Below are 144,179 nucleotides of genomic sequence, written 5' to 3' on the forward strand. Positions count from 1 at the left end.
CATGGCAGCTGGAGATAAAATAAATAACCTTGCTGTGTTTCTATGAGAGACAAAATATAGCAAAGTCTAGCCTCTTGCCACACCAGATTCTGAGTTTTCATAGGAGAAAGTAGGCACGTTTTATTCAACTAAATGAGGTGAAGGAAGCTCTCTGTCATAGTACAGGAGTTTACTTGTGCTTTTTTCTCTAGCAAATGATACTGATGGGGGGAAACATATAACTCAGCATGTGGTTTATCTCACCCATTAAATTCACATGGGAAACAACTGTGTTTCAAGAGTTAGATTTTTCTCTGAATTTGGCCTCCTTCTGAAATACGTCTGAATCCTTGTTTGAGACTATAACATAAGCCTGGATAGCATTACCTCTAATATCTCATGAAATGTACACACAGACTTATTGGCAATATGTAAGTGGGATTAAACAAGTACCTCTTGCAGCAACTGCACCAGCTTGAGGGCTTCCAGCATAATTTTCTCTTTTCTTAAGTACAGATTTAATATGACTTATGTATGTAAGTCATATTCTTACAATATTTTCCCCTCCCCTCTCTGCTGTGCCAATAAAATACATGCATGGTCAGCAGGTCAAAGGAGGTGACTGTCCCCCTCTCCGCTCCCATGAGACCCCACCTGGAGTACTGCACACAGTTCCAATGCCCTCAGCATAAGAAAGACGTGGAAGTGTTGGAGTAAGCCCACAGGATGCCACAGTGTTGGTAAGAGGACTGGTGCACGTCCCCTGCAAAGACAGACTAAAGAAGTTGGGTCTGCACATCCTGGAGAAGGTTGTGCAACCTCCCAGTAACTGAAGGGTACTACAGGGAAATTGGAAAGGGAGTCAATGTCAGCAACTGTAGTGACAGGGCAAGGGGTAATGGGTACAAACTGAAAGGGGGGAATTTTCGATTAGATATTAGGAAGAAATTATTTAGTCTTTTGGTGGGAAGACACTGGAACAGGTTGCCCAGGGAGGCTGTGGATGTCCCAACCCCTGCAGTGTTGAAGGCCAGGATGGATAAGACCTGGAACAATCTGCTGTAGTGGAAGGTTTCTCTTCCCAAGGCAGCAGAGGTGGGGACTAGAGGATCTTTTAGTCCATTCTAATCCCTTAATGTTCTACAATTTTATGATTCTATCTGTGTTATAAGCCAGATACAGGAACTGATCAAAGTAACTCAAAAAATTTTATCAGAAATCACTGCCCTTCCAACGAACATTTTATCAACATGCAGTCAACGGAACACATGCTTCCTGAATTTATACTGGTTTGACCTCATTAATGTGTATAAATACCTAAAGGCAGGGGTGTCAAGAGCAGGAGCCAGGCTCTTCTTGGTTCTTATTCAAGAACCATATAGACACAATCCTGTGCCAAATGCTCTGGGATGAACCAGATGACCCACTGTGGTCCCTACAAACCTGACACTTGCCGTGTTCCTGTGTCAGACAGAAGACACCCAAATATCACGAAAGATGTTTGACAGAACCGCTGTTCTGGACGCAGTCTGCGGGTTCGAATTTGTCTCCAAGTTGCCGACAAACCCGTGTCTTGTCCCAGCGGAGTGCCTGTACTTTGGCAGGCTGGCAGAGGTGACTCCAGTCCCGCCGCAGCACCCCGCTGGCGCCGCCCAGCTCCTCCGGGCACCGGGGCGGTGCTCCACCCTGCCCCCCCGCTGCCCTCTGGGCGCCGATTGGCTGATGTTCCGCAGGCCCCGCCACGGCCCATCGCTGATTGGACCGACCCGGCAGTGCTCGTCGCTCATTGGCGCAGGCGGGGCGCCCCGCCTCTTCCGCGCTGCTGCCTGGCGTAGGCGCGGTGCAGAGCCGCAGCTGCCTGCCCGCCCTTCGCCCATGGCCGACATGGAGCTGTTCGGTGCCCAGCAGCCGCAGCAGACGCCGGCCGGGAACGGGACGTCCGACGGTGGCGAGGAGGATCCCGCCGCCGCTTTTCTGGCGCAGCAGGAGAATGAGATCGCGGGCATAGAGAACGACGAGGGCTTCGGCATCCTGGAGAACGGCGATGTACCCGAGGCGCTGCAGGGTCCCGAGGGCCTCGGCGTGGGTACGCCCTGCAGGGGCGGCGGGTTGGGGCTGGGGGTGAAGGGTCACGCTCCCCTTGTCCCTCGGGGCGGTGCCGGTGGGGCCCTCGCCCGGGCACTCTGCCGCGAGCGGGGCCTCGGGGGTGCATCGGGGCCGTCCTGGGTGCACTGTGCCACAAGGTGAGCTGCCTCCTTGCTCCCTCGGTTATAGTTTGTATGCCCTGAAGATGCCTAAGGTGTGCCCGTATCTTAATACGAGCGATGCTGATCTCGTCTAATCCTGGAGCCTGCCTGAAGGAAGGTTTCTGAAAGCTGGATAAATCCGCCACTTGAGTTTCTGTCTTCAGCGGGGGTGATCTTAGTATTAAAGCATAAGAGCAGTTAAGCTAATGTTTAATTTGGCTAAACCTTTAGCCTTTATTCCTTGGTAACCTTTGTACTCAATGTACCAAGCCCGACACTGCAGAACCTCCGTTTGGAGAAGGGTGGGAACTGTGTGTTGAGAAGTATAGGTTAGTGTGTTTCCATTTAGTCTAACGATAGCTGAAGCAGCCCAAAATAACACTTCTCCTTATGGAAGGTTTTAACTGAACCCTGAGTGGAAAGGGGTTGATGTTGCGACACTCTCAGAAGACTTTGCTTCTACTTGTCACCAGGGCCACAGGGACATATTTGCTCTCATGTTACATCCCTTTGTCACTGCAGTAGGATGCCACTCTCCTTCCGACAAAGTTGAAACTACTCCCCGGTTCACTGTCAGAACATCTTAGAATTAAGTCTTTATTTTGCAACCTGATATCAGAAATTACTGACGTATCTTATGTATGAGGGGGCAGGTTTGTAGTATCTCTGTGAATAATGCTCATCTAGATAAACTGGGTAATGGAGACCTCACAATACTTATTTAGTGCTAGTAGTGCCTTTAATGTCAGCTCTCTCATAAGGTCCAAAACATATGGATTACATACTCCTGAAAAAAATGGTGTCTACTGAGGACTCTCTTGCTCCAGTACAAGAACTTGAGAATAATTGTTACTAGAACGCAATCCTGTTTTGGTATCATACATAATTTGACTTCTGTATTCTATGTATAGCGCAGAAACAGACACAATGGACACTTCCCTTCTTACTTTCAGAAGCCTTAGACAAACATCATGCCTTGCATGGGCTTTATGTTCCAAACAGACTCCGGAACATTAAAGTAGCTGTTTGAAAGCTAATTTAGTTAGTGAAAAAAAAATCTATCATTGACCTTTCTCACGATGTACTAGAACAACTAGAGGAGTATGTTCTCTACATGCCTGTAGTGATGACTATTGCAAAGGGTTTTCTTATCAAAAAGTTGATTTGTTCAATACTTCTAGACTGGTTAGATATTTAATGGCTTCTGTTGCCATTTGTGTTAGACATTTCTTATCATCTAATCAGTACCTTAATAAATATCAAACAGTTGTAGTCTCTGGCATGTTAGCTCATTAAACTCTTCTGTAATTGAATAGGTGAATGCAAATTTCTTGAAACAATGCAAGTTCTTATGTAAATCCTTAAGCATCGTGACCAGGGATTTGTGGATTTACTTTTTTTAACCGTAACCTTTTCTGAACTCCTAATTTACAGGTCTGGTGGATAAGTTCTTTCTAAATACTAGGCCTAAAGTAATAACTTGGGCAGCTCTCAACTGAAGTTTGAAGATCTTAACTTCAGATATAGTGACAAGCAGTCATCAGCTTCTTGAAATACACTTTCAAGAATCATAGTGTCTCATCAACGAACAGTCTTTCAATTTCAGCCTCTTGGTAAATGATTAGACAAATACATGGGCAGAAGTGAGCTTCATGAGTTGAAAGCATCAGTTTTGGGAATTCTGTTAATTGTTGTGTGTCTCACACAGCATCATTTCATGTTGCCATGATCAGGGCTGGAATACTGATCCAAGCCTGTTCTAATAGGGCCATTCATTATGTAAATAGCTATGCCATTCACGCTGCCTGAGCTTGCAAAAACCTAATCTTATTTTCCTTGGAAGGGGAAGCATAATCCCAGCTCCAGAAAGTAGGGAGTACTGTATAAATCAAGTAATACAATGCTGTTGCCTGGGTATTAGTAATGTGATGTCTTATGCGATTTCTTTTTCAGGCATGAGTCAATGTCCATGTCTGTACAGTGAGATTCTGACAATAGTATGTCTTGAGGTTGTATCAATTCACTTACTATGTTCTCTGAGCAAGAGAGAGACTTCAAGGGGAAATGTGTGATTTCTAGATACTGTATGCCTATACGAAATCCTCCTGGCAGTTTGTCGAGTAGCTTCTTATGGGGAATTTCAAAGACAGGCAGTTATATTTATTCACAATCATGCAAATACACAAGTTTAATGTAGGCTGACTGGTCTCAAACATTGCTTTCACATTTTCATGCTCTTTATGTTTTATATGTATTTGACTGAATTATGTTGGTCCATCTTCTTCAAAAGACATTCATGAGCCTCTAGCAATTAAGAAAATTAATTGTGTCTGGTAGTTTGTCTAGGTATTTCATTTAACAGCCTTTCAGGAACTGAGTATCAGTTTGCATGAAAATTGTTTAGGAAAGAATTGGTTCTTCCTGTCTCTGTTGTTAGCACCACAGACAGAAAGAATTCTTGTCTGTGACTTGTTTTTTTTCTTAATTGTTTGAACAGCCATTCATCTGGGTTTTGCTAAGCAATCAGCATCTGAGGCTTCAGAGCCCCATAAGACAGCACTGAAAAAGGTATAAGAGAGGGATGGTATCTGTCTAGCTTGTGTTAGTGATGCTGCATTATTATGAAGTCAGGACAGAAAAATCTATTTGTTAAAATTTTGTTTTCAAGAGAATACTAGTGGGAATTTACAGGAGGTGGAAATTGCAGAGGCTGTTACGTTGGAAAATTACAGAAGCTGTTATGGCACAGTATTATTGCAGGTGTGTTTTAGTTCTAGCCTATTGATTATATTGAAAATGAGGGAAGTAATGGGTTTTGATAGCACAGCAGATTAGAACTAAAACACCAGAAAGAAGCACTCTTCCTGAGGTGCTTGCCTTTATTTTGCACACAGGCACTAGAATGAGTTACGACTAGAAAAATTATTTCTTCTCCAGGTTCTTGCATAACTATGTAAACAAAAGTTTTGTAAAAAATTCTTCATTCTTATTATCACGTGGGTGAAAGGTAGGTAAACGGAAAGCATGACTGTGCCTAAAAGAAAAGGATGGGAAACTAGGCCTTGAGAGGTGAAGTTACTTAACCTTATGTCAGAATATATTAAACTTTATGTTCTTCTGTTGCTTTAACTAGAGCTGCTAGCTCACTGAAAGTAGCAGTAGGTAGAGTCCTTACTGTTTAAAAGAGATGCTGAAGGTAACTCCTTAAAAATATATCTATTTTAAAAGAGTAGAAGAAAAATGTTTCAATGTGTTGCAAAGCCCTGCCTCTGACATTTCTGATAATTGCCCTCTTTTGCATTGAGGATAAGACTTTAGAGAGGCTTAGGCCAATTGGTACTGAGTGGTAATAATGCCAGTAAATAGCCTTCAGAATAGTTGGTCATCATTGTGATAAACCTCTGAGGCATATATTGACTTCTAGGACTGAAGTGACAAAATGGGTTTTGTATTTGTCTTCAAACTACCCAATCTTTTCTTTTGTAAGCTGTAGTAAATGTGGAGGGCATTGAAGGTAGCTTTCTATTTCTGGCAAGCTTGGGTGTTGTATCTCCTGTAAATGCAAGGCAGCTGGTATGAGTTATCCTCTCCAGATTCTTCCAGACTCTAAAAGGTATCTGTGTTGCTGTATGAAAGTTCATTATTACCATATTGGCAGCATGTGTCACAGAACTGTAGATGTATGTGCATGTTCATTTCAACAGTGCCCTTAAAAATAAGAGCTTATCTTAAGTTCAAAAGTAAACAACAAGGAGTATGGATCATTACTAACTGAGATGGTTCTAAATATGTGGATTTTAACTTCAGGAGATACAATACTGTGATAGAATTGGATGGACTCTGAGACCAGTAGAGGGGTCTCATTGTTCATGACTGCTGAAAATGATATGATGGTACTACCAGTATTTAGGCTTTTTCTCTGGGAAGCTTATGAAATTGCGTGTTTCTGTGAACATAAAAATCTGATACACAACTGGCATGGATTACTGATAGGAAGGCTGGCAAACAGGTAGTTTTTCTATACTTCATACTTAATTATACAAGCACGAAGACTGGAGAGCTGAAGTGAAGGAATGTTTGACTATTGGTCTTGTTCCAGTTAGCACACTTGTATTGGCATATGACAGCATGCTGGTACAGTTCTGTTTCCTCTTCTGCTTGTGATGTGCTCAGTCAGCATGCTGACTCTGCAGCTTAATTGCAAGTTCTAGGGAGCTCAGAACAGATGGGAAATTTGTTCTAATATTGCTAATGCTTCTGACCTGAGTGCCCTCTCTAAACACAGTTCAATGTCTGTTAGTGTCTGTTTCTGTGCAGAACAGAAATGGCCTTTAGACAAACCTGTGTGCTTCATCTCAGGTGTAGCCTTAAGCAATGATGTTTTTCCTTTTACGTGAGCAGACTACCAGCCTGTGCAGTGAAGACCATAATGAATGTTTTTCGGTGTGACAAGGAAACTTAGACATATTATCGCTGTTCTTGGAAGCATCCTCAAGGTTTATGAGCCCTCTCGCATAGCTGGTGACTTCAGTCTCTGTAAAGGCCTCCTGTACTTGCAGACCAGTAGGAATCTGACAAAGTAGCAACCACGTCTCAATTATGGGAGTCTAGTTATAAAATATCAGTTTCTCATAACTGAAAAGCTGTGTTTTTCTTAATTTGAGTCTTCCCCTGCAAAAGTTAGTAACTATGTTCTTGTGAACTAGTATCCTCCAATGTGCTGTTCTTGAACTGATGAATTTACAGTCCTCTACATAACACAGTTGATGATTGCACTTCAGGGCTCAGAAATAAAGACTTGAAACACTTCCCTAGTTCCCTGATAAAGGAGTGTGAAGAACTGCCTGTGTGCCATTGCCTAGTACTATGAAAGTGATGCATACCTAGCCACAAACAAGAGGATACAGCAGCATAACTCAGTTAGTTTTAGGTCAGTCAGCAATCTGTCTTTATGAAGGTGGTGCAAAATGGTTTTTCTGCTTACTGTTTGATATATTCACTTCTTTCACTGAGGAGTTTATTATGGTTGAAACACTTCTGTGTGATAGATTCATCCATGGTGGCATGAGTAACATGGCTACTTGGTATAACACGCGGACAGATGTTACATGGTGCTGCTCCAGAGAGATGCCCTGCTGAATTTAGCTGTTCTTGAAAATCTTGGTATATTTTGTATAGTCCAGAGATTTAAGTAATTTCAAAAACTTTATAAAGTTTGCCCCACAACTGGCATATACTCCTTATGGCTGTGTTTTAAAGATGATATTTTAGGGTTCCGTGGCAAAGATTTGTACCTGAGCCCCTTCCTGAGGCTCTATTGTCATTGTCACTTCAGAGATAATAATGCTGCAGCTGAAGTGGGAAGCTATCAAGCATGCTGTCACAGATGGTAGCAGAAAGGTGACTTTGCTAGGAATGTTAGCTGTATCTTTTGAGCTAATTAGGAGGTAACAACACTAGGATAAGAATTGCCAGTTGTTGGCTGCAGGATTGTTAATCTTCCAGGCAGACACTAAAAAAGTAGTAGTCATCCTTCTTAACTTCAGAACAGTTGTATAGTAGTCAGCTTCTAAGAGAGGGAGGACAGGGTGGGAGTAGCTTTAGAATGCAGTCTGTAGCTGCTTCTCAGCAGTATCAGCTCTGCTGTTTATGTTGTTAGAAGCCGGACCTCATGATGAAGAAATGACCTTGTATTTCTGGTTCTGCAGAATGGTGGCTCACTTGGTTTTTCATGCCTGTCCATAAAAGTGCAGGGAGGAGGAAGTGTCCCTGCAGGGCATCAAGTAACATTCACTTTCACAACTCCCACATTACATACTCCAGTAAAGCTTTCCATGCAAGTTACAGAAATCAGTAAATCTGGCTGTTCTGTATTTTCTCAAATGACTAAACAAGTCACCTCTTTACAGATGCCGTTGATGGAGTGGTTAACGGGGATGTCTATCAGGTAAGATAGAAGTATTCTGTACTTAGAATGTGCTATTCTATTCTATTCTGAGAACTTTACCTTAATGTAGACTAATTCTTCCTATTTCTCGTCTTTAAAGTAATTTAGTCTCATATCTGAGGAGGGTCTTCTGTTCTGGTAGCTAATTTCATAAAGTTGTGAATGTTCTTAATTATGCCCGTCCTCTGAAGTTAGAGGCAACTTAAAGCAGCAGTTCATTTTGAAACGTGACTTAACAGTACATAAGCACTGTAAAACAGCCCACAGATGGGCTCTGTAATATGACTTTACATTGCCTTGTACTGGCTGCTAAGCTGAAAGTGTGCTCTGATTAAGTAGTTTAAAGCAGAGTTTTCAGATTTGCTTGCTCTTTGAAGATGATTAATGCATCCTGGTTGTCTTATCAAGATGCTCTTACAAGGAATGGACTGAAAACATTTTACATTTCCTAGTGACATGAAGGTGCAAAAATTAAGCTGATGGCTAGAAAGCTAAATCGGAGTATGAAAGCACGTTAGACAGCCATGGTAATCACACAAGGAAGAGATACGTGCTTTGTTGGTGTCAGGGAGGAATGAGGCATGCTAAGGCAATCACTTTGTTGTTGTAACTGAATTTCACACCAGTTTGTCCAAGGCATGGTCATTGCCTGGCGTCGCAGTTGGCTCATTAGCCCTGATTAAATGAAAGCTTGGGAAGGAAGCAACATACGAGTGATGTACTTCTCCTTAAGAGTTTTCAGTGAATGCTGAGCTTTGTGGAGACACAGACTTGTGTGGAAACATAAAATATCACTACTGCTGATATTCTTACATCCTCAGCATTACTGTGAGATTGATGGGATAACTTGTATTTTACAGGCCCTTTGCACTTCCTTGTGCAACAGAAGGTAGATTGCTCCCTTTAGATACCTTGATTTTGTGTTTGGAATTCTAAGAGATCGGTTGCTTTGATTGACAGAGAAGAGACTGAACGGGCTAAACATAACTTACATTTTAGCTACCTGTAACTAGCTGGCCCTGCAGCTGGCCAGTTTATTTTGCTTTGGATGAAATGTGAAGCCTCGTGTTGTTGCACCAGCCTAGTGTCTTCTCTTTGCATTATTCCTGCATTGAGGGCTAGAGGAGGTCCAGGGAGGGGCAAGGCACAGCCAAATCTGGCTGCAATCGACCTGGTACTCTTAGGAGTGGTATTTCTTAGCTCTGTTAGGGATAGGATACATCAATACAAGTTGTTAGAGTATCTTCTGTAGCAAATACCAAAATATTCATTAGCTTTGTAAATCTGGTGTATTAATGTTAGCCCTATTCATTTCAAGTCTTTGAGATGTTACATTGTAAAAAAGGATGCTAGTACTCTCACTGTTCTGATAATTAAATATAGAAATGCTTCTTGTGTTATAAGCTGCATACAGCAATCCAGATTTTGTAATGTGACATGCAAATGTCTCCTGAAGTAGACAAATAAGCTGCAAAGAATGTTTTATGCTCCTGTGCACAAAACCATAAAGAAAATTACTTTCACAGCAAATATTTAAGGTGAGATGAGCTCAGAGAGTATCTGGCCTACAACTGTATATTGAGGTGCTAGGCATTGTCTTCTGCATTCTGCAGGCTTAGTGCTCTGGCTCTAAGTGTTTGTGGCACTTATATTTCCAGTTGTCTTGAATTTTTATTTTTATCCTTGATTTCTGGAGGGAGTCCTGTGTTAATTTCCTTCAATTCTGTTGTAATTTGTAGCAAGATGTTTTTAATGGTGAAAATGTGTTATAACGTCAAATGAATGTGTTATTAGCTCAGTTCAGATAGAGTCTAATTTTATATAGCTGGCAGACAGTTATCTGGAATATTTGTTTGTTATGCACAAATGATTTTACTGTTTCTTTCTTCCAAGGAGAGTAATGGTCCCACAGACTGCTATGCTGCCATATCCCAAGTAGATCGACTGCAATCAGAACCAGAAAGTATTCGTAAGTGGAGAGAGGAGCAAAAGGAGCGCCTAGAGCAACTTGGTAAGCATGGTATTTATTGAGTCACTTAAATGTCAGCTTCTCTCAGGCTGAGAGAGTTAGGGTTGTTCCACTTGGAGAAAAAAAGGCTCTGGAGTGACCTTAGAGCAGCCTTCCAGTACGTAAAGGGGATCTACAGAAGAACTGGAGAGGGAATTTTTACAAGGGTGTGTAGTTTACAAGGAGTAATGGCTTTAAACAGAAAGAGGGTAGATGGGATTAGCCATTAGGAAAAAAAAAAATACGGTGAGGGTGGTGAGGCACTGGCACAGGTTGCCCAGAGAAGCTGTGAATGCCCCATCCCAGGTTGCATAGGCTTTGAGCTGTCTGGTCTAATGGAAGATGTCCCTGCCCATGGCAGAGGAGGTGGAACTAGGTGATCTTTAAGGCCTCTTCCAACTCAAGCTGTTCTATGATCCTTAAGCAGTAGAATTCTGAACCATGGCACTGCCTCTTTGGAGTCTTAACATGCTTCCTGAGTTCAAGGAGCAAGCTGTCTAGTAAGCAGACTTAATACTGGTGTGGGAGTCAGCAAGCAAGTGACTCTCTGAACCTTAACTTATAGATGAGCTGACAGACAATGAACAGCTTTTGTAAGTTAAAAAGAAGAGAATAAATACTGCAGGCATTAGTAGTTTTTTTCAAAGGATAAAGCTAACTCATTTTGTAATTGCTGAGGCCATCTGTTGTCACATGGATCTTACTCTAACAACTAAATTAAGAAAGTAATGGATTATTAACTAAACTAATTACAGCGATCAAATGCAGTGGTACCGACCCATGTGCAGCATCTAAGAGACTACAAACAGGTGTGCTTCCCACTTACATGGTGGAGGAGCCTTTTTTTGAAATTGTTAGGTCAGAACCTTCTGTAAAATGTAATTCTTGGTAGAGCTGACCCTTTTACTCCTCTTTTGGGCTAGTTACAGTAGCTGAACTGCAGGCTGTGTGTAAAAGTAAGTGGAGTGCCAGTGCTTCATCTAAGCATAGAGGCTTTGCTAAGCCTTGTTCCTGCACTGGCATTACAAGGTGACTGTTTCTGGTTTGAGCGGTTTGCAGACCAACAGATTTACTGAATCTGAACTACTCTGCAAAATGCCTATCCTAAAGTGAAGTGGACTGTCCCAGTTACACAGCACAGGAATTCTGTTTAGCTAATCCTTTGGATATTCATAATATATAGAGTTCTCATAGCCTAAATCAGGAAATCTCGTAACCCTTACCTGAGTTGATGAGGCAACTGCCTGCACTAGAGCGCATCTTGAACCATCAGTTGAAATGTTTGGAAGATGCATTTGGATACAAACATGACTGATAAAGCAATTCTTAAATCTTCAGATGCAAACTCACGAAAGCAGGAAGCAGAATGGAAAGAGAAGGCAATAAAAGAGTTGGAAGAGTGGTATGCAAGGCAAGATGAAAAGCTCGAGAAAACAAAAGCCAGTAACAGGTAATGTTTCTCCAGCCATCAGAAGAGTTATGGTTCTAGTTATGAAAATAACTGGGGAGGGAGGTTAGAATACTTCTTGTATGTCCTAAGGCAATAGTTCTTCAGATCATTAAAGTAAACGCTCCTGCTACGTATCTTTTTAAATTTTCTTAAATAGTCTAGATTAAATGTCCAGGAAGTATTAAGATGTTAATCAAGTATTACTAAAGATTTGTTAGGACATGAGGCTCAAACATGGCCAGAAAATATTTTACTCTGTTGTCATGCTCCCCGCTGCACAGGCCTTCAGTGTCTGCAATTACCTACTCTGAGACTAGCTTTCTTACTTGCTTACTTTGGAACATATGGAAGTGGCATTCCAGTTAATCTCTGCTACAGGTCGTTTCATGAAATGTCTTAATACCTTTTGCTGCTCTTTTTGGGAGCAGTTCAGAAATAACGTGACTCAGTTCTACTAGTGAGAAACTAAATGCTGACTGTGTCTGTAGTGGTTTGAATTGTCTAATTATTGGTCCTGTGGCAGAAAGTGATGTCTTGGTTGCTGGAAAGTAAGCTCTTATACTTTCTTAGAAGTTCTCTGTGGAATTTTGACTTCAAACTTCATGAAGGTAAACGTGATAGAACTCACTTAATGCCTCTAAATCTCTACTTCATTCTGTCCAGGTAATCATCAGGACTTCATTATATTTTGGGAACTCACAGGGTACAAGATGAACTGCTGTTTTGTTCATTTTGTTGTTGTTTTTTTTGTTCATTTGTTTTTTTGAAATACCACTTTTCTTATCAAAATGGCCATCAGGTTTGTCTTTATTAAGTAAAGTTCTAGGTAGGCTACTTTTCTTTCTAAAGGAAGAAAGGAGGCCTACACTGCCTTTAGAATGATGAATTTGCCACTTCCATTTACTGAGGAATTCACTACCTTTTGGTTGGGCCGAGAAAGGGAAACAGGATTAGTACTGTTCTAGCTGGTGGCCAGAGCTCGTGATACCCTCATAGCTTTATTATGGCCAGTGTTTGAGTGCAGGATGTAGAGTCTGGAGCAGGACTCATTAAACAGGTGTTGCACAGAAGTGTTTGGCATTCTCATCACCCTGGTGAGATCTCTTGCCTCATGGTAGTTTCTACCCTCTGGGAGTAGTCTAATGCTAGCACTGGGGCCCTAGTCCTCAACTAGGTGGTCCGGACTTCTAGGATGTAGCAGAATTTGTGTGTTGCCCCTCTGACCAGTGGTTTAATTGCTACATTCCATGTGGTAACTGCTTTCCTGTAACAGTAAGTCTAGGTGATGCAAGGTTAATGTGCTTGTTAGAACTGCCTCCAGCTGTGTTCTGTACTTCTCATCCTTATCTCTTTTCTCCTGCCTGCTTGCCTGCCTGTTGGACTACTTGCTACCTAGGGTGGCAGATGAAGCTTTCTACAAACAACCCTTCGCTGACGTGATTGGTTATGTGTATGTTGCCTAACTGCCAATTCTGTTTGCTTGTCAACACGATAATAAGCAGGATCAGAAATAGTGCTGAATGTCTGAAGGTGCCTTCTGAATATTTACTTTTTGGACCACTTCTGGTCTGCGGTACTAAGTATAGTTCTCCTGTATGCAGTGCACAAAGCCTATCACTTTCAGATTAAGTCACATAGTGTACAACCACTGGAATTTCAGTAATGACTTCAGTAGTCTTTAGACCTCAGGGTTTATAGTTGTTTCCAGGCCAGTGAACGTTGCTTAGCAAGATGCTTTGCTGGGGGTGTGGGTTAGTGCCTGCAGTTTTACATGGCTGCTGTATTTAGTCCTTCCACAGGGAAGCAATGTTTAATTCTGTAATAGGCAGTGACCACCTGGTTTGCCTACATATCAGAAAAATATTCAAGCAATTCTTGCACATAAAAGTTCACAAGCCAAGGAAGGTAGAAATGAATTGCCTGACATAAATCAGGATAGAAAATATGCGTGCATATAGAAATAGGAGGCTGTTAGAGAACAAATGGAAAGTACAAGAAGGTGTTATTTGGAAATCAGTGTAAACTGCTGGGAAGACATTTTGGAGCAGTGTCAATGTTCTGCCAGCCCAATAGGACAGTGAAAACAGAGCTCAGACTTTAAAGCCCCAGTGAGTATGCTAGTTTCTGAGGGATAGAAGGATTGCAATGTTCATTGGCTTGTTCATGTATTTTAATTTCTTCCCTTAATTTGTAGACTCGAATTGAAAGATGGACATGCCACAGATTCTAAGGTGACACCTTTAGAAGGTGTACTGGTGAGCCATGTTGTGGCTTTGAGTGCATTAATATTGAAGGTTTGGTGTGAAATTCACAGCTAACTGTAGGTGGATATAAACCAAGACTTGTGAAATGATGGATTTACAGGTGGTGTTTAACTTTTCTGAAATCTCCTGGAGTTGGTTTTGTTAGATTTTTTTTCAATAAAACCCTTATTTTCATATGTACAATGCAAATGTGCAGTGTAAGTGCTGCCTAATAAAACTGGCTGCCTGTTTCCTGAATGTAGGCTAAGCTACCTACTGCATGTTCAGCCAGCTAATCATCTGCATTAGACTCATTCTCATTTTCTATATCTGACTTAAACTTTCTCTCCTTGTTTCTTTTTTTCTCTTCACCTTTAAGCACTAACATAAATCATCCTTGCTACAGCCTAGAACAGTTAAGTAAAAAAACCTTCACTGCCCCTTAAAAGTGTCATGTCACATTAAGTAGCAGTGTTGTAGTGATCCTTGTCTTCAGTGGTGTCTGTAACCTTATCATCCCTGTGAATAGTGCTGAACCCTCATGGGAGAGTCATTTTCACTGCTTTCTCTGTACTGCTTGTTGGAGTAGATGGATTTGGTTTGATCTCTTGATGCTTACTGCTTCTGCACTCAGGCAGCTACCAGGGCCCCACAGTTCATGTAAACTACATGCTGGAGTGTTATCCCTGCATTGAAGCAATGCTATTGGCAGCATAGAAAAGGCGAAATAATACAGCTGGGAAGCCACTGGCACTATCCAGTACTTAATGTACAAAGCCTCCTTAGAGTCTCCTTAGGGTGAGAGCAGGGGAAATGTTTGTTCTGTGAGATGACCTCAAACAAGTCATCTCCTCTGCCAAGATATGCTTTAGTCTATTGCGCTCACAAGCGTGGGATTCATGACTTAAATTCCTTACGATTCATGCTGCTTCAGTACAGCATTGGGAATCATCAGCAGATAGTTTGCTGATGGCCTGTAGGCCTTGGGGCTGATTTAAATCCTCAAATGGAATTTGTTTAAGACATGCTTGCAGGCAGTTGTAAATTTCCAGTTGGCAAATCTCCAGTATAAGCCATCAAGTGGCAGAGGCTTAACTAGTTAAGACCTGGGCATTTCTCCATAAATAAAATGCCTACATAGAAGTACCTTACTTTCTGGAAGCTGGTGTGGTGACTCCTTCGGCAAAGACTCAGTAACTATTCTTAAAACCAAACACCTGTATTCCAACATTTTACACAATCCTCTGCAATCCTCTGCACTGCTTGTGCATAGCATACTATTGCAATCTACTTTCATCTCCAGGATTGGGGCAGTGGGAGCTTATGTGGCCATAATGTCCACAAGCAGCTGTCAGGTCACATCTCTTTTGAAACATGCTGAAAGAAACTGCATCCTGTAAGAGGGAAGGAGTGCCTTATATGCTGGGCATTAACACAAGGTGCTTTGCATTGCTTTTAGGGCAGCTGAAGAAGCCTTTGTGAATGATGCAGAAGAAGTTTTTCCGGGCACTGAGTGGGAACGTGTGGCTCAGCTCTGTGACTTTAATCCCAAGTCTAGTAAGCAGGCAAAAGATGTGTCCCGCATGCGTTCAGTCCTCATCTCGCTCAAGCAGGCTCCACTGGTTCGCTGAAGCAAAGCTCGACGGAAACACTACAAATGCAATACTTTAACCTTACTCAGAGAAGCTATGTTTGCAGTAATTTGATTAATTGTTTCAATGTGGTTTTTTGGACCACATCATGATGTATCTAGAGCTGATCATTGTTTGATTGCATGTTCTTCCTGATGTTTCCTTTCTGTGTCTGAAATGGGAGAACCTTCAAAACTGTAGTCTCTGTGCTGCTGTGCACTGAGGTGTCACTTCCCACATTACTGATATTAAAGATCTGTTAAACAGCAAAGTGTGTTGACTTTGGATGAATTGAGAAGGTCTCCTGATTGCTTTTGACAGAGGGTGTTTGAATTAAGTGTAAGTAAACATTTTTCTTGATTGATACTGATTTCACCTTACTGGTGAATGTCCAGCCAGCAGTGCTTCTGGTCTCTGCAAGGTTGTCCTGCTTGTTTCAGTAAGCTTTCTTAAAGCCTTTGAGAGCTTTAGTTTAAAAACTTCTCCCTTATCACACTAGATAGCAGCTCAAGAAAACTAAAACAGCAGGCTTGTTAAGGGGCTTTTCTTGCTTCCAGTGGGACTGTGGACACTGCCTTCTGCAGGTAAGTAGTTCTGTTAGTTTTCTGCTGTCGCTCTGGCTGCGAATCTCAGGTTCAACATATAGGCGAGGGCACTGAGCAGTTAAGACCTTTGATATTCTACTGCTTATTCTGTTCTGCTAGGTTCTCAATGCTGTCTTCATGTGCAAAGATCTGTGGTGTAGAGATCTTGGATGTTTTTGAACTGTGTTCTTGTCCTCACTGACCTTTGCAGACATTTCATGACTAGGGTGGTGAACTGGAGAGTTGGAGAGCAAGAGAAGGGAAGACTTGCTCTTACTGCTGTTCATCTCTAGGTTGGAGCTCTGTCTGCCAAGGTGGTTGAATCTGAAACAAAATTATCTAGAAAATCTCTGTTCTGCTTCCTTGGCTCACCCAGCAGTCACAAGAGCTGTATTCTAGCCTTGCTGTGTTAAATCTTCCTTTAGCTGTTTTCTAAAACTAATCTCTTCAGTCTCCTACATTATTTCACCATGTTTATCAAAGACACAGTATCTTAACTACTGTGTAGTGTAATTGCTTTAATAGCTTTTATCTACAAGCTGGAAGATTAGTCCAGGAAGTTTAAAAGAGGTTGCAGATGCAGACTACAATGTACCAAGGCTCAGGATGTTACTGCATAGCAGCTGTTTTACTAGCAGCTGTGTCCCTTTGCTGGGTAAGGTAGTGAATAAATGGCTTCCAGTTGGGCTGCAGTAGTTAAGCTGTTCTTTACTGTTGTCTGTAATGACTGGAGCTACTGTCATGTTTGCAAGTGTATTCACACACTGCTGATGGGTGGTGATGAGAGTGACAGTAGATCACAGGTCTGAAAGCTTGATTTCATGGAAGATTAAGGCAAGAAGGTATCTTCTGAACTGCACAAGGGTATGGCAGGTGAGTCCAACAGGACTGAAGCACAGAGCAAGTTCACAGAATACTGATACTCATTGGTAGCCTAGTTATTGTTATTCAGTCAAGGCAAATGCATAACTAGTCTACTCATTGTAGACTAGTTATGCATTTGCCTTGACTGAAAATTTCCTTTTTGCTGCACACTCAAAAGCTCTGAAAATAAAGGCATTCAAAATGAACTGATAATTTAATAACGAAAAATCCACTGCATTAAATATACAGTCTCTAAAGTGTTAATATGAATTTAGGAGAATTGGAAAGATCAAATTAGAGGGGTTTACACTGAATTATGGTACTTATTGATCACATTTTCCTATTTTACAGAATATTTTATTTGGCTATGGATGTGGCTTAGAGCTGCAATCCAAGAAAATGAGCAAAGACTCGAAGTCAAGGCCAAAGCAATGTTACAGAAGTTAAAACAGTATTTTATATGTTGGGTTTGTAGAGTGTAAGAATGTGTTTGCAGATTTTTTACATATTTCATCCTGCTGGAACACTTAAAATGCAGCTCTGTGGGTTCTGATCACCTCCACTAACTGATGCAGAGATTTTGCAGGTTAACTTTTCTGCCTTAATTTTACATTCAAGTATGCTAGCTCACTGTCTCCTTTATCAGTGTTGTCATAAAATCATAGACTGGCTGTGGTTGGAAGGGACCTCTGGAAGTCATGTGGTTCAACTCCTCTGCTGAAGCTGAACCACGTCGAGGCTGTCCCCCATGACCATATCCAGACAGCTTCTGAAGATCTTCAAGAAGTGAAATTCCACTACTTCTCTAGGCAACATCTGCCAGTGCTTGGATACCTGTACAGTAAAGAAGTGTTTTCTGATGTGCAGATGAAGCCTCCTGTGTTTCAGTCTGTGCCCAGTATCTCCTGTCATGGCATGAATGAAAAGAGCCTGGCCCCCATCTTTGCACTCTCACTTCAGGTATTTCTATAAATTGATTAGATTCCCCTAAGCCTTCTCATTTTCAGGTTGAACAGTTCCAGCTCTCAGCCCTTCCTCACAGGAGAAATGCTGTAATTGCTTTATAATCTTTGTGGCTCTTCGTTGAACTTACTCTGGTGTGCTTATGTTTTTTGTGTATGGGGGGAGCTGAGAACCAAATGCAGCACTCCTGGAATCAGGACATTTTCTGTGTGATAATTACTTTAGATACTTAGACCTTGTGACAGAGAAAAAGAATTCTTAGGTTTATTTAGGCAAATCAATTCTCTTGTCTAACATTGACTTGTTTTTTTCAGAGGTCAGCATCTGTCACTTTGTTTGTAACTTCATGTGACAGTGTTGTGCTACCGCTGGCCTGCTGTGCATGCTCAATCCTGTTGACTGTCTTTAACTTCCCACTGTTGCTGCTTATTTTTGCAGTGGAATCTGGAAAAAAACCTGGACGCTTCCTATCCTTCAAAAATAATCCCAGCTGCATGCACATGAAGATCTCATGCAGTATTGAGAAAGACGCTGTGGACTCTTGCTGGTATAGAACTTGCTTTGTTTAGCTTCTGATCAGGTGGCAGCCAGCAGCCAGGCAGTCTGAAATTACAATGGGCATTTGTAAAGAAGGGGGATGGAGAGGTCATGGGTTCATTAGGAAGCAGGGGGCCTGAAAACAACAGCACTGTGCATTCATCCTCTGAGCCTGTGGAATATGGTTAAGTTTTAAGCAGCCATAAAGAACATAGTGTGGCTTATCTGTTTCTTGCTGATGTTTTTTTCTGAGCAACCAGTTAAGAGGGAAACATACACATTACTGGCTTGTATTTCAGAATGGACAAACACAGGTGTCTATAGTCTTTGCCAAGAGGATTCCTTCAGCAATACTTGTCATGCAGGCAATCATGTTTCCTCTACAGAACCTTGTGCTATGGCACTAATTCTAATCCAAATGTAATTATCTGGAATGGTCCAAGGGATGTACAGCCCAGGTGTTTTAAACTTACTAAATGCCTGTGATGTCTCCATGGCATTTGAAAGGGACACAGTAATCAGCTTTCACTGAATCCAAGTATAAATTCTGTCTGCACCTTACTCTGTGTTGTGTTTTTGTAATACAAAATTACCATTGCCTCAGCTGGTAATACATGCAAGTTTTTGACAATTTTGTTACAATTAAATGGAGGGAGGACAGTGCTTCAAGACCACTAGAAAACTAATGAATTTGTTATTTCCAAGTATCTGGGTGGCAGATCAAAGATTCAATACTGAGTAACTAAACTTGATGGTCAGGAGACCAAAAAGAAATTCTAAACCTTTATTCTGTATGGATTAGCTATGTGGTTTGCAAAGCATCAGCAATGATCTGTAAAAAGACAGCTATCAAAACTGAGCTGGTCTCCTCATCATCCCACGTCATGGTTCTTTGGGTTTCTATGGTAATGTAGAACTGTTGTGGACAAAGCAATCTTTTTCCACCAGCTGCAGGAAGCTACAAGGTATAGGAACTTGGTCTTTTACTGGTTACTTCAATTTAAAGTTACAGAACTAAGAACTCCAGTTTTAGTTCACTTTCCAACCTTTTGGCACTCTGCTGCTGCCTCTTGTTCATGTAATGCCGATTATAAGCATCCAAGTTCATGAGGGGACTTGTCCTGCCCAAACTGTTGATGTCACACGTAGTCCTGCTGGGAGGGCTGGAGGGTGGCATTCCTGCCCAGGCTTCCACAGTTAGGATACCACATGCACTTACCCCAGACACTGCAAAACCTAGCAAGACACAACAGGCAATACAAGCAGGTGCTGCCAGTGCAGGCAATGAGAATGCCCTGCTGCTTTAGGCTCTGAAATACTTGTAACTGCTCAGGAAAGGGATTTTGTGTCTACGTTTTTCCCAGTACTGGATATAAAGGTTGGTTTGCCCTCACTGGAGTCCATGATCTTCATGGTACAGACTACTCTAAAGGACACTGGGCCAGCATCAAGGAAGCACATTACTGCAGATATTCCATGAATATATGATGTTTGGTCCTTCTGGGACTGGACACAACTGGGGGTTAATGTCCATAAAATCTCTGGTCCACGTTAAAGTACCTGAAGTTCAAAGGATGCTTCTGAAAAGGGAAAGAAGGAGAGACAAACAAAACCACTATTACGGTATTAAATATGATTTTTTATTCTTTCTGATTTTATAAACCACTTGTACATATGCAGCAAGTTATTGGCAAAACTGACAGGAAAAAAACATTTTCAAAAGCATCTGAAGAACTGTTTTCTTAACGTGACTAGACGTTAAAGGTGTAGAACTTTTCAACTGTGTTTTAGTCTGTCATGGTTTTTTCATGCCTGCACTATTCCTTCAGCTGCTAGGGAAAAACCATTTTGACTGTGACATACCAGAAATACAAAGCGTCAGAGGGTCTGGAAAGCAAAAGCCTGGTCCCACTTTTAGCCAGGCATTCCAGCCAGGCATTCCTTGTGATGGCAGAGGATGGAAAGATCAAATGACAGGCCTCCCCACTGTTAGAATCTCAATACTTCTAATCAGAGCTACTGTCACTGTAGAGAAATGCCAGTTTCTCCCTAACCTACTCATGGATCTAATGCTCTGGTATTGAAGGCTGGGAATCATCAAGTAAACCAAGATGTGTAGGAAAAGGAACTAAAACTCCTTGGTTACATAAAGCCTAGTACAACTTGGCAAAGTGTTAAGAACCAGTTATTTGCCAGGTTTGAGAAAACTATGGTATAGAGGCTGCATGATTGTTCCTGGAGACAGCAGGAGGGAGATCTGATGTGTTCCTGAAATCTACTCTGAAGATGTGAGTTACCAGTAAGCATTCCTTGTGGAAGAAAGCGTGAAGTAAAGACAATCTGTACAGATTTTATCCCAGAATTAGCAAGTGTACTAGGAGCTATTCAGTCCAAATTCATTGCATAGCAGAGTACAATGCTATACAATGTTTAGAAGATTGTTTCATTTTGATTGGAGAAAAAGTTCAAGTGTAGAAATAGCCCTTGTACTAACACATTACTGGACTTCTGAGAGTATCAGTGGTTGAGTTAGATGTCAAAATAGGTCACTAAATGCAGGACAGGACGGTCTTGTGACTGTTCCTCCAGAGCTATCTTTCTGGATTAGCTGATAGATGGGTTGATTTTTTAATTTCTCCAGCATCTTGAAAGTATGCTAAAAAAGCAGCTGGATAAAGACAGCACTATACATTCAAGAAAGAAATACAAAGAAATACAAACCACAGCTTACTTAGGCAAGCCTTCACTGGCATTTGACATACTTTTCTCCTAGGCTTCTGAAGGTGAGGATAAGGGTCAGATTTGACTTTCCATTCTGAAAGCTGATGGTGAAAGCAGGAAAAGAACAGTGCATCTGCAGCCACCAGAATGGCTGAGGGACGCGCCATTTTCACTCTGCAGTGAAAGGTAGATTCTTTATGATCAACTGTGCCATGTGGCTGAATTTCAGCTAAATGGCTACCAAAGAGTAAGCAGCTCCCTTCCCTGAAAATAGTAGATTAAGTCTCTTGAGAAGTCCTCCTAGATTAAAATTCAAACCATTTACTATTGGCCATAGCCAGAAGACAAAGATGCTTACTGCTATACTTAGCAGTTTGTCTTGACTCCTCTGCAGGCTGTAAGCTCACTAAACTATAGCTTTTTTCCTTCATATGCAAAGCTTCTAAGATGGGACTCTGCCCTTTAGAGATGATATAATAAATAAACTTGGTTGCCTCTACCAAGTCCTTCATGAAAAGGAATTTCTAGGTGTAGTCTTTTTTTATTGTAGAGGCCCTAGTTTCCACCCACTGAAATTACTACCTGCTAGTGGTGATTACATCGTATTTACTTTGTGAATGGAATCCTGGAAAATGAAAAGCTGGTAAACTCATTTCACACAGGTGGGAAATGAGATTTGGATCCCCAAGAGTTACAATAATTTTACATACCATACACATTATCCCCATACAGCAAGAGATGCTCATAAATAATTCAGCCACACTCAAAAGTAATGTATAGGCTTACCAACAGAGGTGCTTAAAAAAACAGAATTGCACATTACTTCCAATGAAGTCAGCTGAAATTTAGGAAAAATACAAAAAGATAATACCTCAATTAGGAAATGCTAAGTAGTCACTAACTACTTGGAACACTACTCTGATTCATTAGCTGCTCTCATCAAAGAAAAATTTGGGGTAAAGTATTCCCTCCACCCATTAGGAATTTGAATAGTCCAACTCTCTATTTCTCCTTTAATTATTTTAGTATATTCTACGTGTAGTATAATCCAGTACCAGGCTAGCAGCTCCAAGAAGAGCAGGATCTGCTAGATTTGAGACCACCACATCCACTGTTTTAACAGAGGACAGCGCCTGTCGATTTATCACATCTTTGACAGCATTAACATAGTGGTTAGCTAGAACTCCAGAAAGGATTACAAGAGATGGGTTCACGGTGTGTAGAATGTTCACAATGCCAAGGCCCAGTGCAGTTCCAGCTAAAAAGACAAAGTAACAAGAAATTGAGTAGAATACACCGAGCAGTTCTGGCATCAGTAGTTGAAACAGTTCTGTTAGCAACAAATAACACTGCAAAGTCAGTGAAGTGTTTCGTTCCACAGAGTTTTATGTTATCAGGTAATACGTGTCTGCTATTACCTTTTCTTTTGAAAGTAAAAAAGAAAAGGCCACTTTTTATGCACAATAATGCATTATTCAACATTATGAATGTGAAAAGACAAAAGGCATTAAGCATGCTTGTAAGCAAAGAGAAAATAGGAAAGCATCATTCTACCACCTTAGTGTTAACCACTGTGTATGAGGGTGGACTATGCTTAAAACAAGCAAACCAGTAAAATACCCCATGTAAAGTAACACATAACATAAATTGCCTTTGTTACCTCAGACCAGCCATTCACTTGCCTACAATGAAATGTCCCAGAATTTTCCAATATGATAATGTTGAGACTTGACTTCTTTCTTAAGTTGATCTTTGCAGAACTTTAAATCCTTTTTTTTTTTTTTTTTGGTTTTTTTTTTTTTTTTTACTGGACCAGATACTTTTAACACTTCTGTTGACATTTTCTCCAACATTTATATTTAAAATCTCATTACAATTAGTAATTTCTATACTGAGAAGGCCTCAACAGGTACAGGCTGTTTGTAGTGTTACCGTGCACTACCATTTCTGTATCCCCTAAATACAAGCATGGAAGTGTTTCCCCCTATGGGCTACCCTCTCACCTGTTCTGAGAATGCTCTCTGCTTTTGTATTTCCGAGTTTAGCTGCCTGAATAAGGTGTGCAGCACTAACAATCTCCTCCTCCTTCATTGACATTCCTTCCACTAAAAGTAGATCATCTGGAAGGAAGAGAAAGTCAAGAGCAAAACACGATAATGTGGCAAGTCAGAGGGTAAAAAAATAAGCAATTAAAATATTTTAATCTCTTTTACTTGTATATTGAATCCTGAACAATCTGTCCAACTGTGAGTTTAGCCAAAGTAATCATATCCATATTATTCAGGAAACTACTTGCAGAAGCAGGGAATCAAACAGACTATGGTAATTCTCTAGTCTTGTCAGACCCAAAAATAAATAAAATACACATATTCTCAAACTTATTTAAGACTGAGAAGAGTTTGCTGAAAGACAATTGCTGTGAAACCAAACACCACAGAATGCCTGTCAGATTAGTTTACATCAAGCTTAAAAAGAAGAGACAAGCTCTAATGTGTGCTTCTGGGAATTCTGAGACCAGAGGTTCTAAATGTTCCTTGCCATTGAAAAAAAATCTGTACTATGCAGGCTGCCTGTACACCTATTCTTGTCTCCTCCTTGAAAAAAAAGGCAGATTTATTTTTTCTTAATACCTTTTTTGAAAATTTCTTCCTATACTGCAGTTTAGTAACTGTGTTTTCAAAACCAGAGTAAATAGATACCATCATGCAGTTTCTTAGCTTCTCTCTGCAACGCTATTCCTGAGGCGTATGCTTCTATACATCCTTGGCTGCCACACAGGCACTCTGGTCCATCTAAGGATACAACAATGTGCCCAAGCTCAGCAGCACAGAAAGAACTGCCAAGGATCAATTCATGTTGATGAACGATTCCACCTCCAATTCCTGCAAAGATATTAAGACTTCCATTGTTTTAAAAAAAAAAAAAAAAAAAGAAAGACAAACACCCCCTGCTCTGCAACAGTTTTTAAAGGTCCCAGTTCTGCAAGACACTGCTATTTGGTTATTCTGATATAGACAAGCTAAAATAATTTGCATCAGTGATCATCTACACTAGAAACCAAGAATTACTAGTTGTTAAAGAACTCTTGTCTATTTGACACACCTAATACAGAACCTCATAGCTCCCTCCTATTCATATATGGATCAAAATGGTATATAATACTTGTATTTTTTTTAATAGCCTGGAACTGAACTATGACAGATCTTTTAAGCTTGTGAGTCATGTTCTTTATGCAGAAAACTAGCTAAGTGGCCTTAAAATTTTGCACTTCAGAGGAGAAATTCTAATGCTGTATTTAGACAGTTAAACCCATGTGTTAAAGAGCCAGGACACGTAAACATGGGCCACTGTTCCCCCTTCCCAAACTGGGTATAGATTCATCAGCTAGTTCTTACTGCCACCATCTAAAGGACTGTATACTTAAGAAATCAGAAAAGTTACCCCACATTTGCATTTGAGATTGAAGCACACTTTCTTATATTCAGTTGCTTATCCTCTAGATACATATTCTGATCTGACTTGTATTTCTAAAGTTGAAAGAGAATTAAGCCATAAAGCTGAAAAAATGCGCAGTTATTCCAGTTGAAGTTGCTCAGATTCTCCTTACTTGCCTGTGTAGCAGTACAAGAAGAACTTCTTTCATCAAGAAGTTTTACCTATGGAAATGGTTTTATTTGCCTGAAAAAATTAAAGAGCACCCTAAACCAAACAAATAGTGTAAAGAAAGAATTTTTGGTTTTCCAGGCATAGTCGTAATGTTTATGCCTATAGAACAGCTGATCCTCTAAGTGATGGTGCTGGACTTTGGGTTTCACTGAACTATGACATACCCACCTGTACCAGTAATCAGTGTTACAAAATTTTCTATTCCTTTTCCATGACCAAATTTCCTCTCTGCTAGAGCAGCACAGTTTCCATCATTGTCCACCCAGACAGGCAAGTGGAGAGCATCAGATATAGGGGTTCTGAGATCCACAGAGCTCCACTCCTGAATGAGTTTTGTAGAGTGAAGCACAATTCCTTCTCGAGGGTTTACCCGTCCACCTGTGGAAATACCTAAGTCCCAGAAACACAGGAGAGAAAAATTAAAACTAAGTCTGTGTAAAAACTTAAAATAAAAATCTGTTTTTCTTTTTCTAATGACAAGATTTTTTTCCCCTTAATACTAGGCTTTGAAGCAGAGCATGAAAGTAGAAATTTTTGAAGTATTACTGGCAGTTCAACTTTTGACATGTAAAGATCACAAAATCATGGAATGGTTCAGATTGAATGGGACCCCTGGAGATCATCTAGTCCAATGTCTCTGCTAAAGCAGGTTCACCTGCTAAAGCAAGTGACACAGGATTCTGTCCATGTGGGTTTTGAATACCTCCAGAGAAGATGACTCCACAACCTCTCTAGGCAGTGTGTTTCAGTGCTTAGTCACCCTCAAAGTAAAGAAGATAATTCATAGAATGCCATGCCTCTAATCACAATGCACCAAGTACCTTAAGACTAACTAGATGGGTAGTGGTTCATGTTAGTCAGAGAGTTAATGTTCCTACTTCAGGCAAGATTGCAGCAAATCACTTAATAGCTGTGTTTCTTGTTAGTGATGTACAAAAGACATAACAGCAAAAACAGATTATTTAAACCCTGGAACACTATTAGTGTCCGGAATTCTGCTATAACTCTCAAGATTTAGAATGACTAAAAATAATTACTAGCACTAGTGATTTTTACTTAAAATACACAGTTTTTGGGAAAGATCAAAACTCTGTTCAGAGATTTGTCTACTGAACAGAGTAGGCCAGTAATAGGCTCTATTAGCCAACCTCACTAGTTTTCCCTAGCTGAAGAGGCTTTCAGAGTTGATGGAGTCTCTCAGTACCACTGAAAAGTAGGTCTCTATTACGCAGGTATTTAGCTCCAGACAATAAATTTCAAACATTTTATTGTACAGAGCTTATATAATTGAGTCACATGGAAAGCAGCCATTAAAGCTCCAAGACAAGCAGCTGAATTGAACATTAAAGCTGTAAGAAAGATCTGATTTGAAGGGCTAACATTTCTCCTTACGGCTTTGTGTACATAACTTTGTTTTTAAAAAGTACATGTTCAAGTTAAATTTCCTTTGTAGTGTGTGATTCAGTTTTCATCTAAAGCTTTCATCTAAACCAAACTACTTTTCTTTAGGAGAATTTCTCAGCTAAAATGAAGATTCTATGTCCTCAAAAATCCAGGACACATTAATCAACATCTTCCTAAATAACTAGTATCTAAGGTCAAACCTCCTGGTCACCATTAAACTGAAGAAGTCATGTCTGACATAAGCACAGTCTAATACAGAACTGTACTGCAAGTGAACCAGAAGTCAGCAGAAGGCTGCTTTTGTCTCGGTTAGCTATAAATTTACTCCTAACATTCTAGCCTTTTTAGTCTGCCTTGGTTTATCTGAAAATTCTGCTGCACAGTTGATCCTAACCTAAAGTTGATCCTAAAGGCTTAAAGACAACAGAGAAAACATCAGTCAGCTGCAGATGTTTCAAGAGCTGTTTTGATAAACACTGAGCACCTGATTCACAAGGCCAAGACAGCAGAGAGCTTCAAAGTCCAGAGAACTACATAAACACATTTTAGATATAGTTTACTATAACTTAACAGATTAATTAATGCTTGTTACAAACTGAAGAAACTTCAGTCTTTATAGTCAGCTTCTCATTTTCAGCCATTTCAAAACATTTGTTTGTTAAGAATACGGAATAACTTAAAGTACATGAGATCCATTTTAGAAAGGTGTTTTAAATTAACGAGTAGTGATTTAATTTCATGTTGAAAAACACAGATGTAAAATGATGATTTGCTAACTTACCCACTCCCAAAATTCTGCAGTTTACATTTACTGCCTCTGATGCAGCCTCTACACACATCTTTAGAATTAATGCTAGTCTGTCTTCATAGGTTTTAGGGTTGAGCTGGGTATACTTCTTAACTATTTCACCCTAAAAATCAAAAACAACAAAACATGCCCCAGAGAAATGTTTGTCATGATGAAATTTCTTTTCCATATAAATTACAGTTCAATTTGAAAATAGAGAGCCATAACTTCTCTCTTTAAAAAAACTCCAGATGCTATGCTGTAGATCTTGGGCCTGCAGGCAAGGTTCTTGACAGCTCTGGGGGACAAGTTTGTAAGATTAGGCATTACATTCTCTTTCTGTAATCAACCTCCTATCAGAAATTAAATACACATTTTAAGGAACACATAGCTCCTGTGAAAAGTATCACCAGAGCTGTTACAACTTTGTTAGGCATAAACAATGGCAGAGAAATGCACTTAAGCTCAACACTGAAGTGTTAAAAAAAGAAGACAGTAACAATTGCTAAAAAGGACAGAAAAACCACATTGCTTTAAAAATAAAATTTTTACAATCTGACTGCATCAACAGTTTCTGTGGTGTCACAGACAATGCCACTTCACAAAAAAAAAAAAAATCAGACAAATGCTAGAAATTTCACAGAAAAATTTACTATACTTTCAGCAGTATTTTCTAAGCAATTACACTTCTGAGTCACTTGCAATATCTGTGGAGTACCATCAAGTGTGATAAATTATAGAATAGTTTGGGTTCAAAGGGATCTTAAAGGTCACCCAGTTCCAACCTCCTGCCATGGGAAGGAACACTGAACCAAACCAGATTGCTCAGAGCTCCATCCAAACTGGCCTTGAACGCATTCAGGGAGGTGGCATCCCAAACTCCTCTGGACAATCTGTTCCAGTGCCTCCCCACCCTCACAATAAAGAATTTCTTCCTAATATCTAATCTAAACTCACCCTCTTTCAGGCTGAAGGCTTTACCCCTTGTCCTGTCATGACATGCCTTTGTAAATACTTTGGATAGGATGGGGGGGGAGCATGAATATTATTTCCAACCCTAGTCATGCAGTGGTAATGAAAGTATTCATGACACATGCTTGGAATGCATGAGTACTAAGGAACTGATCTTAATTCAGTGTTTATATTGCAGGATTAAGCCAGGAGACTGTTGACGGTATCCTGCCTATCAGTCTTATTCTCCCTGTAAAATCCCCTGTACATGTATCTAAGTGAACTGCACTGAATTAATGCAAATAAGTGAAGTAACAAAGACAGCCTATAAGCAACATGGCTGAGTCACTGTTGCCGAAGAACTTGGAAAATTCCAAACCGACAATAGTTCTGAGTATTGCATCCCACCATCTCAGCATCACATGAGCAATCGTTTGTGGATTTTGGATGCTTCATTTCTCCTTCACTTGTGGTTTGGAGGGTGCATCAGAGAACTTGTTTTGGAAGACGAGGCTGCAACAAATATTATTGGAAGACATAACAGCTTCTAAAAGGAATTTTTGAAATCTTTTTTTTGTGAAAATAAAATTCTATCTCATATTCTGCCATTGGCTGTTAAATGCTTACATCTGTTTTGTAATTTTATTACAAAAGTCTTATTGTTTTCACTCTGATTTGCTAGCATTTCAATTTTCATAAATGTCACTGAGCTCTGTAAAGTGGGCAGAATTTTTTATTTTTTTTTTTCCAGGCTGTGTTGACTCATAGGAAAAAATGTGGTGTCAATTCTGCTTCCAAAAATATTACACTTTTAAAAGCTGTCTTTAAGACCTTGGAGATCTATCAGACATCTTTTAAATGAATGCGAACATTCTCGATTATATCAGGTCACTTTATATAACCTTTCATGCCTCTGCAGGCACCTTATTTTGCCTTCGGGGCAACTATTACTGAACTGATATAGTTATGTGCAAATGTGGAGTGTAACTGTAGGAGTAATTGTCCAATACTGTTGAGAATAAAAGCCGAAGACTTCTCATCATGAGTTTTATTCACATCTTTGAAATGCTGCAGAGTTCAGTAAATTGATTTGCTAGATGCTGGTTTTTGTTCAGAATGGTCTTGTATGCCCATTACATGGCAGCATAAGGCAGTGGGGAAGCAAAAAGTCTACTATTGGAGCCTTCCACGTTTTGCTTGACATACAAAAATTTTCAGGTTGAACTGAGTCACCTTTCAAGGAGAACCAATGCATGTCAAAGTTGTTTTGTTCTTCAAAGTCCTTAGTCAACCCACAAAGCAGCAGCTACAATCTTGCAGCAGCTACAATCTTGCAGCAGCAAATGGGCATTGCTAGTTCAAAATCAGTCTTAGAAGAGCAAACCAGTAAACAAGTTGTATCATGACACTATGAGAGGCAGCAAAGACGGAGAGATATCTTCTTTATCCCTCAACAAAAGTCAATAGACTGCTTTGTTTTGGACCTCTTTTGCATCATAAGCCCATATCCACAAAGCCCAATGGAGTTTGCAGAATGACTAGAAGCACAACAGAGTATTTACCTTCATACTGACAATTGCTACTCGGAGATTTGTTCCACCTAGATCCACTGCCAGAGCACTCTGTGTCTCTAAAATATGGTCAATATCTTGAGAGATATTATCTTTGACAGGAGGAAAACAGAATTTCTTTTGCAATGGTTCTTTGAGGTCAATAGATTTAAGGAACTTCAAAATCCTTGGAACAGCATTGCCATCTCCATATATTTTCGAGCTGTAATACAAAAAAGAATTAATGTAATTGGAAATAACTGCAATCTATAAAGTTCTTGGTATGACAGAAGAGTTTAACAGCATCATTACAATATTATGATCTGGCTACTCTGACAATACTGCAGCTCCCACTATGAAAGTCTGTCATGAGATATGGTACACAGTGACAGTATTTTAAAGAACACACATAGATCTTTCAAGTCTAGCCCTAGCTCCATTTTGAAATATGAAACGGGAATGTAGAAAACTGGAAACTAATGATGCCAAAACCCCTGTAAAATTAAGTTTAATGAAGGGACCCACACCATAAAGCAGAAATAAAAATATGGACAGTTTATGTACGTGCTACAAATCAAATAAGATGTACTTATCACACAGATGTCAACTACGTAATAATAAACTGTACATTCATGTCAGTTTGCAACATGCCTGTTTCTAAAATATCATACATGGTGTCAGATACTTATTATTAAAATACCCAGTTTAATTGCTGTTTTGATTGTTAAGAAACACTGCTTTTACCCTTGTCCTTAGTTGAACAAATATTGTGTATAGAAGTTTATAAGAACATACATGTTAAGAGAAATGAGGGTCAATACTCATTAGGGCTGAGGAATAAGGAAAAGCACCTTCCTAGAATTCTGCAGCGTCCCTGGAAGCTTGAGCTCAGGACTCTCTATGCATCATGGAGTCAAATCAGCTACCCAGTACTGTGTCACAGAACCACAAAATAGCTTGAGTTGGTAGTGACCTCTGAAGATCATCTATGCCAAGCTCTGCAACAAGGCAGGGTCACACTGAGCAGGTGACATAAGAACTCATCCAGGTGGGATTTTAATGTCCCCAGGGAGGGAGACTCCAGAACATACCTGGGCAGTCTGTGCCTGTCTCAATGGGTCTGCTACCCTCTATGTAAAGCTCTTCTTCATGCGGAGGTGTAACCGGTGTTTTGTTATATGGCCGCTAGTTCTTGTCCTGTTGCTGGGGTCCATTGAGAAGAGTCAGGCACCATCGTCTGGGCACCCACCTTAGAAATATTTTTATGTATTGAAGAGATCCCCCCTCTCAGCTGTGTCTTGTCTTCTCTAGACAGGGCCAGCTTCCACATTCTCTCTCTCTCTCCCCTTGGAAGAGTGATGCCCCAGACCCCAGATAACAGAAACACAGAATAAAGTAGGCTGGAAAAGACCTTTGACATGATTGATTCCAACCTGTGACCTAATATTATCAGCTAAATCACAGCACTGAGTGCCTTATCAAGTCTTTTTTCAAACACCTCCAGGGACAGCAACTCAACCACCTCCCTGGGTAGCCCATTCCAATGCCGAAGCACTTTTCTAATATCTAGCCTAAACTTTCCCTGGAGCAGCTTGAGGCTGTGTCCTCTCATCCTGTCACTGGTCGCCTGGGAGAAGAGGCCAACCCCCACCTGGCTACAGCCTCCTTTCACGGAGTTATACTGTGTGATAAGGTTCCACCCAAGCCTCCTTTTTTCCAGGCTAAACAACCCCAGCTCCCTCAGCCACTCCTCATGGGACCTGTATTCCAGGCCCTTCACAAACCTTGTTGCCCTTTCCTGCATGAATTCAAGCATCTCAACATCCTTCCTAAATTGAGGGGCCCAGAACTGGACACAGCACTCAAGGTGTGGCCTCACCAGTGCTGAGTACAAAGGAAGAATGACCTCCCTGCTCCTGCTGGCCACACTATTCCTGATCCAGGCCAGGATGCCATTGGCATTCTTGGCCACCAGAGCACACTGCTGGCTCATGGTCAGCTGCTGTCACCAGTACCCCCAGGTCCCTTTCTGCCTGAGCACTGTCCAGCCAGACCGTCCCCAGCCTGTGGTGCTGCAGGGGGTTGTTGTGACTTAAGTCTTGGACCTGGCACTTGGACTTGTTAAACCTCACATTGTTGGATTTGCCCCAGCTATCCAGCCTGTCCAAGTCCCTCTGCAGAGCCCTCCTACCCTCTTAACAGATCAGTGCTCACTCCCAGCATGGTGTCATCTGCAAATTTACTGATGGTGGACTTGATCCCCTTGTCCAGATCATCAATGAAGATATAATACAGGACTGCTCCCAGCACAGATCCCTGGGGAGCTCCACTGGTGATCAGCCCCCATTTGGATGCAGCACCAATCACCATCACTCTCTGGGCCTGGCCATCCAGCCAGTTCTTAACCCAGCAAAGAATGCTCTTGTCCAAGCTGTGGACTGCCAGCTTTTTCAGGTAGATGCTGTGGGAGACAATGTGTGCTGGTTTGAAAGCAAAACCAGAGTGAGAGACTCCAAGTCAGAAATACAATTTAATAGGAAGGAAAAAAAAGTAAAATAAAATAAATGCAACAATACAAAAGACCACTGACAGAATCAGAATACAACCTGAGCAGGGTGGTGGAAGCAGTCCAGATGAGGTGGTCTTCTTGAAGCAGTGATCCCGTAGAAAGGTCTGGAAGCTCTTGTCCTCTGGGAATCCAGTGGGTGAGGGCTCCCTGTGCTGTCCCAAATTCCAGATTATATCCAGGTGGGAATGCTTGGCTCCTCCCCCTGGGCAGAGCATCTCACAATGGGTTGATATCATTCTATGAGTCATGCAGTGGGTTCTTGATGGCCCATTACACAGAGACAGCTCCCAGAGGGAGTTACCTATGAGTCCTGCAGCAAGGCATTGATGGGCCATTAACAGAAGATAGTCCCGAGGGGGAGGGCAAGGGAAACACTGCCCCACCTGGTTTCAACAGCTCATGAAAATGGTGATAGAATACACTGGGCACATCCTACACTGCAACCCAGGACATAATCCACCCCTTCTTCTATTACCATTTACATCATACCTGAATCAATACGCTTTTACAGAGATATACATATACATACATAGATATTCATATATATACATACAGAATTAAACCTTACACACAGTTCTCACTTAAAATTAGGTCTCCCTATGGTACAGAACGGGTTTCCCCATTTTTCTGCATTACCCATCAAGTGTAACCAGGTCCTTGAGCAAAGACAATCCTGGATTGATGGATGAGTCTGCCTGTACCTGAGGTGGGATTAATCTAAACAGTCTTTCCTAAAATACCTTCCATGCGTACCACAGGGACTTTGTCTCCCTCCACTGTGTGCAAGGGTTCAGACTAGGCAGGACCACCTCGATTGATGGACCCTCTGGTGCTGACCAACCAGGTGGCTTTGGCTAAGTTTATTTCCCACTTCTTGAAGGTCCCCTTGCCAAGTGCCTTCAGAGCAGTTTTTAGTAATCCATTGCACCGTTCAACTTTCCTGGCAGCTGGTGCGTGAAAAGGAATGTGATATATCCATTCAATGCCATGTTCTCTGGCCCAGGTGTTTATAAGGCTGTTCTTGAAACGTGTCCCATTGTCTGACTCAATTCTCTCAGGGGTGCCATATCTCCACAGGATTTGCTTCTCAAGGCCCAGGATGGTGTCCTGGGCAGTAGCATGAGGCACAGGGTAGGTCTCCAACCATCCTGTGGTGCCTTCCACCATGGTTAGCACGTAGCACTTGCCTTGACAGGTTTGGGGAAGGGTGATGTAGTCCATTTGTCAGGCTTCCCCATACCTGTACTCCAGCCATTGTCCACTGTACCACAGAGGCTTCACTTGCTTGGCCTGTTTGATTGCAGCACAGGTCTCACAGTTGTGGATGACCTGTGAGATGCTGTCCATGGTAAGGTCCACCCCTCGGTCATGGGCCCATTGGTATGTTGCATCTCTTCCCTGATGACCAGAGGCATCATGGGCCCAACGAGCTAGGAATAATTCTCCTTTGTGCTGCCAGTCTAGATCAACCTGCGATACTTTCACCTTGGCAGCTTTGTCCACCTGCTCGTTGTTGCGATGCTGCTCATTAGCCCGGGTCTTAGGTACGTGCGCATCAACATGTTGAACCTTCACGGTCAGCTTCTTTATTTGGGCGGCGATGTCTTGCCAAATCTCAGCGGCCCAAATGGGTTTCCCTCTCCACTGCCAGTTGGCCTTTTTCCCGTGATTCAGCCATTCCCACAGAGCATTAGCTACCATCCACAAGTTGGTGTAGTGATAGAGCCTTGGCCACTTCTCTTGTTCAGCAATATTTAAAGCCAGCTGGATGGCTTTAAGCTCTGCAACCTGACTCGATCCACCTTGTCCCTTGGTAGCTTGTGCAACTTGTCGTGTGGGGCTCCACACTGCACCTTTCCATTTCCGGTTAGTGCCTACAATTCAGCAGAAACCATCAGTGAAGAGGGCATATTGTCTTTCAGTAGCTCGTTATAGGGTGGGGCTTCCTCGGCACGTGTCACTTGCTTTTCTTCTTCAGAAGAAGAAAATCCAAAAGTCTCACCTTCAGACCAGTCTGTTATAATTTCCAGAATCCCAGGATGATTCGGGTTTCCACAACAGGCGCGCTGTGTAATGAGGGCAATCCATTTGCTCCATGTGGTGTCAGTGGCATGATGCGTGGAAGGAATCTTTCCCTTGAACATCCACACCAGCACTGGTAGTTGGAGTTCCAAAAGCAGCTGTGTTTCAGTGCCAATCACTTCTGAGGCGGCTTGAACTCCTTCATAGGCAGCCAAGATTTCCTTCTCCAATGGAGTGTAGTTGGCTTTGAACCCTGAGTAGCTCCGGCTCCAGAATCCCAGTGGTCAACCTTGAGTCTCCCCAGGCACTTTCTGGCCAAGGCTCCAGGACAGACCATGGCTCCTGGCTGCAGAGTAGAGCAAATTCCTCACCTCTGGTCCCGTCCAGACTGGGCCAAGGACTACCATGAGTGATCTTCTGCTTGATCTGGGTAAAGGCTTGCTGCTGTTCAGGGTCCCAGTGGAAATTGTTCTTCTTGCAGGTGACCACATAGAGAGGACTCACAATCTGGCTGTACTCAGAAATGTGCATCTTCCAAAAGCCTATGGCACCTAGGAAATCTTGTGTTTCCTTCTTGTTGGTAGGTGGAGACATGGCGGTGATCTTGTTGATTACCTCTGTGGGGATCTGGTGACATCCATCCTGCCACTTGACTCCCAGAAACTGGATTTCTTGAGCCAGTCCCTTAACCTTACTCTGCTTAATGGAAAAACCAGCTTTCAGGAGAATCTGGATAATCTTCTCTCCTTTCTCAACACTTCCATTGCTGTGTTCCCCCACACAATAACGTCATCGATGTACTGCAGATGTTCCAGAGCCTCACCCTTCTCCAGTGCAGCCTGGATCAGCCCATGGCAAATGGTGGGACTGTGCTTCCACCCGTGGGGCAGTTGGTTTCAGGTGTACTGCACGCCCCTCCAGGTGAAAGCAAACTGGAGCCTGCACTCTGCTGCCAAAAGAATGGAGAAGAACGCACTGGCAATATCAGTGGTCACATATCACTTTGCCGCTTTGGACTCCAGCTCGTACTGAAGCTCTAACATGTCTGGCACAGCAGTGCTCAGTGGTGGTGTGACTTCGTTCAGACTACGGTAATCTACTGTCAGTCTCTATTCTCCACTGGACTTATGCACGGGCCATATAGGGCTGTTGAAAGGTGAACGAGCCTTACTGACCACCCCTTGGCTCTCCAGTTTACGAATCATCTCATGTATGGGAGCCACAGAGTCTCTGTCAGTCCGGTATTGCTGACAGTGTACCGTTGCTATGGCAATTGGTACCTGTCGTTCTTCAACTCTCAGCAGTCCCACAGCAGAGTGGTCATCTGAGAGACCAGGCAAACTACTCAGTTGTCCGATGTCTTCTGTCTCTATAGAAGCTATCCCAAAAGCCCAAGGATATCCTTTTGGGTCTTTGAAATATCCATTTCTGAGATAGTCTATGCCCAAAATGCATGGGGCCTCTGGGCCAGTCACAATGGGGTGTTTCTGCCACCCGTTCCCAGTTAAACTCACTTTGGCCTCCAATACAGTCAGTTGCTGGGAGCCTCCTGCCACCCCAGAAGTAGAAATGGATTCCGTTCCTACATACTTTAATGGCATCATGGTACATTGGGCGCCACTGTCAACCAAAGCTGTATATTTTTGTGGGTCAGATGTGCCAGGCCATCGGATCCACACAGTCCAATAGGATCCAACTGTCCCTTTCCTCTGCCTGGCTAGAGGCAGGGCCCCCCTATTCCTGGTCATGGCATACATTGCTCTCTTCCTGTAAATATGTTCCTGAGGTCCCTTCAAGAGGATCAGTTATATCATCATTCCTGTACCGTCTGCAGTTCTGTGCACAAGAGACCGGAGCAGCATTGACTCTAGGTGAGCTTCTTGTGGTAGATGTCTCTCTGTTCAGTTCACATACCTGGGATGCTAAGGAGGACATGGGGTTTCCATCCCACTTCCTCATGTCTTCTCCATGCTCCCGAAGAAAAGACCAGAGGTTACCTCGTGGTGTGTATCCCCTCTCCCTGGCTGAGGGACATCTGCTCCTAATGGCAAAGACTCTTGTTGGTTCTGGCGAGATGTGGTAAATTTCTTCTTTAAGTTCTTTTTTCAGTTTCTGATGGCCTTCTTCAATCAAGCTCTGGATTTGTTCAGCCAGTCTTGTTTCCAGACGAGACATGGGTACAAACTGGGGCAGTGACAATGTCCTCGTAAATTCTTAGTTTATTGACCAAAACACCTACCCTGTCCTCACCTTCCCTCCATTGCAGTGTTGCCAGGTAACGTGAGTACATCCCGGGTCCAAGCCGTGCAAATCTCAACCACATCCGTGATGTGCACTGGACACCATCTGGGCTTTTAGGAAATCTCTCGTCTTCTGAAAAAATGATCTCCAACACAGCCAATTCCCTCAGGCATCGGATACCTTGTTCCATTGTGATCCATTTTCCTTGGTGCACCTGGAGGTCTTCTTTACAAAGGTATCTGTCCTTCACACTTGTTAGCAGTTGCCACCAGAGGGTGAGAGTTTCTTGGGTTTTCCCAATCCCCTGGTCAATGACCACATCCCAGGACAGTGATCCCAGTTGCCTGGCCACACTTCCATCCAGAATGGTGTCATTGGCTGCAGTATCCCAGACGCAGAGCAGCCAGGTCACGAATGGACTCATTGGTCTGGCAGGTGAATTCCCTTCGCAGGTTACGCAGCTCACCCAGGGATAGAGAGCGAGTGATGATTTTTGGCTCTGTCTCTTCTGCTGGGTGCGAAGGTTCTGCTGCACCCTCGTCAGTCACTATGCGGACTGATTTGCTCTTTGATTTCTTCTTCTAAACAGGGGTAACTGCTACCGGTTTAGGCTGTTCTGGTTCGTGATGATTTGTGTGGAGATGCTGACAGCACCTTTGGCTCCTTTCTCCTCTGTGACAGTCTGCATAGATGTGGACACTGTTGCCTCACTATTGGCTTCTTTCTCCTCTGTGACAATCTGTGTAGACACTGACGCTGTTGCTTTGCTTCTTTTTTCCTCTTCCTCAAGAAAATGCTGCATCACACCATCTAGTGTTTTGATTCTAAGCATGGTATGGGCCATGCAGAGAAGACAAAGCAGAACTAACAACATTATGCTTTTCTTGGCATCCACACAGTACTCAGTATTTTCGAAAACTGCTGTGTCAGGCCTGAAAAGCTGGAAAAAATCATTCTTTACCCCTCCCCACAGGGGCTGGGTGAGAAAGTTGAGGCCCCAGACGTAACATCCTAGATAGGACAAGCAAACAAAACTGGCTATATATTCTGAATGGTGTTCATTGCCGCAGAGGTTATCATGCAATAGACATAACAGACCAATAAAGCAATTTTAATACCATCCCCTTGTCTACACAGGAGCATTGAAACGGGCAAATAGTGCCCCATGTGTGGAAAAATAGAGAGAGCTGGGTATAGGACACATGTAAGCATGTTGAGCATCACAGCAAACTGGTGTTTCCTTCAATACAAAACTGTAATTCTGACTTTTCTCAGTGCCTCCTGCCCCATGCTGGGCACCAAAAATACATGCCGGTTTGAAAGCAAAACCAGAGTGAGAGACTCCAAGTCAGAAATACAATTTAATAGGAAGGAAAAAAAAGTAAAATAAAATAAATGCAACAATACAAAAGACCACTGACAGAATCAGAATACAACCTGAGCAGGGTGGTGGAAGCAGTCCAGATGAGGAGGTCTTCTTGAAGCAGTGATCCTGTAGAAAAGTCTGGAAGCTCTTGTCCTCTGGGAATCCAGTGGGTGAGGGCTCCCTGTGCTGTCCCAAATTCCAGATTATATCCAGGTGGGAATGCTTGGCTCCTCCCCCTGGGCAGAGCATCTCACAATGGGTTGATATCATTCTATGAGTCATGCAGTGGGTTCTTGATGGCCCATTACACAGAGACAGCTCCCAGAGGGAGTTACCTATGAGTCCTGCAGCAAGGCATTGATGGGCCATTAACAGAAGATAGTCCCGAGGGGGAGGGCAAGGGAAACACTGCCCCACCTGGTTTCAACAGCTCATGAAGATGGTGATAGAATACATTGGGCACATCCTACACTGCAACCCAGAACACAGTGTCAAGGGCCTTGCTGAAGTCCAAATAGACAAAATCCACAGCCTTTCCTTCATCCACCAGGCAAGTCACCTCATCATAAATGATTAGATTGGTCAGGCAGGACCTGCCCCTGTTAAATCCACACTGGCTGCATCTGAGCCCTGGGCCATCCTGTAGATGCCATATGACCACACTCAAGATGATCTGTGCCATAATCTTGTCAGGTACTGAGGTCAGGTTGACAGGCCTGTAATGTCCTGGATCTTCCTTCCTGCCCTTCTTTTGGATGGGTGTCACATTTGACAGCCTCCAGTCATCTGGAACCTCACCAGTGAGCCAGGACTGCTGGTAAATGATGGAGAGCAGCTTCACAAGCTCATCTGCCAGCTCCCTCATCACCCTGAGATGAATCCCCTCTGGTCCCATAGACTCCTGAGCATCTAAGTGGCTCAGCTGGTCTCTGACTGCTTCCTCCTGAATTATATGGGGACTACATTGCTCCCTGACCCCATCCACCAGCTTGGGCCAGTAGCCCTGAGGACTGTCTTACTGATGAAAATTGAGGCAAAGGTGTTAAGAATCTCTGTCTTTTCCTCATCTTTAGTTACTAAATTCCCTTCCCCATCTAATTAATTCTCCATAATGAATGGAGATTATCCTTGCCCCTCCTTTTGCCATTAACGTATTTATAACAACATTTTTTATTATTCTTCACAGAAGTGGCCAGATCAAGTTTTATTTGGGCTTTTGCCTCCCTACTTTTTGCCCTATATGACCTAGTCACATCCTTAAACATTTCCTGAGTAACCTGCTCCTCTTTCCAGACGTGATACATCCTCTTTTTCTCCTTTAGCTCCTTCAGAAGTTTTCATCCAGGCCAGTCATCTTCCCCAACAACTTGTCTTTTGGCACAAACGGACAGGCTGCTCTTGTGCCTTCAAGATTACTTTCTTGAATTATGTCCATCCTTTCTGGACCTCTTTGTTTTTAAGAGCTGTATCCCAAGGATTTTTCTGAATCAGCTTCTTGAATAGGCCAAAGTCTGCCCTCTGGAAGTCCAGTGTGGAAGTTTTATCGGTGCCCCTCCTTGTTTCACCAATTATTGAGAATTCTATTATTTCATGACCACTGTATCCCAAATGCCGACCACCCACCACATCTCCCACCAGCCCTTCTCTGTTGCTCTTTCTGAAGATAGGTGTATCATTGTCTTTCCTCCAGATATTAGGCATCTCTCCCACTCCATGACTTTTCAAAGATAATGGAGACAGGCTTAGCAACATTTGCCAGCTCCCGCAGCACATGCTGGTGCATCCCATCAGGCCTGCAGATTTATGGGTTTTCAATCTGCCTAGCTGCTCTCTAACCCAACCCTCTACAAACAAGTCCTCCATTCTCCAAACTTTTTCTCTCACCACTGATGTCTGGGATTCCTGAGGGCTGTTCTCGCAATAAATACTGAGGTAGAGAAGGCATTCAATAATTCTACCTTCTCTGTGTCTTTCATCACCAGGACACCCATATGATCCAGCAGCAGCCACACATCTACCCTATTCTTCCTGTTGTTGCTGATGAACTTGGAGAAGTCTTTCTTCTTGTCCTTAATATTCCTAGCCAGACTGAATTCTAGGTGGGCTTTGGCCTTTCTTCTCACATCCCTGCATATTCTGACAGTGTTCCTATACTCCTCCCATGTGGCCCCGTCCCTTTTTTCACATCCCACAAATTTCTTTCTTTTGTTTGAGTTTTACTAGAATCTCATCTATTTAGCTCTCCAGCCCTCTTTGCCTGATTTCTGGGTCATAGGGATGCACTGGTCTTGAGGTCAGAGGAAGCGATACTTGAATACTGACCAGCTCTTTGGACACCCTCCTCATCTGGAGTCGTAACCTATCAGATTCCTCCAAGTAGGCCCTTGAAGAGGTCAAAGGTAGCTCTTTGAAAGTTTAGGGTTCTAATCCGGCTTGCTGTTTTGCTTCCCCAGTGCAGGATTCTGAGTTTCTAATGGTCACTGCAGCCAGTGCTGTACCCAGCCTTCACATCTTCAACCAGTGCCTCTTGGTTTGTTAGTACAAGGTCCAGAACACACCTTTCCTCACTCTCTTCCACCACTGCATCAAAATTACCTTCACTGATCCACAGGAACTTCCTGAACTGTGTATGCCAAGTTGTGTTGTCACTCTTAACAAGTATCAGGTACAAGTCTTCCAGGAGAACCAGGGCCTGTGACTGTAAGGCTATTTCAGTTGCCCACAGAAAGCCTTACCAACTTCTTCCTCCCCATCAGGCAGCCACTGGTAAATACCCACAACAGCTGTCACCCATATTAGCCTGTCCCTTAATTTTCATCCATAAATTCTCAACTTGTTCATCTGTACCTGAGTATAGCTTGACACGTTCAAATTTCTCTCTCACACAAAGAGTAACTCCACCACCCTGCTTCTCTAACCTGCCCTCTCTAAAAAATACAGTCATCCGTGACAACGTTCCAGGTATGTCACCATAACTCCAGCGAGATCATGGCTCTGCAACCTGACATAGACTTCTAGTTTATTAGATAATCTTGTTTACACCACTTGCTGTGTGCATTGGTATACAGGCACTTCACTGAGGATCAAGTAACCAGGTTGCTTGAAGGGGTGTGAGAGTCACAAACACCACAGTCACAAAAACTCTTGATGTGTTTTGCCCTGTGATCCTGTCCTGGAGTATCTATAATGTTATCGTACTCCATACTCCGTATCTATCTGCACTCAAAAATTATTACTGTCTCTTCAAGACCCTGCAGCTGGGGACCTTGTGTGGTGGGTGGAGGGGTGACTGCAGGCATTTTTAACTGACTGGTGACTGCCTTTAACTGAGGGGTGACTGCCTTGCCCACGCAGTTTCCTGCCTGTTGCTGAGTGGTGTTTGCTTTGTGGGCTGTTTCATCTTTGTTTTCACAGAGGCTTTTTTCCCTTTCCTTTTTCAGCCTTCTTTTCATTTTTCCCCCCTCGTCTCAGAGGGACTCCACTTGGTGTTTTTGGGCTGTCCTGCGGTGAAGTCCACAGGTGCCTTCCTGATGCCACAGAGAGGGGCAGGCCCTGCCCCAGTCTGAGCTGCTCCAGGAGAGAAGACTATGACAGCAGAGCCTCTCTCTGTTGTGGCAGCCTTGGGTCTACCATTCGAAAAACTGCATTTTGCAGTTAGGAACTGTTTCAAAGTGAACTTTGCAAGGTCTGCTGGCAGTAAAAAAGCCAGTGAGCTCCTGGGGTTGGGCACCCTGTGCCAGCACTGATGCACTGGTCGTTCCCCACCACCCCAGAGCCATGGCACAGTGGAAGCGCCAGTAGCAATATGGACCCACATGAACCAGCAAGTTTCCATCTACCTCCAGAACTGCTCTGCAGACTCCTGCTTTCCTGGTAGGGGTTGTCACCATCTTGCCTCTTTACTCCTGCAAACCTGTGGTCACCTGGGAGGCACCATCTTGGAAGGCAAGGGTGTGATGCCACCTTCCCTTTGTCCTTCAGCCATGCGGCAGCCTCTGGCAGGCACCACTTTGGGAACAGTTATTTCTGGCATTTCGGGTCTCTCTTCCTGCAGGGTTGTGAGATTTAGCAGTTTGGTATCTAGCAGTTATTTACTTTTCCCCTGCTGCCTGTTGGCGTCCCGTTTGTTAATAAACTGTTATTTTTTCTTAAATCTTACTTTCTACAACTTGCATCTACTTGTGTCTTGTTCCTTATGGCTGGAAAGGGATTGGTTGGAATCAAGGGGGAGGTTACTCATTTCAGAGTGCCCACCTCTTTAAACTGGCTCATGTAAGACAGACCTCCAATCTGAGCTGCAGCCAAGGAACATCTGTCTCTGCACTGGTTGCTATGACCTGCTCCCCAGGAGGAAGCAAAGGCACAATTGTTGCCATTTGGACCCCACTCCTGGAGTCCTTAAGTTTAAAGCCCATCTCACCAAACTGGCCAGCCTGCTGCCAAAGACTCTCAGCCTGTTTTAGCCAGGGGAATCCCATTCCCTCATGACAGGCTAAAAATCATAAAAACACAACCCACTGTTATAAAAGCCAAAACCTTCTTGACAGGACCAGCCACAAACCTGGACATTGATCTGCATGATGTGTCTCCCTCCGGCTGTCCTGATTTCTCTAACTGGTAGGACACATGAGGAGGTGACTTGGGTGCTGATGTTTTTCACACGCACCACAAAGGCTTTATAGTCTTACTTGATCCTGCCCATTTTTTGGCTCTCAGTGTCATTTCTACCCACACAAAATAGTGTCCTTCAGGCACAAGCCAGAGTAGGCAGACAGGATGTTCTCCCCCATGCTGCTCCTGAAGAACAAGCTCTCTTAATCACACTGATCTAAATTAATATGAATTTTGCCCTCTTGACTTTCTGTTGGAGCCTAAATGGCTACTTGCACCAAAATACTACCTGTAACATTTTGCTCTATAAATACTACTGCACACCAGACATCGCATTATAGTTCTGAAATGAAAAATCATTTGTAACCTCAGATCAGTGCATTAAAAGCACTCCAGTCAAATACGATGAAACACCTTAGGACTAAATGCCTTTTACTCTACTGCTTTAACATCCCCTCCAATGAATTAAGATGAATGCACTCACCATGGATATTGCTTCCCAAACTGCAGCTGTAGAGCATGAAGAATCTTATCCTGTGTATCAGCATCACGAACATGAAGAACGTTTTCACCTAGATGACAAAAATTAACATCACAGGACAGATCAGATCCTCAAATTGCATTAGAGTATGAGCTGCTTTAGAATTGAAAAAAACATTGTTTTTATTTCCTGTGTGAGGGAAAGATGCCGGTCAGATTGACATTACTCTTCATCAGTTATGTGCCTCCCGCTGCTTCCACTCAAGCAACAGTGACACCTCTGTCCTGCATTACAAAACACTAGAGAGTTAAGCAAACATGTACCTGTTTCTCTTCCTGTCTGACGTGTCCCCAGGTTGATGACAGGTGTACCAAATGCTCCCACCTCTCTGACACCACAGCTGCTGTTACCAATCATACAACCAGCATGAGCGACTAGTTGAATGAACTGGTCAAATGGCACATGCTTTACTGCCCGAAAATTGGGATGATGTTCAATACCCTTCTTCCTCATCACACGAACCATCTCTTTGCTTCCTACAGAAAACCAAAGTAGAATACATGATTTAAGTTCTACTTTTAAAATCAAAGTCCAGACACACAAAGAATCTAGAAGCCAGCCATTTACTGATTCGCCAGCTCTGAACAGGTTTTGTTCTCTTTTTATCCTTACACTGCAAATCACACAGCTCAGCACATATGCCAAACTTTGATACAAGAATTCACTGCAAAAGTATCTTTTTAGTTTTAAGTTAATTTAAGAGGCACTAATATTGCTCCTACATGTCACGTGGTTTCTCCTCATTTTCCTTCCCACACTGAAAAGCTGAAACGTCCTTCAGCAATGTGAACATGGAGCTGCAGCAGATGCACCCATAAGGCTGACACCATTCAGCTATTTCCATCTGGCTGGAGATCTGGGATAAAAGCACTTTTTTGAAGACAATCTATTATGTGTCACACTGTCACGAAGGTATTCTACTCACCTGCATCCACATTAGGGAATAGAACAAGTGTTCTCTTGTTGAAGGAGATGAGTGCATCTAGTGTCAGCTCAAACATCTTTATGGAATGTTTAATGTCTGTGGTTACAGGATGTTGCAGAGCAACTATATAATCTCTGGTTTTGACATCTTCACCTGTCCAAATGGAGGGCAAAAAAGTTTTTTCATTGGCGCAGAATAGCAAGAGGAAAGGAAGGACATACTTTTGGAACTACAGATGTCGAAGTCTGAAAAGTCAAGGCACTGAATGTGATACATCTAACACACAGGGATCAATGCTAGAATAAAAATCAAGGGAGTTTCAGGGTAGCCTAGCTTGTTATTTGCCTCTCTAAGCACATCTCATGACTGTAGAGACCACTATGTAAATGTCAACAAACTGTTAATGTGCAAGCCTACTTCTGAAGCTTTCCAAGACTATGCCAGGATCAAGAGACTGCTCTCACACCACTATAAATCTGGAATAACTCCTGAAGCCACTCAGATTTTCTGTCAGTTTTCCATTCTCAAGCAAAGACTTGATTTCCACTGCTTTAAAATGGTCAGTCACACTTGTCTTAGTACATTTGATAAACATTTATCTGTAAAACATACTGATTGAAAAAGATTTCAGCTTCCAACTACACATGGTAGCTGTACAGGAGACTGCTCTGTCAAAGATAAAAAGCAAACAAAAAACCCCACTCTTTACAGGAATTATTTGTAAGTCAGTGAGTATGAAACACCAAAAGCCTTTGGCACATTTTGTCCTGCTGCAGTCCATTCCTCAAAAAAAGGTTCATAATAGAAATTCTGTTTGATTTTTTTTGTATTAGGCCTGAACAGCTTTGACTCTATTTAACCAAAACACTATTACACAAAAGTAACTGCTTATGTAAGACTGTTCTGCTTTTAAATGGTTCAGCTCAGAGAAATTACCCATTTAAGGAGTTATTTTTTGACTTGGCAGAAGGTACAGAAATGGTCAGTTAAATACATTTGAAGATTTTCAGCTGTACTTGGTAGAATACAGACGGAAAGCAAGTGTAGAAAGAAATACCAGGTACTATTAAAAAATGTATTACTGTTTGACTGATAACTGATACTGAGTTTGTCTAATGTTGAAAACTATGTGAGAAAAACATTAAAAGTGGACCGCTTACCTAGCCACATGCTAATAACACTCATGTAGTCCTTGTTTTTGGCAGAGAGAAGCTTGTCATATGAGGGACAGCCTGCTAAAAGGATGCGGTCGTGGTCTTCACACATGGCTATCAAGTGCTGCTCTGCACTCCTCGTGCAGCACACATGGTAATGTGCCAGTTTGGTTATGGCATGCCTGATGGAGTCATCGATGGTCCCACTGACTTCCCCACCTTCAATGTGAAGAATGCGAATGTTCATCAGGGCTGCAGATGTGGCCAGGGCTAAAGCATCGAATCTGTCCCCATGAACTATCATTATGTCAGGTTTCAGGCGGTTGAGGACATCGGGTAACTTGACTAATGCAAGGCCCACCGACTCCACCATAGCTGCCTCATCTTCCCCTCTCACAATGGTGTGTAATCTTGTATGAATATCAAAGTCATCTTGCTCAATCATACGATATGTATTACTAAAGGTCAGAGAAAAAGGGTTATTAGAGTAAATACAACTTGATTTTACAGCAATATTCCTTCACAAAATAAACACAAGTTATAACAGTTGTATTGGGGGTTGAAAATATCTTTGGGGTTTTCCTCATCTTTGTCATTGAGGAAAACAGCTTTCAAGATTTTAACAGAATATTCTCATCCATGTGAAGATCTTCCCTAATATTCCAAATATCCAGTTTTTCTAGACACCTTTAAGGAGGAATTGTGCTGAACATATTCTGGAAATCCTCAGAAATAGAACTCTTTATTCATGTGTCTGCAGAGCCTTTCAGACAATAGACATGGCATGATTTCCTGTCAGAAAGGGTACGTTTATTGACTTTTCTGTGGACAACTGTATAAATACAACAGATGTGATGCAAAGCTGAGGCCTGTATGTTTAAAGAAAACATCCTATAGGTAGCATATAATATTTCAGATTCTGTATTTTTTAAGGCAAATCTTTTTTACTTTACTGAGTAAACGGGCTCACACTTGCACTGCAAAAACTTCATTATGTTTCCAATTCCATTTAGAAATATCCTGCACAGACCTACCATTTTCCTGATTATGTACATTTATCTCAGAAAACTTTTTCCTCTTTGTTTCTGTATTCTTTGCCTTTTGAAAGGTGAAAATCTTGGGGACAAACAAGACTGTACATTTCTGGTCGTTTTGTTTCTTTTATGATCCTTCAAGCATTCCAGTAACAGACACCTCACAGGATCAGTGTCATCTGATTTCTGCTACTGTTTATCACCCCATTCACATCACTAGAACATGTATGTTCTGAGGACCCACTTATTTTCTAAGATGACCCAGATTAAGGAGTGCAGGGCTAGGCCCTGAAAAAACCCCAAGGAGTACCTGGGTTTTAGAATACTGACCACAAAGTAACTAATAGCAAGAACATTCACCAGATCAAAATCTCTACTGTTTGCTTTGTGTATGACAAATGATTCACAATACAGAGATAAGTGTAACACATCTTGGAACTGGAAAAGTAGTATTTTGTATTACTTTGCACAAGTCTTGCAGACAGAAAAGGATTATGTGATATAGAGAAACTGGGGCCATGTTTGTCCTTTTTAGCAAATGAATGAGAATTACTTTATTTCTCCAATCAGATAGGGTGCAATTCAACATACTAACCTGTCAAGATGTTCAACTGTTTTTTTTCTTGTCTGGTTTAGTTTTGAATCAGGTTAGTTTTGTGATGTTGAATTCACCTTGCCATATTACTGGATGAAAACAATGTCCAGTACAAAGCAATGAACAGAGTGTTATAATGTGCAGAAAGAGTACAGTCACCAGTGGAACATCCTGTCTTAGTAGTTTGAGATAACATAACTTCCTCCTGTCCTAGTTTATAAAATGCCAAAATTTCTCTTTGGAAAGTCCAAAAAGCATCTCTACTTGAATATATGCTTACACATTTTTAAAAGCTCAACAATGCTGATACTAAGCCAAAGTCTGATTTATTTTCCAAAATATGCGTTTTCATATCTATTTTACTTACTGGGTCCAATCTGGTAAACGCAGCCCGAGGAAAATCAACAATCCCAGAAAGGCTCCCTAGGCTGTCTACTTTTTCCCCAGCAACAAGAAGAATATCTATGTGGGATAAGGGAAGTCTTCTCAAGGGGAGGGATTTGGACCAAAATACCTCATCCTCCTGGGCAGGCAATTTGACTACTTGCCTATGGAGAGTTACAGATGGGGACTCTATTCCCTCTCACCTACCCATACACCACAGATAACCGTACATCATTTTGTTATTCATTTTGTCAGAAACATACAACCACACTTTTCTGTCTCCACAACACTGGAAGTAGGAACTAACAGTGTTCTCCTGGGATATTGCTGGGGGTTAGATTTGTTTCATTTTTACTTAAAGAATTTTTCCCATAAGTTCCTAGGTGACTAACTACTGGGTACTTGTAGGTACCCAAGCAGAACAAAGGGGCCAGAGAAGAGGAGTTGTAGCACCTGGCTACACTTCCTTGGGTCTCTGGGAGTTTCTCGGGCCGGGTGGGGGGGGAGATAACGGGGGAGTTTTGGGCAGGTAAAGGACAGGGCTGGGAGCAGCTTCACTCTCTTGCTCTTTGCTGTGGGAGGAGTTCACTGTCACCACTGGGTCCGGTCCTGAGAAAATCTACCACCATCTAACACCATCTGCTGAGCTCGTCTCCTTCTGCCCTCTTGGGCCGGCCCTGTCCTGGCACCGCCTTTTCTTCAAAGCCTCTGCCTTGATGCTTTTTACTACTCTGTGGCCTCACACTGCCCTGCCCTGCCAGGACACTCCTGCCATTTCAGCTATCACCGCCGAGCTTCTGAAATAGCTCATCCACCAGCCTGGGAACTTCCGCCTTTCCAGCCTGGTGCTCTCGGAGTTCCGAGAGACCGGACTGCCCTGGGCTTTGTGAAACAAAGCCCCTCGAGGTTCCTGGTTGTTATTAACGCTGTAGTTGATTTTTGTTTGTTTGCCTTGTTATACATGCTAATAAAGAACTGCTATTCCCATCCCCATACCTCTGCCTGAAAGCCCCTTCAATTTTCTAAATTATAATAATTTGGAGGGAGGGGATTTGAATTCTCCATTCCTATGGAAGCCCTGCCCCTCCCTAGCAGATACCTGTCTTAATCACGACAAGTACCTTCAAACCAAGACAGATATGCAATATATAAGTACTTTCTCCAATAACTGTGAAGCAGAAGAGCTGCAATTTAAAATGACTGAGGAGGCTCTTTTCTCCATGAAAATTAAAAAACTGTGACACATTTCCATTTGACAATCACCACGTCTCAGGAAAAAATGCAGGACATGAATTTCTCACTTCATACAGTCTGTGATCCTGTTTAGGGTCTCAATTACAGCATTTGCACAAAACATTCTAGAATACCTGAAAATTAAGCCGAAAAAAATCCAAGAAATATGCAATCTCATAAGGAGCGGCAAAATAAAATTCCAGAAAAAACCCCAACTTTGTTGTGTACACTCATGATGCCAAGACTTCTTTTTACCTAATGTTCATATTATTATTGCTAACACCTCAGAAACATATTGGTAGACAAAAATTCACCTTACCCATAATCATCAATCAGGTGGGAACCAAGCACTATGACATCAAGCTCAAAAAACTGTGGCTCTGCCTTAATACCAAACATAATGGGAGCTAATTTTGAATAATCAGCACGGTTGCAAGTAGCAACACAAACACGAAGTTTGTGGTTGTTTCCATTCTTCTCCATGACTCCCTTTTGTTTCTGTTTCGAAAGATTCTTGAAGTACACCTCCTGACATAATAAAGAAAAAAAAAAGTGCGTCATTAGTAATAGTAATTTACTTACAGCAAATGGTATACATTTCATGAGCAGTATACACAAATGCAGCCCAAACAGTGGATACACATTAAATACTCCACTGATAATGGATACCTAGTACCTAACAGAAGGAGTAAGTTGTTTCCAAAATTAAGAATAGAAATTTTTTTTTCTAGTTAAAACTCAATTTTAATACTTCTATTTCTACAAATAGTATATAAATTTCTGTATAAACAATATTTAAGTATTACGAAGTTCAACTGTAATTAAACAGTAAAATTACTTCTCCCTGTTCTGATGGAAACCTCTATAAGTAGAAAAATTATTCTGCCTTAGTAAATGAAAGAAAGAAAATCTCATATTCCAAATTACAGAATGGAACAAATTGCTCAGATTCATCCACTAACAGACCCTGTAAACAAAAAGAGCAAGTTTTTGACTAAGACAGTTTATGTATCTCCATTAAACACATTTTGGTGAGGTAAAGCAAGTTAAAGATTTACTTCTAAAGCCTTACATACCATTCTGTAGGCCAAAGTACACTAAGAAAATCAATAATACAGTATTGGGTTCAAATAAACCTAGGAAAAAAGGATACAGCAATAATAATCGCAAAATAACCCAAATTTCCTCTCCTCCCAAACAGAAATTACCAAGGTGTTAGCAAGAGTTTAAGTAAGTAGCATTCTTTTGGTATAAATCTAATGTAACATCAGATTTTTGCTCCACTGTGCAGACTGAACTTTTTCTGGATTAATGCACGAGGCTTGCTTATCCTTGACTTAAAGCAGTATCAATCTCTCTACTGATTTTGCCAGCTAGAAAAGCATGACAGTTCATGATAATATGAGCAATTCCATGCTCTAGATTGCATTCAGATTTTTTCAGTTAAGAAAGGCTAAAGAAAGGCAAAGAAAGGCTCCTGTGACATTACACTCTCATGAAACCCAAAAAATTCATCAACTTTTAAAATTTTCCCTATTTTTAAGACACCAGTTTACAATTCATTACACACAACAAAACAATGCTTTGGTGTAATAGCAACGTCAGGGTGATCAGGAATCTATCCCAAGGTAAAGTGGTATCTCTAGTCCATTTGCAATCCATTATGGCTCTGAAAAACTGTGACTGGCAGTGACATTAGCCAGACTCAGATCTAACAGACTCACTGCTTTTCCTCATTTCTAAAACAACTTCTCTTTGGAGGCAGTTCTGAGCAGGACATCCTGTCATTATTTATGTAAAACCAGCCACTAATTAAAATGACAAGGTGATCAAGATGTGAACGCCACTTCTGACAGACCTATAAGCTTGTCTCTGAAACTCCATGAACAGTATTAGTATAACTAGAGGCAAACCTCTCAGAAAACTCTTCAAGTTGGTCACTGCTGCATACATATTCGTATTACATAAAACAAGAAGCCAAAGTAAAAAACTGCAAAATAAGGAAGTGACAAAGCAAACTTATCCAAAGTCTGTTAACTCCAAGTTACCTGTCTGAGCTAGGACCACCATGACCGCCCCGACAAAACAGTTTCATTTATGCAAAGCAGGCTTTTAAGATGCAGAATAATTTTCTGTCCTCCTCTTCTCTTCAAGTATTGTCTATAATTCTAAAAAACTTTCATCCAGACACAGAACATACCATCTCCTAACACAGTAGGTCTCTAAGTTGAGAAAAAAAATAAAATCTCATTTTCACCATAACTACAGAATCAACAGAATTGAATCACTAGCCCACTCACCTTTCCAGCCATGAAGATCACATTTAATTAGTTGGTATTTGGCTGCAAAAAACTTGAAATGATTTTAGAAGTAGATGTGGAGACACTCCAAATCCGTCTGAATTTACTATAATCAAAAGCAATTCCTGATATTTGTCCATTTCAACTTACATTTCAAAGCAGAATTATTTCCACTACTGTCTTAAAACTCTGTAATACAGTAGTTTCAAAAAGCTGCCAAGTGAGCCATGCACTAGCCTTGGTGCAGACAGGTTTTCTATTGCTGTCAATTTTAAACATCCGCTTATCTGAAGAACCAAAATATTTACCGTAGCCCAAGGTAGGTAACAATGCTATAGAAGTATCAACTGCATGTTGAAATTTGCCATTAATTAAAGTGGTTTGTTTTCTAGGGTAACTTGGATGTTTCCTGAAGAAATGTGCGATGTATTGCTACATCACAGTCTAGTAAGGGACATTATTCTCTCCTGACTCTGACCTTTTCTGACCCTAAATGCAATAATAATTCTGTATTTTCAGACAGTATTCACTGTCAACAACTAATGACCAAGTCCCTTCAGCCAGTAATAGCAATTTCCTTCAAGCAGAGCTGTGATGCCCTAGCTACAAAATTTTGTTACCACTGTGGTTTCAGATTTTATTATCAGTTTTTGCAGGCAAGTTCTCTTTTCAGAACTGTTCACCAAAATTATTTGAAATAACTAATCACTAACATTTGCCTCTCAGTTTCTAGATGTTTGATGATACACTGAGTTTGATCTACATAGAATTCTCTAGCTGGGGGTCTACCAATTCTACCTTGCAGAGACAAGAAGTCTTTACCAGAAAGAAGAAGAAATAAAACAGTCTTCAATGAAGGACTACTTGAAATAATTAATCCCCATGTGCTTTGGTCTACTGCTCTTCTATATCCCATCCTAAAGCTTTTAGATTATTACAGATTCAAGGATTTCTGGCCAGACTTTACAGCAGCCAAGAAGCTACTATTTCTGTTAGCAGTCCCCAGAGCATGAGACACTCTTCGACCACTGTTTCACAAATGACACCACTTGTATATTCCATATTCTACATTCACACCTCTGAAACACTGGGTTATAAAATCAAAGACCCTGGAAAATTTCTAGTCTCTACACTCTGTCTGTGCCCATGTGCTGAGGGCACTTTCACCCTCCCACTTGCTTTGCTGTGTGGCATGCAGGATATTCTGCCCTGAACTCTTCTCACACCCTGTACCAACCAGTATGTGTATTCTCACCACCCTCCCCCACCCATCGGCTGAGCCATCGGTTCTATATCACCTGCGTGCACACACACCCGGGGCCTCCTCCTAGAGCCCAGTGCAGGTGACCAGACACCAAACCAAGCCCTTCAGACACCCTCCAACGCCTCTGTGAGGGTGGAAAAGCATCCACTGCCCTGCATATGTGCCAGGGAAAAAAATGCTCCCCACCATTCCCCCCCCACGAATGTGGCTGATGTCCTCACCAGGCCCCTTCCTGGTGCGAGGGATCAGCCGGATGTGCTTCTCCAGAATATTTACAGACTACGAATCACAGATTATGATGATTCCAGCGCTGAACTGGAAGGGACCCACAAGGACCATCGAGTCCAACTCTTATTCCTGCACAAGACACCCCAAGCATCCATGTGCCCGAGAGCACAGTCCAAACGCTTCCTGAATCCTGTCCGGCTGGTGCTGTGACCCCTTCCCTAGGGAGCCCGTTTCAGCCACCCTCCGGGTGAAGCGCCTTTTTCTAATATCCAGCCTAAACCCGCCCTGACACTTCAGGCCATTCACTTGTTACACAAGCGGAGGCTCTGCCATGGACTCCCCCCTCACGCAGCCCCTACACCCCGGGAGAAGCCACGATTGCGGCCCGCCGCTCTCTCTGTTCTTCCGGACAGTACCCGTGCGCACGTTTCCCCTTACAGGGGCTCTGGATCCCCGCTTTTCCCGCAGCCGCATCTCCGGGGCTGTGGATCCCCGATTTCGCGGGGACGCGCCGAGGCCCGCGCAGTGCCCCGCTCCCGGCACAGCGCTGCTGCCGTCCCGCGGAGCTCCCGCCGCCACCCCGCACGGCCGCCTCCCCGCACAGCTGCCGCATGGCCCGACCCCGGCCCAGGCTCTGCGCGGCCGCCCCGCGCTCACCTTACCCCACGCCACGGCAGCTCGCATGCGCCGGCAGCGCGTCCCACCCTCGGAAGTGAACGAACAAAGGACGGCTGGCGGCCGAGCTCGCACCGCAGCGCCGCGCTGGGCACGGGGGTCCGAGGCCCGAGCAGCCTCCGGCTCGCCGCCGGGCAGACCGTGGGACTTCTGTAGGGTCGCATCCAGGTTTGGCTTCACAGAATCCCAGAACCAGTTAGGTTGGAAAAGACCTCTGAGGTCATCGAGTCCAACTTAGGACCCAACACCACCTTGTCAACCAGACCACGGCACTGAGTGCGACGTCCACTCTTTCCCTAAACACCTCAAGGACAGTGATTCCCTTGCAATGACAGCCCGTTCCAATGTCTAATCACCCTTTCTGTGAAGATTTTTTTTCCCAAAGAGGAACCATATCGTTTAGGTGGGACAGTCTGCTAGTCGGTTTTTACGTGGAATACTCCATATATACACATCTGAGCAATCTAATTTAAATTGCTGGATGATCTCACAGATTCAGTGGTGACTGAAGAGTCATATTAATCATCATATTAAGAGCTTTTAAAGTGAAAAATTAGCCAGAAGAGTGACTCCTGTGTCTGACATACCTAGAAGAAAGTAGGTGCAAAGAATAAGATTGTTGCATTTCTGGCCTTTACCAGGGAGAAAAAGGTTGACGTTCCTAACAGTTACAAATATTTGTTTAAAAAGACTTTGAGAAACAATTACTGAGGTCTTCAGCTAAAAGAAAAAATATCTTCAAAAGTGATTATTAAAGCAAAAACCCCTTGAGACTTGCCCTTGGGAATTTAAAAGGATGATCTGTTTCCCAAGAGAGCTAAAAAGGATCTTATCCTATGCTGACGTTCAGAAAGTCCTCAGACAGCTGTGGTTCAATGAGTCATAGCTCCTCAAAGACTCAGTGTCTTGAGAATATTGCAGCACACCCACTTCTGAAATTACCAGGCATCTTTGACTGCAGTACTGACCACATGTAGTAATTACAACTGGAAGGTACCTTAGGTTCAAGTCATGTCCAATTTAAATTATATTCATTGTTCTCTGCATCACTAGATTTTCTTTTAAGCACATTGCTTTAAAGTGCATTCTGGAAATGTCATATTAAATAAATTTGAGTTGTCTCCTGTAAATGGTTTCAGATTATGATAAGTTTACCACATGTCTATGGTTGGTTTCACTGAAACAAAACGCTGAAGGAGAGCCTGAACCATGTTTGAGCATGAGTGTATGGAATTGTGAGCATATGGACAGACTCTGGCTTAAAGTAGTACTAACACAGCAAGAAGCAACTACATTGAGAGTTAATTACTCTTCCAACAGCATCAGTGCATCTCTTCATGTGATTTTTCTGTGAATGTTCTAATGGTGTTTCAGCATGTTGCAGTAAAAGGTGCAGAAAAAAACAAAGTTTATGCTCCTTTTGGTTATTTCTCTCTCACAGATCTCACATATTTCATAAATGAGATTAAATTTTTCTTGTTACTGAGTGAGCCTTGCCTCAAGGCTTTCTAGCAGAGAAACAAATGCTATGCAGAGAGATGAGATGGGAGGAGAAGCCTCAGCCTGCTCCAGCCAGTTTTATGCTTTGCTGCTCAAAATCTCCAATGACTCTGTGAAGAGAACCTTGTCCATGACAAGGCCTCTGGCTGTGAGGTGGTTCATTAGAGGACCAGGGTCTCAGTATCCAAAAAATTCATTGGTACTTCCCTCATCAGAAAGCTTTGCAGGAATAGTAAAGGCTCTGCAGAGACTTAATGGACATTAGTGTCAAAGTGTTAGGAAATGTTGGCAATAAGGAGCTTACATCTTTCAGGAGAGGTCATGTTGCTTAAGATCTGAACAGAAGAATCAAGATCAGTCAGTGGGTTTGGTTTGCAGCTGGTTTGGATTTGTTGGAAACCCATCCTACAAGAGGTGAAAGGTGCTGAACTGGGATGGTCTGTGCATGACTGTGCCCAGGAAATGGATAGTGTGGACAGACAGAATCGGTAGCACTCTGATCTTCTGCACTGGTGCTAAGCACTGTGTTGCTTATTCCCTTCTGAAAGCAGAGCATTGTGGCTTTTCAACATCTACATGATGTGAATCTCTTATTACTTCTCCTTAATTTTTCATTTATGTCCATTTTATTTATGTCAAAGACACATGCTGAGAGTAAGAAGGTGAAAACTTCCACTAAGATTTTAAAAAACACCTGTACATATCAATTCTGTACCGTCCAGCCTAAAACACCTGAAAGCAACTTGAATGTTAAAGATCAGGGCTTTCAGAAAAGCAGATCCTTCTGACACAGCTAAACTGATAATCTCTGAAGATTCTGGCACAGCAGTGTTCAGATACTGTGAATGCATTCCAATACAAATATCCCTTGTAGGAAGAGATAAGTACCAGGTACTACATGATATAAGGAGAATATAAACAGTTACAAACAGTAGGGAAAGTCTGACAAGTTTTACCTTCCTGCATTTTCCTGTTTGTTCTTCCCAGTTAAAACTACCAGGGTAGCTGTGCAGTTAATAGTAATTGTAGGCAACCACATCACTGTTCATATCTGATGTTCCAGAGAAGGGGAATAGATCAGAGATAAGACAATGCCATAGGTGCTATGAAGAGGGAAATCTGGGGATTTATTCTCTTCTCATTACAACACAGATCTCTCACATCTTTGCTCAGTGTTTTATGCTAACACAAAATGGGCATCTATACGTAGCTAAGATTGTAAGACACAGAATTCCCAGCTAAGGGGGAGGAAATCTAGAACTATATGAAAATTTGTTCTTTGTCTCTGGAAAGATACTGTCCAAAGAAATCAGTGAAGCTGGTGCAGGGAGCTATCTTATGAGGAGCAGCTGAGGGACCTTTTCACTCTTTACATCTACCTGAAGGGAGATTGTAGCAAGATGGGTTAAAGAAGAAGCAGTTTCTTCTCCCAAGTAACAAGTGAGAGACAAGAGGAAATGGCCTAAAGGTGTTCCAGTGGAGGTTTATTCTTGGATATTCAGAAATATTTATTCACTGAAGGGGTTATCAAGCATTGTAAGCAGTTGCCCAAGGAAGTACTGGCGTCACCATCCCTAGAATTATTTAAAAGGCACATAGATGTGGCACTTAGGGACATGATTTAATGTTAGACTTGGCAGTGCTGTATTAGTGGTTGGACTTGGTGACCTTAAGGTTCTCTTCTAATCTAAATAATTCCATGAGTCAGTGTTAAAATTAGGTGCTTCAAAAACCCAGGTAACAAGCAGAGTTGTGAATCTTATTGACATTATTAGCAATTAGGTAAAAAATAATCCATCCTTTTTTTTTCAGAGTTTCCAATGTTCTATAATAGATTAGTCCCTTTTTTTCCTTATTGGAAAGATGGCATTTTCTGGTGTCCGGTGGGTTACAAAATAATGGCATTTGCATATATCCGATAAAATGTGAGTAAAGTTTATTGTAACTAGCTAGACTTTTAGAATGTGATAGATGGATGGCATAAAAAGCAATCTCTCTTCTAGAGAATTCCTTGATCAGCAGTGTGTTTGTGGGCTAAGATAATATCCATCTGAAATCCCTGCAAAGCACTGGAAAGAGTACTGGAAACCTCAATAGTTTTTTTTTTTTCCAGTTCATTCAATGTCTTGAGCCTTTATCCAGCTAATAAAAATTATTAATATTAGCTTAATTTCAGCTAATAAAAACATCAAGCCACTAAACTTTTCTTTCCCAATCTCTCTATCTAAAAATAGTGGAACTGACACACTTTTTGTTGTCATTATGTGACTAACTCTGCTTGTGTGATCAATTTAATTCTTCAAAAGGGTATGTTTTCTTTACTTGTAATCAATGCTGTTAAGGTTACGGCTTGTCTGTTTCTTCTGAAGCTCCACTCCTTGTTCAGTCCTGCAGGAATGATTGCTGCTGCCGATTTGCTGACACACATCAGACATCCACTGGGAAATCTGACACAGTTCAACATACCCATAGTTGGTCTTGAACAATGATGGCAGCCTAGGCTGGGGTGATTCTTGTGGTGTAATTCTTCCTCTTACTGTGCTTGATCAGTAGACAATGTGGTTCACTTAAAATAACTTGGGGTATGTTCAAAATGGAATGAGTAGAGTTGCTGTACATACTCAAGGGTATTTGGACATGAGCCAGCACAGAATGAACTTGATTGGAAGCTGTCATCATTAGGTAAGACAGTGGGCAACTTTGCCAAATACAAGATCCCAATTTCCACCTCAAGCACCTCAAGTATGGGTGGGAGAATTATTTGTTATACATGAATATAATACATTATATATATATAATATTCTTATATATATATATATATATATATATATATATATATATGAATACCTGGTTGAGGAAATCATACAGAAGAAACAGCCAAGTTTGCAACAGCCAAAGATGCAAATGTCTCTAATCTGTGAAAGTCTGGAAAGAAAATTCTGTTAAGCTTTCCCAGTTCTGATTTTAAGACTGGCTAATTCTTTCACTTCAAATTGACATGAAGTGCTGAAAAGAAAGTTAAAAGTCTGGCAGGAAGGAGGAATCAAACTCTGATCACTTTTCACTATTAATAAATACATCCTGTGTTGCACACAGGTCTAGAGATTCCTCTTTGCTCTTCTTGTCCAACTGGTGGTTTGTTGTTATTGTTTGGGGTTTTGTTTTGGTTTTGGGGTTGTTTGTTTGTTTGTTTTGGGAGGTTTTTTGGTTGTTTTGTTTTGTTTGTTTTTTGGGGTTTTGTGATTTTGGGGTTTTTTTGTGTTTTTTTGGTTTTTTAATCTCTCCTAATCCTTTTGAGGCTCTTTGGCGTCCTACTTGAATGCAACTGTGTTTTTCAATGTGACTATCAGATGACAAATATTCGAAATATTGTGTCTTCTCTCATAATTGCTAATTTCTAATTTTAAGGAGTACTAATTCTACTATAAAATTGCAAAAAAAAAATCCATTAAGAAGTAATCCAATATCAGGACTACAGAACTGTAAGAGTAAACGTGTATTTCCACCCTTTATGCCATATAAAAATAATTTATTTCATGTGTAGTTTGTGGGGTTTGGATATTAACTGCATTAAGACAAAAAATGTGATGAAAGAAGTAAATGAGATTGCAAAGTTACAGATACAGTACAAAGCAGATAGTCCATTTATACTTACCAAGACAGATTAGGAAATGTTGTGAGACTGAGAATATAAAATGGACAAAGAAGTGTCATAGTAGGTATCCTTTCCTAAGTTTAAATTCTCCTGTCTTTTAACACACTAGGTATTATTATTACGTGACTTATTCAAATGTCTCCTTTAATCATGGGACTCTCAGAGGAATCTTAAATCCTAACCTATTACATGGCTACTATAATTCCCTGAAACAATTTCAGATTTTCCATTTGAAGAAGCTTCTAGAGATGCAACAGAAGGCTTAAGTGCCATTCAAGACCACAGTGGTATCAGGTATTCCACAAAAATATATCTGTGTTTTTAATTCTGGGTAAAGAATACAATCTCCTCATTTTTTGAAGTTTCTGTAGCCCTTATTTTCATTACCAGAAATGTCTAGAAAAAGTTTGGTTTCTCCAAACAACAAGTAAAAGTCAAGGAAAAGTAAAAACAAACGCACAAATTTAAAAAGAGGTTCTGTTTCTAAAGCCTTCAACCAACAAACCTTCTGTTAATATGCTTTGATTGGACAGTAAATCAAGATCTTGATGATGAAGAGCAAATCTTTGGAATTCAGGATGACATTTAGGGAAAAAAACCCAAAAAACCCCACATGCTAAATTGCCATTTACTTTTTTCCTTCTGGCTTTTTGATACTAATCTGGAAAAAAAGGCACATGAAGAGAATCTGAGTCAGCTGTTATTCTAGAATAGTCTGATTTTCTCAGCTGGATTTGCTATCCATGTTCTTTTATTAAAGCTTTGATTTAGTACCAGATGTTTTAATGAAAAATTGTCTATAATTAGAGAGACATATAAGTAACTGCTAAAATATTCCCTGATTTTTGCAGGAAGAGTAACTCTTCAACAGACATTCTAACAAACACCCATGTCCTTAGGCTGTGCTGAGTCCCTCTGGGAAAGATCATACACTATTAAAAGAATATCAGCCTATTTTCCCAAGGCTTTTTGTGTGCCAGGGTATAGAAGGTTACTCAGAATCCTGTGGACACAGACCACTTTCTGATTGGCCTGGCAGCTGAGGCACTATTTATAAAAAACTCAGGCTGAATGTGCCTGACAATGAGACTCCAGGTTGTGAGAGGCTCTCCCTCTTACTTTTCATGTGCTTTTTGAAACCTTCTTGTGTGTCTCTGAAAGGCAGTTATGAAATACCGGGATTGTGTGGCATGTTCTCATGTCTCTATTTTCTCATACAAAGATCTAATGATCCAGCTCAATCTTTTGATTAGAATTAAAATTTGATTACAATTTTAAGAAAAAGCATACAATTTGAACATGATTTTGAAAAGGACATTCCTGTATTTTCAAAGCTAAGTACTTAGTGGGAAAATTACTTTGATTGGCTTCTACCAATGAAATCATGCTTATTTAGAAAAAATATTATGAGCGTCCTTGACTCTGCCCTAGTGTCAATTTTACATAGCCCATAAAAATCTGCCTGAGATTTCAGTGTTGATGGGAATCATGTCACCGAGTGTGGGCCACCAACCTTCTTACTAGTTAAAATTCTCCAGGCTGCAGGTACACTTGTTAAGTGTCATATGCTTAAGGAGCAATGCAGCACGGGTGAGAAATTTTCTGGTAGAAGAATGCTCCCAAGTCAGCCAGTCCACATAGTTCCTGTGTACTGACATTCACATTTTAAGTCTTGGAAACATATGTGAAACATTGTATAATTTCCATCTGCACCCATTATAGCCTTAATGTGAATGGTGAGCTTTCTTAATTTTCACTTTTGTCCCTGAGTTGGTTTACTCTTCAGTATCTGATGTGCTGACATGATGGTTCCAGATTTGGACTCAGTGCACCACAGTAAAACACTGCTACAAGAGGGCAAAAAATGTCAATTAATTTCTTACTTAAAAATAAATACATCAGATATATTTTAAGTGCTTTTTGGAAATCAGTTTCTTTAAAGCCTAAGTCTGAGTCCTAGATGGATGCCTTCACTGGTGAATATCCAAGGTGATATTTCTCAACACCTCCAGATCTCAGTGAGACCTAATGCCAAATCTGAAGTCAAAGCTGGCTGGAACACAAGAGGAAAAGGGAGGATATGTAAAGAAAAGCTTCAGAGAAAGAACTGACATGGTAGGACATTCAGATTGAAATGGAACAGGCCTTGTTTGCATGATAGGCACACACCTTTGCAGACATCACCTCTGCTATCTGTTCCACACCCTTCAAGCATGCAGAGAGCTATAGCTCCTGGTAGTTAAAACCAGCTGGCCAGTCAGCCACAAAACCTGCTCTACAGGTGGCAAAGCGAATGGCCTGGGGCAACAGCACCAGGAGGACTACTTCCTGCAGTGGCAGGCCAAATAGGAAGGAATCGGAACCCCTCCCGTGGGTCTTGGCCCTCTCTCCAGAGCCATCTTCTCAGCCTTTCTGTATTTGCTATCCTCCCTGCTGTACAGCTGTCCTCTGCCTTCCCCTCAGTGTTGTGTTGACTTCACCTGTTAGCTGAACGTCTTCTGAGAAAACCTACCTGAAATATTACCCCCACGGAGCTCAAGTCCCCTTGTTATTCCGCCTGTACTCATGCCTCTCCTCCCAAACCCTGTCTACATCCTGCTTGAAAGTGAATCCTTGGAGCGTGCATGCCTTTCGTCCTAACGTGCTTATATAGCATTTGGCATGTTGGGGCTATTCGTCATTGCCACAGGTACATCAACAAAATAAAACCGAAAATTATTCTAGACCCTTGCCGAGACCACTCTCCAGGGTGGATGAACCTAATGTGGGTGAATCAAATTTCTCATCTCCCAAATATCAGAAAGGTAGTCACAGTTACAAAGAACAGTGTGCTAGCTTTGAGAAGGTCACCGGCTCCCCACAGCTTGCTATGGACTGGGTAATGAAAGGAGAATCCAGAAAGGGCACAAATAGGCAAGCTACTCAGCACAGGTCTCACGAGAACTTCTAAACGCCCAGAACATCAGCCGGCACGGCCCCAAATGCCGTGTGCCCGGTGGAAGCACGGTGATACAGAGGCGGATCCCGCGATGGCCCTGGAGACGGCGTCTGCCGTGACATCCTCGCCAAGCGGGCAGGGCAGCTCCCTCCCGATGCATGCCCCCCATGCCAGGAGCCGGCTCGGCGCAGGGCTCGGCGGGGCGCTGCCTTCCCGACCGCCCCGCGGGGGCTCAGCCGCAGCTCGGCCCCGCAGCGCCCCCGGCCCGCCCGCGGCCCCCCGCGCCCAGCCCTGACTTACGTGGGGGCCGCGGGCCAGCGGCTCCCGGCGCGGCGGCGCGTTCGTCCCCATGGCGGCCACCGCTCCCCGCCGCTTTCCCGGGCCGGCTCTGCCGCTTCCAAGCCGAAAGGCACCCGGGGCCGGGACCACGCCGCGGGAGAAGCGCCCGGGGCCAGGGACCTCCCCTCAAGCACCGCCCTCCGCCCGCCGCCGGGAGGGGTCCGCGCGCGGACGTGGAAGGCGCCGGAGGGTCGAGGGATGAGGGGCTGCGCTGAGATTTGTCGTTATTCCAGAGTGATCCAGGCGTGCTGGGGCCCAAGGCTTTGGCACTGAGTGCTCTATGGCCGTCCCCGTATCCCTGCAGGGCAGCGTGGGAAGAGGGGTCCTACTCCGGGTATCCCCCGCTATCGCCTCCCTGTGCCTCGGGGTGCCATTCCCTGGGTACCCTCAGAGCACTCACAGTGGTGAGGAAATGCAGGCAGCCTTACTGCTGCCAAGCATCTCTGTGGATATTATCCGCTAATATCCATGACACCTAGTGTGTTCAACATCACCCAGACTATCCAGATCGGATCAGAACAAAGGGTATCTGCGGCTGTCTCAAGGCAAGGAACCTGTCAAGTGAGTCTTCCAAACTCAGGTCTGGAAGACAGCAGCAGCCAGAGCTTCACAAGTCTGATTCCAGTTTCTTCTTGTCTTATGACAGTGTTTCAAGGCTGTGTCATGTTGTGTCTCGTAGCTGTACCTCTGGCCCCTTGGAGGTCCTGGTGCCTGCATGTGTGCACCCTGTCCCAGGGGAGCCCTGAAGTTACCCTTCTCATGCAGAGCCCCAAGCTGCTCTAGACACCTGTGTGACCACAAATTTCTGAGTCATCTTGGGGTACTTGCAGTTCTTTTTGTAATGTCTTTTGATTTTTGACACGTGTGCCTTAGTGCTTGCAGAGAAATTACTTGTCTGTAGCCATTCTCTCCTTTCCTGCTTGTATTTCCTGGAACACAGATGTTCAAAGTAACACGTGAATTTGTAGGACTTTACTCCAGTAAGCAGGTCAGCACACAGCACCTGTAAGTGTTATTGACTTTTTTTTCTCTGTAACCAGATTTACACCTGTACACAAACAATTCAGCAGTAGCAGCCATGACTATTGCTGTGATATTCTTTAAATTCACATCAGTGTGCTATAGTGGTATCTGGTTTGGTTCCTCCCCTATATCTATGGCAGTTTATAATCGGCAGTTTGTAATTTTTTTGCATTCTGTTACCACAGTGTTTTCCTAGCTGCTCATTTTATCCTGTTAAATGTCTACAAGGTAAGTTACTAAATAAAACATCAGAACAAAAGGAAGGACAATAAAACAGCACAAAAGACTGTAAAAGGGTGGGCATTTGTAGAATTGGAGAAGAAGGAGGCATTTTCTTCATTTGTTATGAACAGTATCTTGCATTTTTCCCCCATTTTACACAGCTTGCAGATCTGTGTGATTCTCTTTCCGGTATATTTTCCCTGTGAGTTCTTTGCTCTTCACTTCTTTCTTTGTCTCAGAAACATTCATATTTTTTTCTGTCTCTAGCCTAATTGGAAACCCAACTGTGTTTACACTCTGTTCTACTGAAGTCTCATCCTGCACATATGTATTTTCAGCTGTTACTTCTTCTCAGCATTGAAACATCCAATTAACAGATTTTCTTCTCCCAGGGCTGCATTACACAGGTATGCGTGTGTAGCATACACATAAATGCATATGTAGGTATATAGGTTTTAAACACATTTGCCAGTTGTGGGAGAAAACAAGCTGTATTGAAATTTCCCTTTGTGAGATACTTGATTTCTAGACTTTCTCTGTTGTTGACAAAAAGAGGACCTTAGATTTAGAACTTGAGGCTCTATTTTTTTTTCCTCTGGGACAACACTACTAAAAAGAAAAGCCCAGATTCCCTTGGGCTTCTCCAGAGAGCATTCCTTTCTACTGTACTTTTCCACTTTTGCAAACATTTATCATCCTGCTTTTCCAAATGTCACTGATCATTTCTTTGGCATGGGACCTTTACTTCCTACTCACTGATGATTAGTACCTTTCCAGATGTGCCTTTGTTTTGGATTGATACAAATGCAAGTTCATTTATTTAATTCAATTTTTTTTCCTTTAGTACTGTATTCTGTAGCACTGTGGAAAATTCAAGTCTGCCAGGAACTGTGTCTGTTGTGCTACAGGGCTGTCTTTTACTTTTCCTGAAACGTAGCAAAAGCGGGAGCCTGAGAGTCTGGGATGTCAGCCTGAGACCTTATTGAGTCTGCTCTGAAAACTCACCAACTTCTTCAGACAAATGAGCACACCTGAGTGCTTGTAGGGACAGTCAAGTATTTCTGTCCTGGTCCCTTGTGCCATGTGAGCTGTACTGGTGTTATACCCAGTGTGCAGGAAATCATGGCTTTGGAGAAGTGGTAAAATATCCCCAAAGTGAGGGATAATACTTACGCTCTCAGTATTATCCGCGTTTGTCCTGGCCTCCCTAGCTGAACGATGATTGTTATTCTCAGGCAGACTCTACCGACATACCTGTAGGTGTGGTAATTCATAAGTGTAAGACTTTATGCAGGAAAGATCACAGGGGGTGCAGGAAGTGAACTTTAACAAGGTTTTCCCTCGCTATCCCCTGATTTAGAACAGCAACAGGTAATGTCTGTGATTTGTCCATGCCCTGGATTTAGGTGGGATAAGTTAATTTTTGTCCTGGTAGGTACTATAGTGTTGTTGTGATAAATATTGTAGGATTAATTCGTGTTTTCTTTTTTTATAACATTTTATAAAACCTATGTAACTGTAGTCTGAGAGTTAGTTTGTATGTTACTGTATAATGTTTTGAAGCCTAAGGAATGCAGGGTTCCAAGAAGACATTCCTCTGCCGAGAAACAGAGAATCACCCACCACCGAAAGAAAGGAGGGTGCCACTCATGGGAGATGGGGCTGAGCACCACCATCACCGGCCATCAGCCCAGCACTCAGCACCCCATAGCCATCATCCCAATCTCATCAAGAACATACATCTCAATGCCTGGTTCCTGCAAACCCAGACTTAGGTTTATGTCTCCCCTGAAAAACTATTCACCAAAATCACATCCAGAAAAGAAACCAGATGAATATGAGTCCAAGACCATACACACAAAAGAATCGATGAAGTAATCAGTCACACAAGCCCTGGAACTGTATAAAAATGGGCCCTGCACACTCCGAATTTGTGACCCAGAAGGGGATTCTGTGCCACAGGGGGCAGGATCTGCAGTTCACCCAGTGCTGATTCCCGGATTCGGAACTACGCTTTGGTTGTGGTTTTATCGGGGTTTTTCTATTTCTCAAATTCTTGATTTTTTTGTTTTTTTATTAATAAATTTGTTATTAATATTTTTAATTCACAGATTCGGCTTATCATTTATAACATTGTGTTCTGGATTTAATATGAAAATAATGTTGATAACAGACTTACATTTTTGGTTGTTATTACGTTTATAGTAATGTTTCTGCTAAGTCAGAGAATTTTCAGATTTTTGTGCCCTGCCAGCAAGAAGGCTGGCAGGACACAGGAAGCTGGGAGAGTACACAGCCAGGACAGCTGACCTCAACTGGCCATAGGGATATTCCATACCAGATGATGTCATGCTTAGTATATGAACTGGTGAGGAAAGCTCTCTGGGGCCTGCTACTTGGGAAGTGGCAGAATCAGTGAGCAGGAGGTGAGCAATTGCTTTGTGCATCAGTCTTTTATATATTCTAACTATTATTATTGTTGTTGTTATTATTAATCATCACCACGATCATTATTAATATGTTCTATCTGTCCCCGTTAAATTGACCTTATGTAAAGCCAGGAGTCTGAGTCTGCTGGTTCTCTGCCCCTTCCTGATGAGAGGGTGGTCTGAATGAGCAGCTGTGTGGTGCTTCATTGCCAGCTGGGGTTAAACCATGACAGTCCACCACTCCTTCGCACACAAGACAAATGGAGAGGGTTGTGTTCTCCTTAATCTTCAATAGGCTTTTGAGCCACCTAAGGTTGTACAAGCTAGTTGGACCTGAGTGCCTACCTTCTCACACAAAACCAGACCTTCCATAAGCCTTATCTTGTCTTCTGACCTCTCCTTTAAGGAACAAGTCTTGGTAAAATGCTGTTGTCCAATGTCAGCTGAGTCTACAGGCTAAAAAATTATTGCATTTCAAATAACATATTGGTCAATTTTTATCTATTTGGCAGAAGTTTCAATTTCTCCCCCTCTTCCCCTGATTTGATGAGACCAGTGACTTACAAATAGCAATAACTCCATTGAACAGGGTGTTCTGAGGAAGAGGGAACTGCGCAGGGAACTCAAATTGAGCTGCTTGCATAGTCTCCTGCCAGCCAGCTGGGGCAGCTGTCATGTTGCTGACAGCAGCCTGGCTGCTTGATAATGAAAGGGGAATAAAAAAGGCTTTATCTTTGTAAAGTTGTATGTGGTATAGTGATATATTAGATATACTCTGATGACTTCCTACAGCCATGTCTGTTTTCCACACAACTTCACTGACCTTTCCTATTGAAAGGGAGGTAGCATCACCCTTTTCCTGCTAGTGTTGTCTGGGCTTTCAACAACTTTTTACAGGTTCACTTGATCTCCTTTTGGCAGTTTATCTGGTCTGGAGACTTATGCCCTGCCCAAGTGATGAGGTATTAGGTGTGGCGAAAGCTGTTTGGACATGGATGATTTGCAGAAGTTTTTTTTCTGCTCCTTTGTGGGTGTAATAGATGCATTGTATAAATTCACGTATTAAAGTTGTATGTGGAAAATTATACATTGAAATTAAAACAACCTGGATTCTTGGAGGCAGTCCGAGGGCGTCTCCAGAATTCCAAAGTCTTTTTTGGTCTAGAGGTGCCACCACGATATTTGCAACATAAACAGTGGAGATAATGTGAAGACAGCTCATTAATCAAGGGCATCAAGGGCGGGCCGCATTTTTTGCAGCTACTCAAGAATCTGATACCGATCGCAGTGGAAAATCTAGCAGATGACTTCATCAAGTGCCCCAAAAGACGATTCAGTGACTCTTTTGGGACTTCTTTTCAGTTCCACAGGAAATCTTTCAAAACCTCACTCAGGGAGAAAAGAACAGTAAAACATTCGGACCTTTCGATGGACATTGCCTCTGGGCAGAAAAACTGTATAAAATCCCTGCCCTGAGACTCCAAATTCGTAGGCAATATCGGAAAGCACCCTTGTTGCTGCCTGGTTGTCCACCCAGCATTCGATCGATGTTGTCCTGATTTATTGTGGCGTTTCAAAATTGATTTTTGAAATTGCTAAATAAATCTTTGGATTTTGAATTGGCTCTTGATCATTTATAACGGTGGGCATTCAGAGCACTGAGCTGGTGTTGTAGGAAGCAGAGAGAAAATATTAAGTCCTCTGTCCCCTTCTAGGATATACTTCTCTCTGCTTCAGGGCAAGGAGGGACAGAAAGAAGTTTTCAAGTAATCTCTGATTAAACAATTAACCTTGCTTTACTAGATTTTATTGCTCTACCCTCCTTTATTTGCCCCCAGACTGTGGAAAAGCATGTGAATAATGTCCACTAAGAAAAGAGCAGAATACTGTTATGTAGTTCATGCAGGCTCTGCTAAAAATGTCACCACAAACACTGGAGGAATTCAGTACAACAATTAGCATGGTAAAGTTGCTGAAGGAGAAAGGAAGGTCTGAACTTCCAGAATGATAGAAATGAAGGTGATTTCTACCAGCCACTGCTGTGAGGGTCTGTGGGTGGGGCAGACGAGCTGGGGCCTTCTGCTGCCCTTTTCATCTGCTACATGGGTGCCTGGTCAGACTGTCTGAAAGAAGTAGAATGTGGATCCTGGATCCACAACAGCAGAGATTCTGGGTTGAGAGGGAAGTGAATGGGAAAGCTCTGTGTAGAAAATCCCCAGGTTTGCAGACTTAGTTAGACCCAATATTTTACAGATTACTGCCTTGGGGATCTTTAGAGGTCATCTGGGCGTAGTCCTGGCAACAAGCATGAAGTGGTCTTGTTACAGCAGGGTGGTTGGACCAGATGACCTCGAGAGATTGCTTCCAACCTCAGCCATTCTAAAATTTTATGATAGACATTATAAAATATTAAAGACGTAAAAGTTCCTACAGGTTGTGTACTGACAGTTGAAGGCCATGAAGGTTTGCTTAAAGGTTTTTAAAATTACATCAGATGCCTGTGTTACATCAATGCCTGAGTTACTCTTTTGTGTCTTGGCAGTTACTTCTAGTCAGAGCAAACATGTTCCATTCAATCTTGTATCTATGGATGGGCAGAAGCAGGATGTGGATCCTGCTGAAGAGGAAAAGCATATTTATCTTAAGGGTGTTGGCTTGTATGGTGCATGAAACGATGTATTACATAAAGTCCTGTATTTTTTTTTCTCAGGAATGAACTTTTTACCTTTTTTTTTTTTTTTTTTTTCTTGGTCAGGTTTTATTGGGTCAGGTTTTGATTCTGTTGTTTTGCAGTTTGTGTCCTTGTCAGAGCAGATATGTACTTAGGTCTGTGGTGGCAAAGGACACTTTAAAATATATGACATCAAGTATCAAGGTAGGAAGCGTCTGGGAGCCTGAGTACCCTTACAAATCTGAACCTTGCTGCTTGATAATTCAGAAGTGGAGATTTCAGTCTGGGTGGCCCTGAGCCAAGTGCTTGGGGACTTCATGTTTTTAGAGAGGTCTGCATCAGGAGACTTTGACAGAAGAGCTGAAATCAGGGTTGGTCGCTGCTGTCTTTCAGTTGAGAATCTAGCTTAGAGCCCAGTTGGGATTTGGGGTAGCAAGAAAAAAACCCTTGCTGATGAGAGAAAATTTTCAGGATTGTACTGCTGCTGCCTACAGGCATGCTAATTTTCCATCCCAGATCACCTGCAATCTCATCCTGCCTGTTTCTGACTAAGACCAATTATAACAGAAAGCTACTGCAGATACCATTTTAGTGAGTTCTTCTCTTGAAAAAAATGTGGATCGCTTTTGATTTGCATTTTTTCTTGGTGGAAACTGATTGACAGGACACCCTTGCTTGCATGACCATTTTTTACTGTCCCAAAACCAAAAGACTGAAATCTGGCCTGAGAATTTAAGGGAGGATCTGAAATATGTTTGGTCTGAAATGTGCTGGATTCACAACTGCAACAGATCATTAAAAACCCAGGGGTAGGAAAACAAGATGTAAATTATGCAGATTTCTTGCATATAAAGGAAAATATAGAAATCTTTATGGGCATCACACAGAAGGGAATGTATGGGGCTGAACTCAAAGGAGTATTTATTAAACAAGTTTTCCTTGAAGGCAAAAAGAGAGAGGCATCTTTTTGGAAGTCACTGTTCCTGCTAAATGCAAGGGGAGCAACACAGACCGTACTGTGTGAGAGCAGCCCTGAAGGTGAGTTCATACTTTGTGATGAGCAGGGGACAGGGCAGGACTTTTTGTTCTTGGCAAATGTATTTGTAATAGACTGTGTAGCTGGCAGTCTTCTGCAAAGAAAATACAAACCCTGCTTACATACTGAGGCTAGATTTTTTTAGCTTACCTGATGAATAAGTAAGATCCCTACTTGCTTCAGCACTTTGCTTATCCAAATTATGAGATACTCTACCAGCAAGGTGCTTTGGCATCAGTGTAATTCTAGGAGTCAATGTGCCATACACTTTTATCCTTTTACTCCAAGAGCAAAAGAGATACAGGAAGGCTCTGGAGGACATTTTATCTTATATTCTGTTTTATTGGGTTTTTACTCCAAGTGAGGACCGTAGCAGATTCCTTTGTTTGGGCGAGGCCTACTGTAGAGGGAGAATTTAGGAGGCAAAGATGTAGTGTACAAGTGATATCTCTTTCACAAGTTTTGCAGTGACATTCACTGCTGTGCAGACCCTTTGCGCTGGGAGTGTTAAGGTAAATTCCCCTCTAAGCCTTTAAAACAGAATCTTTTCCCAGTGCTTCGGGTTGTCCATCTTCCTAAATTTCACACACACTTCTAGAAAGCACAAGAAAGCATACATAGAGTGCACAGGTTTAAAAAATTCCTATTTAATTCCTATTAAACCTATTGAAGACTTTTAGTGTTTCATATGTGTTGCAATTATCCATATATTGTCTTGCTAGTATCTGAAAGGTTTTTGAAAGCGTTCTGTTCTAAATGTTCTACGTCAGTTACCCCCTAAAAGCCAAACTGAAATGCTTCATAAATCAGGAAAATAAATCAGCTCTGAGAAAGCAGACTGCAATATTACAGACTGAAAGAGATTTTGTTTGAGGAAGTTATGTACAACAAAGAAAGTCAGAGGTGCTTAAAATTGTAAAAGGCCTACCTGGATTCTTCTCAGCCTAGTCTGAAAGTCACTTTGGCGGGCAGGGCTTGCTGGATTTTAATTGAGGAGGACCAACTTTTTAAAGGTATTTTGGCACTTAAGATGTATGAACATATCACTGGGAATTTTGAATATGCATTGGAGGGGTATAAGATTCAGAACTCCCTTTCCCTCCAGTATCTAGCCAACTGGGATCTGACTCAACCAAGACCTTTCTCCACACATAGGGACCACAGTGTGTTTGAGAAGCTGACAGTGTTACGTCTATTTTTTTTTTCCTGGAACAGAGAGTTCTGAGGCTGTAAAGAAGCTAAGAGTGCAGTCATTCTCAACTTCATCCCTGGCTGAGGGTAGGGAAAGTATTAGCAAACCAGCAGGATGCCTGGCCAGTCTTTGGCAGTTGGCAACACCCGTGTGGGCTCTTGCCTCTTCTTTTGGTCAGAGGACTTTTGGGGGTGCAGGAGACAGATCATGGTGAACAACATGTCTTCTGCTTCTGCTTGTTCCCTTTAGGCCACATAGTTATTTTAACAAAGAAGTACAGTTCACACTCCAAGCCACAACTCCACCCTCTGGAGCGTGTAGTCCCACAGGAGTAATCTGCATAGCAAACTTGCTGTGTGTTCTGCAGCCAGTCTAATGACTTGGAATAAAAATTTGTACTTGTGCTTTTACTTCTGGTGTGTGACTGACTTTTCCTAGGCCTCTGTTTAAGCCACAGAACTCAACAGCACACAGTTCTCTCAGTGAAGGAGCAGCAAAGAGTAAGCTGTAAGGTAAAAGTTTGCTGTCAGGGAAGGAAAGCTGTAATACATATGTGAGAATGGCATAACTAGAACTGAACAACTCAAGATCACCAGTATTTAGCTAAAACCTGTGGCATATAATACCTGGCATAGACCAGTCTTTCCCTTCTTGGAAATGCAGATAAGAACGAGTCAAAAAAAGCTTACAGTGTGCCTCAAACACTCAGGAGAGAGCAGATCAAAGTAAGAAAATCTAAAATACATGGCATAGAAATCTTCCATTGTCTTTTTTATTAATTAGACAATAAAAATAAAGTATCTGGGACTCTTCTCTCTTTCCACTTTCCACTACTCTCCTTCAGTGCATTTGTGTTTTGTTCCTTTTTGGAAAGTAAATTTCCTGAGACTTAGGACCCTATGACCTAAGCAGACTATCAAAACCTGTGCTGTATCCTGGGAGTCTGCATGCCTACAGTTGCAAGAGCAATGGAATCCTTCAGTGACTTCTTAATCAGCTAAGCTTAGGGACAGTGAGGAAGGCCACGGGCACTTTACCATGGCCTTTTGCAGAAAAGATTGCTCTGAGAAATGCTGTGTGATAACTTAAGGTGGGGACTTCTCTGACAGAACAAAGTATTCTGAACTAGTCAAAACAACTGATTTCAGGGACAACAACTGCTGCAAATCAGCACGGGAGGTCCTCGTGTGGGTCATTTGGGGTGTCTTTCTGAAGCTTCATGGTGTGTTTTATTCAGGTCTTGCCTAGTTAACTGTAAGAAGTCAAGGCAAAGCTAAGTATGTGAGGACTGAAGAGAGGTGTAGACAAGTGTCCAGAATTCATCTACAGCAGGAGTGAAGGGACTAGAAAGGAGTGACTTTAAGCAGAGAAAGCCAAGACCCCTTTAAATTTGGTACCTCTTTCTCAACATGGCTGAACACAGATCAGTGCCAGGCCAGTGTGGTCTTCCTGGAAGAGTTCACCACAGCTATTGTGTCTCCGTGCTATGAGGACAGCATTTGAAACCAGCATGGGGTATCATCACACATCAAGGTAAGCATGGCCTCAAAAGATCAGAGGGCAGGTTATGGACAGAAGGGCAGGTGTCAAGGGAAGCTGTAGGCACCTTCACCTGAATCAAGCTGAGTCTTTCACATTTGAGAAATCTGGGTTGAGTTAGGTGAGTTGTCTTCCAAGGAGAGTTGCCAAGAAGTATGGTATTGTCAGTGCTAGAGGTCTAAATGCCAGTCTCATGGTTCTTGAAATCTGAATTTGGACTTTAAGAAAGTGTCAAAATGAATTTGTTGCTCTTGAGCCTGGGATTTAAGAAATCTCTCTGAAGTTAAGAAGAAAGGTAAGACCTAAAAAGACTCAAAATAATTTAAAAAGCTAAAAGTCAATCTGACAGGGATTGGCATGTCTGTGATTCTATTCTGTTGGCATCTCTGGGTGACTAATCCTCATTTCCTGCCCATATGTTCCAGTCCTGAGTGAAGCAAATGCTAACCTTCAAGACAAATTTGGAAACCGTGTGCTGGACCTTTGGATCTCTGGCATACACCCCTGTGATATGGAAGAGACATCATGCACTCCAGGTGCACAATGGCTCTGTTCACTGACAGAATGGTGAGACTCACAGCCTAGGATGCCGAGAGGAGCAGCTTGTTATGGGGCTTGCATACTGAGAGAGGACTAACCCTAATGCTTTACCACCGCTCCTTTCATCTGCCAGTCCAAGATTTTGTTCCAAATCCAGCTGCAAGCACTGCATAACAGGAAAACTTCAGTGATACTAGTTCAAGGCTTGGAGGGCACTTCAGTGTGAAATGATGTGTTCTTGAAACTTATGGGCCAGGTATTCTTTCCTCAGCATCTTTCTTCTGTTTGCAGGGCAGTTAATGAGCAAAACAGTGATGGAACTTTACACATATGTAATAAATTCAACACTCGTAAGTAACTTAGATTTGCAAACAGGAACTGCCACTCCACCTTCTAACAAAGCAGAGTAAAAAAAAATCTGCATCTAAGCCTGTGGAGACATATGCAGTCTTGGCACATGCTAAAAACTGTAATGCATAAAGGCAATAAACTATTTTCTCCTTCAAAAAATTTATTTTTCTTGATTTTTTCAGATGTTTCTTTATCTATACTTTTTTTTTTTTTTTTTTTTTTTTGTATTGGTTAGTCAATCCCACTTGTAAGTGTAGAGCTGTATTTATTTTCCAGTCTGGGTTTTACTAGTCCTGTATTTCCAAAGGTGGTGATGATGGTGTCCTCTGGTGCAGGGTACTGACAAGAAATTCAGGGCCCAGATCCTACCTCAGACAGCAATCATACTCAGTATTTGTGTGACTGTCATGGGAATAGGCCAAATATGAGGCAAAGAGAAGAGAAGAAAATAATATATGGATCTTAGCAGGACACCATATGGACAATGATCTGATGTTTAGAAAGAGTGTGAAAGGGTTCCAAAATGCTATGTTTTGCACACTCCTTCCTGCCTCTGAGCAGTGTTCAGCTACTGGGGCTACTGTGACTGCAGGAATCTTTCCTCTCTGCTATCCACCATCTTAGAGCAGTCAATTATTGAACACCTTGAGTTAAAAATAAACATGTTGCAGTAGTTCTGAGAACATCATCTGTTTTAAGCAAGGTGACTAAAAGGTGTTTCTCAAGTTGATGGCAGTCACGCATGAAAATTTCCTATGCAAGACAGCCTTATCTGTTCTTTACAGGTCATTATTTCTGTGCAAATGTTTGTATAAAAATTTAACTGTAATTTCTGGATCTGAACCTTGCTCTTTGTCATCTCCTTCCTGGCTGTACAGAGAGATGGAGCAGTGCCAGGGCTCTGTTACGCAGACAACAGAACCGCAGCTGTGCCAGCCTACAGGCAGCAGTTCCCTCTCACATCCTGTACCTGTGCTGGGGTTGGGAGGACAGGAGCTCCTCTCTCATGCCAAGCAGAGCTGAGCAAAGGGTCATATGCATCAGCAGGCTGGCTATGCCCAAGGAACATTCAGGTTGGCATGTCCTGTCTAAAGTCAGAAATGTTGAATGTTTCTTGTTTGCTGTGTTGGCTGGATCACATCTTGGTAAAGTGTTCAGAGCCGGCTGAGGCTGTATCATTAAAGCTGCAGGGCATGCGTTCTCTCTTTTCTTTTATTTTCTCTATTCTTGTATGGTTGGTTTGCCATTTCAGGAGATTTTTTTCTTCAGACTGTCTTTCCAAACTTGTATTCTCACTGTAATCACTACAGGTTCTTTGAGGTCCCTGTAGTATTTCTGGGAATTAGCAGTTTGGAGTCCTGATTCCAGAGCAAGAAATTTGTTTTTAGCTTGCAAACTTGTATACAACCCACCATAGCTGACCTGGGATTGGTGAACTTTACTAGAAATGAAGTATTTCATTGTGAAATGACTACTCATCCTCAAATCTCAACAGAGATTTTTATTTTGATATACCAGCCAAGCTGAAAAATGTTTCCATTTTATGTTGACTGACACCTCACAGACCAAATAAAAATTTCCCCCTTGCTGACCAGCTAATGCCCATTAGAAGTTTTCTTCAGGGACAAAACACAGTCAAAAGCACAGCATGTCTCTCTTTTCAGTTAGTTAAATATTCAGCTGAACTAAAGCAATGAATCCTGAAAAGGGATTTTTTTTCTTTTAATGTCTTGGGAGAAAAACAAAAACTTCTTTCTTGCAGACAGTATAGATTTGCCTTTGAACATACTCCTTGTTTTCCTTTCTCAGGAAGGAAAAAAAAAAGTCAGTTGGATATTTTGTTTCATTCCACTTTTCAGTTGTGGCTTAAGAAAAACATTTGCAAGGTCCTTCTGGGAACAGCTGCTAAAATCCTGCCTGACATGGCAAATCTAAGAGTGTTTTGTTGAACCACATTTTAGTCTCTGTAAATTCAGGGATGGTGATGTGATATAAAAAGATCTCTCTCAACAATGAAAAGTATCATGTGTAATTAACCAAACCAAACCTATGCAGTTATTTCATATGATCTGTTGTTCAGGAGACTAAGCTATCAAGTGTGATAGTAGGAGGTCAGAGAAAATTCCAGGGGTTGAGACAGTTTGGTAAAATGATACATTATTATAGGGTAAGGGTACCTCCATGGGACTTTCTTTCCTCCTCCTGTAGTCAAATCCTGGCTAAGCACTGTTACAATTTCACATCTAGCAACCAGGAATTGTTGAGGAGAAACAGATGTATGCAACACTAGGCTTTTTATTTTTGTTTGTTTTATTGGTGGACCAGGTTGCTTTGGCTCATTGTGGTTGCTCCAGAGGGGGAATGGTCAGCTGGATTGAAGGAATGAGTAGCATTATGAAGGAGGCAGTGCTGAAGGACACAAAGAAGCTCCACTTTGGAGCACTGGGAAAAAGTGCAGCAAGCACCTTGGTATTCCTTCAAGAAGTGCTCCTAGTTCCTGGTGTGGAAATTCTGCAGGCGATGCACAGTCTTGCAACAATCTCAGAAGCCAGTCCTGCAAGTGCTGGCTAAACAGTGCACCTTTGTAACCTGAAGCATTATGTCAGTAACAGCATTTGCCCAAATTCCCATTCCTTCAAGTCTAATAGGAAGCTTATCTTAAGAGGGTTTTTACCTTCTGACAGGTGTGGGGTATTTTAACTCAGGAGTTTCAGTGTTGGTTATGATCTTTTAACGTTAAGATTGGTTTGCATGTCAGATGATCCAAGAACACTCATTACCAGTATTAAGCCAGAGAGCATGTGCCACAAAATAGTGCATTTTGCGCAAATTTGTGAATGGGTCTATTGTAGTCTGTCATTCAGAAGAGCGAAAACTTCTAACATTCTGAAAAGAGCATTTAAACTGTGCTTTATTCTCATGTTCTCTTCAAAGGGTATCACAAAATTTGGCCTAAAAGCCTTTATCTGTAAACTAAGAATCAGCTTGCAGAATTTCCTGGTGGAAATTAACTTTCAGTTCCTCCTAAAGAAATTGGGCAGAACTGTGTGTCTCTAATCTCCAAGAGTTCAGAAAACATCAGTTATTTTGTGAAGTAGTGTTAAATTCTTTGCTTTGAAATACATTTTCACTTTTTTACATTGAAAAGCTACTGACATTTACTTAAAATCATAAATCAATGACTTCTTACTGTCTTCTTTACAGTAAGAAAATACCTCAAGTATTTTGACTTCTTACTGTCTTCTTTTGTGTTTGAATCTTTCGTGTGCACCTATTTTTCAAGATTTTCTCTGCCACTCTGAAGACCAGAATCTTAATATTTTTTATTAATAAGGAGGAAGTCAGATAACGTGACTGCACTAGCTGGGACTTACGGCAGAAACACTGTACTTGCCAGTGTAGTTAGTTGAATCCTCTGTCTTCAAACTGTAACAACTGTGTATTTGAGGCTCCACATCAGTCTCCTGGAATGGCCTGAATTGTCTGCTCAGTAGGCAATGTGCCTCAGAGGCTAGTTGTATAAATCATAAATCAAGCAACACTTCACAAAGCACTCCTTTTTATATATGGGGAAGACATTAATGTTTCACTGTGGAAAAACCAACCAAACCCTGACACTTTCCCAGCACTGAAGAGAAAGCTGAACTGACCTTGTTAATAGTCTGTAGGGGAATTGGAGAATAGTGTCAACTTTCTCTTGCTCATTTTCACCCCAGCTGAGAAAGGAATCCGTTCCTCTAATTTGAGTCTCATTCCTGTAATTCTTCTGTTGTCATCCCCCGGGTACTACGTTGTTGCAGACATAGTAGGGGTGGTAGGCAGAGACTTGTGGTGTTATAGAAGAAGGATTAGGCTTTTTTGGTATTTACTTTCCATTCCTACTACATTCTTCAGTGACAACTCAGTTTAGAAGGAGTGGGAACGGGCCATTCCCAGGAAGATAAGTGGGATTCCTCCCAAAATGTTTTGTGATGTGTGTGTGAGAAATTTGCTGACAAGTCCAGTGAAACATAAATGAGATTTTTTAATGTCTCCAGTGCCGCAGTATATTTTTTCAAAAGCTTGTAACAGAAGTCTGTCATTGTTCTACTGGATGCTGTAACAATGAATAACTGAGATTGGGTCTGAAGCCACTATAATCAAATGCACCTTACCATGTTATGTTGCTAAATCAAATTGGTATGTTTGGTGGCCTAGGTTTACAGCAAAATGTCACTGTGTTGACTAGGTAGGAAATGAGATACCTTTGTTTGTGGCCTTTTTTTTCTAGATAGACCACAGAGCAGACCTTCAAAGAACATTTTCATAGGAGTAATACCCTCTGGGAAATAAAACTTTAAGGGAGGTGAAAGGATTCACTAAATTCAATAGTTCCAATATTGATTATTTGAAAAACCCCAAATATAAATATAAATATAAATATAAATATAAATATAAATATAAATATAAATATAAATATAAATATAAATATAAATATAAATATAAATATAAATAGAAATAGAAATAGAAATAGAAATAGAAATAGAAATATATCCTAAAAACTGTTTTTTCATGTGAGTCAAATTCAGTTGAAGAAATAAGAGTAAGTGGGTGTTGTAGAAAAGTGCTTAGAATCCATAGAAACTAGAAACATAAATTGGCTTCCTAAAAGATGTCTTTCATCTCAATTTGAGATGAATATATGAATAAGAAATATAAATATATGAATACAAAATATGAAATGTCAAGCATTTCCCAAAGGTTTCTTTCTGATGTAGCTCTGAGTCAGTATGGCAGTGTACCCTGAAAATCCATCTGCTTTCCTAGAAAATGATGGTCCAGTGAACACTTCATCACACAGCACTTGGAATAACAGCAAGGTTGCAACAACTGTCTCATGTTGCAAGACATACTTAACACAGAATTAATTTTTAAGCCCTGAAAGGCTAAGTCCTTTGAGTAAGGAAAGAAGCACTTGAAGCAAGGATTGATTTTTCTTTCTTCCCTGCTTTCTATGCTGTGTCCACAGCATCAAATATTTCCCTTTTTTTGCCAAAATCCATTTACAATATTGTGCAGTAGCACAGAGCATGATATTTCCAACCAGGTACTCATGAAGAAAATGAGGCTGTCATTGGTTGTCTTGTTCAGCTGAAGGCAGGCAGGCTAGACAGTGATGGCAATGGTGCAATCATGATGAGTTTGTCATGCTGGTAGAGCCTGGGTAGTACATCTCAAGTGACACTGGGATCATCTTTCAAGGGTGATCCTGACAATCATGAGTCCTGGATGGTCACACTTGGTCCTAGCAGAGCTTTTTCTGGTATGTGACACCTGCATGTTGAAGCTGGAGCTTGCAGGCGTCTTCAAGTGATTTCAAAAGTCCAAAGGTTGAAGATCAAATTAAACCCAGTAGAGATAACATCACAGCATAGGCAGCAGACTTCAGGCTGTGCAAGGAGATTGATTTGGAACCTTCTATTGGTGTTCTTTGGTGAATAGCAGGGAATGGTGGCTGATAACCCACACCTTCTTATGCATAAATAATTTTCAGATACACTTAATGGCTGGTTGTGTATGGGCCAAAAAGTATTTATTTTTCCCTTTTTCTTTTTCCAAGAGAAGCCCCATGTTTCTCATATATCTAATCAAGGCAGAAAGTGCAAGGCAAAATATTTGGTTGTCTGGAACAGGCCCAGAGAGAAGCTAACCTTTGTAGGCAGGACACCAGCTTTTATCCAGAGAGATAACAGAGAGCTTTTATCCATAGAAAAACAGCCAAGGCTCATTTCACCTATTGATGGTGAAATGTGACACATTATCTTGTCACACGACAGTTTCAACCTACTCAGTAGGTACCACTTGATGTCTTTTGAGTTCTGAAAGAGTGAAATCCCTAAATTTTCCTAGCATTTTATTCATCTTTTTGCATGGAGTAGTGGGATTCTTTCAAAGCATCTGTTCTCCTTTGTTATCTAGACTTTTTTTATAAACTGGTTTCTGCCATGAAATACTGATACTTAAAAAAGAAAATATGTTCAAAATTAGGTAATGATTTTATTTTTCTTTGTCTTATTTTCAGTGACACTTTATTCCTTCTTTACTTCCTGCAGTTTATTTCTCCTGCTCAGTCAGCAGACAACTCTGTTTGCTCTTATAGATTTCCTTGAGAAATGTGACTGAAATTCGGGGGTGTTGTTTTTAGGCCAGAGACGGTGTGCTCAAAATCGCAGAAAATGCCTCAAGTAATTTGTGCATGCCTTAACAAAGATAAAAGAATGAGATGTGTGCACAGAGTATGGCAGTATCACATGCACTGCACTGTCATTGTCATTAAACTGGCTCCACTGGTCCACGATAGCCTAGTGTAAATATTAGGCATTATCGATACCATCAACCTCTCCTAATCCAATGGAAATAAGAGAGTGACCATAGGGAAGACCTGTGGAATCCTCCATGCTATCTCAATGTTCTAACACAAGGAGAAAGGAAAAAACGGTGATGCTTCCAACAAGAGAGTTTCTTACTGTTGAATTATTAAAAAAATATGAATATTGATCTAATGCCAATATCCAACTATGATGGACAAAGACTCTCTAACAGTTTAAAGTTAGAAAGTGTATGTTTAATTACGACGCCGGGCAGCGTGCGGGATAGCTCCCAAATACACACGCACACTCACAGAAGATCACAGGGTCTTTTTATGTACAGGAGTATTGAACACCCAAAACACAAATGTATATTCATAACTCTGGTACATCCCATTCCCCGCTTTGTATGGTAATTAGCCAAAAGCTATTAAGCATGCATGGTTTGTTCTTTGAAATGGGTTGGTGGTCTTTTTTATGGGGCAGGGTCTCAAAATGATGAAGTAAGTGAGTCTTCTTTGCTTTGACTTTTTAACCTTTTAGTGTTGTGTGACAACTGAATCCTGTTTTCCCAGGAGTGTTGGATTTATGATTTCATTGTAATTCTTGAAACCTATTGATTAGTCAGAATACACAAACATAAGTTGACAGGCCTCATGATTTATCAATTCCTTGAATTCGGCTTCTGCTTATCAAAAGGGAAGTCTGTCGCTGGTAGGGACATGAAAGAATGAGGCACGCAGCAAGAAGGTTAGCAGGAAAGTTTTATATTTAATTTTCTGACTTTATTTTATATACAATTCTTTCAGAAGGCACAAGATTGGCTACATAGGTTGCCACTTCTTTGACTTCATTGGTGAAGACCACTATTAGTCACCTTTCTCCTCCCAGAGGAGAAATATGTAAACAAAAAGATAAATTCTAAAAATATACATTGTTTTCTTGAAGCTGCATGAGAACAAAATGCAAACTTTGAAAAGCAGGCAAAGTTGGGGCGACAGAAGTCTATCTGTCTTACCTCAGCAAATCTAGTTTAACCAAAGTCCTTAATTCTTCAAAATTAATGTCTCACTGTGACACTCTCTGAACCCAGTGTCAGATTTTTTAAACCCTGCTGGTACCACCAGGGATGTTGGTTACCACCCACATGGCCACACAAATGTTTCTGTGTGGGTGAAAGGGGTTGGAGTTGTGGTGGTCAGGCAGGATCTAAGCCATATCAGTTTAGCAAGCAATGGGAAATTGCATAAGCTCCTGAATGCTGCTCTGGTATTCTGAAGTTGGGGTGTAGTTTAGAGGGAGTGGTGCACATTTGGGCAACACTGTCATCATGGGCATGTAAATAAACGCATACCATGCGTACAGGAGGGGGATAGAAAGAGCTCGTTCAGTGCAAAAAAACCTCAAAACTTGAGGGGCTTCATCAGTTTGCCGTGGTTTTGATCTGAAACATGCTAGACTTCTGGGGAGCTGCTGTCAGCAAACCTCTGTGTTGTAAACTAGAGGAAGAGGGAACATTTTCAGAGATTTTTTTGCTCCTTGCTTTAAGAAGGTTGTTTAAATGTGCATAAAATTATTTTTAAATAATTTCAAGGGGTATTTCTAGCAAAATGGAGCAGATAGATTGCAAATTTGCTTTTGTTCTTTTCAGTTTGTTGCTATCAAGGTATTTTTTGCTTTTGATAAACTTCAAATTTTTATTTATTTTGGGAAAGCCGACTTCCTGCCCAGCTGGCGATTTGTAGTTCTTCCCACTTCAGCCTTTCAAAAAATGTTGAGGAATGCTCAAAATGACATTCAGTCCACTTAATTCCGATGTGTCAGAAACTTAGTCTCCACTGCCAGCTGTGACAAATCCTCTTTTTTTTTTTTTTTTTTTTTTTTTTTCTTCTGGAGGAAGCAGAGCTGTTCTCCAAACTGAGAGACTCAACTCAAACTCCAACTTAAAAATTTACATTACTTGTGAAACCAGTTGCAGACAGATGAATGTTGTTGTTTGTTGTTGTTTTAGGGGACTCTGTGTGTGCATGTCTTAGCTCTGTGCTTGGGAAAGGTGGTTCTGTTCGAGTGTTAGCTATTCTTTGAGCACATTAAACAACACCAGGATTAGGGAGTTGGGGTGGGGAGCCACAGGAAATGTCTGTAGACGAACTTTTAAATTGTAGAGAAGAGACTTCTGGGTGTGACAGAGCAGCTTCTGGGACACTGGGAGAGGTATAAGGCACTTCAGACAGTGAAGGAAAAGAAAGACTCACTCAGTTCCTGTGAGTTAGAATCCTCCCTTGACACACTGAATCTGGGGATGCCTCATTTGGCTTTCAGCCACAGGGAACAAGCAAGTAATCCTCATTTCTGCAGCCAAGAGGAGCAGGCAGGTTCAGCTTTCACTACCCCTGGGGAAGTACAACAAAACAGTGTGCCAAGACAAAGTGGGTACAGAAACCAGACAGCTCAGGCCAGTGCAGAACCCTCCCCTTCTCTGGGTTTCCTGCTGTTGTAGAAGAAGCAGAGGAAAAAGAGAATCTAGACAGCAGACCTTCATCCACCCATCACCCTGAAGATCTGCCCTGAACATTACTTGGATCAAGGCCTTTAACAAACCACGTAATGGCTAGACTGGGCTTCAAGGCAGTTCTGGTCACCACTCTTTTCTGACAACCACACACCCTGATGGAGTCAGAAAACTGGAACAAAAGTGTCATCCACCCTAGACAGGGACTCATTCTGACCCACAGCCCAGGCAGTTTCTGGGAAAGGCAGAACTGTGCTGAGTCTTGACTTGGCAGGTGTGTAGGGGTGTGGGAGGTGAAGCAAGAAGAAGCAGAGAGATACAGTTTAAGAGCTGGCTCATATGAGTGATTTTGGTTAACATTTCCATTTCTTATCACATGCTATGGTCTAGGATAGGTATTCTTTGTGTCTCCTTTGGAAATTGAATTACCTTCCCTTCCACATCTCTTCTATTTCTAATGGAAGTTCTTGTCAAAGCTCTAGGTTTTAGCAAGATACTTCAGTTATACAAGACAAACCTATGCTAACAGAGGCTGCATGTAAATAAAACTGAGGAGACACTGGACTGAAATGCTGAGCTGATCCAGACTCGTGAAACTGAAGACAGGCTGGCTCCTATTAGGTGACAATTTGTGTCTATGTGTTCCATCAAGAGTTTCAGTCTTATTTTTTGGGTTCTTCTGCCTCTTTATGCTTTGTTATTTGATACAGTATTCACCTCTGACCTCCCATGGCCTTTGGCCTCCAAAACAAGGTTAACAGCTGTGGAACTAAACTTTTCTCAGAAAAAGAGAATCCACTCTGCATGCCAGTGTCAGCTACCTTCAGTTTTTCACATAACAGAATCCAGAAATAGCACTCAGGCTTGTGTTCATTCACCACAAAGGCAAATTCTACCATCTTACTGTGACTGAATTTTATTTTGAGATCTTCTTTGTACAAATAAAAATTATGATTGCAAGGATGCTGTCCTGGATACCATTATACTTAATTTTTCAGAGTGTCACTCTCATCTGGGTGATGGGCATCTCTAGACTATTGCAACCCATTCATTCCCAAGAACGTGGAAGGGTTCTGGGAACCCTTGTTATCATACTTGATGTAAGAAAGGGCATGTTTTACAGTTAAAGAAGGATATATTGAAAGAAGGTGGTAGGTCACAGGCAAGGAATGGTGGATTGACAGTGTCAGATGCATCTTGTGAGGCCTTCAGCAAGAGCGACTTGAAATGGCAGGACTTTGGGCAGCAAGTTGGACCCTTTGCTCTGTGGCCTAGACAGGCTGGTACAGTGGCTAGATCTGGGCTTGAGGAGAAACAGCCTGTGTCCCTGTGAGGAGGAGCCAGCCTGAGCAATAGCATGGCTGCAGCCTGTCTGGGTGAGAGACAGCACAGCCTGTGCTGGGATGGAAGATGCAAGCAAGCGCACACACGACACTGCACAGTGCTGACAGCAAGCCTACAGTCTCCTAAACTCTGTGTCTGTCTTTCCAGCTTATCTGCTTCTTGAAACCCCCATTCTCTAAACTAAGGTTAACGTTTACACCACCTTGAAATCCAGTGCTCTCTGGGAATCCCTCTAGCTCATTCCTACTTCATAAGGAGCTCTCTTTCCTCGGTAGGCCTCATTCCTTTCCAATTCACCTTCACTTCTCAAAGCTGTCACGGTCCTTTTAAAATAGGTATCTTGTAGGGTGAGAAAACAAAGGAGGCTTAGTGAAAGAAGAACAAAGACTGCTTGGTTAAAGAAAAGAAGCCCGGGGAGGTGGCGGGGGGGGGGGGGGGGGGGGGGGGGGGTTTGAGATGTAACAAATTTCTAAAATGTAACAGATAGAACTGCAGTAATTTGCAATAAGCTATAGCAAAACACTTGTTCTGAAAGGAACGGTCTGATGCGTGAATCATGAATCATTTGTTCTGTTGGCTGTCTAGAGGCATGTTATTTTAATCTGATGGTAAAAAATATTATAAAAAATATATGCTTTTCCAATAAATGTTTCTGGCCTTATCACTGTCTGGGGTCTGTGCTTCGTGCACTGATGCACTGTAAAATGGCACCCACTTAACAGGGACCTGAAATCTCTGTGACAATTCTGCACCTGCGGTGTGTTCCCAACTGAACCAGTGTATTCCCAACTGAACCCAGGGGTGGATTTCAAGAATTGTAGAGAAGGTCCTTCTCATTTTGGGCTAGAGGAACAATTACAGGTCAGCCTTGTGCGCAGTTGGGGAAAATATTTAATTTTATAGACAAACAAACAAACAAACCTGCAAGCCTAATATATCTATATCTATCTATATCTATATCTATATCTATATCTATATCTATATCTATATCTATATCTATATCTATATCTATATCATCTATATATCTATATCTATCTGTATCTGTATCTGTATATATATATGTATATGGATATATATATAGGATGGGGAATAATATAAGTAAATTAGAAACCCTTCATGAAAACTGTTTATTGTGTATCACAAGGGAGCAAGGTTATAGAATTCAAGAAAGAAAGCTTATGCAACTCCTTATATGAGTAAAGGTTAACTGTCTGTGGTATAAAGTAAAGGAATTGTATAACTTGAAAACTGGAAGTGAGTGGGTGATTCTTTAAAAACCCATCGATCAGAGAACCATGAGGCTAATCCTGATGAATTTATTACACGTTGAATTGTTTATTCTGCACTACGATTTTCATCATGATTTGGATGAAATTGATCAGCCCGCAGTAGATCTGTCGGCAGATACTTCTTCCGAATCAACACCGCCACTTTTGCACTATGATCTGGTAGTTCTGCTAATGAAGGAGGGTATTAATGAGGAGGAACCAGAGGGCGATCTCATAAATTTAGAAGACTAATTTACATCCTACTGTACAGCCGCAGCCAGTGAAAGCTATAGCTGCAGCACCATCTAATGACACAACGCTGCTAAAACAGCAATTAAATCCTCCACCCCATGTGACTGATAATGAGGCTTTGCTGTCCTCTGAGCCAAAATACTTTTTAGGTACTGGCTAAAAACAAGTGATCAATCAAGGAAATGTTGAACTGCTCAGTGCTATGCTTGTAATTTATCACAGTAAGCATCCTCATCATGAATAAATTTCTTATGATATGGTTAAGGAGTTTAAGAAGTCTATGAGTGAAAAAGGTCTGCAGTCTTCCTATACAATGGGACTTATAGAGTCTATTGCAGAAAGCTATTTAATGTTGCCTGCTGATTGGAAAGCTTTATTTAAATTGGTTATGTCACCAGAACAGTATTCAATTCAGTGGTCTGTATACCAAGATGTATGTCAAGAATAGCACTGGTAGATATGAACACTTGTAATGCTGAAATAACAAGCGATCATCTGTCAGGGATGGGAGCTCAGGCATCTATAAGGGATCAAATTAAGAATTCCCCCAGAAACATTTAACCAAGTGAGGGGGCTGGTTTTGAAAACTCTGAGAAGAGTGCCAGATGTTAATAAGACTGAGCCTGGCTTTTTCACCATCAGACAAGGATCTTGGGAGTCTTACATCACCTTTATTGATCGTTTGAAAACAGTCATAAATAGGCAAGCTGAATTACCAGCTACTGCAGAAGTTTTATTTAAACCCTTTGCCTATGAAAATGCTGATACTGACTGTCAAAAGGCAATCCAATCCAATTACTGTAGCTGACTTTATCAAAACCTGTGCACATATTGGTACAGAACAATACAGAGCAGATTTGTTGGCAACTGCTTTGACTCAACAGTTGCAAGTGGCTTGGGCAGCAATTAAATGCTTTGACTGTGGAGAGGAAGGTCATGTGAGAAAGTGCCCAAAGAATGAGCAAAGGAATAAAAAACCTGGCAGGCTGTGCCCCTGGTGCAAAAAAGGCTATCACCAGCGTAGACAATGCTGTTCTAAATTTGACCAAGAAAGAAGACCCCTGCCAAAGAAGGGAAACTTGAAGAGGGGCTCGGGAACCTCAAAGAGGGGCTCGGGAACCTGTGCCCCTCAACAAAATAAGATTCAGGTAAAGCTAATCCCTGCAGCTCAAACTGTATCAGGGGAATCCCAGGCAGTTGCTGACTTGGACTTGGCAGTTTCCACCACAGCCCAAATAAATGACACATTGGTTCACTTTACACCTACAAGTTTAAATGGACCCCTTCCTTTTAAATGTCATGCATTGTTACTTGGGAGATCATCAGCATCATCTAAAATGGACTTTCTATTTTACCAGGAATCATCAATCTGATTCTAGGGGTGAAATAAAAATCATGACTTGGACTCCCAATCCACCTTGTACTATTCCAGCAGGATCATGCATTGCTCAACTCATCCCACTTCCTATATGCCAGATACAGAACTGATACCATCTGCCAATGTTGACAGGGGCACTGGAAATTTTGGGAGTACAGATACTCCTAACATTTATTGGTCTAAACTTATTTCAGTGCAGCAACCTTTTCTAACCTATGTTGTAGATGGCAAGTCTTTTACAGGATTAACAGATACCAGAGCCAACAAAACCATCATCAGTGAACATGAATGGCCACCTACCTGGCCCTTGACAATGCCATGAGTGATTGTCACAGGCATCAGAGTTCAGCAGATGCCACAGCAGTCAGCTGAGGAACTCATGGTATATGGGCCAGAAGGGAAATAAGTACAGCTCAACCCATATGTACTTTCTGCTACACACACACTGTGGGAAGAGATCTGTTACCACAGTGGGGACTAATTTTGACAACAAATTTTTAAAATGGGTCACTGATGTACAGCTGAGACTTAAACTCACATGGAATATCAATACCCCTCTGTGGGTGGATCAGTGGCCCCTCAGGGGGAATGGTTGCAACAAGAACAAAAAATGGTTAAAGAACAATAAGATCCAGGAAACAGAATTCCTTCTAACCGCCCATGGAACCCCCTAATATTTGTGATTCCAAAAAAGACTGGCAAATGGAGACTCTTGCAAGATCTGAGGGCACTAATAGCCCTGATGGTGACTCAGCAACTCAGAATTGCTAATCCAGCAATGATCCCTGAAACATGGGAATTGTTAATCACTGACTTACAAGATTGTTGTTCCACAACTGCATTACACCCTGATGCTGCACCTTGTTTTGCTTTTTCATTACCATCCTTGTACAGCAGTGAACCTATGCAAAGGCATCACTGGATTGTGTTACCACAAGAACTGGAAAATGGTCCTACAATGTCAGTTTGTGGTAGCAAGTGCTTTACAACCGGTGCGACAGCACTTTTCAAACGTTTTGTTGTATCATTATATGGATGATATACTGCTAGCAGAAGACAACCCTGTAGTATTACGAAACTGTTTTGCTTTTTTTGTGTTTCCTCTTGATAAATTCAGTCTTTTTATTGCAGCAGACAAGGTTCAAACTGTCCCACCATGGAAATACCTAAGGTTTCCATTATTTGAACAGAAAATTGTTCTTCAGCCCATTGTGCTGTAGACCTCTATTAAAACATTAAATGATTTGCAAAAATTATTAGGAAGTATTAATTGGCTCAGACCTACCCTCAGTATCTCCACTGAGGAATTATCACGTTTGCTTAACTTACTTAAGGGAGACACAGATTTACTATCTCATCTCCTCACAAGCTGGATGCAGAAGCCCCTGAAGCATCGCAACTTGTAACAAATAAAATTCAGACCTCTCTTGTATCCAGACCACAAGCAGTTACCACCAAGGCTTTTTCTTATCCTGTCCGAATTCCAACCATATGCACTAATAGCACAGTGGTGTATAAGCAACAATTGTGGATAATAGAGTGGATATTTTTAACTCACACATTTTCAAAAACAGTAACTACATTGCTTGGCATGATTGCTAGACTTGTTTCCATAGTATGAGAATTATGCCAGACCCTCAGTGGGCAAATCCACATTCCTTTGCCTACAAACGCTTTTCAGGATCTGTTCCAAGAATCATTACCTTTACAGACTGCTCTGACAGACTTTCTGGGAAGCACTGTTAATTCTTTGTTGAAAAATAAACTTTTGCAGTCTTTAAAAGATCTTTCTTTACAGCCATGTTTTCTAACATTGTCACAGCCCCTGTCCGGAGCAAAGACAGTTTCCATCAATGATTCTGGGAAAACTCCACAGGGGATTGGGAAAACTGTGATTTTTTTTTCAGCCAAGGTCAACACAGCTAGTAGGGTTAACAGCCACTGTAGAAGCTTTTTGATTGTTTCAAAATGAGCCTTTCAACTTAATATCAGATTCCTTGTAAGTAGTAGACATTTTAAACTGTATTGAACAGTACTTTTTAAAGCAGGTACTCAACACAGATTTGTTTATGCTGTTATCTACTTTGTATGGTTTTGTTCAATGCAGATCTCACTGGTTTTGTGTTATGCATCTCAGGTCTCACTCATCATTGCCTGGACCTCTGGTGGAAGGCAATGCAGCTGCTGATGTTCTGATGATGATGGAAACAGTTCTGAATCAAATTACACAAGCAAAGCAGTCACATGACTTTTATCAGCAGAATGCAAAAGCTTTGAGTAAACAATTTGATCTTCCCCTTTCTCAAGCCAGACAAATTGTTCGTTCTTGCCCTAACTGTGCTCGTTTAACACCCGTATGTACCACAGTAGGTACAGATCCAGCAGGTTTGGATGTCAGTTGTTTCTGGTGCCAATGAAGTCTTGCAAATTCATGTTTACACACGTTTCCTCTTTTGGCACCCTAAAATATGTGCATGTATCAGTTGAAACACATTCCAAATATTCTGTTGCCTCCACTCATAAAGGGGGAAAGGCAAGAGATGTCATTAAACACGTTGTGAGCTATTGATATTTTACGAGTCCCAAAAGTCCCTGATAATAGTGCAGCAAATATTTCACAACCAATGAAAACCTTTTTTCATTGTTGGGGTATACATCACTTAACTGGTATACCTCATTCCTCAACAGGTCAAGTTGTGGAATGAACACATGCCCTTTTAAAGAATATCCTTCTTAAACAAAAGAGGGAGGATCCTCTTGCTGTAACACCTCAGGAACAATTGGACAAAGCAACATTTGTTTTGAATTTATTGAATATTTTCAGATTTGATAACAAAGCAACAAGTGAAGAAAGGTTTTCCTGTGATGCTTTAAGAGATTCCCAATGACTTGTTTATTATAAGGATTTGCAGAGTGGACAATGGCTACACCCTGTGCCTTTGCTAATATGGGGGTGTGGTTATGGTTCTGTTACTCTGTCCACAGGTGCTCAATGGTTACCTGCAAAGAACAACAAACCCACTACAGAAGGGATGAAGACTTGAAGGCATCACAATTTTAGTTTGGTAATCAGCTGCTATGGGTTTAGGCACAACATATGTAACCCTTTTTATCATCCTCAGCGTTTTCTCAACAAATGTGAATGAAACATGGGTCCCACAACCAATAAGCCAGTGTTTGGCCGACGTTAGCTAAAGCAATTAACCAATCTACCCTTTGTATACCCATGGACAGTCCTACTGATCCATTTCAGACATGTCTGGTTGGCATTCCTTTGACAAAGGATGAATGGAACAAGTTATACAATCAAACAGCTACACGTGATTGTACAGCTCCAGGTAAGAGTAGATCATTGTGGCGTTTGGATCACAGCAGTCTAGTGCTGGCCAGTCTGTGGAATGGCACCTGGGCAATACTGATGGAGGCACAAGAAAAGCAAGTAACTTCCCTGCTCTCTCACTGCAGCCTCAAGAGCTGGATGTGCTAGGCTCTATAAAAGTTCCTGTGTGTTTTTATCTCAGTTACACCAACAGTCCAAACACAGACAACAGAGGAGTTGATATAAGTGGCACTGGCATTTACCATAATGCCTCTGCCTGGTGTAGTCTTACTGCTCCCTCAAAAATCACCACAAAAATCAATGCAGTAACCCTGACTGATAATGTATTTCTAATATGTGGTGACAGAGCATGGAAAGATGTACCAGGGAAAGCAGTGGGAGGTCCACGCACTTTCACTCATTTAACTATGTTTCACTCCAATCTCAAAACTCTAACCAATTGGACACTATGACATAGGTGGAACAAATGTAATGCTAGGTCTTTTAGCCCTGACTGTGACTCTGAGGCCAAATTCTGGAATTCTACAAAAAGATTTTTTAGTTCTTTAGTTGCCTCAGTCGGTACTTGTGGCATGCCTTGAACACAATTAATAAAGTAGGTTGTTTGTTAATTGGCTTGTAAAGGAGAGTAATGCTACTAGTAATGATTTAACAGGTTAAAAAAAAGAGAAGCTTATTCCCCTGAGCTGAGGAAAAGATGTAACAAAGTTTCTAAAATATAACAGATAGAAACACAGTAGTTTGCAATAAGGTATAACACTTGTTTTGAAAAAAATGATCTGATGCTCAAATAATTTATTCTATTTGCTGTCTAGAGGCACGTTATTTTAATCTGATAGTAAAAATATTATAAAAAGTGTATGCTTTTCTAATGAATGTTTCTCACCTTAACACTCTCTGGGGACCATGCTTTATGCACTGATACACTGCAGTATCTGCTTTCAGCAGGTGCAGAAGTCCCTGAGCTACTTGTTTCTTGTTCTCTTTGACGGTGACCACATGAGCACAGCGGAATTTCCAGACTGGAATTACGATCCTGGTTACTGAGCAGTTGATATTCTCTGGCAGAGTAGCAGTGACACCCGGTGGCCATTAAGTAAATTCGGAAAACATTTCCCAGGTGAATTCCATCTTCATCTGCTTGCCTTCCGGCCCTTGGTGCATTTGCAGGTACATTAAATACAGAGTGCGGTCACATGATGCTCGTAAGCTCTGCAGAAAAACTCCTTCAGCTCTTTGTCACCTCTCTCAGCTATTAAAGACAAACTGTGAGCAACAAATTTCTTTGGTCACCTGGGAACTGTGGTTCAAGTGCCTGCTGTAGGCTATATGAGAATAAAACATCTCTGGAAGATGAAAGGTCAGATCTGAGCAACAGAGTGTGTGCAAAGGAAGTGACTCCCCTAAACTAGCTGTGCACAGTTCACAATCCCCAGCAAGAAGCAAAAGATTGAAATGGTGGCAATTTGAAGCACTGTACCACAGAGCTGCCCAGAACATTTTGGCAAGACAGGAGTTACACTGTGCTGTATACAGACCAACTTATCCTTGCATTATCTGGGAAGTATTTAACCACAAATTATCTGATCATCAGTAGATTTTATCCCTTTTCCTTTTCATTTTGAGAAAATTGTTATCTCCAAACAGGAGAATACCTTTCTACATAATTACAGTCTAAGCTGGCAGATTCTGTGCAGTTTCCTTAGTCTACACCTGTTCAAGGAAATGTTGAGGCTGTCATACATCACTTCCATTCCAACACCTCCGCCTAAGCAGTGTCAGTTGAAGCAGGTTTCCCAGTACTGTGTCCAGTGAGATTTTCCAGAGCTTCAGGGCCTGAGACTGCAAACTTCTCTGGACAATCAGTCCCAGTGGTTGAGCCACCTCACAGTTAAAAATTATGCTATTGTGTGCAGCAGAATGTAATGTGTTTTGAATTGTGTTCATTGTCTTTTTTCCTGCCACCATCACTGAGTAGAGCTTTGCTCTGTCATCTCTGGTCCCTTTGTGAGGTATTTATTCACATTGATAAGATCCCCAAACCTTCTCTTCTCCAGGTTGAACAGTCCTAGCTTGTTCAGACTTCCCTCACATGACACACAACCCAGTTCCTAAATTGCCTTAGTGGACATTTTTTGGACTTTTTCCAGTATGTCCATGTCTGTCTCGTACTGTGTAGCCCAGAGGAGGATACAGTACTCCAGGTGTAGCATCACCACTGCTTAGTAGGGATGGAAGAATCACCTCCTTTAACATGCTCAGGTGCCCAGGGTTACTCTATGTCAGATGCAGTACCTCACATTTCCCTCGGTTGAGCTTCATGAGGTTTTTTTGCTGTCCCATTTCTCCAGTCTGTCTATGTCTTTCTGCCTGGCAGCAAAGCCATCTGATGTTTTAGCTACTTCTCACTCTTTTTTCTGTTCTGCGAACTTAATGCGGGTGCACCTTACCTAATTGTCTATAGAGCATTAATGAAGATATTAAACAGTATTGGCCCAGCAATTTTACCCACCCAGAGGATACATGACTGGTGATCAGCATCCAGGTAGACTTTGTCCAAAGCCCTCTGGGCCAGCTTTTTGACCAGAATTTGATCTTCTTCAGTACCCACTTACTTAACCTGGTTGTTTTCTTTTTTCTACTTTCTCTTTTAGCATGTTTTGGGAGACTGTGTCCAAAGCCAGCCTAAGACAAGATAAACAATGTTTACTGTGCTCCCCTCATCCATCAAGCGCTTCAATTTGCTGGAAAAGCCTTTAAAATTAGTTAAACATGACTCCTACTTTGTAAGTCAGTGCTGACTACTCCTGATCTCCTTTTCATCCTTCGTGTGTCTAGAGATGGTTTCCATCACCTTCCAGGGACTGAGGAGAACTGCTCTGGCCTGGGCTTCTCTGACTCATTCTTCTCTCCATTCTTGAGGATAGGATTGACATTTTTTTCTCTGCCAATCCTCAGACTGACTGTCCCATCTGCCCTCCAAAAACAACCAAGAGTGGTCTTTCAGTATCTCCAGCTTCCCTCAGCACTTGTGAGTGCAAGCTGTCAGGTTTCACAGACTGCTGCACATCCAATTTGTCTGTTTCCTAAAGTCTACCCCACTCAAATCTTCTTTCTGATCTCAGAAATCTAGGATTCCTGAATGCTGGTTTTACAGTAAAGGCTGAGGGAAGAAAGGCTTTGTGTGCCTTTGCCTTTTCCTTTTGTACAATGGCCTCTGCTCCCTCTAGTGACAAGCTCACAGTTTCTTTGTCTTTCTTTCATTTTTATACTCACATTATCCCATCTTCTTGCCCTTCACATTCTTGATCAAATTCAACTCCAGATAGGGTTTGGCTTTTCTATTCCCAGCCCTGCATGGTCATCTGGTTAATGTATCTTCTTCTTTGGTTACAATTCCTCCTGCTCCTAGTTATCCCCAGAGAGGAGTTTCTCACTGTTATAAATGTATATTATATAGTTGGCTTTTCGCATAACTATTATAATTGTACTGTATTATGTTTTTATTAATAAGTATTTAGAAGGGCAATGAATGTGTATTTTTTGATCATACCAGAGGGATAAGACTGTTTTTCTGTAACGCTTAAGCCACCAAGCCCGAAGTTATGGGAAGGGGGTCACCTTGTGACCCTTTTAAGAAAAAACCTGTTAACTTTCTGTTTTTTATCCAGCTGAAAAGAACCAGAAAACCTCAAAGGAAAGCTTATACCCATGTTACCAGACTACGTAGAGACACCCACAAAATAAATCTACTAGATAAAATTATCGGGTACACTTAAAACAGAATGTTTGATAACCATCTATTGAATATTCAACACGGTGCTCCTTAAAGATAGAAGTCCTAAAGGGTAAGGGAGGTGATGGGCAGACCTGGTGCCAAGTCCCCCCCTCAGCCGAGAAGCTTGGTTTATTCTGTCTCCTACTTTGTCTATTTTTTTATTTCTATTAAACTTATAAAATTCTAAAAGAGAGTGGAATTTGCTTTTCACATCACTGCTTGAAAGGAAGCTGAAATTAATACTTTTAACACTGATGAAGCTGGTGGTATACTGAGACCCCAGCTACTGAAAATTGCTATCTAAAAATTTTTGTTGCTGACCCCCAGACTGTTTCCTGCCTCAGGCCTAAATGCTCTTTTGGGTCAAGATGACATTTTCTTCTGGTTTTATATTGCAAGGAATGGTGAATAGCTTATCACTTGTTGGTGTAGAGAAGCAACAGGCAAACTTGTTTCTTTGTTCTTGTTTTTGCTTGAATCATAAGGAGAATGACATTTGTTGATCTGTGTTTCTACACAGAGCCACAGAGTCCTCAAACAGATCTTAAGTACAATAAATGTCCATCTTCAGTTCGTGTCCAGTTTTGGGCTCCTCAGTACAGGAGAGACATGGAGCTCCTGGAGTGGGTCCAGTGGAGGGCAACAAAGATGATTAAGGAAGAGGAGCGTCTCTCTTATGATGGAAAGGCTGAGGAAACTAGGTCTGTTCAGCATCCATAAAAGATGACTGAGAGAGGATCTCATCAATTTCTATTAGTATCTGAAAGGGAGGGTTCCATGAGGGTGGAGCCAGGCTCTTCTGAGAGGTGTCAAGCAATAATACAAGAGGCAACAGGCAGAAACTGATGCACAGGAAGTTCCACTTGTACATGAAGTTCCTTACTGTGCAGGTGACCATGCACTGGATTGGGCTTTCCAGAGGGGTTGGGGAGTCTCCCTCACTGGAAATATTTAAGAACTGTCGGGATGAAATCCTGTGCAATGTCCTCTAGGATGACCCTGCTTGAACCTTGAACAGGGTGGTTGGACCCGATGACCCACTGTGGTCTCCTCCATCCTTACCCCTGCTGTGTGAATTCCAGAAGGAGGAATAGAAAAGGCTGAAATGCTGGGGTGTGCCTGGGAGCAATTATCAAACTGTTCTCCCAGGCTCCTTTAACCTCCAAGGCAACTTCCTTTGGGATTCTTCCAAGAAGGGTCCTGAGCAGTTCAAATTCTGTTTTTCTGATGTTCAAAATTGTTATTCTGCTCTTTTTCATTCCTCTTAGGACCTTGTATGCTGCAGCCTAAGAATGCCCTCAAACCCCTTACCTGTAACTTGTTTACCCTTGTGTGAAAGTTGCAGGTTGAACAGGGAATTTTTCCACATCAGGTCATTGGCCACATGCATCAGAAGTTGCCTTCAGCACATTTTGTATATATTGTGGTTTCTTATCACCAGATTGCTGTTTGTTGGAGTATTGCTGTTTGTTGGAGTCCAGGGCATCCCTTTGGGCACCCTGGAAGGCCACAGACCTTGGCAGAGAGGTCTGGAACCCGAGCAAGAGGGATTGGGATCTGTACAGGGGAGTTTGGAATTTGTACAGGGGGGTTGTAGACCCTGGCACAGAGCCCAGGAAGACACAGTCTTTGATTTCAGTCCGTGGGGAAAACTTCCAACACTGAGAGAGGAATTACAAGTTGCAAAGGTGTGACAGACAGAAGTGTAGTTTATCACAGGGTGGAAAATTCTGTAGTTTTGGGGTTCTTAGAATGGAAGTGAACAGGGAACAAGATGGAGGATTTAGGGCGGTGCTCTGAGTTCTTCTTCTCCTCCCTTGGCCTCCATCATCTGCTGTGGCAGTGGCACAAAGTAGTTTAAGGAGATTGAGTCAGAGTAGAGGTGACCCTTTTAGTATAGATGATAGGTATTGGCACATAATTCTAAATAAGAGACACGTAATTATCTGTATAAGAAGGCAGGGACCTCCCATAGCGGGGGAGTTGTCTTGTGTCTTAACTGCTGAACGGACCTTGGCTGGGCACAGAGAAAATTGTAAGATAAGAAATAATAAACAACACGCGAAACCTTGAAAAACAAGACCTTGAAGACTCCGTTTCGTTCTTGCATCTGACTCAGGCTATCAGAGGGCAAAGACTCTCAACCACCTGAATCTTGGGTGAGAAAAATCCCGAGAGCTGTTAAAGCACACATCAAGGAGGTTGAAGTAATCTACTGATATCAAGAATCTTTGATGGTAAAGATTTCTCAAGCTGCCTAAATAAGGTTTCATCTGTCTCCTTTTCCTGATCAAGTGATAGCAGACACCTACTACAGTATCATGCTTGCTGATTTCACAGAATCATAGAATATTCTCAGCTGGAAGGGACCACAAGAACCATAAAATCCAACTCTTTAGTGAAAGGTCCATATAGGAATCAAATCCACAACCTTGGCATTATTAGCACCATGCTATGTTCACAGACTTCTAATTCCCCTTGTGTCATGCTTCATGCATTAGTTTACAAACATTTGTTATAGGCTGCAAGTCGTACTGCTTTTAGAGTGGAAGTGCCAGAGAGCTTCCCTTATTATGCTGTCCCCATTTGTCAGCCCCTTGTGCCCCCTCTTCCCTTCAGGTTAATCCTCACTAGGCTGGCAAGTCTGCTTACAAAGACAACTCTTGACCCTTGCCTCAAAGGTCTGTAGTCACTCCTGACATGGTTCAGGTTAGTTACCCTGGCAGATTAAAATATTTCTCGAATATAAGGTTTTGCAGCCTGAAGTTGTTCAAAAAATATCGTAAGATTGTTTTTGGAAAAAAACCCCTCCACCACAACCATAAATATTCCTCAATATTTCTGTTTACAGTGGAAAAAAAGAAAAAGAAGAAAAATCTCAGGCCAAAAAAGCCATTTCTATTAGGCTAGATGGGCAGAACATGACTTTAACTGTAATTATCTATAAGCTGTTCAAAGCAATTTGCAAACAGAAAAATGAAATAATTTTTATCCACTATAATATTTACTCTGAATTATTGGATTTGATCCATAGAGGGAGCTGATATTCCTTCTAACACTCTTTGATATCTGCCTGTTATTTCTCCTTGCCTTAACTGTGTTTTCCAGATATGAGTATCTAACTATTTATAGTGTAAAATCTGTATTATAAAGTAAACTCATTTCCCCCCCACTCTAGTTTCTGACTTGTCTGTGAACTGATAATGAAAACCTCATTATTTTGTCATGTGCTTCTGAATTTTCTGTGCTTAATCTTGATTCACTGTAGATATTCACAGCCCTCTTTGATCAGTCCTCAAGGCCCATTAAAAGTATTTGAGTTTTTTCTTGGGTGACTGAAATAGTGTATAGAGCTTATGAGAATTTCAGATGATACACATGCTTGATCTCTGAAAAGAAAGAGATCTAAAGATAAATCATTACATATAGGAGTAAAAATTAATCTCCATAAATGGAGTTTGAAGGCTGATCAAGAATAATTATGGAAAAATAGGTTGAACTTTAATGTGAACTTTGCACAAAATGTGTTGTAGAAAATTGCTGAAATATACAGAATTAATTAGAATAACAAACTCTCAGACATTTGTGAAGGAATGTGGACAAACTACAGAGATGATATTACTCGAAAAAAAGGGAACGTCCCAGTATTTGCTGTGGCGTATTAATTTTCTGTCTCACCCTCTCTCCCAGCCTGGATCTCTCTGTCTGCTGTCTGCCTTTCTCTTCCTTCACAGCCTGCTTTTTTCTCTTCACTTTTTCTTTCTAACATGTGTTTCTATCTTCCTCTGTCAGCCTATCACAGATTCTTTGGCCCCTCATCTTTCCATTTTCTTTCTCCTCTTACGGACACCCCTTGCCCCTCTCTGTCTCACCCTTTCTTGTCTCTGTTGCGCTCTGTCTCTTGAAACAACTGTTGTAATGTGAAGAAGGACTTGTCCCAAAACTTTCCATTTCATGCAGTATTGTTATCTTATTAAAGATATTTTTTTTTCTCTACATGTATTCTGCCTGTCTAAGTGCAGTGTAATGAAACCAGTAGCCACAGATACTTTAAACCTACAGGAAATTCAGAAACAGCTATTTCAGTCAAACTACCTGCATTAGAGAGAAAATTCCCAGCAAGCAAGGGACACTTATGAGCACAATGCTATAGCTGGTTTAAATTGTTTAATGAAAACTGCCATGACAAAATGGACTTTGAGAAGAAAAAGGTCTCATTCTTTATATCTGATAAAGCTAAAAAGCAGTGTGTTGAAAAGTCACTTCATAAATCACTCATGAGCTAGGGTAAACTTATCTGTGGAGGTTAGAACTGCTGCATATAGCTTATATGATTGAAGAGTTATCAAAATTTATGAAACTCAAGAAAGAGTTTGTCAAAACATTTGTTGTATCATCCCTTGCTCTCACTTTCTATGTGAAGGTAGAGTTTGAATAAGCTAAACACAGCAGATTGAGAATCTTGGTGTCTAAGTGGTTGTTTAGAGGACATTCACTGCCTTGATGATAGCCTTGTTCAAATTTGTGCTTACTCATACAGCTTTGAGCTCAGAATTGTCTGAAATTGACACTTGAACTTGTGAATTTGTGTTCTAAAATCTACCTATTATAGACACTCTAATTCTGTCTTTTTTTCCCTGTCTTTCTTGTACAGACTTCTCTTGTAGACTTTTCTTAGGTAAACCGTTGAGATGCTGGCTGCAATTTCACAAACACATTAAGCTGGTGTAGACTGGGTCTCAAAGCTGATGTGGTTGTCCAAGACACTAACCACTCTCCTTTGATGGTTCTGGCTTTTTTTTCCCTGCCAGGATTGGAATTAATACATGAGAGTTGAAGTTTGTGTTAGGACTGGGATGTTTATTATTTATCTATTTACAGGCTCATGAGCCATGAACTCCAACTAGCAAGTTAAAGAAATGAGGTAAAACAGAGTACTTTTCTGTCTCTACAGGATCTTTTCAAGGACACTCTGTCTAATTATGAAATGCTGCCTGAATTATTTTTGCTTTAAACTCAATAACTAACTGCTTAAAGTCTGCGATGCGGGCTCCGTCAACCAATTACAGAAAACCACCCAAACCCATGAAGAAGAAGGAAGAAGAAGGGGAGGAAGAGAGACCCAGACAACACCCAAAGCCCTCCACCTTGACTCACATGTATTACTATATACTAAAATCTTAAAATCTAAGTTTCCAGAATCCCAACACTCTTCTGATTCTAATTCTCCAGTGTTTGAAAGCATGCTTTTTGCTGATACAATGAAGGAGTCAGTTTTTATGATAGTAGAAGAAAGTGAGAAGTAAATGGGTGGTTTCTTTTAAGCCCAAATTTTGATGCATAATCATAGTCAGATTTAATTCCAGACTCCGATAATTTTGATTGTGATGCAGGCCTTGAACCAAGCTACTCTGTTCTCTCTGCAATGCACCATGACAGCTAGTTTGTCAGTTCTTAGATACTGTGATAAGGGCTAAGCAAATGGTGAAAGATGACATAAAGCTAAATTCCCTTCAGTAGAATTAGAAAAGGATTAAGATTTTTCTGTGACAGCTGGATGGATTTTGATGATGTCTGGAATTCCCTTATGTGTCTTGTTTCTGTAACCTTGAAAGGTCCACCTGCAGAGATCTGGCCTCATATTAGGTTACAAGTTTGTAGAGCTAGAGTCTACTGATGAGATGATGAGTCATAGAGTCCTATGATGATCTAGGGATCCAGACCAGAACCCAGTACTGATCAGGTGAAGTCCTAGGTGACTGGAAAAAGGGGAACACTGTATTTATCTTAAAAAAGGGTAGCAAGGAGGACCCTGGGAACTACTCTCTGTGCCTGGGAAGATCAAGGAACAAATCCTCCTGGAAGCTGTGCTAAGGCACATGGAGGGCAGGGAGGTGACTTAAGATAGCCAGCACGGCTTCACCAAGGGGAAGTCCTGCCTGACCTTCTCTGATGGAGTGACTTCACTGGTCGACAAGAGAAGGGCTATTGATGTCATTTATCAGGATTTCTGTAAAGCCTTTTACATGGCCTCCTACAACATCTGTACATTGGAGAGATATGGTTTTGATGAGTGGACTATTGGATAAGAAAGTGGTTGGACAGTCACATCCAGACTGTAGTGGTCAGAGTCCCAACTGACATCAGTGACAAATGGTCCCTCAGGGATCCACCCCAGTACCAGCATTATTTAATATCTTCACTAATGGCATAAACAAAGGAATCAAGTGCATCCTCAGCAAATTTACAGGCAGCACCAAGCTGAGTCATGTGGTTGAAAATCCTAAAGGATAGAATGCCATCTAAAGGGACCTGGACAAGCTTGAGAAGTGGGCCCAAGGGATTTAGGAAAGGCAGGTCCTGCTTGACTGACCTGGTCTCCTTCTGTGACAAAGTGACCCGCTTAGTGGACGAGGGAAAGAATGTGTATGTTCTCTGTGTGGAGCTCAGTAGAGCTTTTGACACCGTCTCCTCCAGCATTCTCCTGAAGAAACTGTCTGTTCATGGCTGAGATGGGTGCACTCTTCTCTGGGTGAAACACTGGCTGGAAGTCCAGGCCCAGTGAGTGGCACTGAATGGAACTAAATCCTGCTGGGGTCTGCTCATTACTGGTGCTCAGTATTGGGGCCAGTCCTGTTTAATATCTTTACTAATGATCTGGATGAGGGGATTGAGTGCCCCCTCAGGCAGTTTGCAGGTGACACCAAGCTGTGTGGGAGTGTTGCTCTGCTGGAGGGCAGGAAGGCTCTGTGGAGGGGTCTATATAGGCTGGATCAATGGGCCAACGCCAATGGTGTGATATTCAACAGGGAGAATTGATAGGTCCTGAACACAAGCCAGCAGTGTGCCTAGGGGGCCAGGAAGGCCAATGGCATCCTGGCCTGTATCAGGAATAGTGTGGCCAGCGGGCCCAGGGCAGTGATTGTCCTCCTGTACTCAGCACTGGTGAGGCCACACCTCTAGTCTGTGTCCAGTTCTGGGCCCATAACTTTGAGAAGGACATTTAGCTGCTGGACCATGTCCAGAGAAGGGCAGCAAAGACGGTAAAGAATCTAGGGAATATGTTTCATGAGGAGCAGCTGAGGGACCTGAGAATGCTTAGCCTGAAGGGGGCCGGGGGGGGGGGGAGGGGACTTTCTTGCTCTCTACAGCTATCTGAAAAGAGGTTGCAGCAGGGGTGTCTCTTCTGCCATGTCTCAAGTGAAAGGGCAAGTGGAAATGGTCTTAAAGTTGCACCTGAGAAAGTTCATATTAGATACTAGAATTTTTTTTTCATGGAAGAGGTGGTTAGGTGTTGGAATAGATTGCCCAGGGAGGTGGTGCTGCTGCTTTATTTCTAAGTGTTCAAGTAGCATCTGGATGTAGCACTTCTGACATCTGAATATAGCTTGGGATGATTATGGTAGTGCTAGGTTCATGATTAGATGGATAATCTTGAAGATCTCTTCCAATCTTTGTGATTCTGTGATTTTTAAATACTGTTCACTGTGTAATTCCTACTGAATTGGAAGCTTTTTTCTGCAGCGGTGGTCTTGTGATCTCTGACTGAGGCTGGCTCCTGGCAGGCTTGTGTCCTCACTGCTTCTTACTTCTCCAGGCGCTAGCCAGAGCATAGATGGACCTGGCAAATCACTCTCCAGGTAAGTGTAATCCTGACACCAGTTTGAGACTTTGGTACTGGCAAAACAGTCAGTGCTCTGAGCCAGGGCTCAAAACAGTATGGAAACTGTGGGGTGACCTCATTTCCTTCCATCTGACTCTGTTGCTGCAGCAAGATATTTGTTTGTGGGAGGGTGACTCCCTTAGCTTCCCCTTTGCAACAGGATAGGTTTATTCCCCTCTTCCTGTGAGGAGCCTGAATAATCTCCCTGGATGATTGCATCTTTAGAAGTCAAGTGCCAAGGCAACTTAAGCGTGAATGTTTCAGTTTGGGGATATTTTGGGAAACAGCTGCTCCCACACATGCTGACAACCTGTTGTATGTCCCTGAGTTCATCCCTGCTGGGAAAGGACATGGGTATTGAAGATGTCTTCAGGAACAGAATAACAGCTCTGTGAAGGACTTGGCCTCATCTATCCTTTCATCTCTGCCCTGGGCACACAGCATTGGGTGAAACAGCACAAGGTGAGGCTCTCCTTTTCCCATTCATCGCACCACACCACAGGAGAGGTTACCTTTTCATACAGAACTGTTGGGACATAGAGCATCAGATTACCACTGGCATTTTTAAGGAAACTTCCCTACCTGACCATCCATGGACCACTCTGGCAGTCATGCTTTCACTACCTGAGCTGGAATCGAGGTGCTTTCGCAATTGGTGGCCCCAGTGACAATGATAGGTGCCTGATTAGACTCCTTACATCTCCCCCACTCATACAGCTGGACATGGTTTCCTCACTAGCTTGACTCCATGTTTCCCACAGCAGAGTCTCAGACCTCTGGATCCTTAATTTCATTCTTGTGCAGCAAAAGAATCACAGCTTGAACTGGTGTCTCCAAGGAGGGACCCCGAACAAAGGAAACCCTGAGATTTTATACCTCACAGTCTGTGTGTGTGAAAGTCTGCCACTGAGTTCTTGGTTCCTGCAGTAACTCAGTGTCTGGTTTCCTGGCTGGTGCTACAAGTCCCTGTGCCCTTTGTTGTGCCAAGGGTTTGCCATTCCTGGTCTCTTGCCTTGGGGTCCCAGCCAGAGCTCAACCTGCAACTCCCACTGCAGCTGCACCCCAAGCAACCTGCACTAAATATGTTCCTCAATGGCTTCCAAATAGTGATCCTAAATCCTATATTCAGAAAGAGATTTCTAAGCTGTATTTTTGTTCCTGGTAGCAGCCTCACCCATGCTAGAAAATGTCAGACAAACATGCAGCTGTTACTGCAATGCCTATGGAAACTTGAATTTGGCAGGAGCCTCTCCTGCAATGTTAGCTTTGGTCATCCTGCAGTGGCCAGTAAGGAAACAAAGTCACACCTTGTAGAGTTCTGGTAACACAGAAAGACTCACATCTTCAGTGAAATTGTTTAGAGGATGTCTAACAACTTTGTGAGTTTTTAAAGGAGATGCATCATTACAGAAATCTGGATTAGTCCTAAGGTGACACTTATAGTACAGTTGAAACTGGTATGACTGATTTCTAACACCACTGTACAAGAATCCCTGTCTTTTCTCTGAAGGGAAAGAATAGTTTGTCTCCAGTTGGGAACCAACTCTTACTTTTTAAACTCAAAAATTCTTGACAATTCTTTCAAAAGGAACTATTATTTGTTATGCTTTAGTATTCTTCAACTGAACTATGCAATACATTTTTGTGTTCTGCACAAGAAATAAAAGAGGTCCCTGAAGTCTTTTGACAAGGCAAACTTCATGAAAACTCATAGACTCAGGAAGATGAGATCTGTTGGCAGGAAGCATAAAGAGGAGATTTCCTTCTTTACAAAAAAAGGGATTTGGATTCAAGTACATTCATTCTATTATTTTTAAGCCACAATAGTAAATCAGAAGAGACAATCTGAAAAAAAGGGATTTATTTAACACAGAGAAAAAGTGTTTTTAAAGAATATCTTTCTCTGAAGCAGCACCTTACATTTCAACTTCTGAATCATTATTCTCAAGTTGCTGCAAGTTCCCAGTGTGATTGAAAGTCACCATGACAACCACCACACCTTATTGTATTTTTATATTGAGGGCATTAACATCCTGCTATGGTTGTGATTTTTGATACTTGGGTTGATATGTGAAATTCCTTTGGATAGAAACCACCTAATTCATGGACTGTGTCAAGCTGCTTTTATAAGAACTAAAAGTTTTGTTCCTCCCAGGACATAATTTGTTGCCTGAGAACAAAGATACAAAATAAAAGACATTCAAGTAATTTGTGATTTGAGTCACAGAGAGAGATTCCTTCTGAAAGCAAATTTTGAAACACTGAATGCGCTATGAAAAAAAAGGCGGAGATTGGGACTTCAGCAGTTTGGGATTTTCAAAGACTTTGGTTATTCTGTCTGCAAACATCTGCAGATTAACAGTGAAATATAGGCCCTGGCTATTTCTGCTTGTTGTTTCTAGTGATGTGTCGCTGCCTGTTGGGAGCACTCTGTCCTCAAACTGAACATGGGTTAAATCCAGCAAAGAGCCTGTGTGTTGCTCCTGGCACTGTCTAGGTGTACACATATATATATATAAAAATAACAAAAAAGAAAAAAGAGGTAGAAGAGCTCCAAATAGGTCCTTTTTTGATGACCTCCCTGACACAGGAAAGTGACACAACTGTTATTATTTTCCACTCCTGAAAAAAATATAAGTACCAAATTTGAGATTGCTCCTTAGCTATCGTCTTCTCTCTACTGAAAGAGGAAGCCTAATATTCATGCCAGCAGCCTTAGGACATGTAGATTTTATTGCTGGAAATAAAATGAAGATTTTGTTGCTGGAAGCCCAGGCACATACATTTTAGGAGACAGGAAGAGTATTCTGGCTTCTTATTTCCTTTGATTTTGAGCTGTTCTGCAGATATCCATTTCTGGCAGTCATATGAGATGAGGCCCTGGGACAGATGACCTTCTGATCAAAGAGGTGTATTGAAGTATTACATTGTACTTCTTTACTGCATAGTCCTATAATCTGGTATTACCATTGCGACTAGCCTTTGGTAGTAAGTTACAGTCAGGTTTACTTTACCTCAGCCTAAAGAAGTCTGCCTGCAGTTTATTTCACTGAATTCAGTTGTAACAGGAACTTTTCTGATTTACCAGATGCTATTTTTTTACTTTTTCTTAGCCATGTTGTTTAATCACTAACATAATAACGTAGTGTAGAGAAAACCATATTTGATATGACAGCAGAACCCTTGGGAAATGGAGACAGAAGATGTTGAGAAGAGGAGGACTACAGGCATGGCATGATAACAGGCAGGGTAAGGGGCTGACAGTGGAGATACCACTACCAGGTGCTCTGCCCCCTGAGTTCCCCAAAGGATGCCCCAGAGGTAAGGCAAGCACTGTGGAGGGAAACCTGAGAGTGTCTGGCTTGATGCTGGCCACACAAATCACGCCGTGGTCCCACAGTGCTACAAGATGAGTCTGCATCAGGGCTTTGTTGTCTGGGCTGGTCTGCTGTGAAAGCACTTAATTGCTGTGTGTGCATACACAGGACATGCTTACAAACACTAAGATCTCATCAGGCAGCCAACCCAGTGTGAAATGCAGCTTCTGGGCTACCTTATGATGTCAAAAGGCGTGTGGATGGGATGACTGATATTTGATCTATAAGTTCAGACAAGAGCTGATTTAGCCTGTAGCTTTTCAAGGCAGACTTGATTCTTTCTAAAGCAGTGCTGACAGCTGTTTGTTTAATGTTCTGCTTTCTACCTTTTCTAATGGGAATCATCCTTTACCAGGCAGGCAGTGTTTGACTCTCATTATTATTGCCATTAGAAAATACTTCCCCAAGTCTAGTAAAACTCTGCTATGGTGCAGTTGCAGCACACAAGGATTAGTCCTTTCCGTCTTTGAGTTTTTGTGTACGTGTATGTGTTTGTTGTTTTTGTTTGTGATAGGGTATTTTGTTATTAGTTCTGGGTTTTTTGTTTTGTTTGTCTTGTCTTGTTTTTTGTTTTGTTTTGTTTTGGGGGTTTTCTTCCCACTCTGAATCATTTAGGGCTTGTGTTTCTGCTGGCTTTCAATCTCAATCACGATCATAAGAAAATAGTTTCATCTTAAAAAAAAAAAGAATGTGTTTTAAGACCTTATAGAAAGACTTATGTGAATGCTGTAGTCAAGGCCACTTGCAGTGCTTCAGAATCCTGATTTGGCAAAGACAGTCCCTTGGTGTCTGGAATCAGATTATTTAGTTGTATTTTTTCTGCTTTTGTTTAGCAAAGCACATGTTTCTCCAGGCTACTGTTTGAAGAGAGAACATGACTAGTGAGAAAAAGTCCCGTGAACACTAAGGCCTATAATTTGGAGTTTAGCTCCTGTTTAGATTCCCAGCTCCCACTAGAAAGAAACTTGAAGAATATACTAGGCAGGAAGATTCTTCCAAGTGTCATTGCCTGACAATGCTGCAGGGCCCCCACTGCCATATGGCAGTCCTGTGTTGGGACCTGTAGTGATGGGCTAACAGAGGGAAAAGTCTGGGGGCAGGTGAGGTCAGTGGCCAACTGGATCAATATGCATCAGTCTTAGTGCCAGATAGCTCTATCCCATCAATAGCTCCAGCCTTTTGAAAGAAAGAAAGAAAGAAAGAAAGAAAGAAAGAAAGAAAGAAAGAAAGAAAGAAAGAAAGAAAGAAAGAGAAAAATGTCACAAAGAATATCTTAGACTCTAATATTCTATGACGAGAAAAGAGCCCCAGAAAATGGGCTTCCTTCATCTGAATTTAGAAATCAAGATGTTTTCAGGAGTTTTAAAGCAGAAAACTGAATGACTTTTACGTCTCTATGGGAGCTAAAAATTAAGACATTTCTAATAAGCAAAAGATACAATGATGTGACCATATTTGATATTGAACAGGTAGGCTTGGTTAGAGCAAGAAATATAATGTTGATATTTAATTGTGGCACCATCAGTCATGGACTGGGAGTAGGGAAGTGTGTAAGAGCAGGAAGGCAGGTGAACCTGGAGAGCTGATAATAGGGATTTAAGGGTGTGTTGGGAACCACACAAAAGGCATTGTGTTTGATGACTTAGTGATCTGGAACAGGCCATGTCTCCCCATTTGGCCTTGGCCTTAAGGCATGAGTGACCACATGGCACCTTGAGTAGCTGCTGTATGGGAACCTGCAGCAAGGCCCAGTATTGCACTGGGAGTAGACACAGTGTGTGAGAGGTGCTGTGACAGAGGTCCAAGCCAATCAAGAAACTACCAGATGGACAGATTGCTAACATAATCCATAAGTCATCAAACCTTTGGGAAAGGAACTGTATCTGAGGCAAGGGGGCAAAGGATGGAATGTATTGATTCAGAGGACCACTGCATGTTGTGGAGGTAGTTGTACAGCTAACCTGAGCACTTATGTTGTGCTGCACAGTCCCTTGGCTGCAAGATAAATTCAGCTAGCTTGTTGCAACTGCAGGCACCAGTGATGGCTGCACCGGCATGGCCTTGCCTTTAGCAGAGCAGTGAGAAGTTCTCATGAGAACATCTTTTACAAATGCAATAGTTTTCTTGTAGGAATATAATGTTATACCTCACTAATATTTTGAGTTGGGAGGGATCCACAAGGATCATTTAGTCCAGCTCCTAAGTGAATGGCCTGTATGGGGCTTTAATCCACAACCTTGGCATTGTTAGCAGCATGCTCTAACCAATTGAGCTAATCTCAAATGACAAAAAAGGCAGACAGTTCTTTCCAAAAGCAGTTGGCACAACACGGTATGTAAAAGAAAGAGCTTTCCTCTGAAAATTTATGTCAGGAATGTGTGCTGGTAAGTCAATGGAGCATCTGTGCAGCCACCTACCAAGTCTTGTGCTCTTGCATCTTTTCAGTTAGATGTGTACTGGTATATGTACACACAAGCACACTCACACATATACCCTTGCTTCTTTCTAAAATGATAAATCTGGAAAGTGAAATCATTCAGCTACTGAGTGCAAGTGAGTACAATTGTTTTTATGTATGGAAATTGCTGCTCTGCTCCTTTGTCCTCCATGTGCAAATATATCTGCAAAACTAAAAAAGAGCCATCCATTAGAAAGTTGTTCTCCATGATACAGTGTCATTCCTGAGCATATAGCAGAGAGGATCTCTCTACACTTTTGTACAATGAGCAGCAAGTGTTAGTTATTAACTGATAGTAATTCAGCTTGGGAGCATGTGGACAATTTACTTATTTTTCCTTAATTGACATAGAAGTTGCTACTGCAATGGTTTACTCTCATACTTATTTTTTGAGGGTGTTTTTGCACTATCACAGCCGACAGACCCCCTATGGAGAATCCTAGAGAATAACAAGTATTAAACTCTTAGACCTTAAACTGTGTGTTTTAGTCTTCCTACCTGTTGCAAAACACTTAATCTTGTTTTTCGTCTGATTTCTCCAAGGAACAAATCATCGTGGTGTTTCATGGCAACTGAAATCTCACAGCAAGTTAAATCAAGGCTGGGTGCTGTATTCTTTCTAATATTGTTTGGACTCAGTGAGGTGGAGCAGATCTTGTTGACAGGGATGAGGCAGAGCAGGAGGTGCCACCATGGGATCTGTTTCTCAGCTTGACTTTCAAGTGACCTTGAAGCAGGGCCAGAAAGAGAAATGTTGCTTAACAGAACAGAGCTGGACTCTGTGTTGAGGGGCAACTCCTGCTGTTGGGAGACTTCAGTGAAAGCTCTGCAAACTCTCTTCTAGTTTCAGTCTCTCAGCTGGGAGATGGTACCTTGTCCAGGATCAGCACCCACTCAGGAATTCCTAGTGGATGACTTGCCATAATGCTCCACCTGCTGCTAAGGAGAGTTATGCTGAACCCACATGGGAGTACCACAAATAATTATGTGATCACTGTGTTTTTCCATGGGCTTTTGTGGGTGGGATACATTAGAAATGAAACTCACTTGTGGAAAAGGGACATTACAAGACAGTTGAAGGCTAAATTATTATTCTTTTGAATCTTCATATTACTTTTAATTGAAGATGTTTATTAGATGCACAGACAGCAGGGAGAAGTGATTTAGGAGCCTCAGTCTTATATCAGGACAGCAGTGGACAATTCAGTTTGCCAGTGATGAGGCGAACTTATGACAGAGTGGCGTTCTGTTTTCCACTGTGTTTCTACTACTTTTACACGTTTTTCAGTTTAACAGGAATTACTCCCTTCCTAGAAGGGACAATGGGGTTGTCTTGTAACAGCTTATGTAATTTAGCCATGACAAATACCTTAGTTTATTTACATACTTTTTTATCCTCAGGAGGAAGCTGAAAGACAAGCGTTTTGATCACAGTTGCTAAGCTGTGGTTGCTGTCTGCTGATGTGTCTTCAAGCTGTTAAAACTGATCAGAATTTTTCCACTGCAATACGGATTTAGCACAAGAAATTGTTTTGTTTTGTTCTTTTCTTGGGTGTAATTGATTTAGTTTTACTAGATGTGTCTGTTCTCTGCAGACCAATTCAATTTCTCAGTTGCAAATCTAAGTATAATAATATAGGAACATAGGTGTATCACTGGTACCTCAGATGAAGGCCCCCCCTAGTTGAGCATCTTGCCTCTAAACACGTACAAAGCTTAGAAAAGCTGAGCAAATATCTGATTTTTCCCTTGAGAATTTCCATCTTCCTGCTATTTTTTTACTCAGGAAAATCCATGAACATGAATGAGTTTTTCCACTTAGTCTCACACAAATACCTAACTATTCTTCCTTTAAATATATGTCAACTTTTTGGACTCCCAGAATCCTTCATCAATAAACACCACTAACACCTGATTTGTGATTTCAACTGTAAACATCATGAAGGCAATGTTGCTTACCCCAACATTGTTTTATTCTGTATTTCTATGGGCATTAAGGTTTTGTTTTTTTTTTAGTGCATAAATTTTCTACTGTGTAAACACAAAAAAACTAGTATGCTTCAGGGAAAGGTTGAGAAAACCAGAGAGATTAATGTGAGGAGGATATGAGACACATTTCCACCTTTCAAAAGACCTTTATATTCATTGGCAAAATGCAACTATTAATGAGGTAAAAAGAAAACTTGCATGATGTCTCTTGCTCTCTTGTTGTTGAAAGAACAGCAAGAGGGGAATGTTTTCACAAGGGAAGGAAATCCAGGAGCTAAGGGTGGGCACAGCACAGGCAGGGCTCTCCCTGACAGGGAGTACCTGAAGAAGGAGAGCAGTAGTCAGAGTCCAACAGGAAGTCCATTGATGGGCAGACAAATTCACAGTGACTGGGTAGGTCTCAAGTCTAGCCAGATACATGGTGAGGGCCAGCCAGATAAATGGTCAGGGCACAAGCATACCTACCGAATATCTTAGGCAAGGATCCATGTAGCTCCCAAGCCGAGGGGAGAAGGCTGTGTAGCTGGAAATACTGCATGAGGCTTGTCACATCCCTTTTCATCCAGTTTCTGCCCAGCAGGCCCAAGTAAAAAGCCTGTACCATGGCAGGGCTGGATTTTCACACAGGCAGCCAAACCACTGGATAGCAAGAGATTGCAGAATCTATCAGTGCACTCAGGTTCCTGATTGTCACTTTCCAATTAGCAGCACATCTTTCCTTCCCTTCTAGATCTTTAACATGGGAGACATCTAACCTTCTGTGCCAGTGTGATTTATTGTTTTGACTGAGAGCAAGAATGATTTTTTCTGTCCAGCAGGGACAGTGGAAGCTCCTGTTGTGCTGGCTGGCTGGCAAACCCACACAGGCTGATGGGCTGACTCACAGAACAACAATTTGCTAGAATTATGCCTCTGGTTTTATAGCAATGGGAGCTCTAATTTTCAACTCCCTAAAAAGCTACTAATTTTCAAGAAACCTGTAAAAATTTTACATACTGGATTTACCCATGGCTGAAATAAGTTGAGATAGATACCTAGAGGAATCCTTGTCTGCTTAAGGAATCAGGACATCTGTCTCGTAAGTGTACCTTAGGTGTCTCTTTTAGTGGGTTGAATTTTTCTGAAAAGATTAAGAAATTGCAATAGGGAAGAAAGGGTTGCTCAGTTTCTACCTCTTAACACTAGCTTCTGTCAGTGTGGAAATTGCTTGGGATCTATGCACTTTATAAAATTCCCGTCTTTAAAGGAGGAGTAATTGCTTGCTCCTGTGAGGAACAGTGAAAAAAAGTGTGCTGACCATTGTTTGACCATCCAGTCTGTAAAGATGCCATGTTTTGTGAGCACTTTGATAGTTTCACACCAAATCCCAACATATTAGCAGCGACTAGGCTCATGTAGCTTCCTCAATATACCTGCTAGCTCAAATCACCACTCTGGCTTTGCAAGACTGCATCAGGTGAGCATTTTTATTTCTGTATATCTGAACCTATTTCTCCAAATCTGAGAGACAAAAGGAGTCAGTTAAATTTCTGTATTACCTTGGTGGCTTCCAGATCAGTAGAAGACCTTAACTGCTGACTCACAAACACGTGAGTGCTACAGTGATAAAAACATTTAGCTTGTGCAGGTCTTCTTCCACTATAACTCCTGAAAGTAATGGGGAAACATCTCTTGAGCTGCTAAGCATTACTCTGAGCAGTCAATGCTTGTTTGGCAGCACATACACCATTCCCTGGGCTTCCTTCCCCTTCTCCAAGATCCTTTCTGTGGGCACCCTTTCTTGTGCCGCCTTTCCAGCCTAATAATAAATATTTGTGTTCTTGGAAGGTCTGGGCAGATTTTTCTCAAGGTTTCTCAACTTGCTCACTGAAGAATTGTTTTCTTCCCACTCTCTTCCTTATGGTCCTGTGTTGGGGGTTGGGTTTGTTCCTTCTTTCTCTGGGGAATTTTTTCCCCACGGGTTGCCAAGGGGACCGGGTGTTGGATACTTGAGAGTGCTTGGCTGAAACAAAGAGATGGACAAAAGGTGGAAGGGGGAGATAACGCAGGTAAAAGACACAGCTTGAGGCAGCTGCGTGCTTTTCTGCTTCTGGAGTTCGGGAGACGCGTGTCGGCCGCTCCTCGAGGATCTCAGCCGCCGCAAAGCACGCCGAGCAGAAGCTGGGCCGCTTTTCTGCCTCGCCTTCGAGCCTCTTCGGCGCTGCTCCTCTTGCTGCAGCGTGACCCTTCACCCCCTGCGCTGCCGGGACATCCTGCCCCTGCCTGCCGGGACACCCTGCCATCCCAGCTACCAGCCTGGGACTTTTCCACTGTTTCAGCTTGGTGCTCTGAGGATCCTGCAGGGACACCGAAACCAAACTGCCCTGGGTTTTGTGAAACAAAGCCCTCAAGGTTCTTGGTACTGTTGTCGTTTGTCATTAATGCTGTAGTTGTTTGGTGGGGGGGGGGAGTTTTTTTGTGTTTGTTTGCTTTGTATTACATACTAGTAAAGAACTGCTATTCCTATTTCCCAAATCTTTGCCAAAGAGCCTCTGATTGTAATTTTACCTAGCAGATACCTGTCTTCCTAAACCAAGACATCCTGAGAAGGCAATTTTCTAGTGTAACATCAAACCTAAAGCAGATAGTAATTTCATACTTTTGGATTTTGCCATGACTAGGAGTAAGTTTAATCTCTGTTTAGTAGAGCAGGTTTGCATACACTGCAAATACGAAAAGAGAAAAATGAAAGGAGAAAGTTTTCCAATTAAGCTGCAGCCCCCTCTTTTTACAGGTGGCTAAAAATGACCAAGTTATATTAGGAATAACCTGAATTATGCACAAGTCTAATTTTATAATTCTATTAATTTTATTACTGGATAAAAGTGACATTATTTCCTCAGCTTTGAAAGGTTTTCCATAACGACATGCTCTGCCTCTTTGGTAACTATTAATAACTTGAAGAATAAGATTGTAATGAGGATGTAACAGTGTCTTTTCAGTGAAAATGTCATTTAAGTAACTTCCTAAGCAGTATATTAAAATTACTAGTCTGGTATCTTGGTAGGAGCTGGAACTTAAGTCCTATACATGAATTCAAGTTTAGAGAGTGACCACCACAGTCTTTTACTTTTCTTATGAAACCCAGTGCATGTGTAAGGAAAAGACCATGGGAAAATAGTACAAGTACCCTGGCTGCCCCATGTTAAACAAGTCCTTTTGAGGCAAATTGTTGGGGAACTGAAGGTGCTTTGCTTTTCAAGGCCTGATGCCTTCTGCCTACTTCAGAATATTTCTCAACAACTTTCATTTTCTTTGTTTCACTAACATTGTTGCTGGGTGGCAGGCAGAAGCCCATTCAATTTTGCTAGTTCTTCACAAGAAGCTTAGGAAAGCAGGCATGCCATGCTTCAGGCATGTCCATTCCCAGCAGTAGATGAGATCAGAACCCAGTTTTGATACTTTGTATTAGATGACATGTGGCACTGGTCACAGGGGGTTGAGATTTCAGAGAATTAGAATTCAGGATTCAGACTGTCCACCCACATCCTGGAACAGCTCTGCAGAAAGAAAATTTCTAATATATCCTGCTCCTCTTTGCATATGCAGCCTTTAATGCTGAATTGTGTTACCATATCTGTGTGTTAGCATGGTTTAAGTTATTGACAACTGTTCACAGTATTAACTTTACATTTTTGCTCTGATTCTATGCATTCTGCTTCAAGCGTACTTTGCAGATAATGACAAGAAGTGGAGAAAAACAGCAAAACCACAGAAACTGCTATAACACAAGCTAAAAGAAAATTGTACTAAGATTTTCTTCAAATACTAGATGGAACGAGGGGAGAGCAATAAATGGTTGCCTGCAGATGAATAGAAATTGACTGGTCACTGTTTTTCCGAGCGTATAATCCAGGGTAATGATATGAAAGCATTTGTTAGCAGCTCTAATACAAATGAAACAGATGGTTCTCCATTTAGTTTACAGTTGGGTGTGGACATCCATTCTGTAGGATGTCAAGGATGTTGGAAAGGTATGCAGTTTCAAGAAGGATGTTGGACAGGTCAAGGAAGACAAATCTTTAGAGAGTTATTAAGTAGTCATTTGCTGTAGTTTATGATTTGTCTGGCCTATAAACTGTTGGAAACCGGGGACACACTGAAGGGCAGTAACCTATAAGGCCTGATCTATTATTCTGTTCTTACAGTTACCTGCTTGTTGCTGCTGTGCAGAACAGGACACAGAGATAGAGATAGTGGAATTGTTCAGTTTGTTCTAGCACAGCCTTTCTGAACAAAAGTGCATGAGATATGCAGAATAGAAAATACATGGATTATTTGAGATGCCCATAACCAGTGTGGTCAAAAGGCACACTCAGCTTGACAATGAAGAAAATGAAGGGAATGAAAAACAGAGTGAAAATATGAGGCAAATCAAGTGGCATAAAGGATGGTATTTGAACAGAACTTGAATAGCCAAGCACCAAGAAGGCTTGGTGGATCAGCAAGAATATTCAGGAACTGGGAGCTACTGCAGCCACTGCCACACCAAAGTGGGTGCAAAAAGACAGCAGGGATACAAGGAAGATTTGTTCAGGATGGGCTCACAAGGCAGTTTTCATGGATTAATAATAGAAACTTGACAATTGAGGCTATCATCTTGTCTAGATAAGGAAGATGAGGAATGACCACAGTAGAGCATTCTTGGCTAATTTTGATTGGCTAATTTTGATTCTAGTACTTAAGACTGGGACTTGAATCACATCTCATTGAAGAAACAAGGCTTTGAGTCTGTGTGTATAGGGTTCTGTCCCTTCAAAACAGGCATCTAGTGGTGCTTTAGAGAGACACGTGTCCTTGAAGATCTAGAAAGATGACTGTTGCACTTAGTCCTTTGTCAGGTCTCCTGGCCCATATTGAGTGACTTAAAGACACCTAAAATGTCTGAAGATTGTAATTTTATGGTATAGTATTGCCACTATGCACTGTACAATATATTTAGGTAACGTTGTCCCAGCAGGTGGCATACTGAGGCATGGCTTTTTGTTAGAACCGTGCACCTACTACTCAATGTTCTAAAATGTACCTAGACCTCCCAGTACTGGAACTCCACTGTGAGGCTGGCTTGCTTTGCAACAGAGACCTCTACGGTTCAATATGGCTGGGAAAGTGCAATGGTTGCAGAAGGGCAGTAACAATCAGAGACAACAATTTAAACTCTCTGGAAGTACACAGAAAACTCAAACCCTGTGGGTGACCATGTACTCAGAGATTCACACAACCTTCTTTGGCTGAAATATATTGCCAGGATTTCTCCCAATATACAAAGGGAGAGAGAGGGGAGTCACTTGGATTCCTCAAGCCTGTTGTAATAAAAGCTAGAGCAATACAAGGGGATGAGAATGACAATAAAACTGCTGATACCAGCATTTACAAAGTTTGGGAAGGGTTAAGAGCACTGTATACCAAAGTAAAATATCATCTGAATCTTGAATGCAGATCCACTGCTTGGACTCATGGATGGATGTCAGCATTTGGATCTGAGAGTCTCTTTCAATGTAAGCAGAGTCATGTAGAAAGAAAGATAAGCGGAAGTGCCAGCACCAGAGAACAGGACACAGTAAGCAGTAGAGGACAATGTGTTCCTAAGTCAGGACAGAAGTGATGGGACTGGAGATCCCCATGTGAAGGATGGCAGCAAAAAGCACTTCGGACTGTTTCCAGGTGACAAGGTGTGGAAGGAACTGACCACCTAGCCAGTGAAGCTCTGGGACATTTTGCCTGGGAAACAAGGCAGAAGTGTAAAATTAGGTACTGCTGTGTCACCTGCAGCCCTATGGTGTCTCCCAGAGGAGGACTGTCTGCTTCCCATGGCTGACACTGAAATATGGGTGAGGAAAAAGGGTTTCCAGTGAATGGCCTTTTATCCTAACTAGTGATGCTGAGCGTCACAGTTCAGGACAAAGACAGCATTCAGAGACAATTTTTTCTCCATCTTGTATTTTGATCTATCAGTTTCATTATTCTTTTCACTACATAGATTACCTTGGCATCTTCCTGAAATGAACTCAAACATGCTTAGAAGATTCTGAAGATATTTCAGGGCTGCTTTGAAGAGTAATTTAGACCAGTTTTTGTCTAGCTTTTCTGAAGTGATGTCACAGAACCCTGTCTCTGATTATTAAAACAATCATACTGGCAGCTAGTAATACTTCAATAAAATCTCTGATTTACAAAAAAGAAGTTTTATTTAAAATACTCTTGACAAGGTTGAGAGGGTTGATTAAATCCCAAACAAAAATTAAAGCTACATATATTCAATTTTTAAAAAATAACAAATGGTTGTAGATAATTTAAAAAACAGATGGGCTCTTTAAATAGATGGAGTATTTAAACAAATTACTTTTAAAAGTTCAAATAATTATTTACTTCAGTTATCTATTAAATGTGTAAACTCTGAGGGTTTTGTTGCAAGTACAGATTTATTATTTTAGAAGAGAAATCCAAACTGATGGGAAGAGTGATTTCTTTTGTTGTTCTTCTGATTTCACTATCATGTTCCTAGCCAGAGATGTTAGTTAAGTTAGGGCACTGGACCAGGAATGGCAAGAACTTCAAAGAAATCCCTGAATTCTATGGACAGACTTTCTTCTCATCTCATGGGTCTACAAAAGTGCGTATCTAGAAAAACGTGCTGGAAACAGCATGATTTACTTGACAGATACTGGCCTTTAGCTGCCAGTAGTGGGAGTGGGATGTTCAAGGGACTTGGGCCTTTAACCCAGCTTATGAAAATAGTAAAGGCTCATCGTTTTACAACTACCTTTTGTCTTCTCTGTGTCTGGAAGACAAGATGCCTCTTGAAAGGACTTTTAGGGAGGAATGCACCCCTGTTTTTTTCATGTCCTTTCCACAGCTGAAGAAACTGGTGAGAAAGGAGAGTTGGGTTGATATTTGAGTGCCTTACCCTAAGAAGGCAGAGATTGCTCTTGTATCTCCAGTACTGCATGGGAGAGCTCTAGATCTGTCTGGTCTCCCAATGCTCATCTGTCTTCTACTTTCTTGGCCGAGCCCATTGCCCTTGAGGTACTTTCCTAGGCAAATGATCTGTAATCTTTGCCTGGCAGTACAGTCTGCTTTTCCCTCCTTGGCAGATGGGGAACCCGAGAGAGTTGGGGATTACATCACCACCCCTGTCTTCCCTTCACCACCATCCAAAGGGGTGACTCACAGTTGCAAGATAGGAGCAGTTTGTTCTGTCTGCCCAAGAGGAGACAGCTGGTAATAACTAATGTCTGTCTTTTTCCCAACAGAAAACTTGGAATGTTTTGGAAAGGAGACTAGGTGGCCAGGCTGTTTTCCCCTGTGTGGATGCAGGGGCATGTCACAGGCTGCCCAGGAGCTGAGTCAGCACAGAATTCAGCTGTTGGAAGTGCCAGAACGGTAGAGCAAGGAGACAGTGATCCTGCCTAACTGTGCAGACTGTTTGGGCATGGTGGGAGTTGAGCCCTCTCAGGGGCTGTGGGGCTGGATCCTGACAGGAACAACACCATCAGCACTCATGGGCAGGCAGGAGGAGCTCTGGGGACCAGGCAACATCAGACAGGCCCAGTGATGCCCTTCAGACCCTCGCACATACACTAACATAGGTTTAAAGACAGGATTCAAATGTCAGTGTAGAGGCTATAAGTTTCAATAGCAGAATCACAGAATCTGTGGGGTTGGAAAAGACCTTTGATATCATCAAGTCCAACCAATGTAGACGTCAATATTAGTAGTGTGAGGCTGGCTGGCTTCTGAGTTGTTTTGTGCCTGCTGTTCTGTCTAGAAGCTGGGTGAGCTGAGTTTCCCATGTAATCACAGACATCCAGGTGATGAGGCTTTACAAATTCTTGATGAGATTGACATTTCTGAGACAGCAGAAGTGTAAACATAGTAAGCCCATGTAGTGCAGAAAATGAGGGCTTAGGAAGCAGCAGATTGTGTGCTTCTTCCCTGGAGCCAGAGGGAATACAGCAGATCTTTCACTCTGAGATAACAGACCCACAGACTGGGTCAGGCTGGAAGGGACCACTGTGGGTCATCTGGTCCAACCTCCCTGCATAAACAGGGTCACCCTAGAGCACATGAAGCAGGATTTCATCCAGACAGTCCTTGAATATCTCCAGTGAGGTGGACTCCACAAGCCCTCTAGGTAATTAGTACATGATCACCTGCACAGTAAAGAAGTTCTTCCATATTCTGTCTTCCTCATATTTGGGCAGAACTTTCTGTGCCTCAGTTTCTGCTCCTTGTCCTCCTGGCCTAACCCTTCCCAGAGCTCACTGAAGTAGCTGGAGAAGCTCCCACTGATTGCAGCAGGTGTTGATTTCTTTCTCAGTTATATTCCTGTAAAACATTAGATCTTTAGCTTTCTGCTCAGTCTGCTTTCCTGTGGGTGAATGCAAGTGGTCTGACAAGGTCAGATGAGGCTGGAAGGGTCTGAGCTGCAGTCCATACTTTGAGCACAACTGGGGGAACTGTCTTTCTCTCCTACTTCATTTGTTTTCCTGTTTTTTTTGTGGATGCTGTTGGTGTAGAGTTGTATCCCTCAAACATTTATCATAGAACGTGGAGTGTTCTAATATAAAATAGTGAAGAAAATCTGCAATAATATGTTGCTATGGTAGGTCTCTCAAAGTAATCAGTCATATCTATTGGAATAATACAAACAGCAAAAGCAAATCCTAGAGTAAGGAAATCCGACAGTTAAAAGTGAAATGTGAACAAATCAGTACCATGTCTTTTGTCTTCTATTCTCATTTCCTTCTAATGGATTGATTGCTGCATAGGGTGATGCTTGGTTAAACCATCAGTTTGAAAATAGCCAGCACCAAAAATTGACATCAAACAAACTCAATACCCAAACTCCATGACTAGAGGAGCATGTCAGCATTCAGCTGACATTCAGTGACGGCAGCTTCCATTCAGCTGCTATCACCGGGGACTTGTTGGGTCCTACAGCTTTAAAATAAGTGATTCCAGACTTAAAGATTGGATTATTGTTTTTCCCCCTGCTTCCAGATCAAATAAAGCCTGTGAACAAGTGCTCTGCTGTCACAGTGAGAAAAACAATTCTCAATTGAGAACAAAAGAGACAATTTCATAGTCTCTTAAAATATCTCAGGAAATGCCAGCTCCCAACTGCCCTGAAGGTATCTGCATGAATGAGAAATTGGAAGTGTGTGTCCTATTAATGCTCTAGATCTTGCTAATTCTTCTCTCATCCTGAAATAACTCCATCTTTTAATTACAGAACTAGAATTTTCAGGTTTCATCCTGCTAGCAAGAAGAAATGTTTGTGTGTCTTTTGTCCAAGTATAATCTAACTTTTCTTGTAATAATTATGATTAAACATAAAATAGTACCTTGTAGGTTTATTCCCCATTTTTTACAATGATGAGATAAAACATACCAGAAAGAGAACCAAAAGACAGAAGGAAATGTCTTTACCTTGGCTGTGAAGCTTGTTTACCACTTCAGAAGCCAAGCCTGTTGTATGAATGAGAATAATCCCTATGACCTGAATAGAACTCCGTGCCTCTAAATCTAAATACAATTTGTAAAAAACAGGGCTCCTTTATTGTCGTGTCACTGTGGCAAAATAGCAGCACAGAGTAAGTGACTCCTGTGAGGTCACCAGCAGTCCAGAACTGCCCTACAGCCTCCTGGAGTTCAGGCTAATGCCCTGTACAGTCAGATACTAGGACAGGAACAATGTTGGAGTCCTGTGGTAACCAAAGTATCCCATGTACCTGCCTCAAGAAGATGCTTCCCATGATGCAGGAATCTTATCAGCTTCAATGGTAAGAGGATGTGATTAGTTCTTAAAAAAGCAATAGTAAATCCTCTGATCTCAGTGGATGCACTTGGAAAAGTCTGGAGCAGCAGGGCTGAATTTGTTCTGCACCTGTCTATATTGCATCAAAAGCAAATCATGGAAAGGATGTGAACATGTTTGGGATATTTTGACTAGTCTGTTCTGCTTCATATGACAGAGGTAGAAGGTAAGAATCACCTATTCCGTGGGGAAAAATCAATGGATTGACATGAAAGCTTTTATCAATTTATGCTGCCTGGGAACTAAAACTTGAATTATTTTAGAGACACAAATTTCACCCTAAATCTGAAGTGTAACAAGCCAGAAAGATTTCTGTATTACAAAGTAGCTGTAGAACATGTAGACTTTCCTTTTGCTGTGATTGACTCATTGTAGATCAAACGGGGGTGGAAGAATCAGTTCCATTTTGGAATAGCTCGGGAGGATTCTGAATTTGGATTTGTGCATCAAATGGGGATTTTGTAAGCATTTTTAAAACAAACAAGCTTTTTGTTTGTTTTAATGTATTTTCAGTTATAAGGGGTTCTCAGTTTTGGTTTTGCTTTCTCTCCCTCTTCTCTTCAACCCCAGAGGTTACCAGGGAGTTGATCTGAACTTTGTTCCATTGAAAATGAAAATCTCTGTAAATCAGTAGTTGCTTACAAGTTTTGTATTAAGCCTATCCAAACCTTCTCCTATTGATTTAGATTATTTCTCATCACAATCATGCTCAGTATCTGGGCTTTGTCAATTAGATACAATCCAAGGAAAGACAGACATGTCAGTTTTAAAATGTACCCTAAAATATATTTTGCACTGAAAAGTATCAAAGACATCTGTAAAACCTGCTATGGGTCAATAACTGGCAGTCTGTCTTGTGAACTACTAAAAAAAAGTAATGCTGTTTCATGTTTTATTGCACTTTATTTTGAATAACAAAAGCATTTTATCCTTTGAAGATTGTATACAGACTGATGATAGTGTGAGTATTTACCTAGAGTTATTCAACATTAGGGAGCAGTTACTGAGGGACAGACAGCCTCCAGTATCTTTCCAAGCTTGTTTATATATGTGAATGCTTCTTTACGGGTTCAGAAACAAACTACCACCTCTTCCTTGGCTGTTATGTTCTTTGAACTTTCTAGGAGCATACTGTTCCTACATTATCAGTTAAATGAAAATTTAACTCCCTATGCTAGTAAACATTTCAATGCAAATGTTTTCATCCTCTGAGAGCTTATTACCAAGCTGTTATTTATTTTATATTTGAGAGGAAAATGAAGTGACATTTTGTTTCTGGGTTTTAAAAATAAATGTAGGGTATTTTTCTTTTGAAAAACAAAAATACTTTACAATTTTTTTTTTTTTAACTTTCCAACACTATTTACACCTCCTTTTCTCAACAGACTTCTTTCAGAGAAGAATGATTTGGGTAGGCAGTTATTCATTATATTCAATTGAAATTCTATTCTCTCTCAGTTGGCTGTGTGTTTAGGTGTTGCCTTCCCAAAGCAAAAGGGACTTTGTGGAAGAAGATGCTTTGGGATCACTTGGACTGGAATGTAACACATGGTATCTATATTTGGCACAACAATGCTAGGCAACAGAAGACATCTTTCCAGTCTGCTATCATTACTTCAACCTACTCCCTACATCAGAAACAGGCTGATTAAACCCTTTTTTTGTTAAAGTTGCAAACCACGACTTGATTTAACAGAGAGAAACAGAAGCAAAGGTAGTTAAAGAGAATTTAAGTAGCTAATGTTTTCCATGTGGATGGCTTGTATTTTCAAACATATAACTGCCTCAACTGTGTTGTGCCGTGTTCATTATATTTGGTATATTATACTTGATGATCCCTTGGTGTTTTTTGCAGGACTACTTGTTTACCTCTCTTTCCTTTAAGTGAAAAGTGAAACTCTAAATATATTGGAAGCTGACATCGCATGTGACTCTTTTTATATCTGTGTCCCTATGTATTTACATAATTGCCAGAAGTAATTAGCAGGAAGAATTGCCTAAAGAAGAAGATTTTTGTGCAGAGAACGTGTAAAATTTTGTGGCATATTTCATGGGGAGAGACCTCTTCTGTATAAAATATCTAGTTAAAGCTACAAGAGACATTTGGATGGGTGCTTCTCAGCACCCAGACCTTTGTACTATATTTTTTCTATTGATGGCTTAGATCCTGATGAATTACTTCTTACCAGGGAAAGGTCCTGATGATGCCTCAATCAGGAGAACAGATGATAAGATACTTACCACTCTTTACATGGACAATTTAGTAAACCCCTGCAGCTGTCATTCTGCTGTGAAGTTATTGCTGTACACTCAATGAGTTGACAAATGTCACCTGGCTGAGAATAGGGTCTCATGCTCATAGATGTTCTTTGAGATTTATAGGCAAAAAACACTGCAAAAGAATTAGCTATTTATAAGAAGATGAGAACAGTTTAGAATAATTGACTTTCTGGGTGGGAGGGATTTTTGAACCTCTGCATTTCATACAGGTTTATATAATGCCATGTTTCTCTTTATAGCTACTTGGAAAAAATATATAATTTCAAAAAATTAAAGCAACATTTCAAGAGGATTTTATTTTGGATAAATCCAACTCAACACATGTGAAGCAATAAGCTACAAGAAATGTTCTTTTACCCTCTTTTCCACTGATACAAGAACAAATTCTTACTCTTTTTAAAGCTATGTGTTTCAAAAGCCCCTCTTAAAGAATCTCATTATTTGTTCCATAATGGCAAAACAACTGTGAGAATAAAGAAGATAAGTCATGAAAAGATTAATGGTATTTCATGCTTCTGTTGCTGCACTGAAGGTAGTCACTCACCCTTTTTAAAGGTATGTAAGGAAGTTTACCACTGAAGGAAACCTATCTTACTGGATATTTCGACTGCTTCACACCCCCTTAGTTATTTACTAGATATGCCTTTATGTCAAACTCCTCCACTGAGACACAGACTGGGGGTGGGAAAATGGAGACAATCTAGTCAGTTCAAATCCTGCTTTGATTCTCTGATGGCACTAGCTGATGTCACATGTCATTCTGGGGTGACCCAGTGAAGAGCTGCAGTGTTCACAAGCATTTGCTGGTCATGCTGTGCAACATCATAAACAGAGGCCTGCACCTGTGATGCTGACTGACACGAAGACTGATCTTGGCATTCCTACCTCCCTTATCTCTACACTGTTGTGGTTCATAAACATTTTTTATAAAGTGTTTTGTGTACATAGCGCTCATTTACGTAAGATAAAAACTTAGAAAGAGGAAGAGAGACACAAACCCACAAATATTTACCCCTTCTTCAGATACTTCTTTCCTCAAGACAAACATGTGACTTTGTTTTTACAGCTAATCTTCTATGAAATCCCCTTACTGTACATTTAACTCATTTGTTACACCACTACCCAATGCTTGGAGGCAGATCCTTCTCCTTTAATAACTCCAAAAAGCCATTATCCTTTGAGGTTTCAGAGAACATGAGGACTGCCCTCATCAACATTAAAGCCTTGTGGTTGGAGGGCTGAACTGGGGTTTGCTCCCTGTCTGCACTGAGCTGTACCAGTGAGCCCCCTTTTCTTGCAAGAGATGATAAAAAGAATATCCATTTCCTGCTGAATTATCTCTGCAAGACCAATGCAGAGGTTGTGGCTCTTATCTTGCAGCTTTCTGCTATTTAAGCAATTGTTAGAAACACTTAATTCCTTTCTGGAAGTAAAAGAGTTGCTAGCAGAGCTAAGAATTGTGGGGTTAGATTGATGAAGGGGATCCTATTTTTCTGACTGCCCTTCTGTTTTTCTCCCTGTTAGCAAACAGTAGTCAATACAGGAAGCTGCAGGAAGCAGGGTTATCTTTTATCTCCGCAGAAGAAAATTGGAAGCTCCAGCTGAGTAAAATGATGAGGAAATGGAAACAGAATTGCTGGGTGAGACAAATCCAGGTAAGTGTTTCACATTTCCAAAACAATTTACTTATTGATAAATAAAATAGGAGTTAAAATTCAGACTGAATTGCCCATGGCATCCATTTAAAAAGATATTGGGGATTTTTCAGGAATAAAGAGGTACTTTTTAGCATTAAATACAAACTGTAGTTTAAGAAAATGCTTTGGAAACGTCTGTTTTAAAATACAAAGAACAGTGTGAGTCCAGCTCAAATTTATGAAAGGGTTTTGTGTTGCAGGAGATTTGTCCATGAATTCCACACAGACTTGTACTAAACTTCATACTTGCAGACCTATTCTTATATTTGCTCCTTTGGTCCTGGCAACTGAATTCACAATGTGCTCATGTTGGCAGTCTTCTGCACCTTGCAAATAAGAGTTAATGCAATTTTCTTTAGCTTGAAATTATGTGTTGTATTTAGGAAAAGACCATTGATCAATTTTTTTCAGCCTAAAATGTCACTGCTGACATCTGAATTCAAGTAAAACTAACCTCTGAGTATTGATAGTTTAACATCCATTTTCCTCTTTTGTTTTGACTCCAGAGGAACATACTAACACTCAGGTGTGAAGGCTGAAACTGTGTGTTAGTAGGTCTAAAGCTGGGGGAGAGAACTAAAGTAAGCCTGCAGAATCCTTTTTGAGATGGCTGTAGCTGTACCTTTGGCTGGGGTGCTGTGCATAAAGGTTGTTCTCTGCTGAGAGCTAATAAGTATTAGAAACACCAAAGCATCTCTATGGCATGGAGAGAGCTTCGTAACAGGTCTGGTGCAGTCTTAGTGCCTGTTTTTTAGGCTTGGGCCTGATAAGAAGCAGGTGAGAAGCATTTGGGAAAAGCCCAAGGATTTGTGCCCAAAGCCTGTGCTTTTAGTCAGTAATTTTCAGTGCTGTGGTTGTTGAGTGCCTTGTGGTACTCAGATTATGACTGCAATTGGCCAGATACTGGTGTAAACAGACTCAGATGGAACAGGGGAGAACCTGGCTACATGTTTGAAAGTGGAGGCTGGCCTGCTTGTGTCCAAGCTTGTTGGATGGGCAGTGAACACCTGTGTAGGCAGCAGGTCAGTGTTAATGGAAACTGCCTGGGTGAAAATTGGCAATAAAGCAGAGCAGAATGCTGGGTCGTGATCTTTACTGCAGATTAATTTTTGTGGCCTAGGATACAGCTAAGGCTCTGGAAGAGTGGGATAAAATGGCTGATGCTTGGTGTTGGGGTTGTTTCCTCCTTTGTCCGGAGCCTGGCTGAGAGGCTGGATGCTGTGCAGTTTAAGGATGGTGACTTTACTGAAGCATAAGAAGTAGGAAGATGCAGAATTGACTTCAAAATCTAGGTCTGAACTGCTGCCTTTCCTCAAGGAAGTCATATTCCCACATCCCAGCCCCACCTCCAAAGTGGGAGAAATTAAATAATTTGTCTGATGAAATGATAGAAACAAAGTTGAAGTCAGAGGTCAGAGATAATCAAGGATGTAAGGGCAGTTGGGATAAGGTGACACGTGCTGCTCCTAACTTTCCCCTTACTGATTAGATACTAAGAGACATGTGGTCCTTCTTTCATCTCCTGTCTGTCTTGGCTACTCCAGCAGCACTGAAAACATCTGTATACTACTGGTGACAGAGAGAGGGCAATATGAGGAAGAAATAGCTCACTGGATTAATAAGGTAGACTTTTCTCTACCAGGCTGAAATGAGCAAGACAGCAATGCTGTTTGTCCCTATGCTTTTCCCCCTTTTTAAGCCTTTACTATTCAGCACTGAGTTGTGTAGCAGCAGACATTACCGGGCTTGAAAGCATCAAGTATTAGCAGAGGTGCTCCTTAAATAAACTGTCTTTCTCATATGTGCTCTCTCTGCCCAAGATCTGCTTGGTGGTGAACTGGAAAGAGCAGAAGATTTCATGAATCTGCTGCTGCTCTTTGCAGAGCTGACCTGTTGTAATTCTCTAGGGGAATGGTTTCTCCCTTCTGACCCCCTGGAGTTCCTTACCACTTCGAGTGACCCTTCCTTCCTTCCTTCTCTGACCCCATTGGCTATGGTCCAACTATCTTTTCCCTGAGCAGGGGGCTATATATTGCTTCGCCCTTCCTTGTTTGTTCTCTTTCCCCCCTGGAATTTCGAAGAATAAATGCCTGGAACAAAGGTCTTGGGGAAAGGGCCTCTTCTGATATCTTTTTCTTGTCCTTGGTATAATTCCCTCCAAAGCCTCCTAATAACTGAGCTAGCTAAAGCCCCCGGAGGCAGGCAGGGGGTATCTATACACTGACCTTTCTCAAAGCCTTTGCTGGCTTTGTAAATCCTTCTCAGGTGTGGCATCCTGTTGAAGGTGACAAGGCTGCTATCTTCTGGCTCCTCATGCTGCTGAAAGCCCCAGCTGCTTTTATGTTTCCAGGCTTTGAGCTGTTGGAAATATTAGGTAGGCTCCCAAGAGGCCTGAAAAATCGCCTTTTTTTCTGACACCAAACAGTGGCACTGTCACAGGAAACCGAGAAGACACTGTCTCTAAATGCTTTGCAAAGTCTCATATTTTCTCCTGTTCTGTAACTGGATGTTGCTGCCCACATCCTTAGCTCTCACTTGATGCAGAAACTTGGAATGCAAGTGAGAAACCACAGTGCTGCTTTTGTGTGAGGTCTGCCTGTGTGAAGCACAGGGTTCATAACATCATAAGAGGCTAAGTGCCTCAGACATGACAGAAGGGGTATGTCTTTAGATGTACCATGGAGGTTAACTTATATGTATTCTTTCTGCTAGGAAGGAATGGGATTCATTCAGGGAGAAGGGAAGACTACAGGTGAGGCTGAATCCAAGCAAAATCATGCCTATGGCTAACAGAATCACCAAAACGCTTTTTTTCTGGATGGAAAATGTATTCAGTGGGACTACTAAACATGTGATCCATGTAATACAAAGATTCATTCAGGCCTGATGACTCATTTAATGACCTTCTAGGGAAGTCTTCAGTCTTTCCAAAGCTCACAGCAACTCCAATTTGGCACACGGAAAAAAAATTCTTGTTGAGAGCTGAGTAGCATGGATAACACTGCCAACAGGTTACAGTTGTACCAGATGTTTCATAGCTTTGCAAAATTGACTAGCATTGCCTACAGTGTGCTCTGGAAAACTGCTTGCTAGGTCAGAAAAGCATAAAATATTTATTGATGAGCAATGAAAGCAAATATGCAGTGTTTGTGTGATGCGCAGCCAAATCTATAAGAAAGTTTCAATGTATGTATTTTTTACTTTCCTCCAAGAGAGAAAATGTAAATACAACATGCTGCTAGTAATAGGTGATGAGTCAAGGGAGTAGATGAAAGAGAGAGCAGGGAATGAAGGAAAAAGAAATCTTTTCTTTCTTGTCAATGTCTTATTCACAACGTCAGTCTTGACTTCTGCTAAAGTTTGGTTCTTGTCCTCTATCTCAACCTAAGAGAAAAATCAAAGCTAGAGAATACACCTGAGGCATATTGTCCAACCAAGAAAAACGTAAGTGTTTAGCATCTTGATTAAATGTTGGGAGATGGTAGAGCATCCCAGGCTAATATTTCTTGATGTGGCATGCAGCAGAGTAGAGCACAATGGGTATATGGGACCTTATGTCCTTGCTGTGTGCCCTTGTTCCTAGGGCAGTGTAGCTGAGGACTGCCTATTTTTGCAGGCTGCAAATGCTTCTATATGCCTGAAACAGAGATACATGCCATTTTTTCCTTCTGGATATCTGGCTAGTGCTCTATTTAGATTACAGTTGGTCTCCAGCCCAGCATGACCAGCAGTTTAAAAAGTAACCCTCAAACTGTTGGTGAATAAGAACCTGAAGTTTCCTTAAGATGTATTTTGTTTGCTGCTAACTAGTGTGTTCATGGACCAGTAAATGGCAGTTGATCCAGATCAGAGAAGACATTTCAGAAGTAATCTATGTGTGAAAATGCCATTTGTTCCCAAGAAATGTACTAGATTTCAAGAAAGAATTTTTGAAGGGGTGCCTGCATATTCTGATTAGAATTTTCCATCAAAACAAGAAGAATTGAGTAACCTCTAAGAAATCTTATTGTCTGTAATTACATGGTACAAAATCCAGCTGCTTTGACTGTCTTGAGAAGGACACCAAAGTCACATCCTCTGTTTAGTTGGTACGTCTGTGCAAGCAGGTAACTGTAGAAGACAGATCAGGAAAACAAACTCAGGTTTCCAATTCAATCGCTCCAAGAACTTCTATTACTGTGTTTCCAAAATGTGGTCAATAGGCACCTGGAGAGGAATGAAGCAGTGAGTTTGAAAGTGCTGATTCCTGGGTCAGCAACTACAGCATCTTCTGAGACCTTGACATGAACAGACAGCTTTGGAGTTTATTGCTGGGTCACACCACAATGAGAAAAGAGAGGCAGGGTGAAGACCCACCTGTTCCTTAGTTTTCCCATAGGCTAGACAGCTGTTTGCAAGGGCAAACTTTGAATGTATCAAAAAATCAATACAGTCTAAAACTCCAGACTCACTATTGATTGTGTCTTTGAAATTCTCCTCCTGACTGGTCTGCTATTTTTGTTCATAATTGAGGTTGAAGTCACTCTCTTTGGTACCTGTGGACTCTGTCAGTTCAATCCCAGGTCCTTTCTACCACTTTACTTCTGCTCACTTAGCAATTACTTTTGAAAGGAATTCTTTAATGTTTTGCTGGAATTGACAGGAATCCTTTCTCTGCCCCATGTCTGTGACGGGCAAACAATGCAGTCTTACAGTGGTCGTTTCAATTACAGAATTTAATTTTGTTAAGCTATTGGAGCAAATGGTTATGAATTCTTGTAAGTAGCATATACGTTTTACAAGGAGAACCTTAACCTTATAAACATGGTAATACACCTGCCTGCATTTTCATCTCGTGAGATTTTTCTTTTTAATTTAGAACTTTTTATTATTAACAAGTTGCTTTTTGTAGGACGGTAGTAAAAAAGTTGAAAACTTCTGCTGTAGATAGGTTCTACATTTCTTCTGCCATTTGTAGTGTGAATGCAAGAAAGCAAGTGTTAATTGGCAATTAAGTCGAACAGTAACTGAGTAACTAATATCTCCAAAAACTTTTTTTTTTCTTTTCTGTGTAACGTGTGTAAGATTTAAAGCAATACAGAATTTAGATGGTCAGCTTGAACTTTCTGGGATTTCATTTTCCATCACAATCTCTGTTAAAGAAACCCTGACTTGGCAAATAAAGCTTGGTTTTCATGGTGTTTATAGTGCTATCTGTATTTAAAGCATACAACAAGCTAAAGTGGGTATGTTGTTCAACTCTGTAGAACAATTTTCTTGTGTGTGTGAAACTGTACCTGGTCTACAACAGATTGCAGGGGAGGACAGTTTGTGCTCCTCTTACGCAGGGAGACTCCACAGCGTATGGAAAAACATATTTTAAAGATCGGATTTCTGCCTTTTAAAAAATTCTTCTGATATATTTTTTTCTTTGGATTCAGCAAGCCGATGAGAATAGGAACTAAAGCATAATGATTGACCCTCTGAAGAAGACCACCTGATCTTATACTGAATATTTTACCTTTAAGCATGTTGCATGGATATTACTTACAGATAAAGTAAGAATTTCTCTTGTCATTAAAGGTGGAGAAACGGAACATATAAAATGCCAGGGTCAGAACTCCTGTTTTGTGTCTTCTTTGGATCTGGTTGTATCAGATACGCATATGCATCAGTCTCCCTGGTCTCTAAGACTCCAGGAACACCAACAGTTGTTCACAATTTGGACAAAGGCTTTTGTTTTTAAGATCTAGTATGCTGACCTCTGTAGCTGTCAACTTTAATCTTCACATCTGTGAATTAGTCCAGTACGCTAACCATTGCCCTCTGTACTATACATCTGAAGTCCTCTATTAGTAGAATAAATTTTATCCCCTTAGTCTTTCTTCAGATTTTAACACTAGTACTACAAGAATTATTTCATTATAGACCCTCAGAGATGGTCTTACTTCATTAAGGTCAGTGCAAAATTATTTATTCTCACTGGTCCTTAGGGATATTTGCAAGTGCTCTGGAATACCAGACATTCAGAATACAGTGCTCAGAGTTCCCAGCTTATTTTTTTTTTCTTTTTTAATTTTATTTTTATTTTTATTTCCATCTCTGTGTCTTCCAGTGACTCATGCAATAAAAAACTGTCTGGTTTCTCAGGAGAAAGGCACGTTTCTTAGGCACGTCTGTTTGGTAAACAACAGTTCCCAGCAGCTCTCAGCCTTAACTATTAGGAGATTTGCGTGCTAACACCTGTCCAGGAGAACAGAACACTTTGTCAAGCCTCATCACAGCTGTCTTTTTCAGACTTGCCAACACTGCTACAGATTATTATGCCTCTCTACTTTTGTATGTCTGAGGTCAATGGAACAGAACTGTTCATACCTACCATGTTACCACTTCCCAGGGCACAACGTAAACAGTTTTGTGCTCTTTTCTTCAACACCAGAAAATAAACCTTTGTGCACTATTACTGGAGATTTGACTCAGAAATCTCAGTGAGATATCCACAACTATTTTCTGTTCTGTTGCCCTGAAGGTACAATAGAAGCATGTGAAGATCAGCATCCTAAATTCTTTCCTCATCTGTGGCCACTGTGATGTGCCAGATAGGATTTTTTGACTTGCTCTGTTTCCTGCAAGGAAGTAGGGCAGAGGCCATGTTGTGGCTGGTCCTAGCAATACATCTCTCAGTAGGGAAGGGAAGACAGGGGTTGTTCTCCTGGCTGAAGTTTTGTTCTTGACTGCAGCAGGCTTGTGTCACATCCCTCCTGTACAGGCATTTGACCTGGCTTGTGATCTCATGGTCAATATACTCCTATTTGGCTAGGCAGGATAAAGCTGAGGGTCACTTAACAGCTCGAGCCAGCACCCAGTTGGATGCTCACTTTCAGGTGACCAGTGATTTGTCCTCTCTGCACTGCAGATCCATTCAGGACAGTGTGAGATTGCTATGGGGGCGCACTGCACCAGGACTTTGTGAAGCATGTGCCCCTGAATGGCAACCTATCCTTCCTGGAGAGCGAGATCTGCTCCTTGCCTTATAAGAAAAGAGAAGTTAATCAGCCAAACCTCTGGGCCACTGACATGGTCAGAGGCATAGATCTGGCTTGATAAATGCATTTGTAGGCAAGCTGTTCCTTTCAACTCTTCTTGGCTATCCTCACGCAATGTACAAACCAGGCCCCTTCTGAACATTGCAGGCCAAGCCAGCAAAACACTCAATGAGGTGTAGGTGTCCACAAACACTGTTTAGACATGAACCATTACTGAGAGTAGCAAGAGCAATTTCTCTGTGGTAAAATTTGTGTTTGTTAAAATATTTTCAGTAAGGGAAATTTTTTTTCTGGGACTCGATTAACCAAGATTTCTGCAATGACATTAACATGCTTTAATAGAGTTAATCATGCTCTGAAGGGCCATTGGTATTCTTGACATTGCACTGAAAGTAATGTAATATTTTTAAAAAATTAAATAATATACTTGACAGTTTCTCCTTGCTAAAAAAAATGTATTGAAGAGCAATTTTCATCTAGGATATCTCTTGTTATTTGCAGAATAATCAGTCTGTACTTGATTTAATAGAATTATAGCTGTGGTGAGCAGAATGGCACATGAAGTTCAAAACGGACCATCATTGTGTCATCAAAATTACACCTGAGTCATGAATCTAAAAAGTAATTTGACAGAAAAATAACACATTTAATAGCAACAGAAAAAGCCTACTTATTTTAGCACTTAGCAAAATAGTGGTGATGAAAAAGACATACATACTGGTACATAATTCCTTGACAAAATCAAGATGTTTGTTAATGTCAGTGGTGAACAACAGAGTAAAAAGCTTTTCTCAAACTTTGCAATTTGTGATAGAATAAAAGAGTCAACAACTTCCATCAACCCCTATTGACACAATCTTGACCAATAAAATGCAGTGTCCCCCATGACTCTTTTGCTCTGTAGTTACACAGAGTGTAATCTGCCAGTCCTCTCTTTGCAGTGACATTAATTTTCAGGTTGCTGTAGTCCAATTTTGAATAGCACTATGCCTGGATTTGTGTGTGGTGCTGAACTTCATCTCTTCCAAGACAACTCAGAGCTCATCAGAGAATGGTTACTCAACTAGATAAGCCATCCCTAGTGGAGTTACAGGATGCTGTTTTGTGATTCATTTGCTAGAAAGGCTGAAAAAAGGCTGAGTCCTTACTGCAAGAAACAGACCAGAGTGCAGACTTTGCGGAAGGGAGAAAGGGCTTTGTCTGCAGGAATCATTGTCTCTTCTCCTGCCCCTGTGTGGGGCCTGCTGTCAGTGCTGCCTGGCAGGCAGGCCCTTGCCCTGCTGCCTGCATGTGACACTTGTGGCGGTGCTCTGTGAAACACCACAGTGAACTGCTGGCATGCCGAGATCAAGCTGTGCCAAAATTAAGATGGATTTACAAAGGTGTTGGGTCTGAGGTTGAAAAGAATTATCAGGTCCAAAATAGGTCTCTGGTCGCTGCAGAGTAACAGTGAGCTGGTTTCAAGTATGGGTTGTACATGCAAGCACACACAGGTAAAATGCTGGAAAGGGATTGTGGATTACTACTATTATTCATTTGTCATGTCTGTATCACTGGGTCCTCCAGAGAATTCGCAGGCTTAAAGAATGTGATAACATCAATCAGAGGGGAGCAGCAGAATCCACTGTTTTGTTCTGGTCCAGGTATGTGTCTGCCAGAATCAGTTCCTGAGAAAGCATAGTCTTGATGTCACAAATACAACAGAGCCCTTAATGGAGAACATGACTCCGATTTTTGCTAGAAGCATAGTTAACAGATCCTTTGACTCTCATTCTGCTGAAGGAGGGTTGCTGATATCCCTTACAACAATCTGTGGTGTCACAGCTGACCCAGCTGATCCATTCAGGGTCATTGTAGCACCTGAATGTCTCTAGCTTTTGGGATATTGACAGACGGGATAAACTTTGCTGTAGGGGTGACATTGGATCAACAAACACATTACCAGCCTCCTCTTCCACCTGAGCTGAGAGAGAACTGTATTTTAGAACTGGGAAAATGGCCTTCTCTTGCCTCCCTGCTCTCATTTCAGTCTGCTGGCACTTGGAAATCCATGTGTGCAAACGGCTTGTGTATCCCTACCCTGTCTCATCGGCGTGCAGTCCATTTGGTCATGTTCTTTTAACATCTATTATTCACTAAGGTCCATCTGGGGTGTGGCTGACGCCAATGTTTAGTCAGACAGATTTTGTAAACAATGAGATGAAATGAAACAAATGCTCCATGTTTAAGACATTTCTCCTTGTCTGTTGTGAAGTTCCTCCTTGTCTTTTGATTGTTTGATAGTCATTTTTTGAGAGGAGAGAGATACAGTTCAGTGGAGACAGACATGCAGGCAAACAACAGTATTCTTATTAAAAATCAGAGGTTTCTTGATAGTGAAGCGTTTGGTACTCAGAACTAATATCCTGAATTATATAAAATACAAATGCAGCCATCATCCACTATGCACAAGTCCATGTGGAACAAAAAGATATTTAAGAATATATTTTGTGACTATCTTGTTCAAGTGTACTAAGCTATCTTGTTCAGAAATGCTAACAGGAGCCATTGCAGTCTTCCACCTCCCTCTCTCAGTCTTTCATGAAAATTTGGATCTTGGTGGGCCTGCTTGGTGTTGGATTTGCCATGAAGGATGTGTCATGGTCCAATACATGACCATGGGTGTGTTTTAGCATATCCAACTACTCTGAAGTACTGCCTCAGAGTCCTGTTCCTGCCTCAGCTTTTGTATCATCTCCAGGACTTGTTGCTGCTGAGGCTACTCAAGATGCCCAAAATTATATAACAATATATAACACAGTTTCTGTACTTTCTGTATTTCTGAATGGAGAACAAAAAAGTGCATCAGCAGATGCAGCAGTCTACTGAGTTTTTCATGCCCTCCCTGATAACCTGTCCTTCACAGCCCCTGATACATTAGGGAGAACATTTTCAATATGCTTCTTAATACACCATAAATATTTCAGCACACGCACAGAGAAAGGAAGGAGTTTTCACAGTAGACAATCTATCTTTTGACTATGAATACATACAGAAATCATTCATGTTGGACAAATTATGGTAATTTCCAAATATCTGACTGTACAAAGCAGTAGTGACCAATCAAGTGATTTTAAATGAGTCAGATTTAAGAGGACAATGCAATATTACTTGCTTGAGTACAGATTTCTAAGAATGAGAGAAAATACCTAGGCAAGAAGAGGAACATTTTTGAGATATTTTCTTCTAAATAAAACTTACCATTTTTTTGGTTTTTTTTTTGGTAGGACAGTGAAGAAATGCTCATCAGCATAAGAATAAAACCAGGAGGTAGAGGAGGTAGACATTTCACTATGACGAGGATTATTTGGGTTATCTAGCCTGTTGATGTCCATAAAATTGTACTGATAATAGCAATTGAGGGTCTTATTATATCTTGCTAAAAGTTCTCAGGTGCCCCATGAGGAAGGTTTAAATGTGTATCACTTCAAGGGGCACAGCTGGGCTATTTAATGCAGTTCATATTAGCCAGGTTTTTAGTTTTAAGAATAAAATTATTTTATTTTTAGCATTTGGTATGCAACCACATACTGGAACATCCTACTAGATCTCAGAACAACTGCTTCTCGGAGAGCATAATATTTTGATCAAAACAGAATCACAGAATAAACTGCGTTGGGAGGGACCCACAAAGATCATTGAGTTCAGCTCCTGGCCCTGCACAGCACCATCCCCAAGAGTCACACTATGTGCCTGAGAATATTGTTCAAATGCTTCCTGAACTCTGCCAAGCTTGGTGCGGTGACCAGGCTCCCTGGGGAGCCAGTTCCAGTGCCCAGCAACCCATTGTGGGGAGAACCTTTACCTAATACCCAACCTAAAGCTCTCATGACACAACTTTAGGCCATTCCCTTGGGTCCTATCACTGTCACCACAGAGAAGAGATCTGTCTTTGGCCCTCCTCTTTGCCTCATGAGGAAGTTGTAACTGCAACGAGGTCTCCCCTCAGTCTTCTCTTCTCCAGGCTGAACAGACCAAGTGACCTAAGCTGCTCCTCATACGGCTTCACCTCAAGGCCCTTTACCCTCCGTTGAATGCTCTCTAATGGCTTAATGTCCTTCTTATACTGTGGCACCCAAAACTGGGCACAAGCATGGCTGTTCTTCAGAGACACCTAGCTGCAGCTTCTCTCCAGGATTCCACTCGAGCAAGGCAAGGTGAGCAGCTGGCTGTTGGTTGAATGGGTTGAAGTTTGTCAAGGCAAATGCTGCTCTCTGCCTTCCTGCAGCTGAATGATGCAGACCAGGTGTCTTCTAGTGAGGCTGAGAGGAAGATGCTCTAGGGAAATCTTTCAAGCAGAGATCTGAAGCACTAGGGAGCCAGCCTATGGAGAGATCAGACTGTTGAATAACAAGGGAAGTTATTCACACAATTATCAGTCCTGGGTAAATCTTTATAAGAAATCTCTGCCTTCCTTCTTGTTTTTACCCATTGCTCCTTACAAAAACATGAGAGAGAATAGTAGTAAAATAGAAGATCATAGTGGGTGATTCCACCTGATTCCAAAGGATCCCAGTGGTTCCCCTAAGCAGTGAGTGTTGAGGTAAGTGACAAGAGTCCTTTTAGCATGGAAGAAAAAATCAGGGTAATGATGGATGCTGAATCAGTGTCTCTTATAACTGCAGATGTTCAGGTGCCCTCCACTGCAGAGCTGTGTAGCAGGGCAACAGGAAACTCACACTTTTAGTATTGGTGTTAAAAGACAAATTCCAATGAGGATACTTAGGAGTGCGGAGGAAGGTTGACTAAGTACACCTTGAACTGTCTTGATATTCAGAGTAATTAAGATCACTGCTTAATCAAAGGTCTTTGAGTTGAAAATGAAGCCAGCATAATTTGAAGAACATGCAGGATGGTTGGATCCAGACAGTGCAGTTCTCTACAGGGCAGAGTACAGTGCAGTTATCTCCAGATTGCAAGATTTAGAAATTCCATAGAGAGTAAGATAGATCATAGAATCCTAGAATTATAGCATGGCTAGAGTTGTAAGAGACCTTAAAGATCATCTGGTTCCAATCCCTCCACCATGGGCAGAGAAACCTTCCACTTATCCAGGCTATTCAGAGCCACAATCCAACCCAGCCTTGAACACCTACAAGAATAGGGAGTCCTCAGCCTCTCTGGGCAACCTGTTCAATGTCTCACCACCCTTAGAGTAAAGAATTTCTTCCTAAACTCTAATCTAAACTATTATCTCTTAGTTTAAAGCCCTTCCACCTTGCCCTGTCACTATGTGTCCTCTCGAGCCCCTTATAAAGTAAAAGCCCCTCTCGAGCCTTCTTGTAAAGCCTCTTCAGGGTCAGGAAGATTTTCATGACTTCTCTTAAATCCAGATGTCTGTTGCTGCAAGGCGTCAATGGGATGGAACGAGGAAGCATTTTGATTTCTCCCTTTCTTAGAAGCAATGCTGAAAACAGGCTGGAAGGCTTCCTACATTTTACCTGCAGCTTCCCCAAGTCACTTCCCCCACTTCAGTGCCCTGCAGGAGCAAGTGATACTGCAAAGAGTTATCTGTGCCTCATCCAGCTTCCTGGACTTTCCATCCCAGCCCTTTATTCTACAAGAGAGGAAGGCTGGTCTGAGAGCTCCCAAAGACTTTTGTATGCACCATGTAATTTGTGTGGCAGAGAAATTGTGATGGAAGGTACAGTGTACAAAATGATCTGTCTGTTTTGTGCTGTTCTGTGGCTGTTAGGGAGTGAACTTTCATTAGAGAAGAAAGTTGGGACCCCCCTCTCTTCATTTGAGCATCACAGATTAAGAACCCCCTAAAACTTCTGTAAATACATGTACGTACCTGTACACCTTTAAATCCTGATTGCAGGCATGGTTGAATCTTCAGGATTTTTCTCAAATCTGGAGTTGGTTCCAGATTATCCTTTGGTTCAGCAGCAGGCCAGGTAGATAGATGTGTTTAGTGGATACAGATGCATCCAAGGCTGCAGCAAGGCTGCTACATAAAACCAGTAGAATTCCTGTGAAAGGAGGCTGAATGTGCCAGCCCCAGTTAGGGTGCTTCATTTAACATGAGATCTGCACTGCCTTGTGTGCATGAGATCCTCCTAGCAGTGCTCCCACTGAGGAACATGGATCCTTGCTTCTGTCAAAGGAAATAAAGACATGGCTGAACTGTTTGTAGTTCTTTCTCCAGGAACTCATATGTGCTTAAATTACAGGGAAGAAATGAACTGAGGAGTTTCATTTGTAGCTCAGGTGTTGGGTGGTGTACATCATGGAGCACAGGTCAAGGTTGATGCTCTATCTGGGGTCTCAGCTTTGTATTGAGATGAACTGTGCTGAATTCAACAAAGGTGTCATTTCTGCTTGCACAAAACATGTACCTTCCCTTTGAGCACAAATGGCTGAAAGTGTGTGGAAAGGATGTACCTTAGCACACCTCACTTCTCAGTCTTCTCTCCCACTGCACAGTGGCCTCTACACAGATTCCTTGCGTCATTCCTTTAATCCTCCTTGTACTGTACCATCTGTTTCTGGGATGTAAAATTTCATGGATCTCTTAGAAGACTCTGGTTCCATATTCCAGGAGATACCTGCTGTAAATTTAATTAGCATATGACATAGCTTTTTCTTAACCATCCAGAATAAAATAAGATCTTGATCCTGAACAACTGTTGCCACCTTCATAATGCAGTTTTAAATCTATTTTAAAAAATGGCTAGAAAACAGATTTTTTTTTTTTTTCAAAGTCTGTTGTAATTTTATAATGTTGCATACTTGGCAAGTGTGATTGTGTTGCTATAGTGATCTTAAATTATGACCAGAATGAATTTTTACTCAAGGTTTATTTAGAACTTGTCTGGCTCAAAGCCATCTTATCTGGTTCTCTGAGCCCTGGAAGGAATAGTTGAATCTCCACAAACATTTTCTCTGCGCCTTCAATTTTGCAGTAATCTCATTGGTGTAATTTTGAAATAATGTTCTTTAAATGGGTTTTTGAAATAAGTTTGAATTAATCAAAACTAAAACTTCTGAGAGGTACAGAACCAGCTTCAAAATGTAGCAATCAGGAAGTTTTCTCCTCTTGTTTACAGAGAGGATGAGATGTTAGTCACATCTGCATATAGTTCTGAAGTCAGAGCAGTCAGTCCTTGAGTTGGACAATGGGAAGTGGCAATAAGAAGAGTCTTGTTTTTAAAGAGCCTTGGTTTTTTACTGTATAGTGTATGGGGACTGTCTGTATCCATGTGTAAGGATCGATCTGTCTCATGGGACAAGGGAGTGAAAACATGTCAGACATGCTCTTAAAAACTCCAGGCAACTGTGTCCTCGGCTTATCATCCAACACTGGGATCCCTGTCTCCCTTCATGACAGTGATAACTGGATTGTGCCATGAATATTGGTTTCTCGACTTCCACTGTTAGAAAAATCCTTGTATGAAATCTCAAATACAGAAGCTGGCAGCTGTTGGGGTCTTGCCTAGCATTGTCATGTCAAGAATCTTGCCAGAGATTGCTGTGGGTCTTTGGAAAATAGGAAGGGCTAAGAAGGGTTGTACTGGTTCATGTCTTGGCACGGACCCGTACAGCTCTCTAAGTCTTGCTGTTCAGGAACTGCCTTTTTACATGGGACACTGACCATCAGAAAGAAATTCGAGATCACAGGGCTGTTCCTCAGATGTGGGTCCCACATTTCTACTGCTGTACTTTATGATGCTGTTCACTGAAATGACCTTTTCTGCTCAACACGCTTTTCTAATTTCCTCCTTGAGCTGTAGGCTGTTTGCTTCCCAGGCCAGACCTTCTGGCAATAACTCTGTCCTGTGTAGGTGCATGGCAGAGTGTATTAAGGTGTTGTTAATTCTGCTTAACTTTATGCACAATGTTGTGCTTGTTACCATGTTGGAAAGGTCAATTTGACAATATGGGATTTATGAGGGATGAAATGCACAAACTATTGACTCCCACCAGCTCTATACAAATGTATTTAGTCAAACAAAACTTGCAAGGAATACCAAGTACATAGGCTTACTTACAGAAGCTGCATACCTGATAATGTCATTGATTTCAATTTGGTTTTGATCTTCATTTTGTGTTCTGTTGCATGTCTGTAAGACACGCAGTAAGAATAGCTTATGTACAGATACAGGACCACTTACAGCCCATAGTAGGTTTAAATGTGCATTTAACAGACTGTATATCCCTGAAGTCACTGAAGTGGAAGGGAACTAGTTAAATATTGTATAATATATGGGAATACTGTTAGCTTTCTTTGGTGAATTTAGCTACATTCCCCTTTTCACTGGTTAATATTCATATCATAGGATTTAGGATCCTTTAAAGGAATAAGTTCAGCAGAAACAACATTATTTTGTATTAATGTTCCTTTAGTTAAGTTCTAACACTGAAACTGATCTACTGTGAATGAATTTGGTCATTTATGGATAGATTGAAAAATCAATCAATCATTAATGGTTTTGTAAAGAAATAAAATTGGATATGTGGGGAGTTAGTTTTGATTGCCCACAAAGACACACTCTCTCTCATTCTTCTATCTCAAGAGGACAGAAGGGGAAAATAAAATAAAAAATTTTGTGTGTCAAGACAAAGACAGGGAGGAGTCAGTTTAAATTATTCCTATATCCACCCCAGAAGGGAAATGAATATTTAAAACTAGATGTACAGAGTTCTCCTTCTTGTTTTGCTGGTTTTTTTAACTGGCATCTTCGATAATTTTAGGTTCCAGTGTCAGAATTAGGTCACAGTGTCAGAATATTGCCTTACATTCTTATGCTTAAGTAAATGGTGAAAAACAAAAATTCAAGCTGAAAATTGGTGCTGAGTTTTCCTGTTTTAAATGCAGCAAGTTTAGCTTTTGGTGGATCTTTGAAGCTTTACCAGTTACCCCTCAAAAAGGAGCTTTACGTAATTTGATATATTACTTCATGTAAAGTTTAAACTGGAGACCCAGACTGTCCAAAGAAGTGTGTGCTATGGAGAGAAACAACAGTGCTCATGCTTTGGACAATGAGGAAGTCAGGATTCTGAGATATGCTGCAAAGTGCATGCAGTGTAGACATGCCCTATGTTATAAATGACCAACCAATTTCACAAAATAGGATTTATTAAAAATTGACAGGGAAAAAAAAAAAAACCAATAAAGCCACAAGCAAAATACAGTTCCGATCCCGGGAACTGGTGCTGGGTGAACCATGGATCCAGCCTCTCGGGCAGTGAATCCCCCTCCCTGGTTCACAATTTCGGTTTGTGCAGAGTCCACTTTTATACAGTTTTTGTGGTTTGCACAGTCGATTACTTCATCCGCCTTTGTTCCACTGGTTCTTGATGCATATTCATTTTCTTCCTTTTCTGGTCACTGGTCGGGTGAATAGTTTTTTCTGGGGAGGAATAGGCTTTTGTCCGGGTTTACTGGAATCTAGTATTTAGATGTACATCCTTGACGAGATAGATGAGATTGATATCAGGTGTTGATCACTAGGCCAATGACCGCTGATGGCGGTGCTTAACTCCATCACCCATGGGTGCCACCGTCTTTTCTCTCGAGAGTGGGCGACTTCCACATTCCTGGCAGATGCAGTCCTTCCAGGAATGAAACATTCCTTAAACTTAAAAATATGGTTTTATACAGTGTATCATGATAAACACGAATAAGTTTCTGAATATCTATCACACCCTACAACTAGAAGGCTGAAACGTCCAAGCTCATAGGTCTTATCCAGGCTGAAATATGAGTTATATTATTGCTGTCCCAGTACAGACTGCTTCAGGCCTAAAAATGGTGTAACAATGTTTTCACAATTCAAACTCAAGTAAGCAATATATAAACAAAAAGGCATAAAGAAATTAAGTGACTTATCAAGGTCATCTTGGAAGTTGGTTTTAGAGCCAGGGATTGTAGCCAGTTCAACAGACTGAATTGCAGTGCCCCTAGCAAAATCCTTGAGTAGCATGTTGGCTGAAGTCAAGGCAAGGACTCTGCTCCCATGCAACCTCCTTCATCAATATCACACATAAACTGCCGGCCTGCTGAGATGTCAAATGGTGGAACTCTACCAGCTCTTGCCAGGCAACCTGCTGGTTGGAGAGGTGTCCCCCGCAGTTTTGTTTACTTTGAAGAGCAAAGCTATTGCTCTTGTTACTTGTTCTTGCTAAGTGCTGATAGCCAGTAGGCACACCTGCCAGCTCATCCTTGCACTTGCTTTACTCTTAACTTCTTGGTGAAGGAAGGGTCTGTGAATAACAATAGCTCAATAATGATTGTTGTTTGTGCCTTTCAAGCTAAGAATCTCATCAGCAGCTCATTCAGGCACTTCCAGACTGGAAGCCTGTAGTTGTATAACACCTATTTTACAAGTCAGGGAGCAAGTGTGGGAGTTGAATAGGGTAATCAATGCCTTGACAAGAAAGTATTTTCTTCTCCATGCACTTTCTTTCCCAGGCAACTTCCATTTGAGTCCGTGCTGGGTCGAAGAAACTGCCTTGTGCCAGGCAGGTCAAGCACTGTCCCTCCTCTGAGAGTGCTGAGCAGCTGTGCTGGTCCTACTCACCATTTCAAAGAGTTTGACCACTACTTATTCTTATGTCAGTCTGAGGTGAAAGAGGGAGATAGAGAAGTAGAAACATCAATATCAGCAGAGCAACAGTTCCCACCTGAAACCCCAAAGTGGGAAAATACTCAAAGGTTGTGGTATTTCTCTTTAAAACCCTGTCTTCACATTTTGCTGAAAATGTGACGGGAGAAAGCTGCTCAATAGACAAGACAACAAAAGGTGAGCTATTAACTGAGGATCTTGGCAGACTCTAGTGAAGTATTGAGCAACTTTTTCCTAGGGGTGTGCTCATATCAAGACTCTCTGTAGTGCCTTTGCTCTGGTATCAAATGGCTTACTTTATTTTTCCTCTTAATTACCATTGTAAATTGTTCTTGCATACTTACAATGTTTAATTAACTCTCAGATTGAAAAGGTATATAAGGTCGGTAATGCTTGGGTGGGAAGGTATAGGTTATTCTGTTGTAAGAGTATTCCACTTAATTATCTACTGTTTAAAAGCTTTCACCAATATAAAAGCTAATTGGTAGATGAGGACAGAAAATGAGGGATTTTTTACCTAAGGAAATGCAAACTGTCCTTACAGTGCAGGCCTTATGATGGGGCAATTTGTTTACTGTCAAAATCTTTGCCTTCCATCAGAGATGGGACAGTGAATAACAGTACCGTGTGATGGTCCTGTGTCTGCTCCTCTGTCTAAGGCAATGCATTGTCTGTGTCTGGATATTTAAGTGTGAGGTAAACACAAGAACAAAACTGCACCATCAGTGACACAAACTCTAGATTTTTAAATGGGATGCAAAAAGCAGGTTGTTAGCAATTTCTCTTCTGGGACTACTATTCTGTCATACACACACACACAGAGCTGTGTAGGTGCTGGCCCCTCCAGCCCAGGCTAGGCTGACACCACAGGGGAATTTGATGCTTGTAATGACAGTCTATGTGCTTGGACACTGCTGGGCAGAAGTATGGGAACAGCCCTGTGTGTGATGCTGAAGGTCTCTGTGGGCCTGTTGTCCACTGGAGGTTCTTGTTTTCACTGTGTCTTGCTTTCTAATGTAGTGCGCCTTGATCTCTAGAAGCTTCTTCAGTGAAATCTTTCACTCAAAACTGGATTAAAATAGTTGTCTGGCTCTATCCTTGAAAGTTCTAAATTCTGATAAGCAGGTATCCTGGTCTCTATTTTCTTGAGGCATATTTCCAATTTTGTCCAACAGTGCAAAAAAGAAAAATTTGTATTTTTAAACATGGCAAAATTAGATTCTCACTTAATCCTGTTAATAGATCAGCTGTGACTTTAAAGAAAAGCAACAACAACAAAAAAAAAGGCAAAAAATGAAGAGCTGAGAAATTAAAAGCCCATCTACCACTCACAGAAAGCATGGGGATGTTTTCCAGATAACTGATCCACTGGAAAATCTACTGTCTAGATCAATTTTCTTAGGGCAAGGGTCTCACTAAAGCCACATATTCTCTTTAAAATTTCTTTTTTTTTTTTTTTTTTTTTTTAAATTCAGATAACAATCTTTACTTTTATTGTGATACCCAGCATTTAACTCCTCTGATTTGCTGAGTTTTACACTTCTGGGACTAATGGATTATTTTGTTCTGGGCAAACACAGATGTATTGAAAAATATTTATTTCCTAGGTGCCATATACATTTTCTTCATCATAAACTCTACTATTCTATTCCCTTTTTTAAAATATTCTACAGTATTTTCCTGCATCTCTTTCTCCATTCAGGTTTATTTTAAAAGCAAAATTGTTTGCTCACAATCAATATCTGGAATGTTTTGTTTACAAATAGTGTATATTAATACAATTGTAATTTCAACCAGAATTGTGATGTAATTTCAAGCCTTACTTTAAAAACACAGAAAAGCTGTGTGTCTCTAAGAGTGTACTTTGCAGTAAATTCTCTCTTTATAAATTCTTTCCCAACTATATATACTCTGTGCTCTTCGACCTTAGAGGGGAACCTGGAATCATCAACATTGCTATAAAATGTGACTGCACTGTGGTTTACAGTGCAAGAAAAGGGCCTCAGCATGGCATTGAAGGGATGCAAGAACATCCAGCTGGTGAGGTAGGGAGCAAGGTTGTAACCCCATGAGTCATCTATAAATCTGCAGCACCACATCGTTCCTTGATAGCTTACAAACGCTGTCATGGAAAACGCATTGCCCCAACAAGAACAATAAAACTAGTCCCTCTATGTCCTTAAGGGAAAATCTTTTACTCTGTGATGCCTTGGTATGCAAACATGGCTTTGGGATGAGACATGTCTCTGGCACTCCAGTGTCAAGAACGTTGTTTCCTTGGAAGGAGTTTTGGGTTGGCCTGTTCACCTCAACATCAGTATTGCAGTTTGTGTCCTTTTCATATTCTTCCCACCTTCCCTGATGAGCCTGTAATTCATGACTTTGAATGATTTCTGTCTCAAATTAAGCAGCACACATTCCTCATCACTGCTTGGTTTTTGGCAGTGCTGTCTCTTACAAAGCCATAAAGAAAATCAATCACTTCTGCAACAACAGGAATAATGTGACCTATTACATGAGATAATACAAATCAAGTGTTTACATGCAGTGTAAGAGGAATGTGTTAGTCCCTGGAAGAGTTGATGATGTGTCTGTTCCTTAGACCTGGGGTCTCAACTATGAAAATCACTAGGTGATAACATTTAATTGTATGACTATTTAGGTGTTCAAATTTAGAGAAAAAATCATCAGCAGATGCAGGTGTAAAATAATGCTTTGTAAAGGGACAAAGCTGCAGCTCTATCGGCTGCAGAATTCCCTGGTGCTACAGTGAGCTGCAAGAACCAATTTGGAGTATACTATTCACTTAAGGCCCTTCCTAGAACTGTAATATTCTGCAAAATTTTTGCCTCTCTCCAGTGCTTATCTATTCTTAAATGTTTCTAAATAATGCCAGAGGGTGCATGGAGAGCGTCTATTCTCTTCCAAAGAAGAAATCTGCAATGAGGGATATTTGCATACTGCATATGGTCTTTATTTAGGAAAGTTTTGAATAAACTGTCTTATTTGTTTTGATATGTTGTGCTTTTAGCTTTTTTGGAGAGAGAAAAAACCAAAAATGAAGTAAGAGAAGGAAAATTTACGTGGAGTGATTGTAGTCATATTAGTCAAACTAGAATTAATAGGAGCTTTTTATATATGCCTGCATAAAGAATCTTCTCTTCAAATTGATTCAAAGAAAAAACATTAAATCATGCAAAATGAGAGATGTGGAAATGGCTGAAGTTACACTCCTTGTCTATTTTGCTTTCTTTCTTAAGAGAGCAAATATGTTATGTCAGACAATGAAAATTAACTTGATATATACCAAAGAGTATAATATGACTGCTGTAAAAACCCACAGATTGTGAATTGTATTTTATAATGTGATATGAAGAAAGTAATTAATTGCCTCATATAAGCTACAGAAACATTAGACATGATGATAAACAGTACATAATGTGTTAAAGGGAAGAATCACTTAGAGTTCTGTGGCCAGGATGTAGTTCATGATCCCTGGTGGTACTGGCAAATTTGTATGGATCTAATCACAATGCATCCATCTATCAGGTACATAAGGCAAAGAGCAGCACACCTGGATAAAAGCCTCTAAGGTGCATCAACTTGGGGTGTTGTCTGTCCCTCCCCTTTCATGTTGCTTCCATCATGTCTCCTAGCTCTGGAAGGCTCTATTGCCATGTGGAATATATTTCCTCCAGGCACCCTTGAGTCAAAATGGTTGCCTTGTCAGTCGCTAGACAGCTATAGAGGTGGGTTTTCTGGCTTTATGGTTGCTGCTGCTATCAGGGGAAATCACAGAGCACCTGGACCTTGGACATCCTGCCTCCACAAAGGCTATTCACAACAATATCACAAAGTCCTAGCTACCGTCAGCCTCCAGCTCTCCTCTTTGTCCTTCAGCTGCTGCTAAACAACGTAAGAGGTGATCAGTAGTCTCCCTTGACAGGAGCACTGTGCTCTTTCTAGAAGGTCTTTAGTGTTATCCACTGCCAGAGCAGCTAAAATCTATGTTCCTCACAAGCAGAACTTAGGCTTTCTGAGAGAAACAACTGTGTGAGGCAGCATGCTGGCAGTCTTGAATTCAGGTTGTTCCTGGGACAGTAGGAAAAGGAACTTGGTGGGTGCTAATCTGATTTCTCTCTATGGGTATTACCAGGCAAAGTGATCCATCAGGAATCTAGAAGCTTTATGATTACGCTGTCATGACTTCCCCAAAGGACTGGAGAGGCACTGGCTGCTAACTTGTCTAGCCACATTCTTCCAAGATTGAACTATCTTCTTGCAAGAAAAGGACAGGTTTTCAGCTTGCCCAGGGGATTTCTTCCCAGTTGAAATCTGGACCAGAAAGAAAATCACCAAAGCACATGGCTGAACAAAGATATGAATCCCTATTCTTCAGGATTAAGCTTCCAGATAAACTTCACACCAATTCAGTTTTTCTTTAACAAGTCTAAAATAAATTGAAATTATATATTTTATTAAAATAATATGTAACAGATGTAGTGTATAAATTCGCATATTAAAATATTGTACGTGGTAAAATTATACATTGTAACTAAAATCTGGATTCTCGGAAGCAACTCGAGGGCATCTCCAAAATTCCAAAGTCCATTGTCCAGCTGTGAAAACCATCACATTTGCAACAGAAACAGTGAAGCTAACCTGGAAATGGGCCATTAATCAAGGGTGGACCGCACTTTCACAGCTACTCAAGAATCTGATACCGATCTTGGTGGAAGATCTAGGAGATGAGTACATCAGGTGCCCCAAAAGAAGATGCGGGAGATCTTTAGGGACGTCTTTTCAATTCACCAGGAAATCCTTTCAAAACCTCACTTGGAAATAAAAGAATACATGAATATTTGGACCTTTCAATGGATGTTGTCTCTGAGCA

The 144,179-nt window shown here is 41.5% G+C and overlaps 2 protein-coding genes across 10 annotated transcripts; one reads left to right on the forward strand and one right to left on the reverse strand.

The window, feature by feature from the left end:
• The first annotated feature begins 1,809 nt into the window (after positions 1-1,809).
• CLTA (clathrin light chain A) lies at positions 1,810-15,775 on the forward strand. Of its 3 annotated transcripts, XM_066181533.1 has the most exons (7): positions 1,810-2,065; positions 8,135-8,172; positions 10,066-10,183; positions 11,519-11,630; positions 13,027-13,080; positions 14,253-14,288; positions 15,333-15,775. In XM_066181533.1, exons 1-7 carry the CDS (start codon positions 1,855-1,857, stop codon positions 15,502-15,504), a joined length of 741 nt encoding a protein of 246 aa, XP_066037630.1. In that variant the 5' UTR covers positions 1,810-1,854; the 3' UTR covers positions 15,505-15,775. The 3 variants fall into 3 exon arrangements, with proteins under 3 accessions (XP_066037630.1, XP_066037631.1, XP_066037632.1); XM_066181534.1 differs by lacking the exon at positions 14,253-14,288 and having other exon boundaries at positions 1,811-2,065; XM_066181535.1 differs by lacking the exons at positions 13,027-13,080; positions 14,253-14,288 and having other exon boundaries at positions 1,815-2,065.
• Positions 15,776-20,077: 4,302 nt separating this feature from the next.
• On the reverse strand, positions 20,078-61,140 carry GNE (glucosamine (UDP-N-acetyl)-2-epimerase/N-acetylmannosamine kinase). Of its 7 annotated transcripts, none has more exons than XM_066181536.1 (12): positions 61,067-61,140; positions 48,526-48,734; positions 44,967-45,418; positions 43,807-43,959; positions 43,145-43,357; positions 42,825-42,912; positions 29,544-29,754; positions 27,025-27,154; positions 25,008-25,229; positions 23,873-24,055; positions 23,177-23,293; positions 20,078-22,431 (listed from the first exon to the last, which is right to left on the reverse strand). In XM_066181536.1, the coding sequence occupies exons 1-12, from the start codon at positions 61,115-61,117 to the stop codon at positions 22,196-22,198; spliced, it is 2,265 nt and encodes a 754-aa protein (XP_066037633.1). In that variant the 5' UTR covers positions 61,118-61,140; the 3' UTR covers positions 20,078-22,195. The 7 variants fall into 7 exon arrangements, with proteins under 7 accessions (XP_066037633.1, XP_066037636.1, XP_066037635.1 ...); XM_066181539.1 differs by lacking the exon at positions 61,067-61,140 and adding an exon at positions 52,661-52,694; XM_066181538.1 differs by lacking the exon at positions 61,067-61,140 and adding an exon at positions 52,656-52,670.
• Between the last annotated feature and the right edge of the window lie 83,039 nt (positions 61,141-144,179).

Source organism: Chamaea fasciata, unplaced genomic scaffold (assembly GCF_029207755.1).
Source record: "Chamaea fasciata isolate MVZ Bird 193981 ecotype frontalis unplaced genomic scaffold, bChaFas1.0.hap1 SCAF_4, whole genome shotgun sequence".
In the NCBI taxonomy this organism is placed as follows: domain Eukaryota; kingdom Metazoa; phylum Chordata; class Aves; order Passeriformes; family Sylviidae; genus Chamaea; species Chamaea fasciata.

Bases quoted from the DNA above. Each gene is read 5' to 3' on its own strand.
- CLTA (XM_066181533.1), top strand. From the start codon at position 1,855: ATGGCCGACATGGAGCTGTTCGGTGCCCAGCAGCCGCAGCAGACGCCG. The intron at 2,066-8,134 runs GTACGCCCTGCA...ACCTCTTTACAG, and splicing joins TCCCGAGGGCCTCGGCGTGG to ATGCCGTTGATGGAGTGGTT. The intron at 10,184-11,518 runs GTAAGCATGGTA...TTAAATCTTCAG, and splicing joins GGAGCGCCTAGAGCAACTTG to ATGCAAACTCACGAAAGCAG.
- GNE (XM_066181536.1), bottom strand. From the start codon at position 61,117: ATGGGGACGAACGCGCCGCCGCGCCGGGAGCCGCTGGCCCGCGGCCCC. The intron at 42,913-43,144 runs GTACATGTTTGC...TTTGTCATCTAG, and splicing joins TCAGACAGGAAGAGAAACAG to GTGAAAACGTTCTTCATGTT. The intron at 22,432-23,176 runs GTGAGAGGGTAG...TTGTCTTTTTAG, and splicing joins AGAGAGCATTCTCAGAACAG to CTGGAACTGCACTGGGCCTT.